Raw genomic sequence first — 144179 nt, forward strand, 5'->3', positions numbered from 1 at the left:
TACCATCTCCCTGTCCTATGGCTCCCACCCCTGTGACCGTTCCCACTGCAAGACTTGCCCTATGTATGCTCCTAGAACTACCTACAATAGCCCAGTAACTGGCAAAACATATACTATCAAGGGGAGAGTGACCTGCGAAATGACACGTCATATAGCAGCTATTATGTAAACACTGTTCAGCCTTCTACATGGGCATGACTACCACCAAATCATCAGTGAGGATGAATGGGCAAAGGCAGAGCGTATATACTGGCAAATTGCAATATTCTGTAGCAGAGCATGGTCTACAACATGACATTTGTGACCTTGGCATCTGTTTCACCACTTGCGCCAACTGGTTTCTTCCCCCAGACACCAGTTTCTCAGAACGCCGAGGGGGGAACTAGTACTACAACATGTCCTTGGTTTTTGCCACCCACCTGGCCTTAATTGACGTTAATTTCTTACTTCTTAGCTTTTATTCACTGTAACTATTCTTTGCTTCACTACATTTTAGTTTTCTACATCTTTCATTGTCTTTCCCATCTATTTTTCACCGGCCCCTCCCACCTCCGATACGTACAATGCACTTAGCTTCCACTCTTATTAACTCATGCACGATGTTTTGGTAGTGATCTCTGTCTTGCATATTACCCTTTCTTCCAGCTTTAAGCTCTCAGGTTTTCAAATCTTGTCTGATGCAGTCTTGAGAAATTAGTCTTTCCTTCTCATCCTGTACGGAAAGCCTCCTCTGACCAGCAGTTCTGGTTGACTTTCCCAAAACCTGCCCATTCTCCTAAACCTCTCCAGTTCTTTTCCTTCACCCTTCTTCCTTCCCCTTCAAACCTTCTGCCTGAAGAAGGAGCCACTAGCTCCGAAAGGTCGCCAATCACAACAGTCTTTCATATGTGTGTTCTTCCATTGCTTGGTGAGTAGACTTTTTACCTATACTCATGTAGATATAACATGTGCATGTTTTATAGTAATTTAGTACGTAGCTCAAGGAATGCCCATAAATAAAAATTGTCTCTTGTTAGTTAAATGACTGTTACACTAATATGTAGTTATGCTGTGTAACAGCACGAGTGAGTGACTAGCAGTCCTCCCCATGCCTATTGTATTTGCATATACAGTATATACACAGTGGTACATAAGCATGTAGCATAATTCTTTTAAAAAGTATTGCAGGCAGGAAAAGAACTGTGTCATTAAAGACTGCCTACACTGCTACTGACAACTGTGTCAATGACAATAACTATCAATAGTACATTGAACTATGGACATTAATAATATCGTGAAGAGGTAATTGGTAGAAAAACAGATTAACAACACATTTATGTCTTCTCTTAGAAAACCACATATGAGGGCTAAGACATAGGACAGTGTACTTTATTACGTAAAGTTTCGTACACTGTAGTTTTAAAAATCCAGCATGTTTCTCAATAAGATAGTGGTGAACACTCACTTAGATATCAATGCAGTGCAAACAAATGACTCCCATCATATAGTATTCATGGTATAACAGCTGTGCTCCATGAGTAGCCATTGGCACACAGTAAGAGGAACATTTTTACTGCTATGGTGGATATAACTGGTGCAAAAAAAAGAATATGTGTGTACTGTAGAACAAGTACACACTTAAAGACTCTTCATACTTGTACATATGTATTTATGTATTGTAATTAAGGACTGTAATGTAGAAACAATTTCCAAGTTGGTACTTGTTCTTGGGGTAGTATTTTAGACCTGTATGGGCTTTGAACAATCTACTTTGGAAATGACACTCATTAATAGCTAGGGAACATTTATTTCAGCCACTCTTGACCTTACAGTTGCTTTTCCTTTTGTGGTAAATACTGACTCCTTCTTGTTCCCTAAAGTAGATATAGTACATGCCCATCTTACACTGTTGAAAATGGACAAAAATGTCATAAATCTTCTGCAAATATAAATTTGCCACAATATTCATGTCAATAAAGTTCTGATCAAAACTTCATGCTCTTATAAATGTACAACTCTTTGTGGATTCAAGTTCTTTTTTTCCCTATGAAATATGTAAGTACAATGTAAATATTTTTGGATGTACTTTGTATCATGAGAAATTACAATTTGTGGGGCAATATTAAATTGTCTATTCATATAAAATAAGAAATTTAAAGACTGTGGCACTGCAAACTCTGTATAAAAGTGCTTCTATTTAAGCTGTCCAAGGTGAATGGTTAAGACACTGCTCTGAGTAATGCTAGTAAATATTGAGATGGGTGGCAAGTGTAGTGTATAAATAAATTAACTGTGATTTCTCAGTCATCCTACTCAAGTTTGTAGTAAGATGCAATCAAATCAGTCATTCAGTGAGAGGCCTCAAATTGATATCTGTTTGATGAACTGTTTTATTAAGCAAGTGCTCACAAGGTCACTGTGAGAAAACCATATCCACGCATGCTGTAAGCAACAATACTGTTTACACTCCACCTGACATTCAATGTGGAATGCTGCAGGCACAGCTATTATTGACTTAAACTGTTTGGTGCCAACTTTGAAACTCAACCCTACAAGGACACTCATCATGTGCATGCAATGGACATAAAAATTTGTAGGACTTGCCTGGGAAATATACTATGGGTCATGAATGCTAGATGATAATTTAAATCAATATGAAAGAAAATGTGTGGGTCAATGGACAATAAACAGGCTTGCAAGGGTAAAAGAAAAGGAAAACATGTCCCTAATAAAACCACAGAACTATTTAATGTAATCAAATAATTAATAACTTCTTTATGTACTCATGTAAATTTTATTTATTTGTTAATAAGATTATTATTTCAGAAAAACCTAATGTAAGTCTTAGATGTTATTCATAAAACTTACAACTGTTTGATGTAATCCATTCTGACAAACTACTGTATGTCTTCCTGAAATGAAACCTACCTATGCTGATACATGTAACCTCCTACCACTTCATTGGCCTGGCTGTCGGGATCTCTGCCCTTCTACTACAGGGTCCTGCCATCGTCAACCGACACTTCCTTCCTGCTTGGGGTAAAGCCCATCTCATCGCAACACAAAATATCATTCATCAACAGCTGCCATCCAATATGGCCAAGCCTCTCAAACTAATACTCCTAACATATATAGTAACATGTACTTATAGTTTCCATACAATGAGAAATTATTGTGAAATATGGAAAAAAAGAAGTATATACTCTTGTACAACCTGAACTCATCTGTTCTAAAAAAAATAATAACAAAAATTGTCTTTTACATTAAGCAAATGCATTTGCATCTACTACGTCTACATCTATACTCTGCAAATCACTGTGAGGTGCATGGCAGAGGGTATGTCCCATTATAACAGTTATTAGGGTTTCTTCCCATTCCATTCTCATATGGAGTGTTGGAACAAATGATTGTTTGAATGCCTCTGTGCACGCTCTAATATTGTCACATAGAAGAAGGTGTAATTAGATGAATGACAAACACTAACTTCACTTAATGAAGATTTATTCAGCACTTGCACATACAATAGCGCGGAGCAAAATGCCTCTGGCCAGAACACATATGGTATATGTACAGGAACAGAACATTCCAGTACAATGATTGTTGACATTTGTGGGTACTTCTAGAATATACTTGAATCAATTATAGAAATTAAAGTTTTACAGTTCAGGTGAGTATCGAACTAGTGATCCTTCACGCAACAGTCTAGTACCATAACAACTACATCACAGTTTCTGCGACACTGCTCCCTCCTTAAGAGAACAGCATCTTGGTGTGATGTCCTTCAAGTCTGGGAATGTGTCATCAGCCCTACATACTCAGACTCCCAATGATTGATGTTCGCCCTGGTGGTGATCTTCTTAGAACTTCCTTTGCTGCTACGCTCTTTGTCATCTTCCTGCTTGTTGCCTGACACTGGAGCTTAAAATTTATCCTGGGTTGCACGATCCTTATAGGGCTTCATTTGAAGGATGTGGACCATATCATTGATCTTTCATCATCTTGTGTTGTGGCTGAAATCTCCAACTTCATACGTAACATCGAACAACTTTCTTACAACCTTATAAGGTCCGAAGTAGTGCCTGAGGAGCTTCTAAGAGAGACCAACCTTTTGAACAGGAGTGAAGATCCAGACGAGGTCACCAGGCTAGTAGACAACAGGATGGTGGCTCGCATCTTTCGGCGATTGTCTTCTTGAGCCTGCAGTGTGCTGAGTCGAGCTAATTGCCGAGCTTCCTCAGCTCCAGTTAACACCTGGCCGATGTAGTCATCATCCACATCATCAGGATGTAACAGAAACACAGTGTCCATCGTCATGGTCCCCTCATTCCCATGCACCAGGAAAACTGGTGTAAATTCTGTGGTGTCTTGTTTGGTGGTGTAGGCAAACGTCACGAAAGGTAGCACCTCATCCCAATTGCTGTGCCCAACATTGACGAACATTGATAGTATATTGGCCATGGTCTTATTAAGGCGTTCAGTAAGCCCGTTAGTTTGTGGATGGTAGGCAGTCATCGTGTGATGAGTAATGTTGCACCAATGGTTTATCTCTGTCACAAAATTCGATTGGAAAACTTTCCCTTGATCCATAATTAATGACTTTGGGGCCTGTGTTTTAATTCAATGTCTTCCACGATGAATTTGGCTACCTTGAATGCTACGGCTGTTTTCATGGCTTTTGTAATGGCATAGCATGTCAGTTAATCAGTGCAAACAATAATCCCTCTATTACCACTAGCAGATGTTGGAAATCATCTGAGGAGGTCAATCCCAACACGCTGGAAAGGCGTTTCGGCTGGTGGAATTGGTATGAGTTGGCCAGGTGCTTTCTGAGGAACTGCCTTTCTTCTCTGGCACTCTCAACAGTGTGACACATAGTGACAGACACTCCTAAATAAATCTGGCCAGAAAAATCTCTTGCAGATCCTATCATATGTCTTAATAAATCCTAAATGTCCGACCTCTGGAGTGTCATGGAATTTCTGTAGGACATCTAAGTGCATATGATTAGGGATCATTGGTAGCCACCTCTTTCCAAATGGATCAAAGTTTTTCTTGCAAAGTAATCCATTAACTACCTTAAATTGTCCTTTCACATCCTTTGACCAATTTAAGGCATGCTTAATTTGAGATATCTTGGCGTCCTTCTTCTGCTCAGCAGAGAGATCCTGGTGTGCAGCGAGACAGTCACTATCTTCATCCAAGTCTTGATGGTCTTGCACAGGGTTTCTTGAGAGACAGTCAGCATCTTGGTGTTTTCTTCCACTTTTGTACACAATGGTAATGTCACACTCTTGAAGATGTAGTGCCCACCTGGTGAGTCATCCTGTTGGAACCTTAAGACCTGTCAACCAACAAAGTGAGTGATGGTCTGTAACAACTGTGAATGGCCTTCCATAGAGACACTGTTGAAATTTGCACATGGCCCAGATCACAGCAAGACATTCTCTTTCTGTAATTGAGTAGTTTCTATCAGCTTTTGTAAGTGTCCTAGAAGCATATGCTATAACCTTCTCTTTTCCATCCGAAACTTGCACCAGAAAAGCACCGATCCCATACCCACTGGCACCTGTGAGTAGTTCTGTAGATGCTCTCTCATCATACAGACTAAGTACAGGGTCAGTCAGCAGAGCTTTTCACAGCAGATTGAAAGAATCTTGTTGAGCACCACCCCAGATAAACTTAGCATCAGTTCTTAACAACTCTTGGAATGGCCTGGCTTTGATACAAAAGTCTTTGATAAAACGACAGTAACAAGAACATAATCCGAGGAACCTTCTCACATCTCTAATACTTTTAAGAATAGGAAATTCCATTATAGATCTCATCTTTTTTGGGTCTGGCCACATACCTTCATTTGACACAAGATGTCCAAGTATTTTGATTTATTTTGCTCCAAAGAGACACTTTCTTGGTTTAAGTTTCAGTCCGCTTTGTTGGAGACACTTACGCACAGCCCTCAGTCTTTTTATGTGTTCATCAAATGTCTCTTAGAACACTATAATGGCATCTAAATAATGAAGACACATTGTCCACATCAGGTGACTTTGAAGATTATCCATCATGCATTCAAAAGTTGCTGGTGCATTACACAAACCAAACGGCATTACCTTAAACTTGTACAGGCCCTCAGGGGCAATGAACGCACTTTTCTTGTCATCAGCCTCATCTATTTTGATTTGCCAGTGTCCTGAGTACATCAGTCTAGTGTATCATCAATTCATGGAAGAGGGTAAACGTCCTTTTTAGTTATCTTGTTAAGCTTCCTGTAATCAACACAAAAGTGCCAACTGCTATGCATCTTCCTGATGAGAACACTGGTGACGACCATGAGCTCTGTAAAGGCTGAATGTCATTCTTCATCATTTTCTCTATCGCATTGTGAATTATTTGATGTTCCGTTGCTGATGCACAGTTTGCTCTCTGGCTGATTGTTTGATGGTCTCCAGTGCTAATACAGTGCTTTGCCTTCAATTTGTCTAATTTGCACTTTACGTGTGGATTGAAGCATCCAGAGAACTCTTGAAGAATGGCAAGTAGCTTTTTCTGTTGTTGCTTAGTGAGATCTGGTGATAGTCGAGCTAGAAGATCTTGTCTCATAGTGGTAGCACTAATTTTGCTCACGGACTTGGCATGGGAGGTTTCTATGATGCTCATCTATTCTGCGATTAATGACTCAGCATTTGCTACACACAAGCAACTTGGAAGGATTTGTGGTTCTCGGCAACAGTTAACTATCCACAATTCACTGAATCCTTTCTTAAACGAGTCGACAGAGACTGGGATGACCAAGTTATTCTTCAGTGGTATGCTTCTCTTACATTCAACTAGAAGATCCATGGGTTGATGCATGGCATGACATATGACAGTTACCTTTCTAGTGCTGACTGCAGGAATGATCACTTCATCCAGCACACACAGTCTCCACAGTGCATCTTCCTGTCCACAATATCTCATCTTGATTAGCATAATCTTCGAGCAACCACAGTCTATAATTGCCGAGAATGACGTCATGACTACACTCTTGTAAGAAGATGAATTCTAAGGGCTGTGTATGGCCACTCACACCTACATGAATGACACATCTTCCTGCAGGTTTTATGATTTTACACTTTTCCCATTAGCCATCTTCAGCAGAGACGTTTTGCTGTCGTCGAATACGGTTTTCTGCAACTAGTGACGGTACTTCTCCAAAATGACTGGATATGATGCTCAAGAGTCCACAAGAGATTGGGTAGGTCAGCCATTCATGAGGATATCAACATAGTTTCCTATCATTTTTGTAGTGATCGATGGCAGAGGATTTTTTTCTTCGGTGGACTCACCTCCAAGGAAAGTCGCACCCTTTAGTTTTCCACGTTGCAGTGGTTAGGTGATCAACCAGAGCTTATAAACAGTAATGGGGACCTTAATCGGCATGTTGGGGAGCGTCCTCTCCAGTGGCTAGCTTGTGGTGATGGTGGCGTATGTCATCCTGCATTCACATCTTCTTGTTCATCTTCATCATCCCGGAGTTGGTGTCGGCTGAGATTGGTCTGCTGTCTTCTGGTGCAGGCATCATCAAATATCTGCTGCTTTTCTCGACAATAGCACACCACATGTCCCAGTCATCCACTGTGGAAACATACTGGTTGGTTATCCTGGGTCCTCCAGACGTCAGTCTTCCTTGGTGCCCAAACAGGTTCCTCATGCAGCATTGTAAGAATGTAACTTCACCTGGGTCTTGACTTTTTCACCATTTTAAAGGGAAATGAAGGACGAGAGATTGGGTTCAATGTCTGTTCCAGTTTCTCCCTTATGACCTCTTGAAGTGTCTCGGTTTTTTGCTCGCCGTGCAATCCAATGGCCTTCTGAACTTCCTCTCTCACTATGTGATGAAGAACACTTGTGAAATCAGTTTCTTCCTTAATCACAGCCATCAATACAACATTTGGAAGCTGTTCAAACTTCTTGCATGTAATTCATTTTTGATGCATTGTCTCAATATACTGGAACCATTTTATGAAGTTGTCTGCAGACGAAACCTCCTTCAGGAGTAGGGCTTGATACCTGTCCTCAGCAACACCCTTCATGAAATGTACAACCTTATCTTCCTACTTCATTCTAGGATCCACTATTTGACACAGCTCCAAGATGTCCTGAATGTACGATGCTGTAGTTTCTCCTGGACACTGTGCCCTTCACTGTAATTTATCTTCAGCCTTGCACTTCTGTCATTGTGTGTCGCCGAAATACTTACACAGTTCTGCCTGGAATACTTCCCAGCTTGTGAACTTCTCCTTGTTGTTCTCATACCATTGCTGGGCAGTGCCCTCCAAGTAGAAAAATACATTAGCCAAACATACGGTGTCATCCCATTTCTCAAATTTGGCTAAACGCTCATATACCTTAACCCACTTGTTTGGATCTTGGCCATTGTCACCAGAGAAACCAGAAGGATGTCTCATGTGGTGGCACACAGTTGCTGTCATTGTAATGTCCTCTTCTTCTTCTGTCTCTGATATATTGCGATCTGCTGAATATGGCTTAAAATCGGGTTTCTTGCCACGTAAGTGGTGGCTCTGTCGTGGCCTGATGGGAGCCACTGTGTTGTCAATAATGTGTGCCATGACAAGTTCCAATACTCAGTGCCTCCACCAGAATGATTTCATACAGAAGAAGTGTAATTAGATGAATGACAAACACTAACTTCACTTAATGAAGGTTTATTCAGCACTTGCACATACAAGAGCACGGGGCGAGCTGCTTTCGGCCAGAACACATACAATATATATACAGGTACAGAACATTCCAGTACAATGATTCTTGACATTTGTGGATACTTCTAGAATGTACTCAAACTGAATATAGAAATTAAAATTTTACAGTTCAGGTGAATTTTGAACTCACGAGCCTCCATACAACAGTCTAGTATAATAACTACTACAATATGGCTTCTGCAACAATATTTCTAATCTTAACCCTATGTGCCCCCCCCCCCCCCCCCGCCCCATGAACCATGGACCTTGCCGTTGGTGGGGAGGCTTGCGTGCCTCAGCGATACAGATGGCCGTACCGTAGGTGCAACCACAACGGAGGGGTATCTGTTGAGAGGCCAGACAAACGTGTGGTTCCTGAAGAGGGGCAGCAGCCTTTTCAGTAGTTGCAGGGGCAACAGTCTGGATGATTGACTGATCTGGCCTTGCAACATTAACCAAAACGGCCTTGCTGTGCTGGTACTGCGAATGGCTGAAAGCAAGGGGAAACTACAGCCGTAATTTTTCCCAAGGACATGCAGCTTTACTGTATGATTAAATGATGATGGTGTCCTCTTGGGTATGATATTCCGGAGGTAAAATAGTCCCCCATTCGGATCTCCGGGCGGGGACTACTCAGGAGGATGTCGTTACCAGGAGAAAGAAAACTGGCGTTCTACGGATCGGAGCGTGGAATGTCAGATCCCTTAATCGGGCAGGTAGGTTAGAAAATTTAAAAAGGGAAATGGATAGGTTAAAGTTAGATATCGTGGGAATTAGTGAAGTTCGGTGGCAGGAGGAACAAGACTTCTGGTCAGGTGAACACAGGGTTATAAACAAAAAATCAAATAGGGGTAATGCAGGAGTAGGTTTAATAATGAATAGGAAAATAGGAATGCGGGTAAGCTACTACAAACAGCATAGTGAACGCATTATTGTGGCCAAGATAGATACGAAGCCCACACCTACTACAGTAGTACAAGTTTATATGCCAACTAGCTTTGCAGATGACGAAGAAATTGAAGAAATGTACGATGAAATAAAAGAAATTATTCAGATAGTGAAGGGAGACGAAAATTTAATAGTAATGGGTGACTGGAATTCGAGTGTAGGAAAAGGGAGAGAAGGAAACATAGTAGGTGAATATGGATTGAGGCTAAGAAATGAAAGAGGAAGCCGCCTAGTAGAATTTTGCACAGAGCACAACTCAATCATAGCTAACACTTGGTTTAAGAATCATGAAAGAAGGTTGTATACGTGGAAGAACCCTGGAGATACTAAAAGGTATCAGATAGATTATATAATGGTAAGACAGAGATTTAGGAACCAGGTTTTAAGTTGTAAGACATTTCCAGGGGCAGATGTGGACTCTGACCACAATCTATTGGTTATGACCTGTAGATTAAAACTGAAGAAACTGCAAAAATGTGGGAAATTAAGGAGATGGGACCTGGATAAACTGAAAGAACCAGAGGTTATACAGAGTTTCAGGGAGAGCATAAGGGAACAACTGACAGGAATAGGGGAAAGAAATACAGTAGAAGAAGAATGGGTAGCTCTGAGGGATGTAGTAGTGAAGGCAGCAGAGGATAAAGTAGGTACAAAGACGAGGGCTGCTAGAAATCCTTGGGTAACAGAAGAAATATTGAATTTAATTGATGAAAGGAGAAAATATAAAAACACAGTAAATGAAGCAGGCAAAAAGGAATACAAACGTCTCAAAAACGAGATCGACAGAAAGTGCAAAACGGCTAAGCAGGGATGGCTAGAGGACAAATGTAAGGATGTAGAAGCTTATCTCACTAGGGGTAAGATAGATACTGCCTACAGGAAAATTAAAGAGACCTTTGGAGAGAAGAGAACCAAGTGTATGAATATCAAGAGCTCAGATGGCAGCCCAGTTCTAAGCAAAGAAGGGAAGGCAGAAAGGTGGAAGGAGTATATAGAAGGTTTATACAAGGGCGAGGTACTTGAGGACAATATTATGGAAATGGAAGAGGATGTAGATGAAGACGAAATGGGAGATACGATACTGCGTGAAGAGTTTGACAGAGCACTGAAAGACCTGAGTCGAAACAAGGCCCCCGGAATAGACAACATTCCATTAGAACTACTGACGGCCTTGGGACAACCAGTCCTGTCAAAACTCTACCAGCTGGTGAGCAAGATGTATGAGACAGGCGAAATACCCTCAGACTTCAAGAAGAATATAATAATTCCAATCCCAAAGAAAGCAGGTGCTGACAGATGTGAAAATTACCGAACTATCAGTTTAATAAGCCACGGCTGCAAAATACTAACACGAATTCTTTACAGACGAATGGAAAAACTGGTAGATGCAGACCTCGGGGAGGATCAGTTTGGATTCCGTCGAAATGTTGGAACACGTGAGGCAATACTGACCTTACGACTTATCTTAGAAGAAAGATTAAGAAAAGGCAAACCTACGTTTCTAGCATTTGTAGACTTAGAGAAAGCTTTTGACAATGTTGACTGGAATACTCTTTTTCAAATTCTAAAGGTGGCAGGGGTAAAATACAGGGAGCGAAAGGCTATTTATAATTTGTACAGAAACCAGATGGCAGTCATAAGAGTCGAGGGGCACGAAAGGGAAGCAGTGGTTGGGAAAGGAGTGAGACAGGGTTGTAGCCTCTCCCCGATGTTATTCAATCTGTATATTGAGCAAGCAGTAAAGGAAACAAAAGAGAAATTTGGAGTAGGTATTAAAATTCATGGAGACGAAGTAAAAACTTTGAGGTTCGCCGATGACATTGTAATTCTGTCAGAGATGGCAAAGGACTTGGAAGAGCAGTTGAACGGAATGGACAGTGTCTTGAAAGGAGGATATAAGATGAACATTAACAAAAGCAAAACGAGGATAATGGAATGTAGTCAAATTAAATCGGGTGATGCTGAGGGAATTAGATTAGGAAATGAGACACTTAAGGTAGTAAAGGAGTTTTGCTATTTAGGAAGTAAAATAACTGATGATGGTTGAAGTAGAGAGGATATAAAATGTAGACTGGCAATGCCAAGGAAAGCGTTTCTGAAGAAGAGAAATTTGTTAACATCGAATATAGATTTATGTATCAGGAAGTCGTTTCTGAAAGTATTTGTTTGGAGTGTAGCCATGTATGGAAGTGAAACATGGACGATAACTAGTTTGGACAAGAAGAGAATAGAAGCTCTTGAAATGTGGTGCTACAGAAGAATGCTGAAGATTAGATGGGTAGATCACATAACTAATAAGGAAGTATTGAATAGGATTGGGGAGAAGAGAAGTTTGCGGCACAACTTGACTAGAAGAAGGGATTGGTTGGTAGGACATGTTTTGAGGCATCAAGGGATCACAAATTTAGCATTGGAGGGCAGCGTGGAGGGTAAAAATCGTAGAGGGAGACCGAGAGATGAGTACACTAAGCAGATTCAGAAGGATGTAGGTTGCAGTAGGTACTGGGAGATGAAGCAGCTTGCACAGGATAGAGTAGCATGGAGAGCTGCATCAAACCAGTCTCAGGACTGAAGACAACAATAACAATAAACCCTATGTGAGTGATATGTAGGGGATTGTAGTAAATTCCTAGAGTCATCATTTAAAGCCAGTTCTTTCAACTTTGTTAACAGACTTCCTCAGGATATTTTACATCTATCTTCAAGAGCATTCAAGTTCAGTTCCTTCAGTATCTCTGTGACACTCTCCCACTTCCTTCAATATCTCTGTTGACACTCTGCCATTGATCAAACAAATCTGTGACCATTAATGCTGCCCTTTTCTGTATACATTCAATATCCTCTGTTAGAACTATTTGGTAGGGGTCTCATAAACTTGAGCAATATTCTAAGATGGGGTGCATGAGTGATTTGTAAGCAATTTCCTTTGTGAACTAATTGCATTTCCTTAATATTCTATTAATAAATGAAGTCTACCACTTGCATTACCCACAACTGAGGCTATGTGATCATTCCATTTCATATCGTTAGAGTGTTCTTTCTTTTGCTGGTGCCTTGTCCCGTGGTTTCACAGGGTCGGCACGGTTAGGAATGGATTTGGCAAGGTTAGCTTGAAGGGGTGGCCAGATGCCTTTCCTGCCGTTACCCCATACCCCCCAGGACAGAATTAGTGTACCCCAGCTGTCTATGTCTAGCGTAATCCATGAAATAGTGTGAACATAGTCAAATGTCTGTGAGGTGGATCGTGGAGACCAGCCCAGTATTCACCTAGCAGGGTGTGGAAAACCGCCTAAAAACCACATCCAGGCTGGCCCACACACCGGCTGCCATCGGTAATCTGGTGGGTGGATTCGATCCAGGGCCGGCGCGCCTACCTGAGTCCAGGAAGCAGCGCATTAGCGCTCTTGGCCAACCTGGTGGGTTATCGCTACAGAGTGTTATACCCAGGTATTTGTATGAGTTGGCTGATTACAACAGTGGTCATAAGATATTATGTTTCTTCATTTTGTGAAGTGCACAATTTTACATTTCTGAACATGTAAAGTAAGTTGCCAATCTTTGTACCACTTTGAAATCTTATCAAGACCTGGCAGAATGTTTATGCAGCTTCTTTCAGGCAATACTTTATTATAGATAACTGCATCATCTGCAAAAGGTCTGAGGTTTCTATTAATATTGTCTGCAAGGTCATTGGTATACAACATGAATGGCAAGGGTCTCAACATACTTCCCTGGGGCACGCCTGAAGTTACTTCTACATCTGACTACGACTCTCCATCCAAGATAACATGCTGCATCCTCCCTCCCAAAAAGTCCTCAATTCAGTGACAAATTTCACTTAATACCCCGTGTGGTCATACTTTTGACAGTAGGTGTAGGTGTGATACTGAATAAAATGGTTTTCAGAAACATAGAAATACTTCATCTACCTTACTGCCTTGGTGCAAAGCTTATAGTATGTCATGTGAGAAAAGTGTGAATTGAGTTTCACATGTTCAATGTTTTCAGAAGCCATGCCAGTTGGCTCTGAGGAGGGCGTTTGGACTCAAGACACTACAACAAATCAATGTCAAGGATTATGGACAGTAGTTTTGTGGATCACTTCTACTACCCTTCTTGTAGATGGGTATGACCTGTCTTTTTTTCCAAGAACTGAACACAGCTTTTTGTTCAACAAATCTATGATACATTATAGTTAGAAGAGGGGCTAACTCAGCTGCAGATTCAGTATACAATCTGAGAGGGATTCCATCAGACCTTGGAACTTCGTTCAGTTTTAACAATTTCAATTGTTTCTCAACACCACTGACAATTATTTCATTCAATTTTTCAGTGGTGTGAGGATTAAATTGGGGCAATTCTCCTGTGTTTTCCTTTGCATAGGAGTATTTGAAAACAGAGTTAGGCTTTTCAGCTTCTGATTTGCTAACCTCAATTTCAGCTCCTTTCTCATTTGCTAGGAACTATACACTAACTTTGATGCCACCTACATTCTTTACATACACCCAGAGGATTTCTTTGGGATTTGTGAAATATCTTAAGATAATATTCTGCTACAGTAGTCACTGAAGGCATGATGCATAGCTCACTTGACAACCAAACAAATTTTTCTATCTATAGCTTTATGCTTTGTTTTACACCTATTATGCAGTAATATCTGTTTCCAGAATGAGATTTTCACTCTGCACTAACAAAACTGATATTTTCCTGATTAATTGTTGGATGATTAAAGTCTCAAATAATGATTGCAGTATGACTGGGGAATTTATGTAGAAGTGAACAGAGAGAGCTTTTCTTTAGAGTTTTCAGTTACATTAGCAGATGAGTCTGGAGGGCGACAGAAGGATCCAATTATCATTTTATGCCCACTGAGCCTTGCCCAAGCAATCTCACATTCAGCTTTAGTTTCTATCTCAGCAGATCAGAGTTTCTTGTCTACTGTGACAAATAGACCAACTCCATTCACCATTTGGCTACGCTTTCGATATACATTTAGATTTTCCCCAAAAATCCCACTACTATCAACTACAGGTTTCAATCAGCTTTCTGTTCCTAGTATTATGTGAGCTTCACTATTTTTCAGGAGCACTTTCAACTCTGGCACTTCGTTGTGAACACTTCAGTATTTTATCATTAGGCTTTTAATACTGTCACCTTTTGCAAGCATTTCTTTCGATATTACACTGATAATTCTGAGTTTCCTATAGCTATATTGGACAGAGAGTCACCTTATCTAAAAAATCCTTGTGTACCACATACACAGTCAGCTACCTGAGTGTGATGCATAGTGATGTGCTTTGATGTGTAGTGCACACCTGACCCATATAGGGGAACCCTACATTTCTCAACCCTATGCCGCGAGTCCAAGACTTCACAGCCTAGCTTGTCACAGAGCCTTCAAAGTCTCTGGCTCAGCCCTTCCACCCGATTCAGAACCAAAGGGCCATGATCAGTTCAAATTGTGAGCTTCATTGAAACTCCATGCACAAGGCTAGTCTCCTCAACCTTCTCTGCTATTTGCTGGAATGATTCCATGTATGACCTTTGGGACCAGATGACAGGTATCACTTGTTCCAACATGCGCCACAATCTGCAGTTGGTTGCATCATATTCCCTCAATGGAGGCTAGAATACCCTCTTCAACTGTTGAATGAGACACCTAGGCAAGATCAATGAATGTATCACCTGGTGTCCTATCCTGTCCCTTGCTGTCATTTCCCTAAGGGGTACCATCATTTGCCATACATTTGAGCTGTTGACAATTAATAGACCCCTATCCTTTTGTGTTTGCCTCCTCTTGATGCTGGACAAAACAAGTTTCCCCAAAAGAGGTGAAGTGTTTGTAAAAACTGTTATGATTTAATGAACTCTACAGAATTTAGTTATTGTGCTCAGACAAAACGTGTTGAACACAACTGCATTTTGACTCCTCAAGGTTGAAAATCAAATTTTATTGGACGTTATATTCACAGAAATCTCTCTACTTTTACTGATCATGGTTGAGACACAAACTTTATCTAAAAGCCATACACTTACACTGGTTTTCAAGGGCCTTAAATTCATTATCAGTTGTATGTAAAATAAATTCCAAAATTTATGTGGCATCCACCTGCTGTTCACCACAGTACATAAAGGTTACAATCACGTATGATGTTAAAGTGTGAGGGTTCTGCTGCAGTTTTTGGCTCAGGTTTTCTCTGGACTTTGCCTGAATATGGGAGCAAACATATTAAATAAGATCCTGAGTGTTGACAAAGTAATCCAAACTTTTAACAATAGGCTATGATCTTTAATAACTTGTGTAGACTTGATCAGACTTGTAACTAATTAATTAGGCATGGCTATGCCACAGCAAGACAAATGATAATGTTTGTTTTGTAAATCCACCCTTGAATGATAACCAAAGTAATTCAGTCAAACAGTTCCCTTGTCATGAATACTACATAATCAATTACAATAGCTAAGTGACTAATATTAACACTACCAGTTTTTGGTAACAACTTAAGTGAATAACATGTAGCCAAAAAGTGGAATCCGCATTACTCTAATTAACAGTGCCTTCACCATTTGCGCGATCTATGTAATTATCTTTCAATAAAAATGTGAGGGTGAACTCTTGTGCCCAATTAAATAATTTTGAAGGGACATGATAACAACAATGTCAAATGATATTCCTACATGTGCACTGCCATATAACAGCAACTAATATTATTTCAGTTAAAATTTTTACAAGTTTATGTCAATTCTAAGGAATTAAAAGCAAAAAACTATGTTGCGAAGTCTTGGAAAAAGCAGTATCTGTAATATGCTGATATCATACCAATCTTTGTTCTCCGGTCGTTGTACCTCAGAAATACGTGACACTAGTTCTGGCATCAACGCAATGCAGATGTAAGTTGCACTAGATGTATCTACTTATCACTAATAAATGGAATAGTACATTTTAAGCATATTTTATTCTGTGAAATGACAAAACTCTGTCCTCATTTTAATTAAATCTGGCTATTAATCTCTAACTGTTTACATTAAGTTGAAAGAAGTTAGTTTGGTGATGCTATGATTGAGCACCATAACTGCTCTATTGTTAGTCATTTTAGTATTAAAAAGTGAAGCTTTCATCATAATTCAAAGTTTGATCACCTTTTTACAAAATAACTTCTTTTGTATGAATATTAACTACTTACTTGGTCATTCATCACCACATGCACTGTTAACCAACAACAGCCTTTTGGCCTGAAGTTAATTTCCATTCAGTATATCAGAGTCAACTGATATAATTTCTTTTGACATGAATATGATGATTTCAATTACAAAAGAGAATAATTGCACTTCTCATTTTTATCGCCTTTGAAGTGGATCTTTTTGTATGATACTGCACGATAGCTTATAATCTGGAAAATTAATCAGTTTAAATGAATGGAGCCACTTCACACGTCAGAATAACTTGTATTTTTATTGTGTGTTGAATAAACATCAGGTAAAGCTACCAGTACCCGTAACTGTAAACCTAGTATTGTTTATATTATTTATAGAACCAATTTCTTACATAGGATTATTCCAGGCAGCAAACACCTGGTACAATATCCCAAATTAAATATACAGGCATAACATTGCAAACACTATGAAATGGAATGAGCATGTAAAGATTGTAGTAAGGGAAGGCGAATGGTCGACATTGTTTGGAAGAGTTTTAGGAAAGTTGGTTCATCTGTAAAGGAGTCTGCATCTAGGACACTAGTGCAACGAGTTCATTTAGTACTGTTTGAGTTTTTGGGATCAACACCTTTTTTGATTAAATGGAGACATTGAAGCAATTCAGAAGCCGGCTGCTAGACTTGTTACTGGTTGATCTGAACAACACACACGTATCACAGAGATGCTTGGGAACTAAAATGGAATCACTGGAGCAAAGGCAACATTCTTTTTGAGGAGCATTATTAAGGACATTTAGAGAGCCAGCCATCTGAAGCTGGCTGCAAAACGATTCTACTGCCGCCAATGTACATTTCTTGTAAGGAACATTGTGATAAGATCAGAGAGATAAGAGCTCATACAGAGGCATATAGTCAGACGTTTTTGCCTCGCTTTATTTGCAAATGGAACAGCAAAGGAAATGACTAGTAGTGGTTCAGAGTACCTTCTGCCATGCACCGTACAGTGGCTTACAGAGTATATGTAGATGTAGATTGCTGTGGAGGACAACACCAAAAATCAGGTGAGTAGTTACAACTTGTACGTTAACATTTACTACTTTGTGATATACACCTGTACAGAAAATTTTGGTTTTAGAATTTTGTACTTTAAATATTGACTGTCATTATAACAACTGGAGTATCACAAGAGGAAATAAATGTGTATTGGTCTCTGTAGGCTCTTATAATTGTGACTGATTACGAATTAGTGCAAACATTGAAAGATGAACAAAGCTAGGAAAAAAACAAGGAATTAGGAATCTACCAGCCAGTGCAAAATAAGGAGACTGATACAACATTGTGCTTTCTACTACTGGGTAAAACATGGAAGTCAACTACTAGGATCAAAGGCCATTCTACCAATAGAAAGGCCAATTCTAAGAGCTGAGAGATCTCAAAGAAACCATTGTATTTTTTAAAAATTAGGTGGGATGTCATTCATCTTGTATTTACTATTCAAAAATGGGGACATAAATGCTCACAGTTTTGTTGTCTAGCTAATCCTAATAATAGCTGTTTACTTACACCTGGAAAATTATAAATTAAAGAAGTAGTCAAACAGAATATTGTCATTAGTAGTAAGCTTTTGAATAATTTAGATGGAGTCTTTGTCTGTGAATGTAAACTGGCACCACCAAAATTTCTGAAATGTGTTGTTGCCATATAGTCTGAATTACTATGTGCACACTTTTGCATTAGCCCTCGGTTCCTTGATCCTCAATTACTACAAGTCAGAATTTAGGGCGCTGGTGTTTTTTCATTTGCCACTGCCAACCATCGTAATTAGATATTGTAGCATGGGTACAGTGGTAGTTTTAAGCACACTGGACAAAATAATAGTCACCTCAAAGGGATATCACACTAGTACCATGCAACACCACCTCTGAGCCTGGTAACAGCCTCTGTTCAGCTAGGTAGAATGTCCACAAGTCTCTTCAGATATGCCATGTCCTGCTGAAGCCACTCATTTGTAATTACATTGTGTAGAGTTATCAAATTGTGGTGATGCTGAGACCTACATTTCATACTCTGTTCCATATAATCCTAGGTATTTTCTATGGGATTAAGATTGAGTGATTTAGTGGGGCAGTGGAGCTGCAATAATGTGTCTGAGTATTTATTAAGCCAGCCCTGTGAATGTGGTTGTCATCATTATGGAAGACTGGAGTGTCCAAAGTGTACTCATATGAAGATATAATCTGTTATGCTCTTCACAGTGATCTGCGGAGTATAATTGTAAATGTTGCTAGAATTAAGTGCAACACTTGGTCTCTAAGAATGTTGAATAAACATTCTGGTTCTTTCTCACAATTAACATTCTGGTTCTTTCTCACAACTGACTGAATGAGGGGTCCCAAGTCATGAAATATTTAAAAAAAAAAAAACACAGAATCACCTCTGGCTTTCAAAATAATGGGACACAGCAATTGGTCATCCTTTTTTTTTCGAGTTTTATTAAGCAAATTTAAATTTCAGCTAGTGCCTAGCCATTACCAATGAGCTATTTCGTAGTATCAATGCATGTCCTAGTACGTCAGTCCCCTGTTCTTTGGGTATCTTTCAAAGTTTATTCAAGGCTACTCCGAGTCGTTGAGTGCATCCACATTCTTAATGTAATATAACCTGAGCACCTTTGGCCCACTACAGCCTCCACACACTGTGGGTTAAATGTCTCATTGGACTGTCTGTGGAAGCTATGCTTTTCATCATCTGAATGAAATTTCAATTCTTTGGGTCACACTACATGCTTTAAGTCAGCTACCGTTCAATTTGTTTACTGTTTTGGTCATTGAAGGAGTTCATCATTATGTGCCACTGTGGGCAATGACCTTCTGCAAGGTATCAGACTACAAATCTCCACTACCTGCAGTTCCTTTCACAAAGAAACTGGTTGAAATGCAACTGCAATCACCGACAGGAGCCGTTCCTATTGTGTTTGAAACCATCTGTAAAGTATGACACTTTTCTCAAGTCCCTATTGGTTAGGATTTTTTTTAATGACATTATCCTTAAGTTATGTGACAAAGCTGTGCACGATACACCATTCCTTGTACACACACTGGACAGTCTGCATTCATACACCAACTTCATCCATGGTGTGGTCAAGGGCATTACAGAAATGATAACTAAAAATTATAACTTCTTTCCGCCATCCTGTACAGTCTCCAAATCAACTACTCTTACTGCACTGATTCCATACAACTGACTGACACATACAGGTGCACTGTACTTCACTACAATGACTTATGTCAGCAGCAGAGGGTCATTTGGCTGCCTGGTACTTGTTCTACACAACATACAGTGGTCCAAAATGTTCAGTGTGCTCTTTTAAGGGTGTGACTGGTATTTTATTTGGAAAGCTTATGTATATTGCAGAAACTTCTAGCATTATTGAATATGTGAATGTATAAGGAAATTCTGGTTGAGTGTTACTTATGTCTTAGAAGCATAAAGCATAAGCGCATTGATATTTCGGCCACCCTGCGTATGAAATGCGGAGTTTTTGCACTCGATATTTCTCCTCACCCTATGAGGTTATAACTGCGGAGTAGAGTCTACTTGCTAAATTCATCCGTTCTCCTCTTAGAAGACTTCCAACTATGTTATGCCACATCCAAGAATGATTTGTAGAGGAAAAAATATACCTTTTACTGTACCTGTTAAATGTAAAGTGTACCATGGCATAAACAATAATTATTGCTCTTGAAATAGTGAAGCAAATTCTGCACCCCATTGTAAAGTCTGGGACATATTTCATATGATATATTTGCCTTATAAATAGAAAGTTCAGTTCTGAGAAAAGTACTGGATGTTACTTTGTATATCACAATGATGAAGTTTCTTTGCACTAAAATCAAAGACACTTGTTTCATTTTTAAACATTTGCTCAAACTCATTAATAACATGCATACTAAACAATTATGATTATATAAGCCTTACACATGAGTGCAACAAAATGCCTATACAGAAATAATTCTTACAAAACATATCTGAAAAATAAGTATCATTTTGGGAAAACATCATAAAAATATTTTTTGAAACAAAAATTTATTTTTACAGGAAAGACCATTTCTTAAACTATTTTTCTACATAGCTGCCACCATTCTTCAGACATTTATCATAGCAGGAAACTAACTCTTATGCCCTGTTCATAGAAAGATACTGCCAATGAAGGCAGCTACCGCTGAACACCATTTTTTACATTGTCATCACTGTCAAAATTACATTTCATGTTTAAGAACAAGTGGTGATCAGAAAGTGAGAGATAGAGACTGTACAGGTAATGATCGAACTGCTCCCAACTGAATTGTTGAACAAGAATGGGGATGTGTTTTCATGAAGCAACACAATGCCCTGACTGAGCATTTCATGCCTTTCAAACTGGTTCAAATGTCTCTGAGCACTATGGGACTTAACTTCTGAGGTCATCAGTCCCCTAGAACTTAGAACTACTTAAACCTAACTAACCTAAGGACATCACAAACATCCATGCCCCAGGCAGGATTCGAACCTGCGACCGTAGCAGTCACACGGTTCCAGACTGTGGTGCCTAGAACCGCTCGGCCACACAAGCCGCCTATGCCCTTCATTTTGAAAGTTGCACTGAAGAAGTATTGTACCACACTGGGAAGGAAATCAATCGGCAGTAGCTATTTTCACTGGTGCATCTTTCTCTGAAGAGGTCATAGAGAAATTCGTTTCCAGCTATTATAAATGTCTGAACAGTAGTGGCAACTATATACAAAAATAGTTAAGAAATGCTCTTTCTTGCAAAAATAAATTTTGGTTTAAAAAAAAAGGATTTTTATGATTTTTTTCCAAAACAGTATTTTGTTTCCAGAGAGGCCTCATAAAGTATCACTATCATCCAAGCCCCATAGGATTGCCGCTGAAGTATAGCTACACTACAATCCAGAAGATAATGTTTGTCACTGTCCAGCAGTAACCATGATGCAGCATCTGGAGAAATAGTAAATTTCACACACATCACAGTTTCTGGCTGCTGGCACTGGCCTCAGCAGCCAGAGTGTGTGGTCACATGTGTGAGACTTTCATCTGCGCGCACGTGTGTGTGTGTGTGTGTGTGTGTGTGTGTGTGTGTGTATTTTTTTTTTTAAAGCTTAACTGTCTACCAGTCTTTTCATTGTGCCTGTCTGCAACTCACCACCACCTCTATGTGGTGAGTAGTGATCTATCCTATTCATATATTATAATCCCATCCCAGCCATATCATTGTTTGATACCTTAATCTTCATTAGTTTCGGAACTGAATATTACAACAAAAATTTTGTGGCATGCATATTTTTAACTAAATAAGTTCTCATTTACTTGAAAGGTACAACAGTGTTGAGTTGGATGGTATTCTCTAAAATGCACGAGATTTCTGTGAGGCAGCTGCTTGTGATCTTCAGTGTCTCACCTGAAGTTGGTGAACAGTTTCCTCGTGGAAATATTGTGCAGTTTAAACAATACCATCTGACAGAATGCCTGTGAACCTTTTAAGAAGTTATTACATTGGGAAAGCCTCAAACAGCACATCAAGTTCTCTTTTCAACATTCCTGGCACACTAACATATTTAGCTAAACGCTGTTCAGATACGCATTATTTGCATGTTCTGAGGATGTTAGACATTTGGTGCAGGTTTCCTCTTTCAGGAGCACTTGAGAAAAATAATTAGAACAGACAGAAATGTGGAGGGAGTGGAGGTCACTCAGAAGAATAAGAGAGGCAGCATCTGCAAAGTTTAGTTTGAGAATGAAATTAGGAAGTCTAAGAACTTGGACACACAACACCAAAGAAAACATGGATAGGCTATTACAAGGATCACAGATAATAATGATCCAAAAATAAATACAGCAAAACCTATGAATGGTAAAAGATAAATACAAATCTCAAAGAAAACATTGGATAAAAAGGAAATTAGTCATTTTTAATTATTATTAGCAGCTTTACTGTGGGTTTTTAATGAAACTTAACTATTACACATGAGGAGACACTTTTCTGCTTAAGTTTCACAACCTTTTTTTATTTTACGCAACTGACTTTTCAGGTCACAGGTCCAAATTATTGCTTCAGGATGAATACTGTATTTGAAACAGCAACACACCTAAAAAACAGGTTTGGATCTTGAGGAAGCCAGATGTGTGAAATAATGAGTTGCAGAGCAAACTTTTGAAGTATTTTTCTTGCACAATATAGCTAATGATAAAAATTGCAAATGCAGAATATCTGATGATTCAAAGTTGCATTGATCAAAGAAGGAAATTAAAAACTGTCAGGATTGGAAAGGCTAATACTGAAAATGAGAACAAAAATAGGAGTTAATGAAGAATGGGGCAAACATAAACATATACTTCTGGAGCAACTCTACAGAGATCAGTAGAGGATACTTCATTCCAGTATTAACTATTCTCCATCCTATATGTTTTAAATCGGAGGAGGGGAAAAATGGAAAATCTGATATCACAATTCTTCTGATCCCCATTTAAGTATCGTGAGTACCTGTTATCCTTGTATAACCTAGACTGATTTTTAACAATACTAGCATTGTGTCGCTGAATCCCTTACATTGTACTTCAAGCTGATTTGACATGGACCTCGAAAACACTGGGTTGTGTCCTATAAGAAATGCAAGATAAGGCACCTTGGGGCCAAGAGTTAGAAACTGGAAGAGGGAAGGAAAGAAAAAGAAAAACTACAGAAGAATCAAGCACACATCTAACAATCTAAGCTGGACAGAATATGCTGGAAGTCCAGGGTGGTGGTCTGGCATGCTTCAACTTTCCTTTCTTCACTACCTTGCCTATATTTTAATTCTCTTGTGTGTTTCAGACAAGGAGCCTTCTTATTGTGAGAGCTGAAGTTTTTCAGCAAATGATATTGAATAATATTATTAAAAGAAAGAATGAATCAGTGCATCTCCATTGAAAAAGGTCACTGCTTACTAACAAGCACATTTTGCATTTTAACCTTCCAAAATTTCCTTTAAATTAGCAGATAATTCTCTTACATTACTCCATTTCAAAATCTCATTGATTAGTATAGTGATTACTATGGATAACATAACTTAGCTCAGTCAAAAGCAGTTATTTATACATACTGACCTTCTGTGTTGAAACCCGGGAATGAAGTTTTTTCTGCTATTGGGATGCATTTGTACCATTATATTAAATGGATACGGTACACAGGACAATACAATAAAAAACTGAAGAGTCTTTATCACTATTATATTTTTTGGATTTTATTGTACAAAACATGAAAATCTCAATGTCACATTATCAAAATGTAACAAAGGGAAACAGACTTTCCATATGAAAAAGAATAATGCGGGTTCCGTCCAGCAGTTTCTTTAACAAGATGAACAAATATTTGTGGAGTGAAGAATGGACAGTATGGGCGAGAAAAATAAACACACTTGTTCCCTAAAATAGTAAAATGGATGATATTTAATGGTTCAATGACATATTTATGATTGTACATAAGTCTTACCTCCCACACATCATCCAACAAGATTTATACTGACACACCCATTCACTCAAAAAAGTGTATACATGTTTGTTATATTTATATACAATATGTCCAACCAGCAGCATGAATACTAATGTAAGTAATGACATGTAAAAATCTGATAACAGTTTGTGTGGTAGTTTTCCCACTCTTATGAAGTTTGCAGTCCACTACAGGCATCTGTGATTCTCGCCCATAGACCAAATTAGCACGAAACTCCACAGGTACTTCGTTCTGGTATAAGTTTACACAATTCATCTTTGGTTTCAAAATATATTTCAGTATTTGTTTATTTACAAACTTTGTTTCTCTGAATTTATACAACCTTAAACACATTAACCCTCCTTTTAAAAAGAACGGTTTTATGATTCATTCACACCATCACAGATTCCAGACGTAGTCTTCGTATGGATTACTTCGTGCAATACAAGGAAGATAATGGAGAAATATTATTTCATCTTCTTCGTGTTGCTGCATTTTCTTCTCTTTGTACAAAATTACACAAAAACCATGGCAGAAGTAATAGGACAATCAGGAAAGTGGCTTCCACGAATGTGACTATGAAATTATGTGAGCGAGCCTGTCCAGGGCTCTCTCACTCTGCATCACCCTTTATGCTCAGTATTTCACTTGTAATTGATGCCGAGGACTGAGAACAACAGGAAGAATGTATAAATTGAATACACAGACAGTGAACCATGTTAGTGTTGTTCCCACAATTAATTGAGGCAGAGCGGATATTAGCATGGTGACTTGAGAAAGCAAATTAGTTTCACAATTACGGAGTATTAGTACAGAAACAGAAGAATTAATATGCTGTACTTCCGACATGGTTATAACTTGAGTATGATGGTGAAGGGTTTCCAAAAAAAATTGTTTTATAATCTACAATGAATATGCCTGTTACAGATCTCTTTAGCAGAAAGCACTGTTTTGCTTAAAGCATGTTTAGATGCTGTATGCACTGCGAATTTAATAGGCCCATTTGTCTACAACAACTTCACCAACTGCAAAAAAATACAGAAATTAAAAGAGTTAGTAAATTTTCTACAAGATGTATTAAAATTGAAGGTTTAAGCTAATAATGTATTATGCAAAACTTACAACTAACTATAAGCCATATTATGAAATATTTCAAGTGCAAAAACAAAGCTGTTCTACTCAAGTCATTTTGCTATATTCTTAGCTGCAGCTGCTGCTGAATGCTGAGAAAAGCAAATGCTATTAAAAGTTGATAAGAGTATCTACTGCAAAAGCGGAGTAATGGAGAAAATATTAGCTGCAGTTGATTTTTGCTGGCAACACAGAGAGATGCAATTTGAAGAAAGAAATTACATAATATTAAGATTCAACAGCTTCTCTGGAAACTACTGAAGAGCTTTACAAATGGGAACAACATATATGGAATAGTTTCACTTTCAGTTTCTTATTATTTGAGGATTGGTTTTATTTTTTGAGTTTTCATTTGCCAGTGATTTCCATTTTATAGCACTGTTTTACTTAAATCTCACCACTTGTCAGCTACTGCATCTGGGGTTGCTGCGGAACAAGAAAAGTGAATTCTTGAAATGTGTGCAATACCAAGACAAATGAAAATAATCAACACATTACAGATGAATTAGTGACAGTATGACAGAAGCATGATGCTATACACCGACATTAACTGTACAATGTGCCTGCTACAGTGATGCAAATCTACAAAATAATGCCGTTTAGTCATTTTTAAGCAATTAATTTGTTGATATACCCATTACAAGACAAGGTTTACATTCATTTCAAATGGCAAGACACATTTCTAGTACATACAAGTAATGAACCACTAGGGGTTGAAACATGAAACTTTCATTTAATACGAAGATGGGTGGTAGGGAGGGGGAAAGCTTGTGTATCACAACTGGCAACAAAAATATGCAGTTGCAGTTACTACTCATACTTTGTGTAAAACATGATAAATGCTATGAGTTTAAAAGTACTAAGAGTTATTTCAGTGAGTTTCTCTCTGTCTGATTCTTAAGGACAAGAAATGAAAGTTGTCATGTTAACACAGGAATAAAAGCAACTGCAGTGTACAGGTCACACAAATTTTAAATTACATCTGAGATAATCAACAAAGACTTGATTCAAATCTTACTTTTTAGTACAAATATGCAACAATTTTGCCATTTCTCCTTTGGCACACAGCAACACTGCAGTCAGTATCCTGCTTTTAACTTTTATGTAGCACTCTCTCTCTCTCTCTCTCTCTCTCTCTCTCTCTCTCTCTCTCTCTCTCTGTGTGTGTGTGTGTGTGTGTGTGTGTGTGTGTGTGTGTGTGTGTGTGTGTGTGTGTGGGGGGGGGGGGGGGGGGGGGGGATAGCAGTTATTACATATACCTGGTGAAATGTGCGCCATTTGATGATGATGTAAGCATAAAGTTGTTTTGAGTATACAAATTACATGCAAAAATGTGATAGTTGCTATTCTTGTTGTCTATAATACATACAACAGCAAGTGTGTTCATACAATATGCATATTAACTAAAATAAAGTTTTCTGCTTGAAACTTTTACTTTAAGATTTCTATGTGAAAGAAGCTTGCATTTATACAGCATTAGTTACAAGAGCTCCTCACTGTTTAACTACAACTCCGAATCATGTTCCTCATGCTTCTAAGCACAAATGTAAAAAATATGACCTTTTTAAACCATTCCTCTGTTAATGACACAAACACCAGATTTTCTTTGTACATTACTTAGTGTGCAGCAGCAGTAGCAGCATCATAATTAATAAGCACCTATGTATTATCCCCTGTCACTTAAACCCATTCTTGTACTAGTATTACAAATACCATTTCTCTGCAGCGCTAATAACTGGAATATCCATTACTCTAGCCCATTATTTGCTGAATTATTTTTACATGTGTAAACATGAGTACAACATACTCCATGCAGTGTGTAACAAATTTTGTTATGCTGAATCAAATTCACAGTGCTGTTCTTAATGAAAAGACTTATTTGTATCTACGTAATAACAATATCAAAACTTCCTTGAAAAATAGCTGTCTAACTACCTGAACAAGAACTAACAGTGAGAGAAGTTATTAATGTATAAATATATATGCCAAACAACAACATAGAAAGCATAATCTAAATCACATAGTAGTACTGAATTAATAGTTCTCTCTCATAGGAACTGCATATTATTTTATGAGGAAAACTGTAAACAGACCAGTAGTGAGTTATTTTTACTTGTATAACACTAAATTATTTCTTCAGACACACAAGCTAATTTTCAGTTTAAATGGTCATTGTTTCCATTTCCTCATCCAAGTATATGCAGATCCCGCTTGAAACAATTTTTCCATATTCTTGCAGCCATCACCTGCAGACTGGAAACTGTGCAAAGAAAGCAGTTAGCAGAATACATAGTACACAATCAAATGAAAATGTTATTTTCCACAGAGCAGACCAGGACGCAGCTGTACAAAACGGGAAACATAGAGGTTTTCTATACTCACACAAGGTTCCATATGAAGGCACTGGGGTGATGAATTTGGGTTAAACTCCTTAGTTTAATGGAGCACTGAATAATGTGGAAAAAAAAGAATAATTTTAATTAGAAGAAATTTGGGAAATGAATTATTTTTTAGAGGTAGGTTAAGAATGAAAGAAGAGGCTGGAAGATGGGTTAAGATAGTAGGATGGTACAGAAATTGTGTGTTTGCTTAGGAAGGAAACTAGGGTATCATAGGAATACACATGAGAGTATGTACAGTACAATGGTCTACACTGTAATCATGGATAAACAGACTTTGCATTCTGCTTAAGTAAGTATACCTATCAAGGGTCTCAATTTATGGGGAAGAAAATTGCAGTTCATTACACATGACACAAACTAACACCAAATAAAGAAAAAAAAAAAAAGTAAATAGGAGACAGTCAATATTAAATTTTGGTGTCACAAAAGCACATAGAATACTTCACAAAAATAAAGAATTGATAAACTTACTGTTCTGTCGGTTGAACTTGTTTAAAGTTGAGTTCTCTTTAGTGCCTTAGAACTATGTATTTCTCTAAAATGCATGCTAGGGTGGTAAATCATGGAAATTCTTCAAAAAATTGTCAAACCAATACATGACTCATACTGCTAGCGCTTGTGTTAGTCTATCAGTACCCCTAAAATATACAACGAACTCTCTGTAAAATTTCGAGATTTATGCACACGTGTTCCAACTATATTCATGTATATGATTTGTTATCCATGAAAAATGTCTGATAGTTATGGTTTTCCAATATAGAGCTGGTCAGATCAAATAAAGATTACCGGAGGAAACAGATATATGAACAATGTATAGTCACATAATTGTTGTTGTTGTTGTTATTATTATTACTACTACTACTATCATTTGACTTTGGCCGTTACATTACACTTACTCTCTCAGACATTCAGAATATGGTAAGATCATTTTTTAATTCAATAAAGTTAATTTCTCAGCTTGTATCTTTCTTCCCCAAAAGCAAATCTGTGTGTATCAAAATTTGAATACTTCATATTTTATGTTTATACATTAATCTGCTAGTCCATCTGCAGCAAAATACAACAGTTTCTATTCACGATCAAGTAGAACTCATAAATTACGTGATCTGAAATTTGAATATTTGAAGACATTCTCTAAAAATATAATAGTAGCACATTACAGATCTCATAGGCTGGAGTTCACATAGGATGCCCAAAGAGAACACTGAACAAACAAGTATGAAAGTTAAGATAGTAAGGTTTCATGCAGAAGTATGATGCTACTTAGACTGGCATGTACAAAGTTGTTCTGAAGCACATTCATTTCTGGAAAATGAAAAAAAAATCAACAGCATTGTCAGTCTGTATGCATCATACGACCACATCAGAACATGGAACACCTGATTAGGACTGCCGTTAGTGCTGTGAGCACAGAGAAGGCACCATGGATGAGCAACTTGGCTATGTTGAGGCATCATGTGCCAGCCACAGTACAATGGAGAGCCATTGACAGGCTTGAAGCATGTGATGCCCATTGAGATGGTCAGATACACCACTGTACTTCTGATTTAACAAAAATTGCGATAAATTAATGTATGACATATCACTTTGAGCTCTGTACACAAAAGACTTCATTTAAGAGTACTACATGTTGGAAGACTAGTCATATGGATACCCATTACAATTTACCATAGGACAACATTTTACAGAAAGCATGCCAACATTTACTCTGGAATATTTGTCTTTCAATGTGATAGAAAATACATTTCAATTTGGTAATAAAAAGCTCCAGAAGACACTCAAGATGGTGATGTTCATCTGATGTGTATGACAAATACAAAGTTTCTCTGTGGTTCGGATTACACATTAACTACAAAAAGTAGTTGGATGAAATGGTTTACAGGTGGGCAGGTGGCAAAGGGAATGCCAGCTCCAAAGAGTAAAGGGGGAATGTATTGTGCTGTTTAATGAAAGATTTGGATTAGTCACTGATTGTTCTGTTACAGGTCTGTTCCACAACTGCATATCTATTTAAACCTCTAAGTGTCACTGAAGTACTGACACTGTTTCAACTACCCCTAAAGACAAAGAACATGACCTCTGTTTACATTTTTCCCTTATTTCAGAGACTGTTCAGATATTTGAAACTCAACTAAAAATGCCATCTCAATAGTAAGCTATTCACTAAGATGTTGAAATGGAACGAGGTAAGTGACAAAAATTTTATCTTTTTTGAAACAGTCTCCAGAAGAACTAGTGCCGAATAGTTCAAGTTATATGTTACAACCATTCTAAAAATATGCATAAATAGTGCATAAGATCAAAAATGCTATTACCTGTAGCATGACTCACCTGGTTTAAATTGCTATTTATAATATATTAAGACACTCACCTGTTTTATGAATGAAATTTTATTCTGACAAGGCAATGAGTAACTCCAAAACTCAGTGATGTCATATAAAGCTGGTCCTGTATTGCCGTTTGATGACAACTTGGGCCATGTAAAACTCAACACCTTTTAACTAAATATATTTGTGGGAAAGGGAAATTACTGCATTACCATGAAAAAGGGCACATAAATTGAGCAAACATGCAGCTTTAAATGACTAGTAAAAGTGAGCTGGTGTAATTAGTATAGAGGATCAAAAACTGCTGTTTCCAGTGGATTTTTTTATTCTCTCGTGATATACTCACTAAAAATCATTCAGTTTTTTCAATAAGATCCTTTCTGAACAAGGTTAGAATTACTATCAGAAGAAATATAACTTCAGTAAGCCAGCCACCCATACACCCTCCCACCCACGCTACGTGTTTCTGGGCAGGTTTCTGCAGTGTAAATTACAGTTTCAAAGATAATTTCACAACAGCAAACATTAAAAATTTCAAAACTGATACCAACAGCACCTTCCGTTAGAAAAAGTTGTAATAGGTTTGTTAAAAACCGTAATAATTATACAGCAGCCTGTTTCTGAACCACAGGCAATCTCCTACTTGCAGAAAGGCCACACTAATATTGGGGACACTTTCTTGATTTTTAAAATGTAACAAGATTAAAAAGTATTTTTTTAATAAATTCAGTATTTTCTGGAAATAACTATTCTGACACCCTACTCTCTCTATAATAAACATATGATGTTTTGGCATTATGATCTAATCATGACATTTTAATGGTGCAGAAAGGTAATATATAACTATTTTGCTGTATTTATTAGGCATCACCAAATCAATTTTTGAAACAGTACATCTCATTCTGCACACAATGTATCCCTTAAGTTTTCTTTGATAATTTTGAAACAAATGACAAACATTTTCATGGTTTGTTGATATCTGTGAATTACATAACTGAGAGAACTCCCAGCTAACATTCACAGCTGCAGGCCAGTACTGCACCTACTATTCAAGTTGTGTCAATAGTCAGGCGCTTGTGTTTGCCTTTGATGTGCAACTCAACGCTTGTACCTCAAAATACAAGCATAATGATACAACTATGCTGTTTCTCCTAATATCAGCCACTTATACAGTCTTGTTTTGCGGATTTATACATGCTATCTGAATTTAAAAAAGAATTCCATTCCTTCAATATACTGACTATTTGATAAACTATGATCAGATTAACCCATATTCCGATATCAAGTTTTTGCCACCCTTAATATTTTGAGCATGTATATGTATTTTACGGTTAGCTCTTATAAGGTGCTTCTCAAACTTTCTGCTAAAATGTTCACAGGTTCCTCCTCCTGAATGGTTCAGTTTTATGTCAAAATTTGTTGTGTGACATTTGGGGTCAGTAGGATAATGGGAAAGGGTTGTCCTGGGCCTTCAGAAGTGGAAAATTAGGGAAAAAAATAAAACCATCAACTTCACAAAATATTATCTCTTTTATTACTTGGTGTAGACCTGTTGTTTACTTCATTTGAATTAACTGATTGCATTCTTATCTCGTAGCTCACATCTGTTGAATTACATGAAGGGTCAATGAACACAGGACACAGAGAGAGAGAGGGCAGTGAAAGTTGTTGCTTTTCACAAACAAAACTGATTCACTCCAGCCTTCTCACACTTTTGTGGGAATGTAACATTAGTGGCATAAGCAATGTTTTCGTCTTCATGTCTTTTACAGGAGATAACATATTTACTTAGGTATTACAGTCTTTTGTTGTGTCTATCTGCGATGCAACATCTCCACTATGCGGAGAAGAAATCTATTCTTTTCATAATATTCCATTCTGGATTTTCCACTGATCTTTCTTAGGTACTATGCACATGAAACAAATGGAGGTGAACAATCATCTGTCAAACATTTAAAATTTGCAAATGTGTAAATTAACTGTACATCAAAGTACCTCACTGCATGTGTGAAAAGTGATGATTTTTTGGAGAAAGTATGCATCTGTAACAGGGGCTGTGAAACTGCTTACCAAAATTACAAGTTCTGTATCAACAATGGAAGCAACTGCGAAATTATGCTGGATGGTCACTGGAGGTTCATAAACAAACAGAAACTTGCAGACATAGCACATGGTAAGCAAAGAAGTTCATTACTATGCAGATGCTAGATTTTCATCAGTTAACAACTGGTGAAAGGGCCAAAGTTGATGCATGGAACTGATCACCAGTTATTTGAGAAAGCGAGGGAGCAGAAACAGCCATGAAGAGGAAAGAATGAAATGAACATGTATGTATGTACTTTTGACATACATCTTATACACAAATGTATTTGAAAATGAAACATTACATGTAATTATTTTCAGAAATGTTTCATGGAAAGATGGGCTGTGAACACACAGCTCTAACTATATCAATCTTGGAGGAAGTCAGTCTGCAAGCGGTGTTAACGAAATCTCAACTAGAGTTTAGCAGGAAATGGTCAAGCAACATGTGGTGCAAACTGATATGAATGAATCTCAGATTCTGTTTGAGATATTTTCAAAAAACAGCAGCCTAGAAAAGATTATACTAAATTTCTAGAACTACAGAGTCTCTTGTTGAAGCTCCATTTCATGGAGTATCTTTCCATGACCCAGGAAATATTCATTAAGCAAGATTTTTATTGCTTGAAAACATTTACGTTCTGTATCATTGTTTATGCCAAAACATCACATTTGAATTTCAGTATACTTTCGAAACTTTTTAAATATTCTGTTGGTGATCATGATATCTCTAATGTGAATTAAAAATGAAAATTGTCAGAGCATTAAAAGGATTCATGTAAGAATCAATTAAATCCCAAAAATTAACAATATGACTGAACAGAATATTTTTAATAAAAAATGCAACAGAGACATGTGTACAAGGACAGTGTTTCTAGCTACAGAAGGTGGTCTTACGAATGCTGGCAATTGATATTAACAAAATATGATAAAAGTCTAAGGAAAAATATATTCCTAAATGAAAATCTGCCATCAGACAGTGCCCAAGGCTTAGAAAAGCATGAATAATCAGATAGAATCTAGAAACTGCACAGAGTACTGAGCATTTAAAATACTCAAATATTTCTTAACATATATCTCTCACTGGAACCTGTATTACCTCAGACATTTTTATAGTCACATTTCCGATTTTTTAGCCAATAAAATACATATGATAACTGGAAAATTTAAGTGTTTTTTCTTCAAATTCCCTTTGACATAAGTTATTTTTCTACTCTGTACTGTGATGAATGTTTTAAAGAACTGCATTAAAATTTGGTAAGGGATGTTGCAGTTCATGCTTATAATTCTACAGGAATAATGAAATGTGTTAAATAATGTTTTAAAATAATTCAGGATTACATTCAAGTACATGCTTTCTGTTAAAAACAGTGGCAAAAATGATTCACTTCCAGTAATGATATTCTAACTGTATCAGAACCAAATAATTATCAGGTTGAATTACAATAAAATTGTATTTTTATTGTAATCAAGATTGTTGAAAGTTTTCTTGGCCAATTAAATATTACCATTTGCAACACTGAGAGAATACAATTTGTAAAACGAGTTAAAGTCCAAATTACGTTGTAAGTGTGATGAAAATAGCAGAGAGAAACATACAAGATGCTAGTAATGTAGTAAGTTAGAAGTCTCATACTACATGACAGAATAACTTGTAGAATACAATTAAAATGAAAACTTGCCAAAGACATTTAGATAGGAGGAGAAATTAATTCATATGGAAGCCCACGGTAGGCGATAATATAGAAACTGTTGTGTTACCATCTTTTGGCAGCACAAAATCTAAACTTTAAGGAAAACACCAAGGACCAATTAACAGGCAGCACTCATAGTATCAAAAATTGACTGCTACCTCCACTTGATCAGTTCTACAATGAAACGTAAAAGGAAGCTATGATACAATTAACTGCTCAACTTTAGAAAATGAGCACTGTCCTAGACTGGACAGGGGAGGGGGAAGAGAGAGATGCTGGTTAAAATTGAGCTGCCTGGTTTTTGGTGGTGATCAAACTTTATCTGTGTGTACAGCATGTTAATGCCATGTAATTCATTCAACTAATCTGCAAGACTGATACCAAGTCCTACTGAGGAATTACTGTAGTAAGCTCTAGTGAGGCAGCAAATATAACAGGCATCAACTTCGAAAAACAGAGAGGAGGGTGAAATGTTATATTGAATTGCTGGAAATTGCCTACAGCATCATGTATGTTTCTCAGTACCATTTGAATTATTAGGAGTTCTTTCTTAAAGCAGTGATCATTTTTGCATGAATATTAAAAGGAATAGGAATAGGCACAAAACTAATATAAGGCATTCATCAAACACAACACATTTAAAATATCTGTTTATTAGTAACAGTTTCTTTGTAACAAGGTTCACAATTACATTATGAAATATGTACATGGCATTGGATTCCAATTTCTGATAATTTGTCAACTCGTGTACGGTACACACCAGTTCAAAATGAAGGGAACATACAAACGACAATAAGTCATTTTGCTCTTATGTATACTACTTACAGAAACCATCATACACAACTGGAAGAGATGGAAATGCAACATACTCTACCTATTTAAATTATCCTTTTTTTCAGTAAAGTAGTTTGTGAGCAGACTGATCACATTTTTAGGACAGGGTCCAGGACACCTCGATCACAAGAATTAATACTATGTTGTCTAGCAAATCCTTTCAAGGACTGCAGATTTAATGTCTTTCTCACACAGATACACACAAAAATCATACTTACAAAAGTCCGAGTCTTGCCCAATGATCAACACCCAAATAACAACCACCTAAACACTTCTTTTCTGATTTCATAAATAATTTAATCATCATGCAGCAAAAAATTTTGTCTTTCCAAAATTCATAATTCACACTCAAATCACTTGTTACCTGCAATTTTTGGGAGATAAATTGCAAATAAAACTCAAAATTGATTTTAATATTACCATTTTGTTGCGCTTTAAAAAATCGCCATGCACAATAATGAACTGTTCATTAACTTTAAAAGCAAACAAATTTTTTTTCTTGTAGCACTCAGTCCATACTAGTCTTCAATAGAGGAAGAAGTGCCATAGGATTAGCAGGTTTCAGGTGCCGCATGCAAGGGTAAGGACACAGAACAAATCAAGCAGCAGTCTGTATTTGCTCCATAACTCAAGTGCTTCTTGCAGGTGGGAAAGATGGTTGTGGATGAAAGCAATAAAACAGGCAAAATCAGGTTTATATGCTGAGGCTTTTGAAAGATCCATGTAGACTTATGCACTTTTACTTTTTGACTTCTTGACCCAAACTAATAAATTCTTGTTCCAATTTGACCTCGATATACCTGCATCATGAAGTAAACAATGATCTCTTGATATAAAACATAAAAGTTATTACTTACTAAATATAAGGCACGGATTTAAACAATGTGTTGACGTAGATTTACTTTACATAGGTAACCAAGTGACTGATGATCTCCCAATTATTCTAATATTTCCTTTTTTAAAAAAAATAACTGCTGCTTCTCAGATACAAACATGAGAAATAAAGTACCCTCTAAGACAATTTCTAAATAAATAAATAATTCTTCATCAGCCAAATCTTATAACTACACAATAAATAAAATTATACTGCAGCACTGATAAGACTATTCACAACGTGTCACGAGATTCTTGGCAACTTAGCAATCAGTGCAATGTTAGTTACCAACTTAAGACCATAAAAAAAAAAAAAAAAACTAGGAAGCTCGTTACTGTGCTTATACATACAGATCAAAACAAACTCTCACCACCCTTTCCTGAACAGTAATTATTGTCACAGGTTTAAACCAAGTTCACATATCTGATCCCATTCTTTAAGTACTGCACATAACTTAGCACAAATTAAGAGCTTACAGCAACCTTTTTAAAAAATGGGGAAGCATCCAGATGTAAAAAATACTCTTTCCACAAAAAAGATGCTTGGGTTTTAAAAAAGGCACATATCTACAGTTACAAAAAAAATCCATTACACTTGACAAATGCAACGGGGACAATGTATCAAAAACGCACTTCAGCGATGTCACTACACACTGTACAAAATAACCTACAAAATTCTGGGCTTTTGTACTGTTCACTGTAAGGGCAAAAATGCATTGATCCCAGCTGATTTCACTCTGAGCTTTCAAACTCAGTGGCACAATCTACAGCACACGCTTTCTCCCTAATCTCTTCATCCCCCAACAGCGCAATGGACAAAAAACATATTCACTCGACTTCCACCATTTTTCAAAATAACACAGTGAATCACTTTTGCATTCTACATGTCACATGCTTTGTAAATTAGTGTTCAAGCAATCCATGGTGTTGGGGGTAAAGTTGAATAAAAGGGTTTTGGATAGTTAAAAATCAATCACTCAATGGATTTTTAAATTGGGGATATATATAACAAACCAAAGAACACCCCCCACATAAGAACAATCCAGTGCATGGTTAACAAGGGGCTCTCACCATCTGTGAACTTTCTGGCGACAAACTTGAGCATTTCATCAAGAAGAACGACTGGAATGGAAAACTTCAATACTGTTATCCACTCTTCAACTGACAGTGGCGTCACCTGGAAGACAGTCTAAGAGAAAAAAAATATATATATATTTAGTGAGTACTTCAATTATATTGATAAATACAGTACATATTTAATGTAGATTTTAATAGTTTTCAATTAAAAAACAACCAATTTGGGTTTGTTCTGAGCTACATAATCTAGATACATAAACTCTGTATAATAATTTCAACATCATTAATTGTTTCATTAGTTCTCAAACAATTGATTCCATGGTTATGTTATGCAGTTATGAAATTAATTACTGTTTTTAAGGCAAAATGTTTCCACTACCTCTTTTTTTTTTTGACCCTACAAAACATTTCTTTGCTGTTTAATTTCTATCAACCTGTAACATTATTCCTATGGTTCCCTAGTCTCATATTAAAAGATCTCTTGGCAAAGAAATACAAATTATCTGTGCAGCCAACTCCCATCTGTACTTTTTTTTAACTGCATAAATTAAGAAACAGGATGAGCAGATATTTGTAACTCCACTTGTACTCTGCTTTCTTCAATTTCCACCTGCAGTACGGAATATTGCTTTTGGGTAATTAAACTAGACTTAAATGTATTTTCATATGGCAGAAGAAAGGGAACAATCAGATATCTATTAGGATTAGCACCCACCAGGTCCTACAGAAAGTACTTTAAAGTCTCAGTATGCTACAGAAAATTTGGAGAAATTCAATATGAGATATGATGTGCACAATACCAGTAACATTTACTTATATAACTGGCCTTCCTCAAGACTTATTTTAAGCCATAACAACAATAACTATTTACGAAGGGAAGTTGTCACTAAATTAACATTCCAAGCTCATACAATACCACCAGGGCTCATTCGAGGACATTTTTCCAAACAAGTGACACAATTTGGTGACCCTCCAACCATCCCTCGCAAATTTGTTGCCTTTCATTAGGCTCCTGGTAATCTAGCATTGTGAAAAGAGGTTGTGTTTTCTTTTTTAATATAAGTTATACAGCGGCATTCATGGCAATAGAAATAAATTCCTGAATATTACTGCAATGCTAAATACTACAAGAAAAAATTCGTTTCCATTTCTTGAGACTGAAAATGTTTTCAGTGGAAGCAGAAAGAACTAGAAATATTATATTGTTATAGCTTTGATAAAAATGTTCTGCTTATTAAACTGAGTGGAAAAAGTGAAAATATAGAATTTCTGTATCTTTTCTTTTCTTTTAGCAAAGGGACTTTTTAATTCTATAGTTCGCAACTTATTTCTCCGACGTCAAAAAGTGATAAATACAAAAATCTTTTTAATTTATACTGATCTATTCCAATGTCCAGGTTGTAGGTTTTTCAGGAAGAAAACTAATAACTATCTTGTAACTCATTAAGTGCATAAGTATTATTGTACTTCTTGTAGAGGTAGGCCCTGGGTGAAATTTCAGCCCTCTTAGATGAAAATTTAATCAGAAAGTTTACATCTCAAATACACTTATACTAACTAGTACAATATTTCATACTGAAGTCAGTAGCAGCTCGTAACCACACAATCACAATTATTTGGTAAATAGCTAGTTTGCTCTTTCATGTTTACTCTAGCCATGCTTCTATTATTGTATACATTCACTCATTTCAGTTTTCATTACTAATGATACACCCTATTTACAAATTTTGCATTTGGGCATGATAGGCTCACCAAACAGCTGCTTGTATTGTTTGGGCCTGCAACTGGCTCTGCCTATCATCTACATCAACATCTACATCCATACTCCGCAAGCCACCTGACGGTGTGTGGCGGAGGGTACCCTGAGTACGTCTATCGGTTCTCCCTTCTATTCCAGTCTCGTATTGTACGTGGAAAGAAGGATTGTCGGTATGCTTCTGTGTGGGCTCTAATCTCTCTGATTTTATCCTCATGGTCTCTTCGCGAGATATACGTAGGAGGAAGCAATATATTGCTTGACTCTTCGGTGAAGGCATGTTCTCGAAACTTTAGCAAAAGCCCGTACCGGGCTACTGAGCGTCTCTCCTGCAGAGTTTTCCACTGGAGTTTATCTATCATCTCCATAACGCTTTCGCGATTACTAAATGATCCTGTAACAAAGCACACTGCTCTCCGTTGGATCTTCTCTATCTCTTCTATCAACCCTATCTGGTGTGGATCCCACACTGCTGAGCAGTATTCAAGCAGTGGGCGAACAAGTGTACTGTAACCTACTTCCTTTGTTGTCGGATTGCATTTTCTTAGGATTCTTCCAATGAATCTCAGTCTGGCATCTGCTTTACCGACGATCAACTTTATATGATCATTCCATTTTAAATCACTCCTAATGCGTACTCCCAGATAATTTATGGAATTAACTGCTTCCAGTTGCTGACCTGCTATATTGTAGCTAAATGATAAGGGCTCTTTCTTTCTATGTATTCGCAGCACATTACGCTTGTCTACATTGAGATTCAATTGCCATTCCCTGCACCATGCGTCAATTCGCTGCAGATCCTCCTGCATTTCAGTACAATTTTCCATTGTTGCAACCTCTCGATACACCACAGCATCATCTGCAAAAAGCCTCAGTGAACTTCCGATGTCATCCACCAGGTCATTTATGTATATTGTGAATAGCAACGGTCCTATGAGACTCCCCTGAAATCACTCTTACTTCGGAGGACTTCTCTCCATTGAGAATGACATGCTGCGTTCTGTTATCTAGGAACTCCTCAATCCAATCACACAATTGATCTGATAGTCCGTATGCTCTTACTTTGTTCATTAAACGACTGTGGAGAACTGTGTCAAACGCCTTGCGGAAGTCAGGAAACACGGCATCTACCTGTGAACCCGTGTCTAAGGCCCTCTGAGTCTCGTGGACGAATAGCGCGAGCTGGGTTTCACACAACTGTCTTTTTCGAAACCCATGCTGATTCCTACAGAGTAGATTTCTAGTCTCCAGAAAAGACATTATACTCTAACATAATACATGTTCCAAAATTCTACAACTGATCGACGTTAGAGATATAGGTCTATAGTTCTGCACATCTGTTCGACATCCCTTCTTGAAAACGGGGATGACCTGTGCCCTTTTCAAACCTTTGGAACGCTTCGCTCTTCTAGAGACCTACGGTACACCGCTGCAAGAAGGGGGCAAGTTCCTTCGCGTACTCTGTGTAAAATCGAACTGGTATCCCATCAGGACCAGCGGCCTTCCCTCTTTTGAGCGATTTTAATTGTTTCTCTATCCCTCTGTCGTCTATTTCGATATCTACCATTTTGTCAACTGTCCGACAATCTAGAGAAGGAAGCACATTGCAGTCTTCCTCTGTGAAACAGCTTTGGAAGAAGACATTTAGTATTTCGGCCTTTAGTCTGTCATCCTCTGTTTCAGTACCATTTTGGTCACAGAGTGTCTGGACATTTTGTTTTGATCCACCTACCGCTTTGACATAGGACCAAAATTTCTTAGGATTTTCTGCCACGTCAGTACATAGAACTTTACTTTCGAATTCATTGAAAGCCTCTCACATAGCCCTCCTCACACAACATTTCGCTTCGCGTAATTTTTGTTTGTCTGCAAGGCTTTGGCTATGTTTATGTTTGCTGTGAAGTTCCCTTTGCTTCCGCAGCAGTTTTCTAACTCTGTTGTTGTACCACGGTGGCTCTTTCCCATCTCTTACGATCTTGCTTGGCACATACTCATCTAACGCATATTGTACGATGGTTTTGAACTTTGTCCACTGATCCTCAACACTATCTGTACTTGAGACAAAACTTTTGTGTTGAGCTATCAGGTACTCATATCAGGTACACATATATGCCTAAATTATAATGAATTCAATTCAAATGAAGAATTCCTAGAATCAGATGATTATACATTTTTCCTCAGTGATTAAGAAAACCTTTTGCTTCTTACATAAGCCAGTTATTTTCTGTGACCATGTGTGTAACTCATTATTGTATGTAACTTTACCTACAGTTCATAAACGCTAATGAAGCCAATTGTATGAAAAATACTGAAAGGTGAATAAGCATTCCAGTTCTTTCCACCACTGAAATCAAATCATTCGTGTCAATCTGGTTCTTGGATTTCTTTTTAACCTAACTAACTGAGATAGGGATAATCAAAGAGGAGAAGAAAACTGTAATTACTGTGAAGTTTATGCAGTCAAATGCTTTTCAGAGTGTCAATAAAAGGGAAATTTCACTTTTGGTAGAAACTTGATGCGATTCCTCCTATTGTTAAAAACCTCATCTAATTTTTTCTCCAAAGTCTATATTTTTGCTTAACTCCATTACACCTCCATCCGCACTTATCTCTTTATCCAGTATTTTTCTAGACCATTATTTTTATTAGTCACCCAAGATTTCTTAAGTTACCATTTCCCCGCTAAAGAAGAGAGAGAGTCATGCCAATGGACCTCCTGGGTCAGTACTTTGTCTTTCATTCTCCCCAACTTGTGCCCCATCCTGTATTACATGTTTAAATTCCTTGTGCTTCAAGTTGCACTTGGTCAAAACTATTTGCAATCACTACCGATGCCAGATACACAGCAGTTGTAATTGCAGTTTAGTTCTTGTGATTTTGCCTCACTGTAATTTGGTGCAACCTAAATCTTTCCAATTTTGCAGATGTATTTCCTTCCTGGGACAACTAATAATGTGTGCATTGTTAAACATTAGTCCTATTTTGCATATCCTCAGTTAATTTTACCTGCTGCAGTGGAGGCGATGTGCATCTCAGAACAGATTTAAGTCTCGCACCATCATAACACTATCTTAGTCTTTTGTCAACTTCAGCAGTTATTCCATTTCCTCTCCACTTCATCTGGATGGTGGACAATGTCTCTTCTCACTGATTTGCAATTACTTCTCTCAGTTAATGCAAAAAGCTTTTAGTGCCCCAACTCAAACTACTCTTGGCAGTTTACTGTACTTACTCTATCAATGAACAATAAGCTATGATTAAGGATAATGTGAGTAACCCTGTCACTTCTAAGCAATAACACCTATGTGGCCCACTATCATCACTTGAAAGCCCTGACCACCTTTACAACCTCTTATTTACCACCAATGACATTATGGTAACTGCTAGAATTATTAGTAGTCATGGTAGTTAATCCACTTCATTATTAGTAAGGAACATATGCTAAATATTTATCATACTTACAGACAAAATTTCAACGTAAAGAATGACAAAGTGAAGCGTAAAAGACAGGGCCATGGAAGCCATCAGCCAAATGTTGGACCATGGAGGCATTACGACGAGGGACTGGTTCTCTGATAAACTGCAATTCAAGTAAAGCGTCAAACATCAAAATCTATTTGCCTGTTGTATAGGTAACAGAAATAGGAGCTGTAATAAAACATACCTGTTCATTGCGTTGAGCATTTCAATTGTGACAAGAACTGACAAGGCCATTGTCATTGGGTGTGGGTCATTAAAAAGCTTGCAGTCAACACCCTTGAAATCATCACCACCTCCAATGCAAGCCAAATGGTGAGTCTGCAATGGAGTAACACTTGTTTCTGATAGTGATAAACTTCTAAAAGCTCTAAGGCTAACCTTCCTCTACATAACATTTATCATTTGAGAGCCTGTCTTAAATCCTTTCAGGAAATACACACACTATTTCTGAAGGGATAAAAAAGATGATGATAATGCATTTCAGAAGGCAAAGAAAATGTACTTCCATTACATTAAACCAAACTCTATTTACAGCTTCAATACAACAAGGTTTCACAAGGTGTGCTCTGAGGAGGAGGAGGAGGAGGAGGAGGAGGAGGAGGAGGAGGAGATTAGAGTTTAACGTCCCGTTGACATCGAGGTCATTAGAGACGGAGCACAAACTCGGATGAGGGAAGAATGGGGAAGGAAATTGGCCGTGTCCTTTCGAAGGAACCATCCCAGCATTTGCCTGAAGTGATCTAGGGAAATCACTAAAAACCTAAATCAGGATGGCCGGACGTGGGATTGAACTGTCGTCCTCCCGAATGAGAGTCCAGTGTGCTAACCACTGCGCCACCTCGCTCCGTGTGCTCTGTGGAACAATTTTGTTCCATAGGAAGTGAGTAACTGCTCTGCAAAAAACTTAATATCATGACATCTTTTTTTTCCTGTGTTGTTACTGATGATTTAAAATTGAAGTAATCACTGAAAACAACAAGTTTTTCTCATTTTTTAAAAGTAGTATTAATCTTCAAAATACACGAAGTATTATATCAGGATTCTCAAAATGGAGTAAATGTTTGGGAACCCCAGCAATATAAGCATGCAGTAGAAATATTTGTCCCTAAGATGTACAGTATAATCCCGCTTTTATGTTCCCAGAATTAACATTTTCCCGCTATTTACGGCATTTTTTTTATTGTTCCTGTCAAATTTCCTATGTCCACAATGTTAATTTGCACCCGATTTTGTGTCAACAAATTGATCTTTCCCGCGATTCATGCGTTACAAAAAATTTTTCATGGAGGGGGGGGGGGGGGGGGGAAACCACTGGCATAATGTTGGCTGTCCAGGAGTGTTTACAAACATTACATGGTTAAGTTTATTGACACCTGGGCACTCTACTCAGTGGATTTTAACTGGTAAACATGTAAAAGTTGGGACACTTCATGCCGTATCTCTCGCCGCTGCCTAGCTATACTTGGCGTGGTGGCTGATGGGAGTAACTAGGTTTTTTTTCTCAATAACCAATCACAAAGATTTCCAAACTCTCTCTACTATGCAAATGCAGTTTCGTGACTCTGTGTGTGTGTGTGTGTGTGTGTGTGTGTGTGTGTGTGTGTGTGTGTGTGTGTGTGTGTGTGTGTGTGTGTGCGCATTTTCCCACATAACCGAGGAGGCACAGTACCTGATAACCTCAAAAAGACGACTACTTCAAGAGATGCAGAATAACACGTTTCAAACCCCCTTACAAAATACTTGTGTATATATTTGCACTTGACAATGAGAAAAAATTCTCAAAACGTGTCATGCTATGCATGAAAAAATACATAGCTAGTGCAGTATTTCATTATTTACATAATGAATGACAGCTGCAGAATTTCAGGAACATCGATTATGATGAATGAAATTGAGTGAAATGTTCCTACTTCCCAGACCGTTATCCATGCCAGCTACATCAGCAGTTTATATAGGATAATAAACATTTATTAGATAATAAACAAGTCCCTGACAAGTCTTTGATGCTTGTTATCTACATATATCACACAAAGTAAAAAAAATGCAAGGGGGGTAACCTGTACATAACTTACAGCTTAAAATGTTATTTACATTTTACATTTTCCCACATTTTACACCTTTTTTTGAAGTCCCTTCAAAAGTGTAAAAAAGGGGTTTCACTGTATTTATAAATTAATTTATTGCTTGTATCTGCCATTCATTTGTCACCTCTGGCGACCAGTGAGTCACAGTGTTGTCTATCTTGGTATTGTGTAACTATGTATCGAGTTTACGGTTATAAAATTAACAAGCACAGCTTCTTATACAAGAAAATATTGAAAACAAATATTTCATTATCAAACAATATGAGTGAACACTGGATTATTACTTACTTCAGGACCACTTCTAACACATACACACAATAATAATAATAATAATAATAATAATAATAATAATAATAATAATAATCACAGCTTGGCATTAATTCAAGCCTGGAAAGAATATTGTAAAATTTCTCCAACTGAACTCTTATAATGGTTTGTCAAAACAATTTCACATATATCTCCTCATCATGGTAATATTTATACTTTTCGCAATAGGCTGAAAGTGTCAGCCAAGCAACGACTGAGTAAAAAAAAGGTGTGCCTGTTTAGGGAGAATTTTCAGATCACGAACTTCTGTAGATCTTTGCAACCATCACATGTTATTTATAAGAGAGATTAAGACCGTAAAAAGACAGGTACCCAATACTAACTTGCATGAGATATAAAGCAAGTAACTTCAACTTACAACTTGGTAGTAAGAGAGCTGGGGACCATTAGGAGAATACATGAACCACCATGCAGCAGCACCGACAGTCGCAGCACCCACATAGCCACCAATTGCCATGTAGCGGAAGAACAGCCATCCAGAGATCAGACCCTCATCACTCTTGCGAGGTGGCTGTAAAATGGCATTAAACATTTGTAATAATTTGAGTTCATGTTTTGACACACACACACGGCTTAACTATAATTAGATTTTTTTTATTGTTTTAAGGCATTAAACTCCTGATTGTACTTCTGGTTCTCCATAAAGAAATTAAATGTATGAATCCAAGTCTTTCCACTGCAAGTTACTACTGTATCTTACTATTAAGTTACACAATAAGCCGCACGAACATGCTGTGATCTCTCGTTTACAACGTGTTCTACAAAAACTGTTTCTTACCATGTTTAAGAAAAATGGACATATCATTTCTTAGGACTATTCGCAGTCTACCCAGAACAGCATGATATTACAAAGATACCAATTGGACGAGTCTCAAACAGTTTTTTTTTAAATTTTATTTATTTATTTTATTTTCATTGTAGAATTGGGATACAATTTTTACAACAGATCCTATATGTTTATCTGTCTGCATTACAATTATATATCTGAGATGAGCACAGCATGGTTACAATTCAGTGACACTACATGTCTCAGTGTTTACCAACCGTGGTATGTTTAGTTTATGAAATCCATCAATGACTACTATCAGAGGTTCATAAAAAACCAAAACTTTACATAGTGACTGGTGGCAAATTTGTCATCTGTGACACTACAGATAGCTGTGCTTGTTATATACATACAAGTACATAAATACATACGAGCGACTAACAATAATATTACAAAATTTATCTCTGCTAGTAATGCCCATACCTTGTTCATGATGTCAAGATCAGGTGGGTTGAATCCCAGTGCTGTAGCTGGAAGACCATCAGTAACCAGATTGACCCACAGCAGCTGAACAGGAATGAGTGCTTCAGGAAGCCCAAGGGCAGCAGTCAAGAAGATACTGTGAATAGATCGGTTTCATTTGTAATCTGAATGCAATGTGGTGATTATTTACATGCAAACAAAAATCACTACAATTTATCCAGCTATAAAAAAACATTCACCTGTAATGAATATCATCATGATAATGGGATTAGATTTGGTGACGACAGATTCCTACTATGAAAACCATAAGTAACCATGCAGATTGTAAGTAGCCGTTTATTCTTAAAGGTATTGCTCTCTGATTGTGTGTGTATAAAAACAGTGAACTTATTGCGGACAGAAAACAGTGAAAACTGTTATTAATAAAATAACCTTAAGCTTCTTGAGCGAAGAATTTTTTCTTGAAAAGTTGGTGAGGTGAACAATAAGGTACAAAGAAGGATGTTGCTAGTGACTTATCTAATATTCCACAATGCTTAATACAGTGAATAACTGAGAGGTTTCATATTATTATGTGCTTGGCTGTTTGTTTTTAATAGTGAAAACTGTGAGCTTGCTAGCATTTTTTACTTATATTTTTAATTTTTTTACAAAACCGTCTCAGGAAACCCTATTAGGACAGCAGCAAATCTTTCAGCCGGTGGTGTGTTTTATTTACACTTACTTCCTTGATGTGAATATTTGAAGTCATGGCCCAAATCACTATTAGCTAACATAAATCAATCTGTGCAATGTCACATTTGTTGGTCAACACCAGTGACAAAGATAATGAAATCCAAATTAATGCTATAAAGTACTGTTTCACTGTGTGGTAAACATTTCCAATTTCACTTTGGTAGTAATGATGTGTACGTTGCTCAATATATGGGTAATTTAATAGAAGACATCTTTAGTGTTACAATATGTTGTAAACATTAGACAATTGTTTGACCTATACATAGCTAGTTTTCAGTTAATTGGTAGCGAGATACGAGGTGCACTGTGGTTTTGAGTCCACGTTAAACTGGGACACCCCCCCCCAAATCCCACCATAACTGGCTAGGTAAATCAGTTCTGAGGTTGGAGGAAGTTAATGTCACACCAGCCCTAACAGGACCACAGTACAGCACCGAGTTGTTTAAACCAGTCTTCAAATTGATGACAGCTTTACCTCTGTAATTTTGTTAGTGGAAAAACAAATTAACATTAAAATGTTTTCTTCAAGGTACCTTGCCTTGGTACTGATGTTGTATACACAAATTTTTCTGAATTTAGAAGTAGTTTAGTTTTTTTATAACATAATAAAAAATTATTATGTTTTGAGGATAAATAAGATTTCTTGAGTGGTTTTACTTCAAATTAAAAAAAAATGTTTATTTTATAAAAGAGCTCACCTGACAACCTCACCAATATTAGAGGAGATGAGGTAACGGATAAATTGTTTCATGTTGTTGTAAATTGCACGACCCTCCTCAACAGCAGCAACAATGGTGGAGAAATTATCATCTGCTAATACCATCTCTGATGCAGATTTGGCTACAGCAGTTCCAGAACCCATGGCAATACCAATTTCAGCCTTTTTCAGTGCTGGAGCATCATTCACACCATCACCTGTCTACAGAGAAGACATGCTCTATCAGACAAGCAATTAATGGAGATACAGTGTACTCTTCTTTCAATAACATTTGTTTGCATACCATCTGAAAATAAATTAACATACCATTGCAGAAATTTCATTCATGCTCTGCAAGTATTCCACAATCTTTGACTTGTGGGCAGGTTCAACTCTGGAGAAAAGACGAGCCCTAGCAACAGCAGCTTTTTGTTCAGCTGGTGACAAGTCATCAAATTCACGACCAGAGTATGATTTGCCAGTTGTGTCTTCCTCCTCAGTAAATACACCAATACGCCGGCAAATTGCTTCAGCTGTGGACTGTAACATATTGAATGTTAGTATGAGTAAAACACACAAACACACACACACACACACACACACACACACACACACACACACACACACAACTTCCAAGTTTACAGGTGCTAAGTTTATAGAACACTTATGCAGTTTCATACTTAGGATACTTATTTTTCATACACCGTAGTTCCTTTTAATATTTGATATTCTATCATAATAAACAATTATAGTTCTGATATTAAAATATATAACTTATGAAATCACAAAAGTCAGTAATTTTTCTAACATGAACATGAGCTTGCATAATCACATCATCAACACAAAAATATTTATAATTATAGTGTTATAAGATTATTTTGCATTAATTTCACACTGTCTAGCTTCGACTAAAAGAAATATTTTCAACTTGTTTGTCTGATTTCTACAGTTTTCATTTCTAAGTCTTCTGCAGTACCCCATATCACTTACTCTGGCAGTGAAAAAAATCAAAGTTTTCTACCTTCATATTACAATTTTCTTCAATATTTGTATTAAAAAAAAAACTCTATGAATGATCATTTGATGACATATTTGCTGCCGGAAAGAGCAGTGGTTTTGATGGTAGTATTTATACTGTGTTAACAAAGTTAAACCTGATTCAGTAGACAAGAAAAATCCCAGGGAAAAAATATTTTCAAGGCCTATGGGAATATTTTTCTACAGTTGATTATTTCCTTTTACAGAAAATAAAATTTTATAACAGCTTGACTATTTTATTTAAATAAGACCACTGCATGGTGAGTAATCAAACAGAACTACAGCACTCACAATATAATTCATTTTTCATAACGGTAATGATGACGATTGATATATTACTACTCAATAATCCAGATATGCAGTATATGTTTATTTAACATGATCAGATTAGGGTGTTCATGTATGAAAAACTATACATAACACATTTTAAATCTTACCTTGTTGTCTCCAGTAATGACGATGACACGAATACCAGCAGCACGACACCTCTGAATAGAATCAAACACTTCCTTCCGTGGAGGGTCCAACATACCCACAACACCTACAAATGTCAAGTTCACCTCATAAGTGTAGAACTTAGTAGAATCCCCAAGATCCATATCCTCAGGCTTCATAGGACTGTCTCCAGTAGCCAGGGCAAGGCAACGGAGGGTGTCACGCCCAGTACCATACTGCCGTGTAAGTTCCAGAATGCGGTTCTTCAAAGTGGCTGTCAAAGGCACCTGCCAAGTAAATGTTTTTTATAAAAATTATACTTTGTATATAGTTCCCTATTGTAATTGCTCAAGAGTATTTACATAAAAATGTGGATTCTGTAGCACTTAGCAATGGCACATCTTTTAAGGAAATAACTATGTTACATACATATCAGTGTGCAAGTAACACTAAATATGTCAAACTCAACCATTTAAGAATAAGGTCTAAGAAATTAAAAAACTGATTTACTATTAACAAATAACAAGATACTACCCTGATTTGAGGACTTATGTAAACAGATACATATATTCACTTTCTAAAAATAAACAAGTTCTGCATGTGGTACAAGTATGATATATTAGCTCCAGGTCCAATGCAAACATAAGCTCACTAATATGTGTGAAAATAAAATAAAATGTAACAAAGTGAATTCAACAATTTGTTAATATTTTCTTTTAATATAACTTATGAGATACTCTGTGTTAACCTGCTGAAAATTACTCAATTTTCTTTCAGCAATTTTTTTAAGTTAAAATTTCAAAAAAACTGATGCATGCAGTAAAATGTTATTTAGGAGAAATCTCATTACTATGCAGAAATCAGTGTAAGGGCAAAGCCCAAGGTACTCAATGCAACAGTCTATAATGCTGTTTTCACAGTTATGATACTATTATGGACAACCACAGCGGTACCATTCAAAACTCTGCACTAAGTACACATACTTTTTTGTGGAATTTACTTAGCTCTAGTATAAACTAAATTAAAAACTTAAATTTAAATCATGTTCTCAAAGCTATAGATTAACTTCTATATTTTATTATATGATGGAATTGACAAAGGGTTTGGTAGGCTTCCCTTGGTTGTAAGGCTGGAACTGAAAATCCATTCCAAAATATTCTAAACTAAGACTCACTCTGGCCTCCTACCAGCTTGACAGTATATGGCTGGAAAGACATTACTTCTTTAATGGGACCTCCAGGGATACCCATTTGAGTTCCTGAAGCATCTCTGTAAAACTTGCACACTGTTCGAACCTACCGATAACAAATCTAGCAGGCTGCCTGTGAAATGCTTTAATGTCTTCCTTTAATCCAAACTGGTATGGATCCCATAACTTCTACATTGGGCTCTAGAAATTATCATCCATAAATTTCTTTGGATTTGGGAATAAATTTAGTCTCAATGTGTCAAATTTGATAACAGTGTCCTTGTCGCAACTGTCCCTCGATTTTCCGTTGTCAAAGCATCTTTGTGAGCACACAGGATGATCATTATTTTTCCCTTAAGTTTGCAACCTACACTGCTTCTCAGACATTTATTACATCCATTTGGTCTACAAGAATTTATACTTCGATTAATCCTCTACTAAGAAGTCAGCAGAAAAATCCATGTTGTATCCGGGGAGGGGGGGGGGGAAGGCCGGGGGTGGGAAGGCCGGGGGTGGGAAGGCCGGGGGTGGGGGGGGGGAGGGGGGGGGGGAGGGGGGCAGGGAAGGCGGGTAATTTCTCAGTAACAAATCAACACACAAAATTGGTTAACTTATTTTTCTGAAACTGAAGAAATACTGCTCAGCAATTGGTTTTCACATTTAAAAAATGTGCTGCAACTTACATAAGGCCCTGTTATAATTAACCGTTTAAGTAAAATGTACTGCACTTTTCCCTTTCGTAGTTTCTGTGGCACCATCTACCTTTAATTACAGCTCACTCAATGACATATTGCGAACCTTCTTGGTGTTTTCATCTGTGGTTCCAGTTTTGGATCATCAACCTCAACATAGGTACTGCTTCATTTGAACAATATCAAACATTTATTAATTACTAAAAATCAAGAACCAGATTTTTTTATACAGCTTTTACGAAGTTTGACCAAACTTTCATTGGCAATAAATCATCTAAAATAAAACTTCACCAAAGTCCATTTAAAGAGCCCATCACTTCACAATTATTTTTAAGAAGGCCAAATTATAGTTTTGTTTGTGGTGGTCATGGCAAGACATTCTGCAAAATTTTACTAAATGCCTTCTTTGAAAACTATCTAGAAAAAATAGTTCAGAACTCCACTCATGTTGGAATACATTAAATATGTTTGAGGAAGTCCATGTTCAAACTGGTATCAGTCACCAGGAGGCAATTACAGCAACAGTGATTGTCAAAACACAAAAGGTAACTAAATCATGCAGCAAAGTTTGTGTGTTCAGCAAACTACAAAGAGAAACAGTAGGCTCGCATGTCAATGAGGAACTTTAAAGTTTTAGATCAGGACGGGAGCATGTATAGGAACAGTGACTCAAATTTATAAGAATAGTTGACCATATTCTGGTAGATATGTACCCAGTAAAAAAATTCATAATGGGACATGTTCTCCAAAGCATAGGGCTACAGGTAGAGAGATGCTGAATGAAATGCATTTGGCAATCATGAGAGTAATGCGTGAAGCCTCCGCCGACTATCATAGAAGAATATTGTCAAAAGACCTTTCACAAAACCCAAAGAAATCTGGTCACATTTATAGGCTATTAGTAGCACCAGTGTCCAGTCACTCATGGACGAGACAAGAAATCAAGTGAGCAGCGAAGTGAGAGCAGCAATGCTTAACTCCTGTCCCAATATGCTTGGCATGTAATTGTACAATATTCGAACATAATATTGTATATCACAGAATGACTTTCTCCGCACCTGGATTTTGAAAACTTAGGTCATGTGAAACCCAACTGGCACTTTTCTTACTTGATGGGCTGAAAGCCACATATCAATGCAGTAAAGTAGATTCAGCATTTCTATTTCCAAAAAGCATTTGATTCAGTACCACATGAATGCTTATTATCAAAAGTACGATCATACATGGTATCAGATGAAATATGTGACTGGGTTGAGAATTTCTTGGTAGGAAGGATGCAACATGTTATCTTGGATGGAGAATCATCAACAGATGTAGAACTAGCTTTGGATGTACCCTAAGGAAGTTGGTTGCATTCCTTGCTGTTCATGCTGCACATTAATGATTTTACAGATAATATTAATGGTAACATCAGACTTTTTGCAGATGATGCTGTTATCTACAATTAAGTACAGTCTGAACAAAGCTGAAAAATACATGATGAAATAATTACAATATTAGGAGAAAAATAAGTTGCTACCCACCATGAGTGCAGATGCTGAGTCGCAGATAGGCACAACCAAAAGACTGTCACACACTCGAGGAGCTCTTGGCCAAAGAGGCCTTCATCGGAATTTGACAAAAACACACACACACACACACACATGACCACGGTCTCTAGCTGCCCAGTCTGACCTTAGCAGCCAGAGACCATGATTTTTTTGTGTGTGTGTGTGTGTGTGTGTGTGTGTGTGTGGGGGGGGGGGGGGGCATGTGATTGTTGCCCAATTCTGATGCATGCCTTTTTGGGCAACAGCCTTTCATTGTACTTATTTGTGACTCAACATCTCTGCTATATGGTGATTAGCAAACTTATCCTTGTCATAATATTGTACAAATATTCAGTAAACCGTGATAAGAGTTCAAACTGGTGCAATGACTGGCAACATGCTTCAAATGTTCAAAAATGTAAAACGATGTCCTTCACCAAACAAAAAGTTAGTCTCCTATAAATATATTACTGAATCGCAGGTGGAGCCTGTAAGTCTTACAAATACTTGGTTATAACTCTTACAAGGCAACTCTCCATTGCAATCCCTCAGATTTAGTGCTAAAATGGCCCAATGGATAGGCTGTTAAAAACAGAATACAGATCAAGCATGAAAACAGGAAGAAGGTGTACTGAACATTGGGGGGTGGGGTGGGGGGGGGGGGGGGGGGGGGGGGGGAAGCTAAATAGAAACAGTGAATGGTTCAAGCTCAACAGAAGCAACATCAAGCAAATGTCAAGAATCATAGCGTCCTGTCATGGTTGCATGGCCACGCTGTTTGTCTGCGAAGTGGAATCTCCCCCTCTCCCCCCCCCCCCCCCCCCCCCTGTTCAAAACTCCCTCCGGGCCTATTTTTTTTCCTCCTCCCTCGCATCATTGTGAACTTTCTGTCTGGTCACTGACGTGTGTGTTCTTCAACGATCATACAATACATTGGTTATAGAATAGGAATCCTGTGGTAACAATATATTACCATCACAAGTAAATTTGATGAATAGATTGAGATGGCGAGATGCCACATAGACCTCTCACAGAAATGAAAATACCAAATAAACAGGTGTGAATTGTTACAAGGGAATTCAAGAGTCACAATTTCCAAAATGGAAAGCAAGATTCATAACGCGGTACATGTGTAGAACAAATAGGAGGTACATGTGTGTGTGGACGGACAGTTCATAATTTTGTGGAAAATAAACAAATAATATGTGGCCCATGGGAGAGTTGAACATCCATCTACCCCTTCCCAGTCCAACACTATGACCACAGAACGACACCACTGATATTCACAGGCACTCATGTTGCACATGTTACACTTTGACTGTTCTGTTTCTACTTTGTTTCTTTTTCACAGTTTAATACACCACCATACTGTTTTCATGCTTTATCTGTGTTCAGGTTTTGACGGACTACCCCTGGGCCATCTTACCATTAAATCTGAGGGGGGGTGTGGTGGGGAGTTTCCCTTGTTAGTAGGGACGTGAATTGGAATGACGGCATAGGCTCAGTTGTGGGTAAAGCCAAGTAGCAGACTTTGGTTTATTGGTAGAACAGAAGAGAAATGTAATCAGTCTACAAAGGAGATTGCTTACAAATCATTTATGTAACCAATTCTAGAATAGTGCTGAAGTGTGCAGGACCCATATCAAGCAGGATTCACAGCGGCTACTTAATGTATACCAAGAAGAGCAGCATGAATGGTTACAGGTTTTGTCTGATCAACGAGAGAGTGTCACTGAGATGCTGAAAGAACTGCACAGGTAGACACTTTAAGATAGATGGAAGACATCCCAAGGAAGTCTACTGACAAAGTTTGGAGAACTGGTTTTCATTGGTGACTCTAGGACAACACTGAAACCCCTCATACATCACTCCAACACTCCCCACACATCACTCGAACATGGTACCTGAGGATAAGATTAGATTAATTACAGCATGCAAAGAGCCATTTGAACAACCATTTTTTCAATGATCTGTATGTGAATGGAATAGGAAAAAGTCCTATTAACTGGTCTAGTGGGATGTGCACTCTGCCATGCATTTCAGAGTGGTTTACAGTGTATATATGTAGAAAAGCAAGATAGCACATAACTTACACTCTTGTGCAGCACTGGTGACCAAAGTTAAGTGCTAACTTTCACTTGTATAAACAACATCTCTGTACCAGACAACAACTTTCCAACTTGCCTCATGCTGTTGTGAATACACTTCACATAAAGCATTATTCACTGAACACATTTTTGCGATACAAATATGAATACAGCTAACGAGCTTTGTGTACAATAACTTAATTTTTAAGATAATTTTATCTATGCAGAAAATAATGTGATGGGACGAACATTTTTATGTCAATCTCTCACTAACACATACCTTCTGAGTGCCGACGCGAGCATGTGTGCAGCGGTCCAAGACACCTTCTGGGGCACCTTTGCAGAAAAGTTTGGGCCCAGATCCAAGGCGAGAAGCTTTTAGAGGAACACAGTAAGATGACATGGATTTGCGATCTCTGGAGAATTCCAGAGTGAATTCTTTCTTCCACTTGGTTTCAATTTCTTGGCGAACACAGATGGCAGCAGCACGACGATCCAGACCAATTTTGCTGACGTTAAAGGGATTAAGCTTCTCTGCCAACACAATTAAGGCAGTTTCTGTGGCTTCTCCAACTTTCTCAAAAGCTTGCTTGAATTCGTTGAAATCTATAGCCGAATCATTGCACATAACACAGATAGTAGCCAATTCATGTAATGTGTCATATTCACTGGCCTTTATCTTCTGCCCATGCAGGAAGACATCACCAATGGGTTCGTAAGTGGAACCAGTAATTTCAAATTCATGGAATGAGCTATCATTGCCGTCAATCTTCTCAAATATAAACATCCTAAAAAAGGTTTAAAAAATTAGAAATGATAGATGCAGTGAGAAGAACAATTAAATAAAATGTATATCTCTTGTGTTCATCGTACATGTCCACTTACAGAAAATTTTGTGTTTCAGAAGAAGCAACATATGAAGTTGTTTTTGCTTTACCTTCAGCTAAGACATTTGACTTTCCAACGATTGAGATGACATGAAATACTAGTTTACTATTATATTTCAATGATAATGAAACTGATAGAGGTGACTGTTAGGTGGTGGTGGTGGTGGTGGTGGTGGTAATAGTAGTAGTAGTAGTTGTAGTAGTAGTAGTAGTAGTAGTAGTAGTAGTAGTAGCAGCAGCAGCAGCAGCAGCACTAACGATGACAACAACAACTAACTAATGGGCAGTGGCACTTTTGAGTGAACAGAAGTGATTTGGAGTAGGAGTAGGAGTAGTAGTAGGAGTAGTAGTAGTAGTAGTAGTAGTAGTAGTGGAATGTGAGAAAAAAAGGGCAAAAGATGGCATTACTAGTAAGTTACATTATGATAATTCATAAAGGATGAAAGGGGAAAAGACAACTGAGAAGTACGTAAATAACATGCATTTGGTGGTGCAACGTAATATATTTTGCAAAGGAATGTACAGCCTTGCTAGTACATATTTAAGCTTCGTGGTGGTCATGTGCAAAAAAGTTAACAATTTATGCAAATGTTTAATAATGCACAGTGACATGCAAGGCAAAAACAATAAGGTTGCAAGTGCTTTCTTTGTAGCCAGCTGAGATCTCAAAACTATGAAACATAGTATGTGTGTGTAAATGATCCTATTGCATTTATAGATAATGACTGGAGTGACACGTAATTACAGACTCCTTGTTTTAAAGTTTTAATTAATCCTATATGTGAACAAACAACTTTTTGTACAAGTAAAAAGGTATTTTAATATTGTTTAGTGTAAACATTGATTCGGTGACGAACTTTAGAGAGACCATATTTTTCTGGTTGTTGCTGAACATCTGGAAAAATCATGATGGTGGTGAGTAGTTGACTACAGAGATGAGGACTCAACCTTTTCATAAAACTTGCTCCTTCTAAGATCAATTACCTGCTGACAGACATCTGATTTGTTGTCAATGTTCCTGTCTTGTCTGAGCAAATGACAGAAGTACAACCCAGGGTCTCCACTGAGGGCAGAGATCGGACAATTGCATTCTTCTTAGCCATACGCCTTGTGCCCAGGGCCAAACAAGTAGTGATGACAGCTGGGAGACCCTCAGGAATAGCAGCAACGGCCAGCGCTACTGCAATCTTGAAGTAGTAAACTGCACCCTATAAATTCATAAGCTCTATGATACACTCACATTAAAAGCTCAGTGGCCTATCTTTCTTATAAAAAAAAATTGGACAAGAGTGTCTTGGCAAAATTTGTAAGCAAAGGTATGACATAAATAGCAATTAATTAAAAAAGGTACCTTAATCCAGGAGCCCCCATGAGCTGGGTCATTGAAGTGGCCAATGTTGATCGCCCATACAGCAACACATATAACGGATATCACTTTCGACAGTTGTTCACCAAATTCATCCAATTTCTGCTGAAGAGGAGTCTTGATCTCTTCTGTTTCTGACATCTCAGTTCTGATCTTACCTGAAATATCATTGATGTACATGGGTTAAAATCTGCATGCCACTCTTAATAACATGAGTTTTAAATCTACAAATATTAGATTAATCCTTAACATTTCAGTACCACAGAAAGAAAAGAAAGGGCAGTTAGATTTCACATACTGTTAGCATATGAATCATTAGCTCATTTTATGTGCCTAAGGAAGACAATCTGCTCTGGTCCTGTTGAACTTATCATCACAACATTCATCAAAGGTCATCCTTCATACATACTAATTTCTTGTCTATTCTGCAGCTTGGCAGCATTGTTTTAACGTCATCCACCCCACAAACCCTGTCCCCTGCCCCTTTCATTATCATTGATGGAATAAATTTAAGTTGCTAGATCTATGTGGCCAGAACCAATTTCCATCAAAAAATATGAGTTTTTGATCATGTCAGGTTGTAAAATATAACAACATTTCACTCAATATTGCAAATGGCTTTGATCAGGGTGTGCAATATCACTGCAGCATATTGTACAGCTTTTTCACAGTATAAAAGAGCAAACCACAAAAGCATTATACACACTGAAGAAGATCACTGGCAATATTAGCAAAAACATTGGTACATTTTACAATACAAAGCGCTCTACAACCCACAAGGATTTTATGAAAATTGATGGTATAAATATTTGGCTATGGAAATGAGTGTTGTTGAATTTAAAACAGTTTTCAATTAATGTAATGTTTATTAAAAACTAAGATATTTGTATGTAATGTTATACATACCAATGGCTGTTGCAAGACCTGTTCCAATCACAACACCACGAGCTTTTCCAGCTGCTACATTAGTACCTGAGAAGAGGATATTCTTCTTGTCCTGTAACAAAGATTTTCAAATTGTAAGCTCTAATTGAAATTTTGTAAAAGTAGATATTGTTATATTTCTGTACATACTTTTCTGTACTGAAGGAGCTGTCAAGAGGCCGGGTACACTACAGGATACAATGAAGATGGAAAAAAGGAAATTTATACCAGTAATTCAATAAGAAAGAGCGATTTCTAATTGAAGATGGTGAAAGAGAAATCAGACAAAAGCGTGGTGACATTTGCTAACAACAACAATACCAAAACCATGTTCCTGCACACCAAACTTGAAGAAAGTTTTAAGATGAGAGATAATTGTCTGAATAATCATTCAAGCTAAGCAAAAGATCAAGTTAGTGTGCAGAAATTAAGTGGAGAGATGATAAACAACATAAATCAGACACATTGGCAAATAATAGACAAACATGAAAACACAAAATATGTTGGGAGATACGGACAAAGGTAAGATAAATCAGAAAAAGTGGGGGTGGGTGAAAGTGGAGAAAATGAACAAATTTGCATGGCAACATCACGAAGAAAAACGTTTGGGAGAGATCAGAAGCAATGCACAGTGTTAAAGAAAGAGGGATGTGTGATGTGGAATATGTGTTGAATTGTAAAGAGACTACAGAAATAGACCTCTCAGACTATAGTGTGTCAAGAACAATCACATATCGGCTGAAAAACTAAACAGTTTTAAAACTAAGATTTAAAAGAGCAGGTATTGCCAAGATTTAAAAAGAGCAGGTATTGCCAAGATTTAAAAAGAGCAGGTATTGCCAAGATTTAAAAAGAGCAGGTATTGCCAAGATTTAAAAAGAGCAGGTATTGCCAAGATTTAAAAAGAGCAGGTATTGCCAAGATTTAAAAAGAGCAGGTATTGCCAAGATTTAAAAAGAGCAGGTATTGCCAAGATTTAAAAGAGCAGGTATTGCCAAGATTTAAAAGAGCAGGTATTGCCAAGATTTAAAAGAGCAGGTATTGCCAAGATTTAAAAGAGCAGGTATTGCCAAGATTTAAAAGAGCAGGTATTGCCAAGATTTAAAAGAGCAGGTATTGCCAAGATTTAAATGAGCAGGTATTGCCCGTTTTGACTTATGGCACAGAGGCATTTTTAACATAAAATCTATTCATAAATTGACAATTATTCGGTGAGTATTAGTGGGGTGTACTGGGTGAAACTAGTAAACAAACAAATTGAACGGAAAACGAATTGGAGTGGAAGGGGTGAATACGAGTAAATTAAATAGAGGTGGGCAGCATATGTAGCCAGGTGAATGGACAAAGAAAGTTCTTTGCCGCACACCAAGATACAGGGTGTTTCAAAAATGACCGGTATATTTGAAACGGCAATACAAACTAAACGAGCAGCGATAGAAATACACCATTTGTTGCAATATGCTTGGGACAACAGTACATTTTCAGGCAGACAAACTTTCGAAATTACAGTAGTTACAATTGTCAACAACAGATGGCGCTGCGGTCTGGGAAACTCTATAGTACGATATTTTCCACATATCCACCATGCGTAGCAATAATATGGCGTAGTCTCTGAATGAAATTACCCGAAACCTTTGACAACGTGTCTGGTGGAATGGCTTCTCATGCAGATGAGATGTCCTGCTTCAGCTGTTCAATTGTTTCTGGATTCTGGCGGTACACCTGGTCTTTCAAGTGTCCCCACAGAAAGAAGTCACAGGGGTTCATGTCTGGCGAATAGGGAGGCCAATCCACGCCGCCTCCTGTATGTTTCGGATAGCCCAAAGCAATCACACGATCATCGAAATATTCATTCAGGAAATTAAAGACGTCGGCCGTGCGATGTGGCCGGGCACCATCTTGCATAAACCACGAGGTGTTCGCAGTGTCGTCTAAGGCAGTTTGTACCACCACAAATTCACGAAGAATGTCCAGATAGCGTGATGCAGTAATCGTTTCGGATCTGAAAAATGGGCCAATGATTCCTTTGGAAGAAATGGCGGCCCAGACCAGTACTTTTTGAGGATGCAGGGACGATGGGACTGCAACATGGGGCTTTTCGGTTCCCCATATGCGCCAGTTCTGTTTATTGACGAAGCCGTCCAGGTAAAAATAAGCTTCGTCAGTAAACCAAATACTGCCCACATGCATATTGTGGTCATCAATCCTGTGCACTATATCGTTAGCGAATGTCTCTCGTGCAGCAATGGTAGCGGCACTGAGGGGTTGCCGCGTTTGAATTTTGTATGGATAGAGGTGTAAACTCTGGCGCATGAACCGATACGTGGACGTTGGCATCATTTGGACCGCAGCTGCAACACGGCGAACGGAAACCCGAGGCCGCGGTTGGATCACCTGCTGCACTAGCTGCGCGTTGCCCTCTGTGGTTGCCGTACGCGGTCGCCCTACCTTTCCAGCACGTTCATCCGTCACGTTCCCAGTCCGTTGAAATTTTTCAAACAGATCCTTTATTGGATCGCTTTTCGGACCTTTGGTTACATTAAACCTCCGTTGAAAACTTCGCCTTGTTGCAACAAAACTGTGTTGTAGGCGGTGGAATTCCAACACCAGAAAAATTATCTGTTCTAAGGAATGAATCATGTTGTCCACAGCACACTTGCACGTTGTGAACAGCACATGCTTACAGCAGAAAGACGACGTACAGAATGGTGCACCCACATACTGCGTTGTCTTCTATATCTTTCACACCACTTGCAGCGCCATCTGTTGTTGAAAATTGTAACTACTGTAATTTCGAAAGTTTGTCCGCCTGAAAATTTACTGTTGTCCCAAGCATATTGCAACAAACGGTGTATTTCTATCGCTACTCGTTTAGTTTTTATTGCCATTTCAAATATACCGGTCATTTTTGAAACACCCTGTATGAGATAAGAAGACAATAAAATGGAAGGTGTGTAGATTATACTAGAAAATTGTAATGCATTGAGCTGACAACTGTAATGCATTGAAAAGTCTAGAGGGGTCCTTGTACAATTTGTATGATGATGATCATGATCCTTGTCCAACAGTCACTTAACACTGGCTGCATGCAGAACTAGATCAGTATGTCACAAGGAAGCATATGGTACTAAGACAAGCAACAGACTACATTCTACTCTCATATTATCATCATATTTTGCACTGTGACCTATGGGCACTATTCCGTAACACTGAAACATGCTAAAAGTATCATACATAATGTATACAGTTTCAATCTAACCTGGTTTACAGCCCGAGGGTCTGGTACTGGGTCTGTATGCTTTATAACTGACACAGATTCCCCAGTCAGAATTGACTGGTCAATCCTCAGAGTAGTGGAGAAAATTTTTACGAGTCGAATGTCAGCTGGAATCTTGTCACCCACTGAGAAAGACAATAGTTACATATTGATTAAATGACATTTCAGTGGAACACTACATTACTTGATATAACCACACAAAAAATTAAAGTAAACAAAAGTTACAAGATAGCTGTTTTCAGTACTACTGATTCTCATCTTAAAAAGTATTACAATGCTGTATATGGAAAAAAAATATGAGTAGATAATAGTAACATGTTACAGGTTCCATTTGAAAATGTTGCAGCAAGTAGACCCCATTTCACATTTCATAGTCAGGAATTCTCTAGGCCTGCTTTTTGATTTAAAAGTCATTTCAGATAGTATCAGATATCTTTTGGCAAATAATGGGCAGTTACTTACTGAATTCAAACTACATAATCATAAAAATATTGCAGACGATTGTACATCATTTGGTGAGTTTCTTTAACAGGTCGTATGTCGTATGAACTACAAAGAGGTTATGTCAGGCAGCAAAGTGTTGTGCCAAGAACGATAAAGAAAGCAAAGAAAAATGTGAGAAAACAAAAATCTCTTGGAATGGAGAAATTCCCATTCACACATAAACAGCATTTAAGTCAAAGCTTGCAAAACTGAGGTGTGTGTGTGTGTGTGTGTGTGTGTGTGTGTGTGTGTGTGTGTGTGTGACTTCACAGCCGCTACTGATAAGTCGCGTTTTTCTATTAGTTCTGGCTGTTACACTATCAGTAATTAAGCTCGCTCTTGTTGAAATCGTGTTTATTTAGAAATATTTAACTCGCTACAAACATATTTTCTTTGAAGTTGCACTCGCATAACGCACAAGGGAAGAACAAATACTGTATAGTGATAAAACTTCTTAAAGCTGTTTAAAGGCAATTCACTTTTTGCTTACTTTTCATGTAATTAGAAGTAGATAAAATAGGCAAAGGAAATGAAATGCAGATGTTACACAAAACCTGACTGATAGAGCAAAATTGGCATTTTCATTAAAATATATTGCTAATCTCTGTGCACCATCTTAGTTAACCAACAATTATATTTTTTTGCAACAAACTCGTATTATTAGTTAACAGTTCCAATCAGCAGTGAACTTGTGGGCCATAATCAGCTACTCATGTTAAACAATTTACAAAAGCCAGTCAGACAGAAACCAATAACAAATTATGAAACAATTGGTATATTACAAGGCCAGAAAAGCCATCTCGATTCCAAGCAGTATTTAAAAGTAAACAAATACACCTATTAATATATCTTAACTTCTAAATGAACAAATGAAAATATTGATACCTGAGACCTCCACAATATCTCCTGGAACAATTTCTTTGGCACGGATTTTTTGTACTCCAGATTTATCACCTCTTACTACTTTGCCCATTTCAGGCTCATACTCTTTTAACGCTTCAATTGCAGATTCAGCATTTCGTTCCTGGAGCATACAGAAGTGCGAAATGAGTAAAATGAATTTTTGCTTATCTGTAACTACTATTTCTCTCTCTCCACATGCATTACAATGTTAGTTTTAACACAATTTGAAGCCTATCCAAATTTCTCTTCAACCAAACTGAGTCACAACTAGATACGAATTCGGCAAATATTAGGGTACATTCAGAAAAGTGTGATCGTGTACAGAATAAAATTTTAGCCTGAAGAATTCAATAACATATTTTTGTAACACAGCAAACAAGGGATGCATCATTACATCAGTCAATTTTAAAAGAGCATTTGATAGCAGAGAGCAAGAATATCTTTTCGGAATACTAGCTGGATTTGGATTCAACCTGGAGGCAACAAACATGCAAAAATTTAAAAAAACTCAGACACAATCAAAAGTGAAATTTATGAGAGAACTGTGCAAAAGTGCAAAGAATTAACCCCCCCCTCCCCCCCCCCACACACACAGTAACATAAGGTTATTATCTTTTGACATTATATAAAATTATTACCTGCCAAACACCAACCACAGCGTTGGCAATGAGAATAAGCAAAATAACAAAAGGTTCAACAAATGCAGTGACTGAATCTTCATGCTCTTCAAACAAGGCAAGAACCTGCAACAGAAACTTTGCTTTAGAAATAATAGTGTTGTCAAATTTGAGATATATATTTTAAGAAATGATGCACTACAGATTTCTAATGTTATTAAATATGTAACATCTAAGGCAACAATTTAAGACTAATTTAAATAAACCAAATTTATTTTTCATGGACTGGCAGAAAGCAGGATATTACCAGAATGAAATACAATCAAATGATAAGTGGCTTTGAAAAACTAGACCCCCCTGAATTCTTGATCAGATACCATTTGGTGGTGCAGAAAGGGTTCCCAAACTTCATTTTGTACTGGGACCATGAGGGTTAATGTTTAATAATTTTCTTGAAAGCTACTGATATTAACAAGGACAATATTACATTTAAATGTTTTAATGGAAATTGCAAGATCCATGAGCACAGTTTATCCTTTACATATTCAATTATGAAAGACTACACGGAAGCCACCATTCTGATTGAATTTCAACAAATCCATAATTATGCCAGTAGTATTTTCAGCTGCTAGTTGCAATATTATTAACACAGAACATGAGACTGAGTATCAGGAACTAAAAAATGTTATCTTAATACATTCAACTTCAAGATAAATGTACGAGTGTGTAAGTTCCATCTTGCCATTCTAAAAATTTCTGTAATAATTGGACGGCTGAGAAAAGTCACGCAAGTCAATGTTCGCAGTTCTGAGATATCCAGCTGTTCAGAATATACTACGACCAATCTGTTATGGTGCTTAGTGGCGTATTCCAATCCCTAAAACTTTCAATAAAGTTACTGTACATGGTTCATTGATTTTTCTGTAGTGTCAAACACAAAATTATTGAATAAGTAGCTATTTTAACTTACAGCACAATGTTTCTCTGCCATCCAATTGTAATCCATGGTTTACTCACAATTTATCATTCCACCCCATCAACTGGGAGCTCCAGCTATTCCTCCCAACAATTTATTATATTTCAAAATTGATACAAAAAAAAAACATTTTAAATGTCACTGGACATTTACTTAATTTGCAAATGAAAGACAACATTGTGTAGCTTTCCAGTCTCTTGATTTTATGATCACTAAGAGAATTCTTGTCAGTGAAATTCAGCTCAACTTCTTTCCACAAACATTTAACTTCTTGCTGGCATGTCTGTTTTGACTTGTTATCATGCCATTTCCACATTCATTGCAGAAGTTTTGGTACAAATTCATGTTGAACACAATGACAGTGGTTTCATATGTGTTGCAAAATATCACTAGTGACTCACAGGCAGCGATTTAGACCAGCGTGGCAGATAACTTCCTGAATGAAATCTGACACTTGTGTGGCACTTGTTCCAAATCGGTGCATCCCATGCCGAGGATGTAGCCAAAGAGGGGGTCCAGTGTCCGGACCTCCCATCCCCCTCCCCCAATCACCTGAATGAAATTACATGTGACCTAGTTGCCGTGTAGTGAAATTGAAAGATAAAAGGGATGATAAAGACGTTTCAGTTTGAGGGTGTTGCTGCAGCATAGATGGAATGTAGCGTTACTCTGACGCAGGTATATAAGCACTGACTTGAAGGGATGTGTGTGGCATTTGTGTCGTTCTAACTTGCATGAAGTAAATGAGAAAACATAACTATGGCAATGTTATTACCAACTGCATCCGAACAGGAACAATATGCTGTTATTTTTTTCTAGGCTTCCAAATAAGAAACACTGCTACCTCCATTGAGGGATGACAATTTTTATGGGCAGCATGTCTGTCGGAAACCACCATTGTGGAATGGTGTGACAAGGGGTTCTGCAATTCATGATAATGAACTCAAGCAGGAGACAGTCTAGCACCCATCCTACAATCGTCATCGGCCCAGTACGATTCCCATGCCTTCAGTGCCCTTAAAAAAATGCCTTGAAAGGTCGACAATACCTTTCAGATGAGGATGTGCACTCTGCACTTTCTAACTTCTTCACGCAGCAGCACACGGTGTTTTCACAAATGGGTTTCTTCAACCTGCTGAGTCATTGGGATGATTGCTTCAATGATCACTGCAATTTTGCCTGAGTGTCACACCAATTCTGGAATGTATGGCCTTCGAATGGAAACTTTTTATTATACCTTATATTCTGATAGTCAATCATATTGCAAAACAGGGATACATATTATCATTAGTCAACAAGAGCACTGATGGATTTAAACCATCTATACACAGATTGCACTATCCTTACTTTAGCCAAGACCAACCACTGTACATTTATGGCCTTACTCAACTTCAGTTGTTGTTTCGTAAATCAGTTCAGTTCTTACTTGCAGTCAAATTTGATATAGGTGTTGTCTTATTTATTTTTGCTGTGCACTGTTGTTATAGTTTTTAAGTATGGAGAAGTTTGCAACACGAAAGAAGAGGAAAATCAATTCTGATTCATCCAACAGCATTATGGTAAGTTACAAATTTGCATGCATTACAATAACAACCTAATTACCAATCTGTAGCAGTTTAATGTTAACATTGGATTTGTTAGTAGGTGACAGGTAGAATTTTGAAGTCTCAAAACTTCAGTGTTTTGCAAGGCAGCAGATAGTAAAAATTATTACAAATAACATTATATTAAAATCAGTGCATAAAAACACACTTGGATTTTCCAGCGTTCCCAAACATTGTGTTGATCAACAAAAATAACAGCCAAACAGCCATGGTTGCAGTTCTTTCATAAATTTGCTCAAAATCACTTTGTTCTCAGCCCAAATGACAAAATATTGCCCAATCTTATCACCTGAAAGGCCCTCACTTGTGAAAATCAATTCTGATATGAAACAATTGGGAGGGGTTAGTGGAGGGCACAAGTAATGTGTAATGACAGCACATTCCATAATATGTTTGTTTCTAAAAGATTTTTTCAGCTAGCTGCTTGAATTTGTCTGAACCAACTATGCCCTGCATCTCTCCCCCACCTCCTTTTGTTCAAAATCAACTTACGCACTTGGAATACTAGAATAACTGAAGCCACGAATTTCTTGCACAATTAAATATTAAAATATGAACGCACTCATGCATTATCAAATAACAAAGCACGTACATACTATACCACCATTCCATTTTTTGTTATGACACATTTTATCTTATTAGAAAAAATGCAGAATAACCATTTTTTTTCAAATTCTCCACCAAGTAGGGGTGGTTGGCGCCAAAAGGCGCTGAACTAGCAATCACTAGATTTGGGAGATGAAGTGGTCCGAATCCATCCGCTGGCAACCTTTATGGGACTCTGTGGTTTCCCATTTTCAGTTTAGGTAAATGCTGGGGTTGGTCCCTCACTGGGCCAGAGCCAATTCCTTCCGTATTCCTTTCATTCCTGACAGATTCCAATTCCCTTAAAGACACAGCCCTCTGCTTAAATGATAAGAGCTGCACCGAAGGCAAGCCGAGCATCTCTTAAGAGACTGCTGGGGGAGGGTGGGGGAGAGGGGAGGGTTATATGTACTGGAAGGAGACGTGTTCAAACATTTCTGCAGCTTATTCTGCAAGGGTGATAAACACCGGACCAAACCGGAAATGTGTCCACACAAGCACCACATCACCCCCACCCCCCAAACTAACTTGCCTTTCCTTCGACTCTTGGTAAGACTAAATTTTTTTGTGCTTTGCCTCCTCTGGCGCACTTCAGCTTGGCACCGCAAGAGGCCGTTAGAGCAGCTTGTGCTTTAAACTGGCTGTGGATGAACATGTACTATTTCTATATTATAACTAAAGTCTAACTTTTATTTGTGACGAAGTAAATACTTACGAATGATATGATGGCTGCAAGCAGCAAAATTTTAACTAGAAGGTCATCGAATTGCTCTAATACCAACTGCCATATCGACTTGCCTGAAACAAACAAACAAAAAATTATGGAGCAAATCACAGAAATAATTGTAATTTCCAAAACTGGATTAACAGCGCCACAACATACTATTTAATCAAAATTAAATTTATGCTGGAGGAAAGACGCCAATGGCCTAAGAAACCAGTAATTACACCTATGTAAAAAAGCCTAACATGCAAGACAACCACTGTGCTGTTCAAAGTATTTGCACAATGAGGTATTGAAATACCGGATATTTTGCATGTGATAGTACTGTAAGCGCTGTACCGATTTCAACTCAAATGACGTAATTTCTGCAGTTCCTCTGCTTTTCGGTAGTGCTACTAATGGGAGGAGGAGGATGACGGCGAGGGAGACCTAATGAAACATTTTATAATCACTGCTACTCTACTTCTAAAGAACACCAACACTAGATGTTTGGACCATATGGTTTCTGATTTCCTCATCTCCACGATGTTACGACTATGGTTAACAATTAGAAATTCTACACGAGGGATTTATTATTAGCTCCTATGGATGCGACAGTAATCAGAATTCATGATTATACTGTTTCAACCTCAGAGAAATCTGAATTCCTGCAAAAGATTTAAACAGTACTGTCACTGAAAAATTATGAGTGAGACTTTGTTGCCAGAAGTGATGTATGAAACTACAAAATCTATAGCCTAGATAACAGGCCGCAGCCGCTCTATGTAGGTTTACTCACATACAAATGTGTGAAGTAGTGTCACTTTTCTCTTCAAGCTTGCCTAACAGTTCGATTCAAGAGAGGCGAAGCAGCAGTACAGGTGAAGAAGCGAGGATGAGGGAAGGATAATGGCGTTTTAAGGTTTTTTGTCTACTGGGCTTTAGGGCAACAGCGGCAAATCTAAATGAGGATTATCTCCCCTTGAATAAGAGCATGAAGTCTTCACCATTCCATCACCTGATCGGTGATAAAGTGCCAATTTCACCAAAATGCACACTTTCCAATAACAACGGTCGACAATGGTTTCCGCCTTCGAGAATTCCTAATAGAATCTCATTTTGTGAAGCACTGATGGTGGCATATTTACAAAGCAGAAAGGAATTGGTGGTGTGGGGACGCCAGTACAGTGAGTAACCGACACGGTTTCTTTTTTGTTTTTGAAATTTAGACATCTTAAAATGCTATTTTAATGCTTTTTTTTGTCAGAGGTACAGGTACAGTGTACCGGTGCTTCCAGTTACAAAAAGAGCACTGTATACAGGGTGAATCAACAAAGACTTGCACTGCTAGTATTGTGGAAATGGAATGTGTAACTGTTGCGCATTTTTCCCAGCATGCATTGGTAGTCAGGGGCTCATATTGTTAGTCAATCAACAGAATGTAATAATACTTAGAAAGTGTATTTTTTGTGCAATAATACACTTTTTTATAGGGAACAAAGGTTATTGACATTAAAAAACAAAGTCGGGTAAATTAGGACGTCAGAGGTGTTTGCTGCAGGATTCTAGTGCGAGTTTTATGAGAACGTATTTTGCAAAGTTTCCACACCGACACTAGTTTGAGCCAGTCAACCTGCACAGTTGCTAGGTACTATGATGTTATGTTTGTCTTGAGTAGACTGCGACTTGCTGGTCAGAGTGAGACAGTCCAAGCACTAGGTCATGAGTGGACGACGGGATTTACCAATACTGAAAAAGTCGACATGCTTATGGTGTATGGTGGGTATAGGAAGAATGCAGCTCGTTGTTGCACAGTTTATGCGATATGATATGCCAATAGATATCAACCATCTCGGCAATTATTTATCAACCTCTTCAACCATTAATGTAAAAGTGCTAGCATATCGCCTAGACAATGTAACACAAAAAATAAGTTGATCCGCAAGTTAGCACCCTCACAATCGCACGAGAAAGTGGCATCAGGCAGGCTGAGTCCTACACATTCTCTATCGACATAGGCTCCATTCCTGTCATATTGCTCTCCATCAAGAGCTGCATCAAAATGATTATGAGAATCATGTTAACTTCTGCCTGGGCATTCAGACAGGATACTTCAGATGTATTGTGCACTTTTTTAGTAATGAAGCCACATTTATCTATCAGCCAGAAGACGACCGCACTATGTGCTACTGGTTTGTCCACAATCCCTGTTGGCTTCGTCAGGTGGAACATCAGCGTCCGTGGTGTGTAAATTTGTGGTGTGGGATAGTGAGTCATCAGCTCATAGAGCCATTTTTCATAGATGGAACACTCAACGCGCATAACTATCACAGTCTCCTAACAAACCGCCTTCTACTGATGCTAGAAGACGTTCCTCTGCAGACTGGGAGAACCCTGTGGTACCAACGCGATGTAAATAAAAATGTAGTCTCAGAAAAAGTCCCATAGAGAACGCTGCGTCTCCAGTCATGGATCAGAACAATGCTGTTTATGTACCCAAGAGAACTCAATACTAGACTGGTGAGTACTACATGACACCATGCTGTGATGTCTGATGTCACAGTCGCCACGATAAGACGGAGGAAATTGCCAGAATGGTCTGCTAAACAACAATACGCGTTGCTGTATAAGTTTACTGAATGAATTACTCTAAGTCGGCAACTACTTCGAAGGCCCAAAGCCAATATGCAGGGTGGTCCATCTGAAGTTTCAGACGAGATTATCTCGAATTCTATACATTGGGTAAAAATAATGGTTAAGGCAAGTTCGTAAGCTCAAAGCGGGACATCAAATGATACTACATGTGAACTTCAGCCCCTGCCCCCTTGGGTGGGGCACAGGCAACTTTTATATCTTAAATGGAAACATCCATTTTTATTGCAGATTCGGATTCTCCATAAAAAAGTAATTAATTTTTGTCTTAAACATTTTTTTAAACCATTGACAGAAGGTGCTAAAATTGAGAAAAAAGTAAAATTGGGGAAGAACTCTGATATATTTAGAATTATCTAACAAAGAGGCATCAAATCAATGAAAAATGCGCACCAATACTTTCGTTACGCCAAATTAAGCTATTTTTGGACAAATGTACTATATCCTACTTTTAGCGTTACACAGGAACAACGACACTGATGCAGTAGAATGATGTTCCCATGGGGTGATTCATTAGTGAGAGTCCCCTTGCCTCTCACAATTTAGGGTGCCTCATTAATGAAATTTGCCATGAAGAAATTGTTCTAAATTATCCCCATTTGCTTCAATGCATAAAGTCAATCGTTTGCGAAAGTTGTCCCCGTTTTGAGTAGCACATCCCGTAGTATGGCTGCACACACTCTTTGAATGCAATGCTCCATATCATTTCGGGCTGAGGGCTGTCTGTCAAACAATATTTTTTAAATAACCCCACAAGCAAAAATCACTAGATGTTAGGTCTGGTGAACGTGGAAGCCACTGAATTGGTCCGCCGCGTTCTATCCACAGACCAAGGTACTGTAAATTTAAAACGTTCCGCACATATTTACCATAATGGGAAGCTGCTCCATCCTGTTGGTACCACATTCTTCATCAGTGACCATAATGAATCTTAAAAAAAAGTCACCTCTTATTTTCAAGGCCTTTTGGCAGAAATGCAAGCCTATTTGCTTATCTTTCGGCGTTAATGCCTGTATCAGTGCGATATTATATGCATGATATTTATGTGCCTTCAAAATCCTCAAAACAGTTCATTTCGGTTTTCCTGTTTGTCTCTGAATCGCACGACTACTAATCCAGTTGAACACAGGAGAGAACGGTAAGGGAACGAGCGTCATTTTCATTGTATTCGCGATGACGAGGTGGGCGGGGCATGTATCCATTTTGAGCTCGTTGAGGGCAATTACGAATAATGTTTACGCTTGGATGTCGTCTGTTTGGGAAACGATCCGCATACAATTGCGCAGCTTCAGCGTAATTGTTATGGCATTCACCTAAAATTAACTTCATATCAACATCTGTAGGAGGATAGTGAGCCATGTTTCGCTAAAGAATAATTTACTTTCGTCAGTTAAGGTTTACGGTTTACCATCTGAAAGTGAAGTGACGTCTGATTGCATTGTACCGACCTTTATTCTGAGTCATAGTTCGCAGTTTGGCCACGGTAGCGCCACAGTAGGATGAGTAACGCAATTGTGAAGAGTTCCCTAACGAGATTTTAATACCATTCCGCCTCCCTCCATCAAAAACTGTGGCGGGTAGGATACATTTTGCAAAAAATTCTTCCACAATTTTAATTTTTCTCGATTTCAACGCCACCTTTCAATGGGTTAAAAAATGTTTCAGACAAAACTTGATTACTTTATGGAGAATCCGAAAAAAATAAATAGGGGTTCCCATTTCAAATTTAAAAGTTTCCTCCCGTCCCATCCAAGGGGGAAATGTTATTCCCGCTGTATCGTGCGATACGAATTGCGTGGAGCGACTAGCACGTCCTGTTACGGTATGATGCGTATCTGTGTTATATCCCCTGTCGTCCTAGCGTGAACCTGTTACGCCGCTTCCATTTTGTTTCCATGCGTTCTACCGACGTAAGTTGCTTACGCATCATATCAAGTGTCGCATCGCATATCGTATCGCCTCAGCTCGAACCGCGCCGTAATGGTTGCTGGCAATTATCGCCAGCTGATGACATAGTTACAAATTATGGCTCGTAGATACACTTGAGGAGACTGCAACAGGTCTGTGCATTGCCTTTTGGGGTCAACTGGAGAGTTGTGTTGACAATAATAGCAAATAAGTATCTGTACACTGTGAATTTGGGGTTTACGCATCCATTACCAACAGAGCTACTGACGGCCTTGGGAGAGCCAGTCCTTACAAAACTACCATCTGGTGAGCAACATGTACGCGACAGGCGAAATACCCTCAGAATTCAAAAATAATATAATAATTCCAATCCCAAAGAAAGCAGGTGTTGACAGATGTGAAAATTACCGAACTATCAGTTTAATAAGTCACGGCTCAAAATACTAACACGAATTCTTTACAGACGAATGGTAAAACTAGTAGAAGCCGACCTCGGGGAAGATCAGTTTGGATTCCGTAGAAATATAGGAACACGTGAGGCAATACTGACTCTACGACTTACCTTAGAAGAAAGATTAAGGAAAGGCAAACCTACGTTTCTAGCATTTGTAGACTTAGAGAAAGCTTTTGACAATGTTGACTGGAATACTCTCTTTCAAATTCTGAAGGTGGCAGGGGTAAAATACAGGGAGCGAAAGGTTGTTTACAATTTGTACAGAAACCAGATGGCAGTTGTAAGAGTCGAGGGACATGAAAGGGAAGCAGTGGTTGGGAAGGGAGAAAGACAGGGTTGTAGCCTCTCCCCGATGTTATTCAATCTGTATATTGAGCAAGCAGTAAAGGAAACAAAAGAAAAATTTGGAGTAGATATTAAAATTCATGGAGAAGAAGTAAAAACTTTGAGTTTCGCTGATGACATTGTAATTCTGTCAGGGACGGCAAAGGACTTGGAAGAGCAGTTGAACGGAATGGACAGTGTCTTGAAAGGAGGATATAAGATGAACATCAACAATAGCAAAACGAGGATAATGGAATGTATTCGAATTAAGTCGGGTGATGCTGAGGGAATTAGATTAGGAAATGAGACACTTAAAGTAGTAAAGTAGTTTTGCTATTTGGGGAGCAAAATAACTGATGATGGTCGAAGTAGAGAGGATATAAAATGTAGACTGGCAATGACAAGGAAAGCGTTTCTGAAGAAGATAAATTTGTTAACATCGAGTATAGATTTAAGTGTCAGGAAGTCATTTCTGAAAGTATTTGTATGGAGTGTAGCCATGTATGGAAGTGAAACATGGACGATAACTAGTTTGGACAAGAAGAGAATAGAAGCTCTTGAAATGTGGTGCTACAGAAGAATGCTGAAGATTAGATGGGTAGATCACATAACTAATAAGGAAGTATTGAATAGGATTGGGGAGAAGAGAAGTTTGTGGCACAACTTCACTAGAAGAAGGGATCGGTTGGTAGGACATGTTCTGAGGCATCAAGGGATCACAAATTTAGCATTGGAGGGAAGCGTGGATGGTAAAAATCGTAGAGAGAGACCAAGAGATGATTACAGTAAGCAGATTCAGAAGGATGTAGGTTGCAGTAGATACTAGGAGATGAAGCTTGCACAGGATAGAGTAGCATGGAGAGCTGCATCAAACCAGTCTCAGGACTGAAGACCAGAACAACATCACACCAACAACAGTAAAACCTTCCAGCACCGAAGTAGGCAAGAGAACACTTGCTTCGAAACCTGTATTAATGATTGAGGGTTCTATTTATCGGCAAATTCAGGATTTGTCTGGAGCCTGACGATCGACAGCCAGCAATCGGGCAAGCATCCTCATGGTTTAGCAAGGTGCCGCAGTCACAGAATTCGGACGTTGCGCCTGTCATGCCCATCGGTGGTAATTTGAGGACTGTCCAGCTCTACAGTTCACATCGATGCTATGTTAGTCTTGCAAGAGGATAAAGCACGACCGTGCAGTCCAAAGCTAGTCACCATTAACACCAGGGGGCAAGAATCAACAGAATGAAATGGTCTGCTGTATCTGCTGAAATGAAGCCGAATAATCACTTTTAACACGTGCTGGGGCTTACATTGCGTCGACGCAGGAAGCCTGCTCATTCACTGGATTATCTCAGAGGGGCCGCCGACAAAGAGTCCCAGCGAAGAGAATGTCTAGAACTATACAATTCGGTACTATGGTCAATAGAAGAATCCGTAGTCTTAACAGTTGCGGCGGCATTACAGTACTATTACTTTTCCTGAATGTTCAACAAAATCATCTGACTGTAATTAAATAGTCAACTCCCGAATTCCACCAAAAACAACAGGAAAGAGAATGTGCACGCCTTAAACTGGAAATTCGCTTATTAACAAATGAAAACGTTACAAAGATACATGTATGTGGTTCAGATCGACCGACTGGTATACTTTCAAGCAATAAAGAATGAAGTGGGGCGAAGAGGGCTATACAGTATAAGGAACAGCAATTTGTTAATAAGCGTAGTTCCTCCGAAAAAATTCTGAATGGTATATATCGACTTCAGAAACATATACAGCGAAATATGGAAACCAGAATTTTTAACAACATTTCTCGTTCTGGGGAGCTATTACAACGAGATCCACAATTCTATTCGCATCTCACACGTCACACGATAATTACGTAGGCATATTACTAACATGAAAGATATCAAACTTGCTTTAAAAAGTTTAACTCTACATGACCTGATCTTTCCAGCGGAATGTTTTTTCGCTCCAGCTTTTATAATGCTCAGTCTGCAAATTCACTATCATCATTTGTACACATCATATGGCTATAAGGTGACTTGCGTTCCAGTTTTTTTTTTTTACTGTATTTTATGCTGAAGTTTTTCACTGGTCTCTTAGTGCCTTTAGTCAGTCTCTGACAGAAGGCAACCCTCTTAGCCTGGTGCAACGTAACGCTTTAATCTGGGCTGTTTAAGAGAATAAATGCGTGATACGTGCCCAGTTGGAGCCTAGCAGATTCGCGTATCAAACTGTACGGACGCTGCAGTCAGGTGCTAAATGAGAGTGAACGACAAATCTGATGACAGCCACCCCTTTTTTCACGCAATTACTCGTGGGTAATAAATGCCTCTATTCACCTAGAAAAAATAACGGCGGGCCTATAAAGTGACTCCTACGAATTTACTTAACTTCTACACATTACAGCAGCAGTTAGAAAACTGCCAACGAAAATTCTGTCAGTGATTATGTGCTCTGCGGTTAGAAAGTGGCTAAGTTGCATGGAAACCGCCGTAGAAATATCTCCGTTCTACGAAATTCGGGAATCATCGCATTATAATATGCAAGAGCATACAAGTGAAAATTTGAGGTGTTTCTATATAACACATACATGAGTCAAAGTAATATTTAACAAAATATCAAAACTGTGAGAGTTTTCAGCGTGTAGCAATGACAGCAAAGTCCTCGTTTCATTGGATTACTAAATTAAAACATATATCGAGCTGCATCAAACCAATCTTCAAACTGGAAACCGGCATCAGTCAACGCCAGTCACGATCGATCAATTCGTTTCTCACGGAAGTTCGTTGTTAAGTACGTCGTGTAAGAACAATGTGTATGAAAATAATCCTGGAAATTCTTCACAAATATAATTCCTAAATATTGTGAAGTTGTTCGATCAGTACAGTAGGAAATTAACTCATATATAACTGAAAAAGAGACGGCAAATAGCATCAAAGAGCCACAAGGCACTCTTTGTTAGACATTATATGCGAATGTACAGTAACAACGTTATTCTTAAAATTTAAGTCCACGACGTTAGTAAAAAGCTCCTGCCGTTCCTAATCCGCTCACTATTGCGTCTAGCTTACTGTGTCAAACAAATTCTTCCTTTAGTTCCTAATCGTTATGGTCAGCTGGACGTACATCGACCTTTTTTCCTGCAGTACAGTTGTCCTCCAATGAACGAATTTTTGAAACACGTGAGATTATAAAACCTCTAGTAACCGATGAGTAACACACAAACGCCATCCTAGATCTTTTCTGTCCATTAACGGTATTTGTTTCTTGCAGGTCTCAGTGGTGACAAAATGTAACTGAATGGCCTGCTTTCCCACTGATTTGTGCAACTACTTTGAATTACCGCTTAAAAAAAAATTTCGAGCACGGTTCTTGCTTTGTGTTCAATGGGAAAGATACCTGAAACGTATGCGCGGAGAGAGAAATTGCCAATGTGCTCCGTGCTGTTCTTCCATCTCTGTAGAGAGCCATAACAGCTCCACAAAATAGATGCAGCAAAGAAAAAATAGGACTACTGTTTAAGCCTCTTGTTTTAATTTAAAAACCCTAGTTTAACCGTGTAACTGTATTTGTACGTGCATTGATTTATGTCACAAAAGACAAACAAAAACACTTATCTACGTCAGTCACTCATTTTCTCCCACTACACGTTTCGAGGAGTTGAATCATTATCTTCAATCAGATGACTGGGTTCCAGTTTCGTTTGCTAGCTGCGACCAATTGTTTGTTTTGAACTGTACGTCGTTGGAAGTAAATTGTAATTCGCACTTGTTATCCTGTTATAGAATTGGAATTATAATTTTTAAACAATAAATGAAGCTACTTAACAAGATGTTCCAGCTGAAAGAACCCTAAGAGTCGCTGTCAGCATACTTTTCACCAATAAATGGCTCCCGCACAAAAATGTCGGAAACCCGTAGAGAGTAGATCATCGAAGAGAGTAAAATGGCCAGAACAACTGTCGGAAGACGCAAGGAATAGCTTATTACGAGGTCAGGCGTGACCGAAATTTCACGAAGACGAAACTGGAATACCATATGTGTCTCTTCATGGCAGATGAAGAATCAAAGTCGTTACAAGCTTCTTTTTCTAGCCCCAAGATTTTCCACAGGTGTCTGCCGACGTCATACGTTGGTTCTAACAAATGAGACTGGTGAAGTGGTACCATCAAAGCAAAAGTCTTCTCAAAAACACATTTTGAAAACTTGCTGAATCATCACATTCCAAGAGCGATGACAACTTTCATACAGTGAAAGTCCCTAAACCATCAGAGGGTGAAAAGTGTTGCGTAAAGGCCCTCAAAACAACAAGATTCCGGACTATTGGTATCACAGCTGGGATGCTCCGCTTGGGAGATGAAATTCTTATGGATGCCTTGACGCTATTAATATCTAACATTTGGTCGGCAGAAATAATTTTCGCAGAATAGAAGGGAGCAATTATATGTCCCATCTTCAAGAAGCTTGGTGCTACACAAGTATCCAAGTATTTCATTACTTGAAATTGTTTATTAAGTCTTTACAACGCTGCTCCTCGACCACATGAAACCACTGGCTGAAGGAACTGTATGGCCCCATCAACGTGGCTTCGCCTCTAGACGGTCGACTATCACATAAGTACTTTGAGGCAGCTGATAGGTCAATCGAAAATTACACATCTTCACTGATTTTCGGCAAGCTTATGAGAGCGTTGGTCGCTCCATGTTATGGAAAACGTTAAAAGAAATTTGACATCCCATCGAAATATATCCGACATATTGCAGCTTGCTACTCTCAATCTACTTATGTGCAGTTCGGCAACCTACTATCGCTATCATTCAGTATTCGAAATGGATTGAGATAACAAGACCATTGGCGCCATTATTATTCAAATTGGCCTTGGAAAAAGTAAGCCGTGACAGCTGTCGAATCAGAGAAACTGAGAAGGTGGAAACAAATATGCTGTCATTCTTGGCGACACCCTGGAGAAAGCATAGGATGATACGTCACGATTTGTCCGCAATGCGCAGTAAATTGAGCTCGTAGTGAACGATGATAAAATATTTCGATGTTACATGCCGTCAAGCTCTCCTACAGTCCACTGATGTTGTCAGGCATATGAGTACATTTGAACGACTTCAAGAATTCAAGTGCCTGCGATCCACACTGACTAATAAAATAGAAGTGACGAAAGAAGTGAATCACCAAAAAAAAAAAAAAAAAAAATAAAATAAAAATAAAAACGCTAATAGCTTATTTTAGTGTGAATAATTTATTGTCTAATACCACAGAAGAATAAGATTCAGCAGCATATGACACTAGCAGGGCCGATACTTCTATATGGGTGTGAAACCTGGCCGACGTTATCAACAACTCAAGAAGCAATCTGTACCTTCGAAAAGAAGGCACTTCGAAAGATCTGTGGACACGTCTACGATACAATGGAAGGTAAATGGGAACGAAGAACGGAAGAAGACATATAGCAGTGGTTTAGAAGGTCACACATTGGCTCAGGAGGCTACAGTAGTTCTGTCGCATCTTTCGAGCTGATGGATCGTTCCCTAACAGAGTTCTCCATTCTCAACCCGCTGGACGTCCAAGGATCGACTACTAACAATCTTTAAACAAGTGGAGCTGACAGCTGTGGAGGATGAAGCTAGAGATCGGCACCGACGGACTACTATCTGCAGTTGATATCTCCTCCGTTCTGACTGACATCGTTTTTTATTGAGCTTTGCTTAATATGTTCTTTTACAATTGTTTTACACATAATTGCGTAGGCTTCCGCGGCCACAGTCAGTCGACATAAAAGTTTTCTGGTTATGGTACAGCGTTATAATGTATAAAATTACTGATGATTGAGAAAAACCAATGTTTCGAAACCAGTAGATCCAGAAGAAGGCCGCTGCAACCGTGGCCGAAACGTTGGTTGTTCTCCAGCAGCAGTAGTTTTATACATTATGATGCGGTACCATACCCAGAAAACTTATGTCTATAGTTTTACAGTGTGTAATTTTTATTTTCGTTTTCTGGTGTATGTCTTAAGGACGACAAACAGTCCAGAGATTCTACGGGGGAAAAGGCACAAATCGTTGATCCTATGTTATTCACTTTATATGAAGTTGATTGGATCCTGATGATTTTCACCACCCAGAGAACTTCGACGCATCTACTCAATAACTTATTTATGTCGGGTTCTAATATAAACGAAGAGTGACTACCATTACTAAAACGTTGATAACGCCCGGGTAAAGAAATGATAATCCGCTTTTAGTAACAGCAACAAGTAGAGAAAACGCATTAAGGAATGGAGCACTACGTATTTGTATTCTTTTGATTAATAATTTTCGTATACGTCGCTTTACGAAGTAATGCTTTGTGTTACTGAACTGATTAATCGCCGCCAATGTAAACATCGCAAGACAAAAACGAAATTAAAACACGATTACCACTAAGGAAGTCACTGCTTAGATGATTCTTAGAGAAGCGGAGCAATTCAACCCATTGCGCCGAGCACAGCAGTCTCAATGCATAACTTGTTAGCTGCAGTAAAGTCCGTGAGACCAAAGGAAGGCCATTCGTCAGAAGTTCCTAACTAAACATGCGCATATTGGTTCAAGGTCGCGCTGAAGCAAAATCTGCGAAAACCACAAGACATCAAAACATTCCAGGACAAAGCAGAAGTTAAAACAACCCGCAGTAGGGCACGTGTACGCACCGAAGAACTGATTTTATTATACATTATCGATGACAAATTATCATGATGCAATTTCAGAGATTTTGCATTGCTACCAAATTTAATATGCCTACGGCAGCCAAGTGCAATAGTAATCCCTAATTGACATATAACATCTGCTGGGAAATCCTTTCCCTGAAAGTAAACAACAACGGACTTCGTAACGATACAATATTCAATGAGTGTTGGCCAATGGATACTCGAAAGCAAATTGAGTTGTCACAAATGCGATTTTGGACATTTCCGTGGCAGCACAAGTGCTCTTTCCTTTCCCTCGTATCGTGTCATATGCTCACGGGAATGACTGAGTGCCTTGTCTGAACTTGACATAGGTTGGAACCATCCGACTTCTTATCACTGACAATAAATGAAAGGAAAAATTTGATTTACTGCTGGTGCAAATTTTAATCCATTGGATTTACTGTTTCATGATCTTTCTCGACGAATGTTTCTCCTTATACCACAATCGTCTCAAATTTCCAGGAAGTCTCTTCCAGTTTTAATTTACGAGAAAAATTCCAAGTTCTTATACTTATTTAGAAAGTTTATAAAGGCTAACGAGAATTTTCTGCAATAACAACAAAACAAAAACTTGCAGCTATCACTGACTGTGAAATAAAATAATTGACAGTATCTCTTGAGATTCCACAGAATTGCTCCCCCTGACGAGATGCACAAACAATCTACGCAGAATCAGAGGTGGCTCTCCACGCTCCCCAAACCATATTTGGACTCTTCTCTTCAACGGACTCGAATTAACTCGAATTCGAACCCCTGACTGGATATCCATCTCGTCCATTGGACTTTCCTAATCTTCTTTCGTATTATCATTTCATAGCTCGCACGTTTGCAGATGTTCATCGAAGCAATATCAACTCAATAATGCTCATTTAGGAGGCCCTTTAATTAAAAAGCAAATGCTTCGAACATTTACTCGCATTCACGAGAAAATGTGCAGTTATTAGTAACATTTAAAGCCAACTCTGTGCCGATATCATATTAAATCGAGGTACAAAATTTGGAGTTCCATTCATACAAAGCAGAAACGCGAACGCGAGGCTCACAGCAGCCGGACACGGACCGTTACAGCGGGACAGGAAACGTTACATGGCACCAGCTACAGCGCACTGCAAACGCCGTTTGCTATGAGCGAGGGCTTCATTAACAATGACTACCGGTTTCCGAGACGTAAACTTTCATTTACTTTCGAATGAAAATTCACCGAGTATTTATATAAAGAAAATGTAATTATCTTTCAACGAAATCCTTGAAGTGATACCCGAAAAGACAAATAATTCAATTTTGTGTAGAGAGGCAGTCGGTAGTCAGTTGTTAAAGATCCACCACTACTGGAAATAACAGCAGCAAAATACGCTCGCATTCATGTACAGACTACAGTTACTTTGACCTTTACGCTTAAGCCACCCATTCGTACACGTACAGTGACAGCGTAGAGCGTTTCAATTCTGACAAATTTTTCATCCACGCATTACCGATTCACGGGCTCATAAACTACAAAATATGTCCTCAATTAAACAACATAAAACAATCACTGTATTACAGAATGATTATTTCCTGTTATGTTCTGTTCACAGTTGCTAAAAACTTTATCAACAATACCAAAATGTCAAAATGGGTTCCCTTAGACAGCACCTACGAAAACTCCGTTCAGCTACAAACTGAGGAAAAAGAAAATAATTTTAGTATATTTCGTTATGACAGCAACCTTTAGTAGAAATTAGTTTTCTTGTTTCTTTACAAGGAAGCAATTCGACTGTCAAAATTTATGAAGGACCTTGGTAGAGGAAATAAACTGTTCAATAACAATCAATCAGTTGTAAAATTAGCACATAATCCCGTTTTTCATTCGAAGACTAAGCACACACATATAAAATATCACTTCATACTACATGTCTACAAGAGTTTCTGCTGAAACTGGAGTATCAGCCAACAGAAAATAAGATGTACTGAAGAAGGCTCTTCCTCCACCAAAGCACGAGAAATGTGTGTCAAGACTTGGACTCCAATCCTAAAGCCACGAACTTTAGACTCATTTCTTAATTTGTAATTGTAAAAATTGAGGGGGATTGTTGAGATTCAAATTTTACTGCCATGTGATATCTTTGGTGTCTATAGATGTAGCTATGGGCATGTTTTCAAGTCAGTTGTTGCCCGCCTCCGTAGCTGCGCGGCTGATTGCTAATCGAAAGGGACTGGGTTCGATTTCCGGCCGAGTGGAGATTTTCTTCGCTCGGGGACTGGGTGTTGTCCTTACGTTCGTATCATCGTAACTTACAAGAAAATCGTCTCAAATATGGTATCGTATCGTCTTTCAATTACTGAGATGGCTGATTGGGCACAACCCAGAAGCCAATACATCGAAATAAAAAAAGGGTCGATTAATAGTAGTTCTGAGTTATCGTCCGTACAGTGACTTGCGAATTAAGTTGTTCGATAATGGACTGTATATGCATAATAATTTGATTTGGAAATCACAGAAATTGAAATTATGTACATAAAGAGATACAAGTTAGTGTCAAATCACCGCAGGAATAATGTAATGAAAGCGGTACTGGCTGTACACCAAAAGTCACCAAAGACAGAAAATTTTTATTACTTTGCTGACTTATGTTTGGGACAGTATTTAGCAGAAGCCGATCCACTAAGAGACCTTAATAATATAAAAAGCAGTAACGAATACCACCTGGTACCTCTTTTCAATGTTACTGATCTTTATGATACCACTGTGCTTACGTGTGGGAGCAGTAAAGCAGCTTATTTTTCATAAAATAACTGCAGCGACTACGGTGATAAATATCTACACCGAAGAGTGGCTCACAAACTTCTAGGAACTCGAGACAACATGACGGAACTGTGCTTGAAATTACAGGTGAAACATCCATTAAACGACTTCTTGTAATAAAAAACTTTTTAAAATAATGACTATATATCTGTAAAGACACGCTCGATATTTCTTAAAGTTCTTACAGAGGCTCAAGTCCAATTTTAGACGGCATGTGGAGCAGCTATCTAACGATTCCGATAGTTTTTTTTTACTAGAATTCTATGGACAATGTACTGTAGAATGGGTTGCAGAATACATATGTAGACGTAATTGTATACCGGCTCAGCGTAGGAAGGAAGGAAGGAAGAAAGGTTAGGGATTGACCCACAGATGTGGACGTCATTAGAGACGGAGCACGAAAGCCCGGAATGTTTGAAGGATGGGCTTGCCCTTTCAAAGATGCCATCCCGGCAGCTACCTGGCGCTATTTTGTAAAATAATGGAAATCGTAAATCTGGACAGACGGAATCGGATTTAAACCATCGTCGTCCCGAAGCAAGTCTAGTGTGCTTAGCACCGCGCCACCTCGCTCGGTCTCAGCTTCTTGTTCAACCAGAAAATTTTCGTTCAGGCAGACACATTTCATTTTGTTAACTACCACGCAGATTCAAATTATCCCCGTAAACATAGCTACTTATGGGCAAATTAAACAGGCTTTCTAAGAGTGCTTCAGGCAAAGAAATATAATCGCCACTTTGTCATAGCACACCATCTGATATTCGATGAAGGAATGAAAATAACAAAAAAAAAGGGGAGATAGCAAAGAGAACAACCGTATTTTGAAGTTACAGATATTCGATGAAGGAATGAAAATAACCAAAAAAAAAGGGGAGATAGCAAAGAGAACAACCGTATTTTGAAGTTACAGTTTTCCAAGAAAACTATGTCGAAGAGGGGTATCTGGTGCAGCATGTCCATTAACGTACTGAAGAAATACGAGAACAAAACGCATCAAATACAGATGAACCAAAACGTTATGACCACCTGCTCAAAACGATATTGGGCCCACCATTGTAACGTAATACAGCAACGGTTCTGTGTTGCACGGATTCAACAAGCCCTTAGTAGGTTTCCTGAGATATGTGGCACCAGATGTCTACGTACGAGTATATCCAAGCAATTCCCGTAAATTACAGGTGGTGTACTGGCCCGCCCACTGCTGGCGCCTACTACTTCACAGACATATTCAACCGGGATTAGATCACGAAATTAATAGCGAGACGTCAACGTGAGTTCATTAGCATGCTACTCAGACCGTTGTAATACGATTCTGGCCTTGTGACACAGACATTTATCTTGCTGGAAGATTCCCTCGCCATAATAAGGAAAACTACGTACATACTACGCAAGCCGTGGCGGAGGGTAGCTTGCACCGTTACTAGTCATTGGGATTCACTGTTCCTCTCGCAAATGGAGCGAGGGAAAAACGACTGTGTCTAAATGCCTCCGTATAAGCCCTAATTTCTTTCGTCTTCGTGATCCTCACGTGAAATGTAAGCTACCGGCTCTAGAATCGTTCTTCAGTCAGCCTCAAACGTAGGGTTGGGTTCTTTGGGGAAGGAGACCAGACATCGAGATCATCGGTCTCATCGGATTAGGGAAGGAAGTCGGCCGTGGCCTTTCAAAGGAATCATCCCGGCATTTGCCTGAAGCGATTTAGGGAAATCACGGAAAACCTAAATCTTGATGGCCAGACGCGGGATTGAACCGTCGTCCTCCCGAATGCGAGTCCAGTATCTAACCACTGCGCCACCTCGCTCGGTGTCTCAAACGTAGGTTCTCTAAATTTTCTCAATAGCGTTCCCCACTTGAGTTTACTAAAAATCTCCGTAATAATCGCGTGTTGCTCGAACCAAATTATGATAAAGCTAGCAGCACGCCTCTGAATTGCTTCACTGTATTTATTTAATCCGACCAGGTGGGGATCCCATCATAACAGCAGTACTTAAAACAGTCTCTCTCCTATTCTATACCCAATGTCTTTTACAGATGAGCCACACTGTCCCAAAATTCTCCCAATACCCCAAAATTACCACTCACCTTTCCTAGTACCGACCTAACGTGCTAGTTCCATTTCTTGTCGCTTTGAAACGTTACTCCTGGATATTTAATCATCGTGAATGTGTCAAGGAGTGCACCACCAAAACTGTATTCGAAAGTTACGCGTTTCTTCCCCGTATACATATCTATTAACTTACATTTTCCTACCATTTACAGCAAGCTGCCATTCATCACACCAAATGGAAAATTTGTCTACATCATTCTGTATCATCCAACAGCCACACACCGACGAGACTTCCCTGCAGACTACAGCGACATCAGCAAACGGTCAGAGCGCTGTTCGCCCCATCCGTCAGACCATTTATGTATACAGATAACAAGAGCGGTCCTATCACCCTTCCACGGAGTACTCTTGACGATACCCAGGTCTGACGAAGCATGAAAGGATGAAGGTGGTCGTCAATAATGAGCACGTAGTCCACAGCTGTTACAGTGCCTTCAATTACTACCACAGGTGCCATGGAAGACCAGGTGACTGTCACTCGTAGTATAATACTGCCCTCCCCCCCCCCCCCCCCCCCTCGGTCTTTACCCGTGGCGTTTCGAACAGTCATTGGCGTGAATGACAGCGCATGCGGACACGAAAGTCGACCTGGGAAATAACAAACGTGAATCATCCGATCAGATGATGATCCAGTGTCCAATCTCCACGATCCAATGTCCCCTGCCACCATAATTGACATGAGAACATGCGAGGGTCGTATGCTCCGGAGCCTAGGGACGGCTATTATCACTTAAACTTTTTTCATGCTAGTTTTACCTGTTAACACTGCCCAAAATAACCTGTTTCTGAACCAACCGATTTTCGGTTTTTTATTTCTTTTACTCCCTGCAGTGAACGTAGAAACCTAACAAAGATTGGAATATTCAATTTCAGGAAACCTAGGATAAAACTTGTAAATTAAGTAGGCAAATAGAAAAAACTTTGTTCGTACAACGTTCGTTGTTTTTCACGAAATGTAATGTAGTCCCATTTTTCGAAACTTAGTTCAAAACTCATGATTAAATTTGAGCATTACGAATAGTCAGCGCTAACGGGTGTCTAAGAACTCTTGTTTATCGTGTTAATTTGTCAGTTTTCAAGGGCTATAAGCAGATAAAGGCATGTTATGTAGACACAGGGAGCAGATCAGCTACTTTCTATTTTTATTGTACCCTATGAATGAACTTAAGTTTTTAATTTATTATTGTTCCCGTAATTTCCTTCATCTTCTATTATTTAATTAAAATGGAAGCCAAGTCTTTACACTTTTAAAGGAAATAGAGCATTGTACTTCACTGCTACGTCACTATGTAAAAATATTTCCAGATTGGGGTTGGTGCCATTCTTCAATAGAACGACGTCCGGCGACGACAGCGAGAAAGTATCATATAGACAAAGTGAGAGCAAGCCTCGCACACTGTCCTTACACACATACCTTAAGCCACGACGTACCAGTGACATTAGTGTGTTAGCAATGCTGTACCAATTCTTACATCATATGTTTGTTGCTCGTTTCTGTCGGCATTGTTATTAAAATATCACTGCTCGCTTTTCCTAGTAACGCAATATTTCAAACCTATGCAAACTTGTGCGTCACATGACAGGCATGTGCGTCACATGACAGGAATATGTTGTCGACCCACGTAACTTGTACACTTGGCGAATGGGTAAAAAGATTCTTCTACCTTGCTCGATTTACGTTTTCTTGTGGATGTGATAATCACTCCCAAAAAAGTGATGAAAACATAAGAGTTTGTCACAAATGCAACAAATGAATGCAACATTTTCACAGTCGCACAATTTTCCCTGTGCTCTGTCAAAACATATGTTTTGTTTCGATGTTTGTTTAGGTGTAGCGTCCCCATACTACGGCGCAGTTACCTCGCATCGGACGGACGGACAGATAATAATCGTCTGAAAATAAAAAAATTAAACTTTTAGCTCGAGGGAACACTTGAACCAAGGACCTCTCGTTACGCAGCTGCTCACGCTAACCCCGAGACCACGGCGCTCCTGAGCTAACATTAACCTTGATGTTACCTATCTTGCTTATGGACTACTCAGTTTGTATATTTTGCTTATTTTTCATAGTTACAACTTCTTCCTGTTTTCTCGATTGATGTGTGTTCAGTTTTTCAAGGCCTATCGACTATGTCAACTTATAACTAAATCTGAGGGGGGTGCGATGGGGAGGTTCCCTTGTAAGAATCAAGCAAAGCGGCCAATTTTCTTTCAGCAAGCACTGAACTACTTCGCCAATGAACATCGGCATAATGGACACTAACAAGGGGACCGTACGAACTTCCGCTTACCACTTTGATTCACGTCGGCTGGGTGAGTAGGGCACGTCAAGGACCCCAACATATGTAAACAAGAAGATGCAACTCTCACCCGTTCTCGAGGAAGTCGAGTTCGAAAATTTTAGGGGTGCCAACATCAAGGAGTCCGAAGCCGAGAGCGTAGGCGTTTAGGTTTATTAGCGTGATGTGTCTGGATCTAATCTCGTTGCCGTATTTTTTTTCATTCCCACGTAATTCTAACAACAAATTTATTATAGTTCATTTATTAATTTCATACTCTTTGCCCTGATAAATCGGACTTCATCAAAAATTGAAAGCAGTTTCCCACTGTAACCGAGAAAAGTTTTCTTTCTTCAAGGGAACAGTGAAAAAACCACCCACATACAAAAATTTGGCTTTGATTACATGTGCTGCACGTCGAAATAATTAGTATGCCCCATGTTTCAACAATCAGTATCATCCTGATTCGTGCAATGGTCCGTGGGCTACACGTTGTAATGGGTGCAAATATAGATACAATAATAAAAATAAAATCTGAACGCTATCGTGTATACGTTTTTATTTACAATTTCTTAACGAAATTTTTTCCAAGATAAATATTATAAAAAGTAATAAGTTAAGCATAAAATATTGATTACTTACACAGTGAGAATAAAAGAAATTCGGCAAGGAGAGTCTATTCAGAGAAATCTGAGTTTATGACGTAAAACGCTCACTTGCTAGGCTGCGGAAACCCGAGACCATACAAAGCACACCAAACATTTTCAAACTCTTATTTTCTCGAAAACGTTTGAGAGTTGCGAATACTTGTTTACTTGCGTTGAAGTTCTCGTCGTACCCTACACATAGTAACTGAATCAAATCGGGGAGTGAAATTCGTACACGTCCTCTTGTTAGCGGGCCCTTCTGGGTAAGGTTTCAACGAGATATATATATTTGATCTAAACCAGGAGTGATCACGTAAAACAACGTGACTACATGGTCGATATCTAATCCTCAGCAAGCTCAGGGTCGGCCGATCTCAGGGCTAATGCAGTGAGTGCGGCGTAAAAGCAGCAGGAGTGACGTTAGCGCTGGAGATCGTCCAGGGCCACCGGAGCTACGAGCAGGGACTGCGTTGCCAACGGCCACTCCCATCCAACAGAGAGCCGGCTACGCTTGCCGACGACGTCTTACTGGTTGGCCTGCGGAGTTTTTTCACTTTTCTTCCGACAAAACCATTCCTGTTGACTACCTTACCAGCTACTGAGAGTTTAGCTCATTATTTCGTGGGACTTTCTTTACGGAAACAGAATTTTTCTTGACACTTAAGATTGGTTCCTTATTTGGCAACAGGAGATTAATATGCAGCAGTAGGTGGAGGGTTTTGTTCTATGAAAACTGCTTCGCGCTAGTGTTATCGCACATAATGGCAATGTTAATCACGAAGATCAGTTGCATATAATAGGGTCTTCAGGTTCTTTTATTAAGCAAACTGGTGTGCAAAACTTAAGGACGATAGTAAATTTCGCATGACGTAGCATAGATCGATGGAACTGGAACACACATACAAAGAAGTGCAACAGTACAGTAGGTAAGTGAAAGGAATATGCAATGGGACGAACAGAAACGACACTCTTATTCACAGACAATATTACAATGAAGCCACACTGATTTATGACGATACCCTGAACATTATAAAAGGCTGGACTTGGTTCTTAACATGGTGTGAAACCACTGCAGACATCGGTGCATGATCCGCTACGTGCACACATGCTCCTGCGTGGAGTGGCCGCGCGGTTAGAGGAGCCATGTCACTAATCGTGTGGCCCCTCCCGCCGTGGGTTCGAGTCCTCCTTCGGGCATGGATGTGAGTGTTGCCCTTAGGATAATTTAGGTTAAGTAGTGTGTAAGCTTAGGGACTGATGACCTAAGCAGTTAAGTCCCATGAGATTTCACATACGTTTGAACATTTTTTGCACACATGCTGTTAAAGACTTCTTGTAGGACGTTCCAATCCTCCACCACTACGGTTGACAAACGCTGGATGGTCGTCAGTGCATGTGGACGCGCTGCAATACGTCACCCCAACGCATCCCACACGTCCTTGCTGGGGTTGAAGTCGGTGGAACGGGCACGCCAATCTATTCGCTGTATGTCCTTTCGTCCCAAGAGCTCCCGCACCTGGGTATTCGATGCCGTCACGCATTGCAATCTATAAAAATAAAGTCAGGGCCGACTGCACTCCCGAAGAACTTCACACGGAGAAATAGTAAAGTGTCGCAATAACATTCACCGGTGAGTATATAGTGTTCAGAGATTTGGAGATCAGTAAACACACGTAACTTTATGCCTCTCTACTTTGGTCCATGTTCGTTAATATTCCCTCATATGACGAGAGGCGGGAACATGTAATGCACTTACGAAATTATTGGACGTGTGTGTGTGTGTGTGTGTGTGTGTGTGTGTGTGTGTGTTCTGGAGAGAGGGGTGGGGGGTGGGGGGGGGGGGGGGGGGAAGAGGAAAGCATAATGACGCATGGGTGTATAGCCTTCCACATATTTGAATACGGTACATTCACCGGTCGTCGTTACTGTCGCACTGCACTCCTTATCCATATGCGTCTTTTCAGGGGTGCATTCGGCCCTGAATTTATTTTTATGAATGACAATTCGTAACCGCAACGAGCTGTGAATGTGGTGGAGCTCTTGGAACTAAAGGACATTCAGCGAATGGATTGGCCTGTCCGTTTCACCGACTTAAATCCCATGAGTTAGGGAGACGGCCACGAGCACCGACAGTCATCCAGCAACTGTCAACCACGCTGTTGGAGTAATGGTAGGTCCTCCCACAAAAATTCTTTACCAACATTGTGGCCGGCACGGGGGCACATCGCAGAGCACGCACTGCCTTCTGGTAGTGGTCAGAAGCCCTATTAAGAACCACGTCCCGTCTAGAGTAATGTTGCGGGGACTATCTAAATTGCAGTGGCTTCAGTGTAATTATTGTTCTTGAGACAAAGTGTAATTTCTGTTCGTCTCATTGAGTATACCTTTCAGTTACCTTCTGTACTATCCTGTAGCAGTTCTTTCTATATATGGTCCAAGTTTGTCGAGGTATCTTACTTGGCAGTGGTACATCATGTGTGAGTTACTTTCATCTGAAAATTTTTAGCACCAGTGTAACTTGTCGAACATAATTTATCTTCAAAACTGAATTTAGATTTTGTTTCACTTTGTTCGTCAATCATTTAATACAGTTCATTTACAAGAGTGTCTGTCGATAGTATTTCTCTCGCATTCTGATAAGACGTCTTCAGTTTGGAGTTTAGGATTCACAGACCTTTATATACGGTTTAATCGCTACCTTTTGTTGCTGATACCTATTAACGTGAAAAATAATCACCTACTTGAATGAGCTGCATATATACCGCGTCATTATATAAAATACTTTAAGTTTGAACTACCGTATTACAACGACCTTCCTCATGGCAAGACTAGTTTTGGAGGAGGAAAGGTGCCTCTATTGCAGAGAATCGGTCAATGCATCATATTTGTGAAACACGTGGGCACAGATGCGACAGCTTACACAACAGGCTGTAGAGGGACTGTCAATGCATTTACCATACACTAAGAAGAAAAACCGCCAGATTACAAGCGCTGATCTGCACATTGTCGCCAATCGCTGACAAACTGGATAGTGTCTTTATTACCCTCGTCTTTCTTACCCTCTGCCTTTCGTCATGGCTAGACTATTATATTCTAGGGCTAATGAAGTTTCAAAAATATGATGCACTGAGACCGATAATCTGGAGGCCTCTCTCTCCTCCAAAAAGAGTTGTTCTGAGGGACGCCATTTAATACATTCGAAACATTGGTTTTATAGCCTTTACAAAATATTTTAATTATAATGCCGCGGTAGAACACCAAGAAGAACTTAAGTCCTCACTATAATCGTCAGTAATCACATTGATCAGATTAAGATTCGACTAACAGGAATGAAAGACGTTGTCGTCGTGTGCTGCCACTAATAGCTGTTCTGTTTATGTATAGATGCGCGGCTGCACTCACGCCGTTCCCACTGCAGCACAACCCCTAGTACAACTGAGCATTAAGACCGTAATTCTCACAATTCATCGTCAGTTCAAGCATCTGAAACTAGTCAACACAGTCCATGCGTAATGTCACTAAACATGCAATCTTTGCCACAAACTGTGATTTGGCGTTCCCGTAATAGAATGTCTTCGGTTGTGAATTATTTATTGATTCTTCATAACAGAAGCAACATTATATTGTATAATGACTACTTCGAACAGAAGGATCTGCCTTAGGTAAGTTTCCCTTCATTCCATAAATGTTTAAGATGCCCTGTCTATGCTGCAAGCTACTTGCTTGCGGCACATTAAACGCAATGGTTTCGGAAAGTGAACGGCGTTTTCTCTCTTTTGAGTAAGCGCCAATGGTACGAATCCCAAGCGCCAGCGTCTAAGGCGTTTCCCGACAAGTAAAAGATACGGCTTCTATCCAACTGGGTTCAATAAATTATATTCTACGTGAAAGTCATCTGATGGGTGTAGTACTTACCCTCTTCGGCGGGCAGTTCTGAAACAAAGAAAACATGGAAATTAATTACATAGAACAAATTTATCTGCATTCATAAATAATAATTTCACAAGCTTTATTATGAAAATCTGTACTGCAGAAAAAATAGAAGCACACGTAAGATACATGAAAGTTTTAGAAACATCAAAGTTTCCGTACAGTTATTTTAATATGGATCGTCCATGTTATGTCGATTACCTACAAATTACTAAGCTGCATTATAATGACATATCGGACAATTAATATATAGAAAAAATAATCACATGCGACGAGATTGTATCAATACGAACCTACCACGAAACGACACAGTGCAGAAATTCACAAGAATCTGACGACATAATCAGCATTTAAGCCAATACGACAAGAGAGTTGAACAACCAAAAGAATTACTTTTTATGACAGTTGTACCTGGTTTTATGAACGTTCTGTGCTTTGTACTGAAGTGAGGGGCAGACTATGAAGAACAAGCGAAGAATTAAAACCACCACCTCAACTACTATTCTGTTTTTATTTATTTATTTATCTAGTCTCGAAACTGTTTGGACTGACGGAGTTGTGTGCGTATGAGATACTCATTTGGTGTGCGAGTATTCCATGTGACATTCGTATTCTTCAACACAAAATCGATCATTCTACTTACGAAATACTGATGATCCCACGTCACTTTAAAACATGTTGAATGAGGCGTATTTTTTTTCTCTCTGCACTGTATTAGACCTCTGCGCACTGACTTGGCCAACGGAGTCGCAAGATCAAAGAATAAACGTAGAGTTGTGAATGACTGCAGAGCACACTGGCCCCGTGACGTGCTGCTTCAAGTGGACAAGCAACAAGTGACGGACCGCGTTACGTGCACAGACCTTATCGACGACAACATTACGAATAAATTGTCGGTAAAAGGCGCGCTGCCTCGTAGCGTGCGTCAACAGGCTGTTCTGGGCCCCGTTAGGGGAAGTGCGGCACGCAATCGCCTGAGCAGCGCCTGTCCCGCATACTAGCAGGCTTCGATGAGCTACAGTAATGCTTCCACCACCTGTTACACTCTCCACGTGCACCGATCAGAAGTATACTAGAAGTGATACTTTCGTAATTAAATATAAATTCCCAGGCTGCTTGGAATATATCGCGGACGAGGAAAACAGGAAATGTTAAGTGTAGGAACACTTAGGAACACGCTGCTAACTGAATTCTTATAAAAAATTATTACTGTTCGCACTAAGTACAAATAAAACTATCCGTCGTTGAGTAAACGTCAACTCAGATTTGAAAAGGTACCAACGTAGAGCTCGACTACAACAATTTAGGTAACTTAAAATACAATCAACGCGTCATGTGACTGCAAATTACTGTCTACGCGATTCTGTTCTACTTCACTCATTACCAACGGGACTACTGCTATCCTCAGATGAACTTGTGTGTCATGCAAGACGTTCAAGGACAAAATCGATGATCTGCATCAGTTCACAAATTACACGGGCATTAAACTTAATGACAGTTCTGCGACAGTGGGATGAGGACGCAATTCCTAATGCAGATATCGTTAGATGTGTCGTTCCCATACTTACATACAGGAAGGTAAAGTTGATTAGGAACAGTATCGTGTGGTCAGCACGAACACGCTCAAATTAGTTGTCTTCTCGGAGACACCCACAATTTCTCAAAGATCCAAAGTGAGTTAATCAAGTGATGTCGGCATTCTTTACAATTACAGAGACGTGGTTCTACCATATGAACAAATGAGTTATAAGGCTATCTGTCCTTTTGTACTGGATCTGTTATCTCACCCTGCACTTTGATAAGGTTCACAAACACAGTGGCAATCGTCTACTGAGGCCCTCGCCAGACTTTCAAGACTGTCTGCTTCATAGTTAATGAACACGTTAGCCATCGTTTACATGATATTTCTGACATTTTACGAGTAGCAATGGGAGGGAACGACTTTCGAAATTTACCATTTTCGCATATAGATTTATTCAGTTACAGGAAATATTCACAAAGTAACTGATAGGTTGGATGACAACGCGAACAGTTCGGTATAAAACACAGCGTATTTTGAAGAAGAGAATTTGTTGTGCTATAGGATTTAGAGCGAGATACGTAGTGTGACTATGAACACGAGGATGCCCTTTGTAATATCACGGGATTTAGAGGATAATTTTGGGCTTCACGTTGCTTTCACTTGCAGGTACTTTTGCAAGTGAATGAACTGACGTTAACAGGTTAGTTACCAATCGTCCGTTCCATTCAAAACAGACGGAACCACAAATTTAAAGAAGCTACAATCTTATGTCTGAAGAGTTGTTTCAATAAACACAGTATAGGCCGTGCCCAATATTGAGGTGACTTGTTTACAGACCGAAGTTCGAATTCCTAAACAATAAATCGATCTAGTTCAGCCAATCAGAGTGTTACTAGCAGCAAACATGAGTTATCTGCAACCACAGCGTCTTGGAATAACCTAGGGCAGGAACTGAAGAACATAACGCTGCTCCACGTAGAAAGTTGCGACACTCTCCGCTCCTTTTGGAGAATGTGGTGAAACTATTGCAGGATCGGGGGCTCTTCTGTTCATACGTGTTCAGCAGACCGTCAACGACTGTGAAATCTGCTTCCGGTCACATCAGAGCACATTATTAGAACGAGGCCAAACACGCTTGCTTTTTGCTGTAAAATTATCAGGTCGACTAGGTGCAAAAAACAGCTTACAGAAGGCGGCTGCAATAATCTGCGGAGAATCTTACGGCGATCAGGTTACAGAGGATCATAATTTTAGTACTGCTGGGAGTTTGCGTAATTATTTGCGAACTATTTCGTAAAGTGGACCGCTTATTGTAATGAAGGCCTGATTACAAACATTTACAAGGTACAAAATATGAATCACAGACAAGTACTTTTATCTTGAATTGGGTATAACATATTCAAGTTCTTGTGTATATATACATACTTATGTCACTTTGTTTGTTACAATTCACCGTGACATAACAATGGATAGGGCACTATTAGTAAGCAACAGGTACTCAAACCACGAGAATGTCCCATGTGTCGTCTGGTACACGGAGACACGGCTACCAAAATCAGCTCACAGAAAATTCCAGACGGCATGACAGACGGCCGCCATATGTTAAAGGCATCAAGATGTGATCCGCTAAGTTTAAGGGAACAGGAAGCGTCTGTGATCCCCCTAGGAAAGGCAGGCCAGGATCTAGTGCGCAAACAATTCAGACAGAGACGCCTTTATGAGGTCTCACGAAGACAGTCCGCAGACTCACGTGGGTTGTAGATTACGAGGACATCAGTGCACAACATCCTACATAAACAACTTCTTTTGCGTGCGTACGAAATCCAGAGCGTGCAGTCCCTCGAACCAACAGATTTCAGCGCTCGTTATGACTTTCTTGTTGAAATGTAGGATGAGATTGAGGAAGATGATGCCTATATGAAACCCGTCCATTTTTTAGATGAGGCCACATTTCATTTGACCGGTATAGTCAACCGACACGTCGGGGAAAGGTACACACGTCGAAACTTATTAATGGTGTGTGTGAGTACACAAAAACTTTACTATGTTATCTGCACTTCGACATAAAAGATGTGTCATATTTCCTGCCTTATACATGTCTGTAATCAAGGAAAGACTTCTGGGACACCCTGTATTTTAAGAATGACTATGCCCAATGTGTGATGCTGGCTTACAGATCAGTTTTTAATGAAGAACTGAGGTAACAAACACCATAAAATATCTATTATAGCGCTTGTTTTTTTCCTCAGATTTTGAAAGTTCGGATTTTTTTTGTAAAATTATCGTACTACGCGAAGTACACATTATCTTCTGTGGAAAATTAACACAATGACTACCGGATGGTTTGTAACTAAGTTGGCCATTACAAAACGCAATAAAACAATAAGTCTATAAATCAAAATTTTACACCAGTATTTTCACAACCTGGGGATACTTGCAGGGAGGAATGCTCCATAGATCACCTACGATTGTGTATATTATTAATCGTGAAACTATATTATTTTTTTAAAAAACTGTACAGACCATTTTAGTTCCAGGTCATCCAATTATGGTACATAATGCATCACTTTTTCAGCGTGTACAGAGAGTAAGAAGCCTAGCGAACCAAAACCAAACAAGATCCGATGTCATCAGGAAGCGCTGCTGTAGGAATCAAAACTGTCAGTTGCAAAAATACCACGCATGACTATCTGAGACGATCAACAAGTCAAAATTCTTGTTCATTTTTCCATTGTTAGCACGTGTGTAATTAAAAATACTCTTTCAAAACCGACCTGTACAATAAAGCCTGAGACTTCGAGAGTCCGGCAGCGCAAATGTCATCGCTCTTCTTCTATCAAACTGGGATAGGAGGAGTGGGCTGCTAGTAGTGTACAATATTTTACGTGCAAGAGATATCTGCATGATCAGAAGCCATAGCAAAGCCACAGGTAGGCCGACTGCCCTACAAAAGGCAGAGAGCACGCGATGATAGGCAGCGTGCCTCGAGCTGCGGAGCGCACCGCCTAAAAATAAAGGTCGTGGCGAGGAGCGCCAGCCAGCCGAGTGAACGGTTCACGATCGATGGTACGGGGCGCGCGGGCTACACAAGGCGGTGGGCGAACCGCTGCCCACCCTGCCGACGCGATACGTCATTTCCCCTTATCACGGCCATCAATTAACTTTGCGCCCAGACGCACGGATATCGCTTACGATATCAGTGCTACAGCAATAGCGATAACGTGACGCGCTCCCCACGCAATCACCTTAAATTGGGCATAACGCTTAGTAAGTAGGTGCTCAAGTTTCCATTAACCGACAGGAAAATAAATCTGGTTAGATCATTTTATTCACACACACACACACACAAAACACAAGATGCGCACGTACAAATGAAGCACCAGTAACTAGGGAGAAGAGTTATTTGAGAAAATGGCTCTGCAGTGTGTATACATGCAGTGACAAAATCGGTTGATTAGAAAACACAACACCGAATCCTAAGAGCAACCGCGGGCCAGCAATCACGCTTTCAAAGTGACGGGTCACTGGGGGCCGTTCTAAAACAGCCATCAGAAAAATAAGATAACTTCAGCGTAAATTATACAACTGTTTTGTTAGCAAGGGCGCCTTTTAACTCTTTCGTGGTAGATGGGGTTCATTAAGCTCCACCAAAATCATATGTATTTTTCAATTTTGAGACGTCTATATCTCTTATCTGTCTAGTGCTAGCACGTAGCGAGATGCTTTCGGGATCTGAAGAAGAAAAAGTACTATGAGCCGAGGCGGATATACACTGAAGAGCCAAAGAAACTGGTACACCTGCCTAATATCGTGTAGGACGCCCGCGAGCACGCAAAAATGTCGCAACACGACGTCGCCTGAACTCTGCTAAAGTCTGAAGTAGTGCTGGAGGGGCCAGACACCATGAATCCTACAGGGCTGTCCATAAATCCACAAGAGAACGAAGTGGTGGGGATTTCTTCTTAACAGCACGTTCCCCGGATCTCAGATATGCTCAACAATGTTCATGTCTGGGAAGTTTGGTAGCTAGTGGTAGTGTTTAAACTCAGAAACGTGTGTCTGGAGCCAATCTGTGGCAATTCTGGACGTGTGGAGTGTCGCATTGTCCTGTTGGAACTGCCCACGTCCGTCAGAATGCACAATCGACATGAATGCAGGTGATCAGACAGGATGCTTTCGTACGTATCACCTGTCAGAGTCGTATTTAAACGTATTAGGGGTCCCATATCACTCCAACTACACACGCCCACACCATTAGAGCCTCCACCAACTTGAACAGCCCCTGTTGACATGCAGGGTTCATGGGTTCATGAGGTTGTCTCCATACCCGTACACGTCCATTCTCTCGATACAATTTGAAACGAGACTCGTCCGACCAGACAACATGTTTCCAGTCACCAACATTGCACTGCCGGAGAAGAGGGCCCAGGCGAGGCGTAAAGCTTTTTGTCGTGCAGTCGTCAAGTGAACAGAAGTGGGCTTTCGGAACCGAAAGCTCATATCGACGATGTTTCGTTAAATGGTTCGCACACTGACACTTCATGGCCCAGCATAGCAATCTGCAGAAGAGTTGCACTTCTGTCACGTTCAACGATTCGCTTAACTCGCCATTGGTCCCGTTCTTGCGCGATATTTTTCTGGCCGCAGCTTTGTCGGAGATTTGATGTTTTACCTGATTCCTGATATTCACGACGCACTCGTGAAATGGTACCCACTTCATCGGTACCTCGGAAATGTGTGTGTTCCATCGCTCGTGCGCCGACTATAGCACCACGTTCAAACTCACTTAAATCTTGATAACCTGACATTGTAGCACCAGTAATCGATATAACAATTGCGCCAGACACTTTTCGTCTTATATAGGCGTTGCCGAATGCAGCGCCGTTTTATGGCTGTTTATATATCTCTGTATTTGAATACGTAACTAATGAGGAGGTATTGAATAGGATTGGGGAGAAGAGAAGTTTGTGGCACAACTTGACTAGAAGAAGGGATCGGTTGGTAGGACATGTTTTGAGGCATCAAGGGATCACAAATTTAGCATTGGAGGGCAGCGTGGAGGGTAAAAATCGTAGAGGGAGACCGAGAGATGAGTACACTAAGCAGATTCAGAAGGATGTAGGTTGCAGTAGGTACTGGGAGATGAAGCAGCTTGCACAGGATAGAGTAGCATGGAGAGCTGCATCAAACCAGTCTCAGGACTGAAGACAACAACAACAACATTTGAATAAGCATGTCTATACCAGTTTCTTTGCGCTTCAGTGTATATAAGATTGAGCGACCGAAGGGGGGGGGGGGGGGGTGTGTATTTGAAGGTGGCACAGTGCGTTTTTTTTCTTCAACGAAAATCAAATCGAATCACCATCTTCTTCATTCTAAGAACATCTGAAGTTTCCGTCCGATTCATCGTAGACACTAGTCTGAAACATTACTACACATCTGCTGGTTTGTAAATAATTTGCAGTCTTAAGACATGGGTGTCCCAGAAAACTTCATAGAATGTAGCAAACATTGGTGTGTGTGGTTTGTCACATCAGTCTTCAATTGTTATGTTGAAAACATATGTGCCAAATTTCATGTCTTTCATTATCAGGAGAATAAATGTGTTTCCATGATGATTTTTATACTCCTTTCCATAGTTGTCATCCTCATACAATCATTCTAAAATTAAAAAACAAGAGTATCTGGTGATGAATAGTGATGCTAAATCTGAAGTACACATCAATGACAAAGCATTTGTGAGACAGGTGAAGAAATTTAAATACGAGGCGTGTTTTTTTAAGTAAGGTCAGTTTCGTTGTAAGCACTAGTAGTTCGCGCGTATACCGCAACGAGTGCGTGCGTCGTATACCGGCATGCCTCGGGAACGACTGTGCTCAGTTTCAGCTCTGTAGCTAACCTGTACGGTTCTGTTCTGTGCTTACAAAATGTAAGCCTAATTTCAAAACCGAATTTCAACATAGAATTCAAGAGATTCAAGGGAAAATTTGCCTTAAGCATCTCGTTGGATATTCTCAAGGTTGCGAATTATTCACGGAATGGTATTGATACAGAGATGACGCGATACTACCCATTAAAGGTATGTTTTACGACAGAGCTCTCTGAAATGATGATTCATGATTAAAAACGGCTTTAATAGACATCTCGGTGCGTGATGTGTCAGTGCTGTAAACACCCCCCCCCCCCCACACACACACACACACTTCCGCATAAGCAAGTTAAGTTTGAGCTGGTACATACACAGTAAATAAAATGGGCAAATTTATGATTTTTAGTACTAAATGTCCCATTTAGCTGTTTGAACAGATTGGTGGTAAAAGAAGTTTGGAATAGCTAACTGCGAAAATCGGAGTCACATTTGGTTTACAACTTCATCCTTACTAAGAATCGTGACATGTCAAGAAAGGAATGTGCTGTTTTTTAAGTTTCACAAAGACTTTATACAACTGAAATAAGCGTACCTCAATTTCAGCGGCTACAGAAGCGAAAGAAATTACGAATGATTTCTACGAAATCCGCGCACTGCCATCCATCCGACGCCTAGGGTGTCTATATAGTAAAAACATATCAACGAATACAGTCGCCGATCTTTCTGAGGGAGCAGACAACAGACGTGGCACATAGCTTTACCTGCCTGGGAAGGAAAGGTGTATATTCTCGTACGCTCATAGTGGTATATAAACAACATCTTTGATGGCTTTGTAGTTTACGGCATGTCGACCCGCGTGCAGAAAAAGCTTTAATACAAGGAAAATAGTGTGCATAACTGCCATATAAGTATTTTAACAGCTTTACGGCGTGTGTCAAACACATTACGAATTTTGGGGTGGGAACCTCACAAAAAAGGTAAAAAAATCGTATAAACACATTTTCGAAATATTTCGCTTTTTATTCGAAATACATTTAAGTTCTCGAGTCAGAAACTTATAACGAAGGCGTAAATGTCTTTCGCTTTCGTCTGTACATGCATGCACTAGCAGATCTGAGGCCGGAGTCCTACGAGTAAAATTCTGAGAATAGCCGTTTAAGACCAATGTGTATGCTGGAATTTTGTCTATGTGGAACGTTCACGCATTCTTCCACTATGTCTTACACGTGCTGTCGACATGGGAGTCAATCGGAACACTGCGGGTTAGCTACACGACTTGATTGTTCATATTAAGAGGAAGCGAGTTTCATGTGTGAGGAGGCTCAAATACATTTCCGTCTCACTGTTCGATATACAATGAATAGTGTTATTTTGACAGACAGATAGGAAAGAAAAAAATTTCGTGTCCTGCACATTTCACAGTGTTTTGAAATATTACCCATGGTGAATTCAGCAAATGCTTTAGAGCAGGGTGTCCAACCCGCGATCCGCATGCGGCCCAAAAAGTAAGTATCAATGCAACCCAGGAAGACCGTATTTATCACGGGATCGGGAAAAAGAGCAATGAAATTCCGTTTACATAAAGTTAAGAAAAAATGAATATTTTCAACTTGAAACTCTCACCACACGATGCTAGTCTCTCATTGGTCTACCCCGTTCTCTCTCTCTCTCTCTCTCTCTCTCTCTCTCTCTCTCTCTCTCTCTCTCAGTGGTTATCGTTAGTGTTAACTATATTATGTGCAGCCCAAAAATATTTTTCTTCCGATTTGGCTCAAGTAAACATCCCTGCTGTAGATGATTCCAACATTCCTTGGTAGAGTCGCTTCACCTAGATACCATCAAGGTCTATGAAACTATTCGAAAGGGTCTGCGGGCAGTTGAAAGTTCCCGACAGTGCACGTCAATATGTCGAAGCGAATGGCGATCTGAACATTCGCTATGAATGTCTGACTTCAGAAGTTTTCAAAAGTGTTCCATCTTCAGGTCCACATTTGTACAGGATTCTTGATTTGGTGTCAGGAAATCGCCCAACAGTGTTTCCATATGTATTCCTGATACATCTTAAATCATCCGAGCATTTTTTTTAACTTTTGGCAACATTTCAAACAGGTACTATCGAGCAACTGCGAGTAGCCTCTACCGTTTTAACTGGGCAGAGTACGTATATACACAAGACTCTCGTGTGACACGTGCACGCTCTTGGCCTTCAGACACATGGTACAGTATGGGCGACGAGAAGCCCCCCGGGCAGGGCGTGCCATTCATTCCTGGACGGCTAAGCGAGTTTCTAGGTCAGAGCCGTGCCACGCTGGACGCCCGCAGCTGGCCTTGGGGCTGGGCTGCGCAGGTAGTGTGGCCCAACCGGCCGTGGAGGGCCGTAACCAAGACCAGGCCATGCCGCACATCCTGCATATATTATATTTCGTCGTATCAATATTTTTCAATCAAGCAATTTCGTTACTGCAAGTTCAATGACAAGAGACTGCTCCGGTCCGAATGGATTCCAGTATAACAATGGTAAGAAGTCGAATTTCAAAATCCCATTTTTACGAAAAAACAAAAGGGATCCGACCTAAGGTGAGTCCGAATCACGAACTTCAGAGTTCATGAACGAAGCGACAACGAATTTTAGCGTCCGAGTTGCTGCTACTTAAGCCAGGGCGCAGGGCGATATTCATGATAGTGACGACAGTAAATAAAAATGGTTCAAATGGCTCTGAGCACTATGGGACTCAACATCTGTGGTCATAAGTCCCCTTGAACTTAGAACTACTTAAACCTAACTAACCTAAGGACATCACACACATCTATGCCCGAGACAGGATTCGAACCTGCGACCGTAGCAGTAGCGCGGTTCCTGACTGAGCGCCTAGAACCGCGAGACCACAGTGGCCAGCGACCGTAAATAAGAGTGCCACAGTGTATTAAAGTCTCGATTATCTCAGCCGCCTGGTAGTTGAACAACCGTACGTGGTTTACACCGCTTAATTTACGAATATTTGTATTATTGTCTGAAAGCTTCCGCTTTTAGAACAATTTACATTACTTTTTAAAGAAAGTCTCCCAGATACTGCTCGGCTCGCGTCATGTCCAGGACCGACTAACTCGCCACTCGCCACACTTAAGTGGAATTAATATGAAAATTTTCCTCTGTCAGAAACATATCTTCACATGGTTGGTATAAGAGCTCTGTTACCACTCCACTTCGTACGAGTGTTGCTTTTTGTTTTTACGGACGGCCACAGGATGGGGCCAATAGGTGTAACATTACCATTGGTTTAAATTTTGACATTTATTTTTAAAACAATGGTTGCTCAGAAACTGAGTAGTCTGCTTACATTGAGCATTTAAAGAGTGTTGGAAGTGTTGGGAAAAACTGAACTTTAACATTAAGACTCTTGTTGGGTGAATTTTTACGATTTTTTTTGTAACAGTATCTCAACGACAATGTGTCTAATTGGTTCGTTCAAATATTGCTAGCCACATTCAGAAAATACTGTTTAAAATTGGCTTTTAGCGATTTGTCAGCGTCACCGACGAGTTTCGTCGATGTCGATCAAAATAGGCTGTTGTTTCAAAAAACACAATGCTGCTGTGCACAAAATGACTGAAAAGATTCGGCATGTAACTTTCCCTGAGGCAGGGACATCGCTGGGCTTCCAACATTTTAAGTACACAGAAGATCTGCTCCTGACGGATCGCGAACAATTTGACAGAAGACGAAATACAGGTTCGTGTTGATTGGTGTGAGGAAATACTAAAAAAAAAAAAAAAAAAAAAAAAAAAAATCGACCATGGAAATGCAAATAAGTATACATCTTAACAGAAGTCAAACCTTCAACAGAATCATACGAGTCACAAACTAATCAGCAATAAAGAGTTTTTGTGGTCCACGCTGAAACAAAAAGGTAGAGGTTCGTTCAGGGAGCACAAATAACAGTACTTTTCTTTGGTAACAGTTGACATGTTGTGACTATAGCTTTGGACGTTATTTAACTTGTTAACGACAGTAAAAGAAAAATAATTCGTTCAAATAAACTTAAAACAGTCGTCACTGCTGAACGAACGTTATACTCCCAAGTAGAGGTGTGAATTGGAGACTTTTCCAGTTCTCACATAAACACCACACACGTGAAACTACCAACCACAGTTTCGTTCTGCCTTCGGTAAGAAGTTGTCACAAAATATACAATTAATATAAAAGCTAATCACGGATTAACAGTGTAGAAGAGATTGTGAACTAAATGACTGCAATCGCGTGCATAATCAATGAGTGGGTAAATTTGACAGGCAAATTACTCCCACAAAAGCAATTTTTCCCCACAATTACGAACTAAGGGTAAGAACCAGGGATGAGAAGACTGGGGCGATTTCCAGACTACTGGAAATCAATTTACTAAAATAATCCCAGGTCCGTGAGTTATTAACCTACTTCTCGGTCGCACTGTCGAGCAAGAACACCTTTTTTCTCGCGTCTGTGTATAGATGGCACTCTGGCTTAGCTACTGTGCCCCTTGCCGCACAGCAATAAAACAGCAGAATAAGTTGGCGCATTCCCTGTAAAGTTGACAGCGCAGTGGAAACACAAAATAACGATATAAAACCGATGGAGATACGCTCTCCAGCACACTCAAATAGTATCCGTCCAGTAGTAGTTGTTAGGTTTCGGTTCATGGTGAAGAGTGGCCTGAAAGCATCTCAGTTTCCATATATTCTGAACTTCACTATCTGGCAGTCAGATGCGTACTGAAACTCACGATAGTAATTCAGTCGTATCTCAAAAAGACGCGCGACATTTCTGCGATCGCTATACCAACACGAATTTAGAGTTGGCACATAAATGATCGTAACCCCGCTTTCTCGATTATTAGTTTCGTCAAGATTGATGATGAATCAACACGACACAATTTTCCTGTACCACTACGTGATTCAACGTTGTGTAGAACGGGGTATTTTATAAAAACACAATGCTCACAATTTAAAGACCGCATTCTCAGCGAGTTGAAGTTGCATATGAGCTGGAAACATTGGGTTTTCCATCCCAGTGCCATGAGCTTATTCGAGAGCGTGTGCTTCGCGATGACACCCTCGGCGACCCACATGACCATGGAAGGCGACTAGAGGCAGTTCAAGTGAGCCATTCCGACGCGGATCGAGAGGGGCCGGCCAAAATAGCTTGCGGCACGTTTGTCTGCTATCGCTCAGACGTCAGAAGCTTCAATAGCGCCTGGCCAGGCGAGCGGCAGCCGACGTCGGGTCACGGGCCTGCAGCACACTACTGCCGGAAGGCAGCTGCAACACCTGTACGCCACTTACGCTGTTCAACTGAGCTATTTTAGCTTTGTGTTCAAGTCGAGCCTTACAATACTGAAATGTATGTGCTGCAACAGTCATTAGTCCCTTTTGCCGAATGATTCTATATACTATTACGCATTTTTCATAAGCACTAAAATTAGTGTTATGGCATTTTATACGTTTGAAACGCAGGTAATTTTATAAATATCAATTTTGTGGGAACCCTAGCGCAGCTACTGTACAAGCTGCGCACCAAATCTTCGTAAACTAAGTAAAATAAAAGTGTTTTTAAAACCAGTTAGAGAGAGAGAGAGAGAGAGAGAGAGAGAGAGAGAGAGAGAGAGAGAGAGAGAGAGAGAGAGAGAGAGAGGGGGGGGGAGGGGGGGTGCGGTGCGGGGGGAGACGGGAAGATCCAAATTGAAAGCTACAGAATCAAGAGTGTCCTGAGAAAACACGACGAGTAATTAACTTCAAAACGTTCTTCGGGAGAAAACGATTCTTAGATACGTTTCAATATTCCTACAGCGATGATTTAATAACATTATTCTGATTACCGCAAAACTACAGAATCTACGGCAAGTACCTTAATTAGTGAATGAAAATCGATTGAAATATTTCCTTAAAGCTAAACAGTAGCTTCGTCACCCACTAAATGAAGGCTCTAGTGCAATCTTCGGTGGAACTGCACTGAAAACAGCCGAAGCGTTATACTCCATAAATTACGGTCTAACGCCACTCACCAGTCCAAAATGCTACCGGCGTTGGGAAGAGGCGCGAAACACAAAACAGGAACACGTGTATCTAACGAAGCTTGTGTCAAACAGTAAATACCTACAGGATACAGTTATTGGATTACATCATTATACTCAAAAATGAAGAAAACTAAACTCACAATTGCTGTTGTCTTAAAATTTTATTCATTTCTTGCCCGCAATTACTATTTACAGACATCAGTTTTCAATTTCGTGCTCAAATTCCTTATCACTTGACAGTGTCGTAAATAATACGCGCTTCTGACGTCCGACAGATAACGTACACCTGACACTACCAGGTCGGCGGATAGGTGATTAGCTGTCTTCCCCGTGCTGTTGCGACAAACATAGTTCGTTTTCTGTGCCACGATTGTTTCGGGAAAGCTGTCTTTCTTTTGCCCTAAAAGCAACATGTAAGAACAGGCATAAGAGACTCAACGCTTGAAGAAAAAGCTACCACGTGTAACTGCACCCCCGATATAATTGCGAAGTAACAATGCTTACTATGCCAGGCAACAGCAGTGAACACTGCAGAAACAGGAATGTATTAAAAGTATAAAAATAAAATTACCAAGAAACATGAACTATGACAGAATTCGATTCTATTGTTAACACATTAAGCCTGTACCACGGATAAATACCAGAAGGTCATTTGCTACAGCAATAGGCACATTTTCTTTGAGAGTTATAAAGAAAGTAGATCGACAGTATCAGCTAACTTAATTTTATGCTGCTAATTTTGGCACTGTGGAATACAACTGGTCACTATGGGGTTTATGAACTATGTGGGGGCAAACACAATGAGGCAAATGAACCAGCAAATCAATGTACAGAATGATCGCCTGGAGGAGGTGGTTGTCATTTTCACAATAGGAAAAATAATTGTCCAAGTATGAAACGACAACTCAATCACGAATGGAAGAGCTACATTTCGGAAAATTTACTGGCTGCTTCAAAAGAGACTATTTCGCCGTTATATCACTAAGGGATGGCAACTCAACATACAATGGCAAAGGTAGAGATGAACAGCGTGACTAGCAAGTACACACAAATCTGGTGGCAAAGCATCGTACCAAATGGCACAGATTCGTTTGAAACTAGTTAATGCGTAAATCTAAAGGAGCAGAAAAACGTATCTAGTATAAGATGAAGAAAATAAAGCAGGTGAACGTAGATGAAGTATAACTTCTGCGAGTAAATTTTCATTCGATAACTTGGGGCCCGGAAGCTCTGCGACCACTGCTTTAGATAGTCCCTATGGCAAGGCGTCATTTTATCGCAGCGCACAATGCTGCTGATAAACGCGCCTTTAAGAAATAATAACTTCCTGCAGATAAGGGGATACGATGGCTTTTAACATTAACGCTATATTGGATCTAGACCGGTTTATTACGCATGAATTAATAAATAGAGACGCGTTCGGCACACGGATCGTCCGTGACAAACCAAGCAGACATGACAAGCGAATTTTAGGTCCGTATTTGCGGATTGTTAAAAAAACGTTAAGGTGACCTTAAACTGATAAGTTTTTCATCATTAGAAGCAGAAAGTCCACGAAATGATAGGGCGGATACAGCTGATTACGAGCGACGCTTCTTCCGCGAAGGACAGACGTCATTTTTGACGTTATTTGCTCGTCTCTTTGCCCAAGGTCTTCTCATATCACCGCTTGCTGCTTTCACTTCCACCGTGACGCATGTTCTGTAGCTCTTCTGTGCCGACTACTACGTCTCGTTAACAAAGAGGAGAACGATCGGTGGAAGGCCAAATATCCACCATCGAATGTGATTGCTAGTGACTGACATACAAAATACGAGTACACAGATGTTTAGGTTAAAATTTCATCACAGCCTTGTCCGCTCTCTGCCGTTCTCAACATGAGTGACGTTAGTGACATTCATAATGGTCTACGACTTGCGTGGCAATTACTCCCATAGCATATGTAGACGTTTCTACGCCGATTTATTCTCTATAGGCTATTAAATACGTGGAAAATCGCATTTCTTTAGTTCACGGCCTTCATCCTACGAATTTATTTACTACACTACAAATGCTATTTTAAACGAATTCCTTTATAGCATGATATTAATTTTTCCATTGGTCTCAGTTTAGAAGCACTGTCAATATATGGGGAAGGAATCTAATAGTTTGCACTATTCTTTTTAAGTAATGTAGAAATACTACATGCCCCCATCCGGCAAAACTAACTATACTACAATACCTAAAACGTTAAGACTCGTCTGTGAATACAATGTGGTCAGTGTATATGACACGTGTCTAAGGCAATAGAAGTTCAAAGGTCCAACTGCGTAGATCATATAAGAAGTCAAAACATCTACTTGTTGCTTACAAAAAATTATTTCTTCAATGTGTACAAAATCCTTTACAAAGGTATCCCAGCATCGTCGCGGAAAAGTTAAACACAGCAGGAAACATGCGTCAATAAAGTAACAAATTAACGTGATTTGACATATTATCTGAACACTGTCTGAATACGGAAAATGTAAAAACAATCAGAACGGTTCATTTCTATTGCAATCTTACTACACATTATTGTACTTTACACGTGAAAATAAAAGGTAGGCAAAAGGAATATCAGTGTTTAACGCTTCATCGCCGTATCTTTCTCGAAAGAATCATCTTAGCGTTTCCCTGTAAACGAATGGTGTGTTGTTATGATGCACGAGAGAGTCGAATGTGACATTCTTGGCGGAACTTTCCGCCTGGAGTAATTTTTTGGAGGCATTGGCTTGGGTAGAGCACCCATCTGGCGCATTTATGATTACTTATTCGACTTTCAACTTGCATTAGGTGTAGTTAAAACAAGTTTAAGAAATGAAGCGCAGTATAAGACTCAGCATGTTCAGTTTACATTATCGTGAAAACAGACGAACGACTATACAGTTTTACGCGTTTTGTGTTTTATCTAAACATCACTCTTCCTTATTGTAATGATGTGGTGAAACTTCCTTAGGCTTACCATTCTCGTACATTTTTGGTGTATTAATTACTGCCCAAATAATCTCTCTTCCATGGGAAAGTACGAGACATATCTTGATATGTAGCTTAAATCACTGAGGTCCTTGTCGATTCGTATCCCCGCTCACTCCCCCCCCCCCCCCCCCCCCCCCGCCTCCGTGTGTTCTCCGATCCCTAGTGACACGGCAAATCCTTTAAAATTAGCTTGTAAGAAGTTACTCTGGAGTAAGAAAACTGTGTGCACAGTAATTAGAAATTAGGGAGGTTGTAAAATGTGCACACGATACATACAACTGATTTAGCATGAAATCGTTCGCAACGAGTCAACATCTGAAAGTACGACACATCAAAACATTGTCCATACGCTTTAGTTACGCAAATGAATTGGTAAACAGTCGATTTAAATTTCTGGTGAGCGCTCAATGAATATAGAAACGCTAGCGCGCGCGCGGGTGTGTGTGTGTGTGTGTGTGTGTGTGTGTGGGGGGGGGGGGGGGAGAGAGAGAGAGAGAGAGAGAGAGAGAGAGAGAGAGAGAGAGAGAGAGAGAGAGAGGACTACTGCACGACGGCTGAAGCTGCCGCTGGGGTTGGCTGGTATTTGTGCGGCTCGCGTAGTGGCTAGCGCGCAGATAACGGAGACCTGGCTGGCTGGCTGGCAGGCAGGCGCGCGTCCCGTTCATGCCTTGAAATAACTCCGACGGCCTGACGTGCGCCGCCACCGGCGACGGTAAACATAGAAAGTAGACCACACATCGGCCGGTCCGCACTTATCACAGCCATCTGCTGCTCGCCATAGATATGTGCAATATCAAGGTTTCGAGCAATTCCCCATACAGTAAAATACATACAAATTATTATACGCGCCCCCTATTCGCTCGTAAAGCTGCTAGAAACAGTTCGTTCACGAAAATGCAATATTTTGCAACAATCAACACCCTCTCCACCCAATAGGTATCACAGACCTTAAATTAATTCCTAACCCTACATGCTGTTGATCTTGTACAAAGCAACTGCAGTCTACTCCTTCAAGATGAAAACATCCCTTACATTTCAAGGGTGTATGCCTAATGCCATCTGTATGCCCTTTCAGTTGATCAGTATTTTTGATTAGCAAATTATCAATGTCATGTTAACTTTGTTACACTCCCACTGGTGAAATAAAATTATTCTCCGAGCATTCTGGATGACCATTGTTCCTCTCTATCTCATGATAACCAACATGGCACAAGGGACAGAACTCTTTTTCACACAAATCCGAAAGTACACAGTAGTGATAACATATGTTTCATAATAGTTGCATAATACATTTTCTCAGTATGTCTACTAAAAGGTCTTTGAACAGTATTAAATATCTTTAGGCACATATGTGGTGGATATGGAAATTAACTGGGTAATTTCGTTTGTTAGCAGCCACACACACGCGAGACAGATACATATTGGAGATCTAATCAGTGATTTCAACACCACACATGAATTGTCTATGATGGGCAACATACTCCAACCGGGTTAGATGACTTGTAATGTGGCATACACGCATAATCCGAATTGGATACTGACAGTCAACTTAACTGTCACGAGGTCAAACACTTTCTTCACACACTGGAAACCAGCAGTTCTCATGTTTCAGCATAAACCAAGGCCCAGCTACAGATTTGATAATGCTGCAGGACAAGGTGATATAAGGTCACATAAAAAGTAGGTTTAAATTTGCATGTAGATGAGATTTTAAATCTTAGTTATGCCTCTACATCAGTTGGTCACCATTAAAAGCATTTGGAACTACAAAATAAGAGCACTGCTTTCAAAAATTAATGTTTGAAGTGTCCTCTTTGTAATAGGAATGATAGCATTAAATTAAACATCAAAATGAAATGAACTTTATTCTTTTGAATGCGAAAGACTTATTAAAGAGAACGTGCCACACGAAAAAATGTTCCATAAATTTCAAGCAACTCGCATGTCTATTCTTCAAGTCAGTCTCCCCCCCCCCCCCCCCACACACACAGACAGACAGAGAGAGACTACACCACATGTAATGATGGTGATGGGAAAGGGATCCTGAATATAGAAATTCGCTTTTCATGTGACAAAGAACATAATATGGTATATAAAGAGTGTGAGCAGTGTCTGATGCTCAGGGATCACAGTGAAGAACAGAGATGCCATATACTTGTGAGACACAGAGGTAGCATTAGAAGCACCTGAAAGAGTCTGAATGGAGCCCCAGCGTGGGCTTCCATTTGGTTGTCCAGGCAAATCATGCAATATTAGGATTTGTGATGCATTCAGATGTGACAGTGGCCTAATGCTGGACTGCATAGTTGGTTCCAGTTGAGCACGCCTGACGATGACAAACTAGGATCACAGTATTGCGCTCCACGCACATCACAACCGCTTCACATCTGAACCTGCCATCCAAGACCAAGTAACTTATTTCCTGCAACATTCTGTGTCACCATGCACCATATGTCGGAAACTAGCACCAGCTTGACTAGAGAATTACAATCCTATGTGTAAGCTGCCATTAACACAACACAAATGGCTATCTTTACAGTGGTGCCATGGCTGGGAAGCATGAACTGATGATAATGTTGGATTGTGTTCAGCAATGAATTGTGGTTCTGCATTACACCAAATGATCACAGTCAGCAAGTATGACTTCAACAGTGTAGAGTATGATTCTTCCAATGTTTTGGAGAGGGGAAAGTGGTGCTATTCCTGGCGTCATCGCACGCAGAGCCATCTGGTAGGACTTCAGGTTACTGCTGGCTGTAACTGAGGGAACTCTGACAACACAATGTTGTCAAGTGCACCTTACATTGTAAAATGTTACCTCTCAAGAGATGGTTTCATGGTGCCTTTTTCTTCTAGCAAGAAGATCAAAATAAAAAAATTCCTACATTGTTCCATGTGCCAGACACAATGTACACCATGCAATACAAAATATACCACAGACGAAGAGAGAGAGACTAAAAAATTCCATCTTTTCTAAGTTACATTTTCACTTGCAGCCCTTTTCCAGTATCTATACAGCCCTTTTCACTTTTTAACTATCAGTGATATATATGAAATGTTATCCACATCTTGATGAAAGTATGAAATGATTAACTCAGATGTTCAATCTTTAGTAAACATATAAATATGGTATTAATTATTTTGTGTACTTAAAAGGGCAAGTAACTAAACCCTGATATTAAAACACTCAACACAGGAATTAAGTCCACTAGTCTACTGTACTAAAAATTATTTTGCAGAATTTATGCTGAAATACCATCACAGCCGCAATACAATAGTGATAGCAGAAAAACTGGTAACTTTTTATAAAACCTCAGAAAATATTCATAAGTATAACTACTGAATTTTAAATGTCAGAAGATACTACACAACTTGCAATTATGGGAAATGGATCCTGAATGTAGAAGTTCCATTTGACATGATGTAGAATAGTATACAGTGTGATTGAATGGTTTTGATATACTATTCAGAAGAATGACAACAGATGGAAGAATGTAGAGATGTGTCAGTACTAGCAATTCCACAAAAATGCAAAAAATGTATTAAATTTCCAATATATGTATTTTTCATGACTGTAAGTAACTACTAACATAATGTAAATTGCAGAATATGGCACTCATTCAGGCATTCACTTGCTGTTAATTGGAAAAGCCAATGCTAACAAGCAACAAAGAATCTTCAGATGTTTTGTGAAAGAAGCCATTGACTCCCCACCCTGAAGTGATTTAGGAAATAATGGAAAACCCAAATCAAGATGACTGAATGAGATGTTGAACCCTATTTCTTCCCATATTGGGTAGCTGTACCACAGCACTATTTTTTCTACCAATTACTTAGAATGAAGGTGCAAACTACTCGGAGTTTAATTACTACTCTATGTTTAATTTGTATTAGTGAATTTTCTGTTGAATACCAAGGTATTTAACAAGGATGCAAAAAAGAATTGGATGTGGCCTTTTTAGTTAGCTCTTTACACTCTAGACTGCAGTGGTTTTCCTCTGACAAATCTTGAATTTTACCTCACCTGATATCACAATGAACATAGAAAACTCACACTTACATGTACACAACTGTAAAATGTGAATACAGAAAATTAATATTCTGACTCTGGCAGAATATGAAAATCATGTTACAGCAAAAGAGGACCAACTTGCAACTGGAAGAAACAACAGACAACATAAGGGGTTAAGAATTTTATTCTACAGGTCAGTGTTTAAACATTAACACTGGGATATCTCATGTGACAGTGTCTACTGTTATACAAACAATTCCCTTTTTTGCATTTTATAAAAACAGTAGATTAAGTCACTAATTGGTGTTAACAAAGTGAAACTACAGCCATCAGTGTATAATTTAGAGCCGTTTTCTGCAACTACGCATTTTCAATCAACTGAACAGTGAATGCATTACTGAACTGTTAAGAGATTTTTGTAGAATTGGTGCCCAATATTCATTTTTTGTCATCTGCATAAAAAATCCTAACCCAAAGAATAATTTAAGAAATTTTTCGCCCTTGCTTTGAATATGTACCACAGCCAATTTATATGATACAGTAAAAATTTTTGAGGCAGTGAAAATATAAATTAAAAATACTGTTCTATGATTAATCACCATGACTACTTGACAACTTGCATTCTTGCTCAGTCACAGTTCCTCAATGATTTGAACATGTTAGTGCAGCCTCAGTGTACAAGAACAGGAGGCTGATCTTAACTTTTTTTCATCACTAAGAGATATGTATTCATGTTTCGTGAACTGAATTTAATGTGTTGGGGTAGAAAAATTTTGTGGGGAGGTAGGTAGGTTTCTGTACTAGCTATACCACAAAATATTTACTGAAATACATAAAGAGAAACATTGCTCAGCCTCTGTTATTTCTCTCTATTTCAAGCTACATTCAGTTTGTTTCAAAAGACTGTCTGGTGTGATTGAGTGGACTGCCAGGCTACAAATCCAAGGCTCTAGGGTTCAAACCCAGTTGGCCCTAGGATTTTTTGTCACTTGCTGTGTATTTTCCCTTAAGCAGCAATTTGTCAATGTGAACAATGTTATGTTGCACTGCAATTTGGAGTCCACTTCAATCTGTGGGTTCCCCTATAACTGACTGGCTATGTCAGTTTGAAGGTGGGTGAAAGGTAAGGGCATTAGGACCATGTATTATACAGCACTGCAACCTTGGGGGTTGTAACGATTAAATTTCAGTTAAATAATAAACTAGACAAATGTTCAAGGCTGTCAGTTCAACTAAATACTTAGGAATCACAACTACAGACAACTTTAATTGTGGGAAGGTAAACTAAAGATTGTGTTGTTGGCAGAACACTGAGAACATACAACAGGATTACAAAATAGACTGCCCACACTACACTTATTCAGCCTCTGCTAGGGTACTGCTGTGCTGTATGGGATCCTTGTGAGATAGGATTGACAGAAGATATCAAAAAAGTCCAAAGAAGAGCAGCTCGTTTTGTATTATCACAAAATAGGGGAGAAAATGACACAGATATGATAAGCGAGTTGGTGTGGCAATCATTAAAACAAAGGCATTTTGTGTTGCTGCTGTATCTTTACATGATATTTCAACCACCACCTTTATCCTCTGAATGTGGAAATATTGTACTGTTGTCAATCTACGAAGCAAGAAATGATAATCATAATCAAATAGAAGAAATCAAAGCTCATACACAAAGATTTACACTTTTGTTTTTCCCCTTCCACTGTTAAGGAGTGGAATGGTAGAAAAATAGACTGAAGCCGGTGCAAAAATCCGCTGCCAAGCACACAAGTATGAATTGCACAGTATAGTTGTGGATCTTCGGCTTAATAGAAGCATCTTGTCATGACTTACTGGTAAGCTGAATTAACAGTTAAAAGCTGTATTCCTATACAAACAATTTTTAATAGATGGCTATTTACTAAATACAACAGTGAGTAGCGCAGTGGAATGATGATACCCGCCTTAAAAATTAGTTAGTTAATAGAAAATTAAAAAGAGTTAAGTGTATTCACAAGTCAGAGCACTAATTTTCAGTCACACAGTTGCATCATAATATGAGATTATTCTTTCTGTTTCATTCACAGGTAGGCATTTTAAACAATTCTATTTCAAGCGGCAAGCTCTTAATGACATTTCTCTATCTAGACAATTGGACGATGAAAGTAACAGAGTCTGTTGGCATTCTGAGTTAACAAGGATTCTCTAAACTTGCTCAGGAAAAGGAATGTCCTAACTCCATGACCCATCTGGTTACAAATCTTTCATCGCCTCTAAGCTGACCTGCTGAGGATCCTCCATACAGGAAATGCACAGAAGGACAAGTCACACAAGAAAGGTGTATCCAGCCTCCCATTGCAAATGAATTGCACCTCAGCCTATTAATGTTATTATAGTGACAAACAACCAATGACCACCAAAGGTCTAGTGTATCCATCAAAACTTCCAAACCAAGTCAATTTAAAATAAACTGAAAAGCACAGCTACTGGTGGAGAATTCTTCAAGTGTCTACTAAAACACAAACTGTTACCCTGAATAATTAGCAGCAATCACAGCAGCAACTGCTTTTCTGTCAGAGATGCAAGACATAAGTAACTTTTCTCCTTTCCTGTTACTGACACAGCAGAGAAAGCAAATAAAGCAAATTAATGTTGCCTAAATAAGTATCATCACAAACTACACTCATATGAACAATACAAAAGGGATCATCTTTGCAGAAATAGAATGATCAGAACAAGAAGAAAGTTAATAGCTTAACATTTGATTATCAATGATATAATGAGGGATGGAGTATAATCTCAGATTAAAAAATATATAAGGAAATCAGAACAGTAGCTTCCAGAGTAACCACAATGACTTTTGTTGCAAATGATTTTGAAAAATCACAGAAAACCTAAACAGAAGTGGCTGGAAAGTGGTATTAACCCTGCTCCTTCCTAATGATCATTTAGTGCCATAATTAATAAACTACCCCACTTGATTTGAGGCACAAAATCAAAATTAAAAAAGGAAATTACAGGGAAATGCTTTACTTTTTCTTGCATTGATGAAACTTAACTATGCTATTTGTAAAAGATTAACTGAAACAAAAGTAGCCAGTAAATCTCAAAATAAATGTGTAAGTAGCAGGAAAGTCATACAGGAAAATTACTCAAATTCAATAACAGACCACAACACATGGTCTGGCAATCATGACTTATTTCTCAATCACTGCCCAATAAACAAAATAAATTAGATCCTTTCATTGGACATCTAGGTTGCAACTGCTGCCATAACAATTATGAATAATTCACAATGACCAAAAACAAGACACAAATAACAAACCTACGGTTTACCTACACTACAGCTGCAGTGATTTATTTTAGTATAGTCATAACACGGGTAAGTCTGTTCAAGTAACGTCAGAAGTGCCTGTTATTGACACACATTTACCTAAGCTGGAAAAACAGTTACATTGGATCTTGTGACCAGGAATTCATCTACATATACATGGGTACACGAAGGTTTTGTTTACCCAATATGATGAAAACAATCCCAATCTCTAGAATAGAAGTTTAACACAATTTTCTGGTTAAGTTATAGAAAGAAATATCAGGCACTTACCATTAGGGCCATATTTCTCCTGGTACTTCTTGACTTGATCTAGCGTGAGGCCTCTGTCTATATCAACATTGAAGTAATTTACTACCTCCTCCACAGTTTTCGTGTGAGCGTCCTCCATGGCCACTCAGTTTCTAGTGCACTTCACGAGCTATTTCTTGTGTTCATTAACGCACTTGCAGCAATAGTTCTGTAAGACATGAGGAAAAAGACCCATCATTAGTTACAGCATAAAAATTATTCCAGGAATCTATTTGAGACTGTAAGCTGTGTTTACACTACACAGATAGCAGCATGTATTTCCTTTTGTTTATAATGCCCGATAATAAGACGCAAGATAATTATACATGAAGTGCCTATTCCACTAACCAGACTGTTCGGTTACATGGCAAAAAAGCTAACAACAGCGTTCAAGTTTATCGATGCACAAGGACTGATTTCGCAAGTTAAGAATAGAGGCAATGAGCTGAACTTCAGTGTTATTTTCATCTGCGTAATGCCAGATCAACATTTTCTCAAAAAGTCAGCATGTCTCACTTTCTAAAGTGGCATGCGCAACGGACGCTTTCAGATTCGCATACTATAAAATAATAATCACGAAAACAATATGCTACGAAGCTTCCTTTATAATGACAAACAGAAACATGCTGCGCTCCTAAAACCGGAAATGAGATTGTAGAAACTTACCCGTATTACCTCTTTTGCAAGAAACTTGGCACAGAACAACTCTTTAACTACACCTTCAAAGCACTGAAGGTGTACTCAAAAACACAAAAATGGGGAAGAACTGATATAATTAATATCATAAATAAACACAACTAAAACTGACGCAGACCCTCTCAAAAAACCACGTCATGTTAGCACATTTTGCTCACAGCATCACTGCCTTACGGTAGGCCCAGCAGTTGGCTCTGCTGTCTGGTGGCCGCTTTCGGCACTACCACTACGTTACTCAACTGTTCTGAATTATTCCGAAATCGCAAACGTCGTTAGTTATTACATCTGGTTCCCTCAAACAAAATCAAAATGATTTTACGTTCTCATAAACTTACACCTGAACTCTAAGGTTGCATAACAGATGCTGCGCTAAATGAGTGTTTCGAAACCGGTGTGTCTCATGTGGTCGAACCTGATTGGCGCACTGCTTCTGTCGTTTCTAGCTGTTGCTACGGCGGAGCTTTCAAATGTGTTATCGTAGCGACTATGTCATTTATGTGCTACGTGTTTGTACTCTTTGGTCTTTCAGTTTGCAGAGAGCAATCGATAAGACACGAATCGCTAGAAACTATATTGCGAACTGCAAACACCATTTTTGAAACTTGCTATCCACCTATGGTCAATAAATCTTAAGTAGTCGTAATATAATGTAACATCGTCTACTGGTCGTAATTATTCGCAAATATCGAACTCACACTCTACAATTCCTACAACTGCGTTGACTGAAGATAAATTTTCCAACGAGTAATCATTCTATTGAATGATCCTAAAATCGACACATTTGCAAACATACATCATGGCTGGGTTTAATGAAAATTCTTAACTACCATAATTCCATAGGTATAAAGTATCACCTGTGCTATGTGCTGAACCGGCGGCCAACTTAAAATCCGAGCACAGTCTGCAGATGTCCGCTTGGACTGCCTCATCATTTCCCCCGGGAAAGAGCCATGCTGCCAAATCGCTTGCCAGGAGCGAACACTTTTAGCACATTGGGATGGCTTTCTTAATTATTTTGGCAAGTGTAGCTAGAACACGATGTGCCAATAGACAAGGTAGGAGGGGAAAATGGAGGAGGGGGGAGGGACGAAGAGCGAGGTAGACCATTTTTAACTTAGGCTTCCCATGAACTATTTGGTCCCGGGCGAGTGACATATTCGCTAATCCTTGCCAAAACATTCCCGAGCACTGTTTCGTGGTTGGCATTAACGGAGCACCACACAATATTACGCAAGGAAGGTTCACACAGTATACAACGGACAAAATACAGGGCTACAAACACTTTCTTAAAGGTGGCAGCCGTTTCGTTTTATAGAGCATTTTCATGACTTTGTACGGTACTAAACTAGAAAAGCTGCATATTCGGCTGAAAGATTCTGACAAACCCTATTCTTTTCCCTTCTTTTGTAATTTATAACGCAGTCATTTAATATTAGCTTCATATTGTTCATATTCCTACAGAAAATCTTACGATATGAAGTCTACAAATAACTCACATTTTGATTCGTGCAGCATGCAAATGAATGATTTCCTTCAGGTCTTCTAATCTTATATTCAACAAAAATATTGGCAGTAAACCAGAAGAGTGGAATTTCATTAGCATTGCTCGAACTGGGGGAGTCAAACCAATATCATCGAAACGATTCATTCATCTTTCCATAAGCAGATATGAGCACGAAAAACGCTTTTAAAAATTAGCTGGAATTTTTTATAAACGAACGAAAATGTTTCTGACCACTGCACAACATTCACTGAGTCAAAAGGAATGAAAAAACTTATGCAGCAGATTACAGAGATGAAATCACAATGATTGTCAAGGAGAACGAAGCTTGGCAGCTTACAGGTAATGGCTTGGCATGCGCAAAGCGCGTTTTGTAATGCCGATGCGGTGATATAACATGAATTAAGCAGCAGAAATGTTCGTCTTTAAGCTAGTGAAAGCACTGAAGCATTTTTGGCAAGGATTCACTGTCCATACGCATTTTTTCACAGAACCTTCCGTAACTTAATTAGGCTTTAGTTAATTAAAAACAAGCTTTATTCTGCCAAATCTTTCACAGCGTTGTTGTGATACTCCTTGTTGAATCAGGCTAGAGACAATACTTAAAACGATTCGGCTGCTGTCCTTTGGAATGGGTCATTTCAAATAGCGTCACTATTTAATTTCGAACAAATTTGAAGACAGCTCAGTGAATTGTTGGTAGATTCGGATGCAGAACAACTAGAGACTAGGCGTGAAAGTCCTCTACATTTCCAGACAAACAGGAGGAAAATTTCAGATATCCTACATAAACTGTCAATTCCCTTTTATCTTTCTCCATTTCGCCCTGATTCATCTGTTTCAGCAACAGTCTGGTGAACAGGAACTAGGAATACGAAATAGACACCGCCAGATCGCAGGAACTTGACAGTGTCGCCAACTTAAGCGCTTGCACAGCATACTTGTTGATGCACGTATCCAGCGCGTTGAAATGTCGTATAAGAAAGGCGGCCGCACTGACGGACTATCGATGTCAGAGCCAGAGGTTGTGGCACTTCCCCATCGTGTCGCGTCTGCTCTCCGCACTCGACGTCCAATGTTAACGGCACACTCCACGTACATATACCGCGCACTTTATCTTCATCGCTACAATCCTCGTTGGCTTCATTTCATCACTCCGCGTCGTTGGTGTAGGATCTCTTAACATAGTAAGTCACCTATAAAGGACACTGAACTTACCTATAAACACTTGAGAGTTAGTGTGGTCCCTGTTGCACTTGTTTCGGCAAGATTTTTGATCACAATAAAAAGGGTTACTTAAACTCACTCAGGGGCCCCTAGTTCCTGGGTTTGCGCTAAACCCCTTTTATCATAACACTCAAAAACTCCCGAAATATGTATATAAAAAAAGGCAACGCCTGCGCTGCTGGACGAAACGGGGCACCATTACAAGGCGGTCCGCACTTAAATAAGCTCCGCACGCGCGCCATCTGTCGCGAAACTCTAAAAGCTCGAGGGGCATCTGCCAAAAACCCCTTCCACCGAGCAGCCGCACTTCACTCGAGCCGTGAGCGGCCAGGACGCTCGCGTATTTTTGATTAGCCAACAAATAACTCGCAAGGCGAAGCCTTTCTTTCTTCTCAGAATTCACCCTTAATTGCGTCCGGCTGATAATAAATGGTTGCCGGGCGGCGTGAATTGGCAGCTGTTTGTTTCTCATATTGCACAATGTCTTGGGGTAATTTGCTAGGCTGCTCATGATTCCAGCGAAGTCTTACGAGGATATTGCCTTTTCCGCGGAAGGGATCGAGCATATGTAGCACTTGTTGGAGAAGAATGTCATTACCAGTTGACAGACATAAGACGTATGGCCTTACAAACACTGTCACTATCTTCACAGCAACGCACGCTTCACACGTGCCGTTTACTTCTGTCCTTCGACGGGAAATTGAAGGGTTTAATCCACGAAGAGGATTTTTTTTTTTTTTTTTTGCGTATTCTTTCGTATCTACGTTATGAAGCTCCCCCATCTGTCTGAACGGACCCAAGGCTCCCAGTCCCCTAATTGTTGTACTCCACTTTCAAGCTCAAAAATTGTTAACGTGAACATTGGTTACATGACAACCCTAGTTACATACCAAATGAAAATCATTTTATGGTTTGACGATTCAAAACAACAGTGGAATGGTACGACATCGTGCAAGATTGCGAACTATTACAAATTTTAAAAAGTGAAAATAAGTAGCATTGAACGTTTCGCTTACCTGACATTGTCATTTCTACTCTTAGGGGCAAATACCAACTGTTCATCACTGATGATGGTCTCAGCCACTATATAGGTTTCTTTTTCGACGTCCGAATGTGTTGCATCTCTGTATACCACCTATTCAACAAAATCTGCAGAAATCGCCTTTCATCACAAAAAAAAACCGAGCAGCGCAAAAGGGTACTCTCAAATTGCAAATGAATGTGCTCAGACCTAAACTAGTACGACACAACAGTACTACTACTAAACTGCTTGTCACAAATCGCAACGATTAAACTATAAAAACAACGAAAAGACAAATTTGCTAATTACATACGTCATAAAAAAATCTGATAGGTAGATTATCTAAGACACATGTGTACATACCCGCAGCATGGACGACACTACGTAGATAAAGAAAGTGGGGCGAGACGACACATCATTGACAACGATGAAGAAAACGACATGCACTGTTCTATTTTTTCCTTACGTTATAAGCCAAGATGTAGAGTTCCCATACCAATAAAAGAAATTATGCAGACCAAAAATATCTGAATTGTAACTACAAAACTACGAAAATAGTCCGAGACTACAGTATCCCAGCTCGGGTTTCCTGCGGTCGTAAAGGAAAACATAGTTCAACGTTTCACGATGAAAGAAAACAGCAATAACGAAGATACAGGAAAATGAACAAAACCACGTGAACCAATTACGGTTCAATAGATATTTTCACGCAATCAGAAACATATTTCTAAACTACGGCTGGAAACACATACATCAGTCTTTTCCTTAGCCTCTCTTCCAGTAGTGGGCCATAATAATAAAAAAGGAGTAACAGATTTACCAGGAACGGAATGTATAAGGACATAAACAAGCACGTAAAATGAAAATTAAAACATAAAGAGAAAATATAAATAAAACATTATCGAGCATTGGTACGAGAATTGACGCCCGCAGAAAGGACGGGAATATCAAACGTCGCAACTGTCAGAGAGCGTTCATGCTGAAAGTCAAAATAACCATAAATCATCAAGTAAACAACTGCATATAGAGGTGTTTCAGAGTACATAAAATGCTACAGACTGTGTGATGTCGGAATTTAGCCCACCTCGCATCTATCTGTGATGTGCACACGAGAGGCAAATGATTTACGTGACTGTAAAATAGAGTAACTAAAAAAAAGAAGGGTGAGTTAATTGCGTGGTTCATTTTTACTTATCAAAACTTATTCTGCAACTGTCTTCTATTCCACTGTTAGGAGTTACAATTTTCTAACTGCAGTTAGTATCTTCCCATCGATGGATACGGGGAAATTGTTCGAAATAGTTTGTTATAATGATGAAGTGACGTAGCTTGCGTGCTGAAAATATTTTATTAATGTGTCTCCAGTGAAGCTCATTAGATATATAGGCAATTAGCGCCTGATGCATGAAGGAGGAAGGTAGCTGCCATTAAAGAAAATCTGATTGTTGCCTCCAGTAAGAAAGCGATTAAATTGCAGTATTCGCTGAATAGCTATTATGTAAAAATGGAATGAGCAGTAACGTTAAAACGTCGTTACGCAATCTAGCTAACAATGCGTGACTGTGGAAAAACAATCATTCTCACAATAGAACATAATATAACAGGAAGAAATAAAACTTGGTATAACTTACTCTTATATGCGTATGTGAAGAGTAAAACGTATTGAATGCTATCAGCGTAACAGCTGCAGACGTACAGTTTGGAAGAACTTCTCGCTTTAGAACACCTGTAGCAGAAAGATGCTATTATGTAATTTACTATCTTATCACGTTACAAATACTGTCACGTGATCTAATCGCCGCGTATGCAGTCTACATGTGGAGCTACCGAGAACAAACAGACTTCCAAGAGATCCGGAATTATTGCATCACACGAGAACAGACGCACAGCGTCGACTGACCTGCAGAAAAACGCTGATTTCACTACAAGACTAGCATTTAACATGACTTTTTTGCTAACAGAATTTGCTGAAATGCTTTTTAAGCAAGCAGGCTGAAGTGTCTACTAGAGCAAACGCAAATGAAATATGTTTTTATTTTATGGTGGAGGAATTTCTTGTACACTGTTTTCATGTACTAACCTACGACGCATACGAACGTCGCTTGACTATACGAAATTTTTTTTCACACATTTTTGCAATTTACGTTATTTTTACACCAATGTCGACAAACTAAACTTTGCGGCACCGGGAATGTTTCATGTTTTTAAAATTATGTTTGAGGATAGTGTTTGTATTATCATACTTCTGTAGTTTTTTACTGATGTTGCCATTTTCCTGTTCCAGCTTAGACCTAAAGATGATCTGCAGTGCAGAGAGAGACAGGTATTCGGTAATAAAAAGTCGTGATCCAGACAGTGTTTTTCTATTACTCCGGATGTAAACAGTATTTTGAGGTAGAGAAGCAAGATAGGAAGTGAATATTCCAGGCGATACGGGTTTTTGAAAACGGGACGCATGTCAGGCGCTAATGAGTAAACTGTCTATGTATCACGCCCAATGAGTGCCTGACGCGCCGACTTTGGCTGTTTTCCTCTTTAGAAGACATTTATCGTCAGGGTATATGCTTAAGAGTGACGTCTGCGTCCAAGCTCGCTAACGTTCACAATAAAGATTTACACTCGGTGTGTAAAGCTGAAGGACGAAAGTAACTTTCGTATGATGTGTCACTTCTATGTAACATAACTCGATGGAACTTGGGCCACACATAGAAAGAACTGTTGCAGTATAGTACAGTAGGTATCAAAGAAATACGCAATAGGACGAACAGAAATGACACTTTTTTCAAAGACGATAAATATGTTGATCTCACTGCGGTTTATGAAGATCCCCTGGACATTACAAAAGGTGGGAGATGGCTCATAATACGGCGTGTGATTGCACAAAACCAAATGGTTCAAATGACTCTAACTACTATGGGACTTAACATCTGAGGTCATCGGTCCCCTAGAACTTAGAACTACTTAAACCTAACTAGCCTAAGGATATCACACACATCCATGCCCGAGGCAGGATTCGAACCTGCGACCGTAGCGCATCAAACACGAATTAAAAGTAAGAGAACAGCAAGACCGCACGAGTTATTTACTGACAATCACTAGTACTGTCGTTTATCAATTTTATCGACGCAAATTAAGTATCCCGATTAAATGTGAATTTCATTGCTGATCTGCGTATCTGGCAAGACTGTTTCCGAAGAAATGTCCCGTCGCACTGCAAGCAAACAGTGAAACAATTTGGCTCTGAGTACTATGGGACTTAACATCTGAGGTCATCAGTCACCTAGACTTAGAACTACTTAAACCTAACTAACCTAAGGACGGCACACACATCCATGCCCGAGGCAGGATTCGAATCTGCGACCGTAGCAGGCGCGCAGTTCCGAACTGAAGCTCCTAGAACCGCTCGGCCACAGCGGCCGGCAGACAGTGAAACAAAAATATCTCTGACATTAACTATCAAGTGCAGCATCTGCCAGTATTACCTCCTTTCGGAGTAGTGTCTCGCAGATTTAGATATATTTTAAATAGTCTTTTAGTGTCAAAATTTGCGCATCAGGGTCTGAAAGGCCATTAATCCTTTTACTAACAGAATGGCCATTTAGTAAAGAAGAATGAATGAAAATATTGTCAATGGATGTGCTACTGTTCTCCTGCACCCTAGTTAACAAAAAAAAAAAAAAAAAAAAAAACCACTGTCTGCATCATATCATACGAATTTATGAGATCTATCAACACCCATTTTCTTGCACAATCATATACAAAATTTATATTGAAGTCACCACATGTAACTAATTTCTGGTACCTCCTAAAAGGTGAATCAAGAACACACTCTAGCTTGAGCAGAAATGTTCTGAAGTCAGAGTTGGTGTCCTATAAACAACAACAATTAGAAGTTCAGTTTCACTGAATTCAACTACCCCTGCACAACATTCAAATATTTGTTCAATGAAGTGAGGTGATACATTTATGGACTCAGATGGAATACTGTTTTTACGTACATGGCTACCCCTCCCCCCTCCCACCCCGCAAGGAACTCCTTGAAAAACAGCCAGTCAATCTGTATCCTGACAAAGGAAGCCTCAGAATTGTCAAATTAATTAAGTGGTGCTCCGACATACGAATAATTTCAGAGTCAACATCTATAACCAGTTCACTAACTTTATCTCTAATACCTCTTATATTTTGATGAAATATGCTAATTTCTTCTCTACTTGGAAACATGACGTCCTCTGAAGGTGAGCCCTTAGTTAGAGGGATTTCCTTTATGCACGTATACCTACCAGCTGACTTCAGCTTAAAAAAGGTGCAGCTCTAACACCAACTACTACAGGAATTTTTCCATGAGTGATCCTACCGCCACCCATTACACTGTCATCTATAAGCCTCCCCTCCCGATACCTACTGAGGTACAGGCCATGCCTAGTGAAACCCGATCTACTTATAGACCCAACTGGCACCACTGAAATGTGACCCATTCCCTCTGCCGTCAGCGCCCTCTCCAGCTCCATGTTAACGCGCCTAACAGCCGCATTAAGATGAGGCCGATCATGACGCTGAAACAGTTGCACGAAATGCATATTAGTGTCAACAGTTTGAGTAGCTATCTTTACCAGGTCACCACCTACATCATATTCTCCGTCCCCAGAAGGACTGTTCCCTGCTCCACCCACTATCACTACCTGATCCTCCTCCGTAAAATTCCTACATAACTCCCCTATGCTGTCAGTCACCTGAGCCAACCCTGCACTAGGCTTCACAATGCTGGTGACCCGGTTCCCCAACACTTCCTGCAACTGCCGACCCACACCTCTACCATGCGAACTACTTAGCAGCAGAACCTTCTTCTTTCTGTTAGACTTTGCAACTGACCTAGACCTCCTAACCGCCGAGGACTGCTCGATGTTCCCTACACCTACAGCTACAAGAGGTTCCTCTCCACTCAACTCTGGCAGTTTCGTCAAATCTATTGCATATACGCAAAGTCTATCTGTCTGAATACCTCCTCCTAGCTGCCTTCTGGCCAACTGCCAGTCCCCGTACCCCGCCACCCTTCACTCTCCTCAACCTATCTAGTTCCTCCTTTGCGCGATATAACTGGACCTGAAGGGCACAGATCTTACCCTCTTCCTCCACAATCAACTTATTTCTGCTACAAATTCTGCATTTCCAGGAGACGATCTCATTAGAATTCTAAATATTCATGGTGGTGTCTGTTTGTTCTATATCGTGTCTCCCTACCACTTTCGCGCAACGACGCTCTGAGCGTGTTTTTTTTAGGGAATTAACTAGTTTGAACCTGGGACCTGTTGCTGGTAAGGAGACGCCAGACCACACATGACATGTAGAATTCAGAAGAGTTCAGTGAGACTAGCGATGATATAACCAAATACTAAATGATCTCAGCGTCAGCTCCACTGCACTCCCTGTAAAAGAATCTTAATACTAACTAAATTTAGTGGAAAGGGTTCAAGGATTTCCTATTTTTAGTTAGCTGGTAAAATAACGTCGAAAAAGCAGTTAAGTTTACCATTGGAAATTTTATTCTACTCACAAAACATCGTTTATAAATTGCACTATTGATAAAAGGAAATGTTTTAATACAGGATGGTAAAAACCAACTGCGTTCAACATAAATGTGAACGAATATTCCCTGAATGGGTTTCCAAGTTCTACAATCGATCGAAGGATGACCTATGCCATATCACATCTATAATCTCGGTTTAATTTAAGTTTCACAAAAGAGAAAAACTATCAAAATGATCTACAACTATCAAAATGGTCTACAGTGACCCTCAATTATCTTTAATTACTTATTTAACTTGTCGTAAATTACAGTGGCTGATGTGGCTTCTCAATAACTATATAAAAGAAAAGTCGTCGCGTTTCAGATCTGTTCTTCAAGTGGCAAATGTGAACACCATGAGTTTTAATTAACGATCGACACTAGTATTACGCAAAAAGGGGGTGTAACAGATGAGACTTCTGCAGTTCTGAGTGAAGCCTTATGCGCTCAAAAATGCGGCATCGCGTGCGTTCATTACCTTGTCGGTGTTTAAGCAGCGTCAGGGCGGCAGCGGCCGGCGCAGCAGCCATCCAGCTCGCCGTCTCGGAACCAACTCTCCTCTTAACTTCTCCTTACTACAATTTACCGAAGTTAGTTTAAAAAAACTATCTGGCTATGTTTTCATCTGACCAATCAGGGTCTCAATGTTAACCTTAAGCTCCGCCTACAAAAATTCTGTCTATCCAATGAGAAACGTTATACTTTTAGTGGTGGGGATATTTTTTTAAAGTTTGCAACGTAACAGAGACGCTAAAAAGTCTCACGCTAAAACCTGCAGCTAGTGTGGTCCTTTTAGCGTTATCGTAAGATCTATACTGGTCTTCTGGAGGGCTCTATCTTTTAACATGGGCTTGGGGGTGGTCCTTGACGTACCTGAGACGCGAGAAAGTCTCAAGCTAAAACTTGCGGGTGGTAGTGGCCCTTTTGTGTTATCGTAAGATCTATACTGTTTTTCTGGAGGGCTCTAGCTTTTAATATGGGCTGGGGGGTGGTCCTTGACGTAACAGGGATGAGAAAAAGTCTCACGCTAAAACGTGCTGGTGGTAGTCTTACAGGTAGGCTGCCGACGTTGGTGTCCGTCCCTTATTGTAGGGCCTTCTAGCTTAACACGGTTCTGCTCTCGGCTTCTGTCCTCGTTTCAACCCTCGGAACTGCGTCGGTCTCACGGTGGGAAGGTACGACATGCATTTAGACATTCTTGTGTTAGTCTGTGGTATTCCATTTGCTCACTCGTTACTCGTATTACTTTGGTTAATTTAATGTCACGATTTATTCGGAGCTATGTGACATACTACTGGATTTGCTTATCATGTCAGGGTTTTCATGTAAGGTGTTGGATTTGCCTGACACCTTACAGAATGCTCACTGGCTTCCACACTGCATTCCCCCATTGAAAATACTTTCAAGAAATCCCTCATCGTAACCCACTACCCACAAACCTACGACAGAGCCCACACTTCTCACTCATGGTAAAATTTTACAGTACTGAAAAAAAACTATACGCCTACGTTACCTAAGTCCAGTTATACCAGTAGAACTATTTATAGATCTAACAATAGCGATCTCGAAATTCTGTGTATACTAAGAAAGCAACTACTTGTATTAATACTACTACACCACAGCTAATACCAATACCAACAAAATTCACAAAATTACTAGTTAAAACGAAAAATTCAAGCGGCCACTGGAACACTCAACTAAGTTAAATCAATGGATGAAAATTTTACTGAAAGATTTCACTAAAAACAATAAGAAACGTCAGCTGAAAACTATAGCACGAAATATACTAAACGACCTCAACGCACAGAAAACTCTAAAAAACACAGCGAGCGAACGTTTCCAAAACTTTATTAAATTGTAATTGCGACACAAATAGCACGAAACACCGCTTAAAACTATTATATTTAATAACTGTGTAATAGTGCACAAATAACTTTGTCAGCACCTAGCTTTATAAACGTTACAGTTGCAACTACAGCCGGCCGGAGTGACCGTGCGGTTCTAGGCGCTACAGCCTGGAGCCGAGCGACCGCTACGGTCGCAGGTTCGAATCCTGCCTCGGACAGGTATTGTGTGATGTCCTTAGGTTAGTTAGGTTTAGTTAGATTTAATTAGTTCTAAGTTCTAGGGGACTGATGACCTCAGAAGTTAAGTCCCATAGTGCTCAGAGCCATTTGAACCATTTTGAACACACACACACACACACACACACACACACACACACATACACACACACTATCATCTGTAGTCTTGTTGCATGGCTTGGAATCTTCGGTTTATAAATGTGCAATGTACGACAAATGCAATCATTCGTCATCTGTTGTCTGTATTATGCATTGCTGCGTATAAATTCTGTTGGTCACTAATTATTTCCTTAAGATGGATGTTAACCCCAAAATAATCACCGACAAACCATGCAACCAAGCGATAATTCTCGTTTCTATGACTGGCATACAGTGGGGAGTGCACAAATTTTGCCACATACAGAATCTCGAGGTAAGCAACGGCATTTTCCGCTACAGAACAGTTACGTTCAAGGTGTTATAACCATATAGTACGAGGGGTTTAGAGGTGTTCACGGTGTATGAAAATGAGAGCAGATTACTGTCAGACGAAGTCAGCTGGTTAGGTAGGAGTGGCTACTAACCATTCAAATCAGTCTCTCAAAAACGCTCCTACTGTTAAAAGGTTTCGGTTTGGAATGTGTAGTCAAACGGAGCAACGGATTAAGCGCCCCTGAGATGGAGAAAGCAGTCAACGACTCAGCTCATTCTACAAAGCTAGCGCCGCAAAGGTATGGGACACATCCTGCCACAATCTGTTGGTGAAGTTCACTGAAGCCGTCAGCTCTGATATGATGTGCGTCTGCTGTCGAGCGAGCTAGCCACACGCGGTAAGTGTTACTGAATTCTTCTCGGCTCAAGTTGCTAACGTGAGTGGCGAAAGAAAACTTTCCAGTTTCCCAGACAATAACGCCATAGTAGTTTAATCGTTTTCAAAAATAATTATGAGAGTTTCAAAACTACATATAAATGAATGACATACACGGTGAATCATCTAAGACTTGCACCGCAAGTGGCAAATGGAAAGCGCTATTGATGTGCGGTTTTCACAGAATGAACTGGTAGTCAGGAACTCGTACTGTTAACCAACAAACAGTCCGCCCCCGGTAGCTGAGAGTGTGCCCTCAGTGGCTCAGATGGATAGAGCGTCTGCCATGTAAGCAGAAGATCCAGGGTTAGGGTCCTGGTAGGGGCACACATTTTGCCGGAAGAGGGTTGGCTGCCCTCTGCAAAAAAAAAAAAAAAAAAAAAAAAAACAAAAAAAACATAACTGAGTGGATGGATCAACGAAGAACTTGAACGGACGCCCTAGGACGTCCGACCCGAACACATAGAACAAACTATAACGGACAGAATGAGATAAAAAAAAGTGGACGGCGCGGCAGAATGTAAATCTTAAGGGCCCGGGTTCGATTCCCGGCTGGGTCGGAGATTTTCTCCACTCACAGGCTGGGTGGTGTGTTGTCCTAATCATCATTATTTCATCCCCATCGACGCACAAGTCGCCGAACTGGCGTCAAATCGAAAGACTTGCACCCTGCGAACGGTCTACCCGACGGGAGGCCCTGTCACACGACATTTACATTTACCAATAAACAGATGGTAATAATACTTAGATAATGCATTTTTTGAGAAAACATACACTTTTTTAAATGGAACAGTGCCTGTAGGCATTAACAAACTAAAAGTAGGTTAAAGTAGAATGTCAATGGTGTTTGCTGCAGGATTTTGGTGCGGGTCGTTTACGAGATATCGTACTTTGAAAAGTTTTCACACCGCTTGTGCAATACCTGTGGTAGCACACACTAACGAACTACATACTGTATGTGTCAACACTAGTTACGTGGATTCTGACCAGTAACGAGATAGTTGACCATCACAGGTTGTGTACAAAATGACCACTGACAGCGGCAATAAACGCTACCGTCTGGTATGGAACGACAGTTGCACACGAGCTAGCATTTCAGCGGAAATGCCCGAGCAAGCAGCACTAATGCGTCGTTGCATATCATCGCTCGTAGTTGGTATGTCCTTGTAGACAGCGTCTTTTAGCTTTCGCCACAGAAAAAGTCTACAGGTGTCAAAGGCACAGATCCTCCTCGTCCAATCCAACGATTTAAAAACAACTCGTGAAGACACGCTGTAGTACTTCGTGCATTGTGGAGTGGACAGCCATCAATCTTGTTGCATCAGTGGAAGATGGTTTGTTAGGAGGCTGCAATAGTTGCGCGTTCAGTGTTCCGTCTATGAAAAACGAGCCTCTGAGCTGATGGTTCTCTATCGTACGTCTCACTTGTACACTTCACGGACGCTGACGTTCTACCTGACGAAGTCAACGAGGGATTGTCAAGAGACCAGTAGTGCATGTTTCGGCGGTTTAAATTGCCGAACACCCCTCGCGCTTTAATAAAAAGCAGTTCAGATCGCAATATATAAATTATTTTTTAATTCGTCCTATACGACCATCTTCAGATCAGAGGTTCCAGATGATGTGAGGCCGCCTCACGGAGCTTCTGTGAGTACCGACTCGTACCTGCCACCAGCTTACGAACTTAGTTGGTGACAGGTGACAGTCGGTACTCACAGCAGCTCCGTAAGGCGGCCTCACATCATCTGGAGCCTCTGATCTGAAGATGATCGTATAGAACGAATTAAAAAATAATTTATATATTGCGATCTGGATAGCGTTTTTATCAAAATATTCTGTGCAGATTGGCGCAGCTCTCTCAGGGCATTTCCGAATGAACTTGTGCCAGCACATTTTCAACACTCCCTCATGGATTACGAACGCTCGGGACGACCTATGTTGCCCTTCTTTTAGCACAGTCGCATCTTCTATTACTTGAACCTGGCGTGGATACCACACACTGGAACAGCATTCCATTACATGCCGTCCAAATATTTCATAAGCAATTTTTGATGTCGACTTCAGTTTTCTGGTATACTGCCAATGAATGGAAACATTTAATCTACTTCAGTAGTCCTCAAGCCACCTGTCGGCGTGTGGCAGAGTGCATTCCTGGTTTTACTAACTGATACTCCCTTTCTTGTTCCACTCGCGAATGGGGCGGGGGAAAAGAAATTTTCTTATTGCGGTCACTTCGCGAGATGTATGTGGGAGGAAGTAATGTGTTGCTCGAACAGTCCACGGGTGTACTGCCGGCCAGTAGTGTCCAACGGGCACCTTCTTCATGCTGCGATACATCTCCTCCCCATAGGGGAATATAATCTGATTCTTCAGTTTCTCCCGGCGTATTTCTTGCTCAAACAGTCCACGGCTGTACTGCCGGCCCATAGTATCCAACGGGCCGTTGGACACTATGGAACGGCAGTACACCCGTGGACTGTTCGAGCATGAAATACGCCGGGAGAAACTGAAGAATCACAAGTAATGTGTTGTCCAAGTCTTCCCGGAAAGTGCGCTTCCGAAATTTCAGTAGTAACCCTCTCTGTGATTCACAACCCTCTATTGCAGCGTCTGCCACTGAAGTTCGTTGAGCATGTGCGTGACGCTCTCGTGCCGATTAAACGATCCCGTTAAGAAACGCATCGCTTTTCATTGATTCTCCTCTGTCTATCCTATGACTCCTACCTGTTAAGGGCGCCATATTGATGAACAGTACTCAAGAATCGGCCGAACAAGCGCCTTGTAAGTCTCTTCTTTCGTGGATGAATTACATTTCGTTAGGATTCTTTTTACGAATCCCAGTGTGATATTGTCTTTTTCTCCAACACATTTTATATGGTCATTACACTTAAGGTCGCTCTGCATAGTTACTCCTAGATCCTTACAGTAGATACTGTTTCAGCAATTTTTTTTATTAACAGTGTAGTTGTACAGTAGCGGATTTCTTTTCGTATGTATGCGCAACATATTATTTCCTTGAAAGGCATTATTCATTCCTGTCACCACAGGGTCCCATCAGTCAGTCCGAAGTCTTTCCATTTTGCACTATGTTGACACAGCACCTTAACCTGCAATCTAAAGATGCTTCGTTCCCTGTATCGTGTGTCATTGTATAGCAGTTTGTAGAGTGTCACGTATTCTGTACACTGATTTCCCGGTCGTTGATGGTGCTGTTACATTACAATACTAGCTGCTTAGTGGTCTTTTGTATGGGGATTGTGCTTTTCTAGAAGGTGACAGAATTTTACTGCTGCCCATTTGCACCATTACACGGATAGAAACGCTCCTAGAATAGTATTTTGCGATAGGACCGTTATTCACGTAAGAAGCCGTCTGAGAACATTACGACGAACTCTGATTGAAATCCTGGGCCTACAGGAGTCGATGACATATCATTGAATGCCATCTTTAGAGTACAGACATCGTGGTAATTTATAGAAATTGCTTGATCTGTGGGGTGGAAGTGTGGTGGTACCTACTTCTTTTTACGTACCAAGATCTCCAGGTAAAATAATCTCTCCAGGAACTGGAAATGTTTGTGCCCAAAAGATGTACTTACGTCCTTTAAAAGGTAAGTGGCCTTAAGTGATTGACACGTATGTACCGCACATAAATACAGAATATTGATTACTCTGTTAATACAGAATGTACTCGTTGCATCGGAGGAGCAAACGTGGGAAAGTTTTCCTTTATATGCTGTAAGAGATTGGCTTGTGGAGCGTTAGTATTTCAGCTCACTCCCAGCAGAGCAAGCCTTTTGTGAGCGAGGACGGCAGTTCGGTAGCTGTCTGCATTCTTGTGGGATTAGCGGCACCTACTCCGAGGTTCCCATTCTGGTCAACACGCCTTTGTACGGCAGGCAGCTGCGAAAACATTTCGCTGAGGGACGTCAGGCTGGCGATGTCCAGGGAGAGGTTCAGACGTATGATGGGCTGCAGGCTCTACAGTTTCACTTGGCGGTCATTGTAAATTAGTGCGTTGGCACGTAAGTTCGTAGGGTTTTTTCGTAAGTTTAATGAAGACTACAGATACACATAACAGAGACTTTAGTCATCAATAATATATTTTCCTTCACTATATAGATCAGTCTGCCAACGCTGGGATAAGGTTTCGATTCCACGGCGGTAGAAATCACCGGGTTTTGAGGCGAAGAACTCACTGAGCAATGTTCTGAGCGCATTTTCATCCTTAAAAGAAATTCTTTGAAGGTTGTTCGATGGAGAGCAGAAAAGCTGAAAATCTGAGGGCGCAACATCAGCTGAATATGGTAGGTGCGGAATGTCTTCGCAACTCAACAGTTTCTTTGTCAGTGTAACAGACTGACATTATCGAGTGGTAGACTTCACACAGTCTTCCTGGCCACTGTTCTTCGACTGCGTCTCCAAGGCGTTTCCGTTGTTGACAGCTAATGTCAGCAGTGATGGTTACAGCTCGTGGAAGCAATTCGTAGTACAACAAACAGTCGCTGTTCCATCAGACGCATAACATATCTTTTGTTGATGTGCACAGATCTTTGTACGGGGAGTTGCTGCTTTGATTGCGCTCAACGTGGAGAGTCACTAATGTCAATATGATCTTCCTTAAAACCAGAAACCATTTTCTTGCTGTGATCTGTCCAATGGCATTATCCTCATACATGACGCAAATGTTTCTGGCTGGTTTCGCTGCTGTCATCCATCTGCTGAACTCAAACAGAAGAACATGTTGGAGAGGCTCTTAATGCTCCACTTGGCCTCCATTTTCTATCGTCTCCACTCACTATCCCCAAATGATAAAATGACAGTATGTAAAGTCAAATAGCAACAGCGAACCACAAATAAAAAATGATACTCGAGAAATAAACCCATAGCAACCAGAACACCATCATGTTAAACAAAAACGCTACGAACTTATGCAGCAACCTACTACATAGCGGAGAGTATTTTTTAATTATTAAATAGTTCACACAGTGACCAAGGGAAGAACGACTACGTATACGCGTTTGTGGACATTTTCATCTTGAACGTCCTCACAGGACATCCGGTCAACTATTACAGTATGTTTTCTCATTCGTCATACAATTGAGGTTTTCGAAATAAGTTTCCACGTCGTGCTTGACGTCCTTCGTCGAGTGTATGTTCTTCAGCGTTTCTCCCATGAGTGTAATAACTCAACTGCTGTTTTGCTGCTGTTCTTTGTCGATGTATTCTAATTGCCTAAGACAACATACATTTCACAAACTTAGGAACACTCCAACATAGGACAAGGGGGGGGGGGGGGGGGAGGGTGTCATGTGTTTTGCAGACAATTTCCTTCTTCGTAAACCTACTGCCGACGTACAGACGCCAGCTGTTTGGTACCTGTGACTGAATCCGCATATTCTTCCCAAATGTACGAGTTCCTAGGTCGTAGATGTATAAAAAGGCGTTATCTTCCGATAAATTTAGCTGCCCATAATGTAAAATACGAGAGAGGCGAAACGTGCTCCAGTACGACCTTCTGCATGATTTCGCGTGTATGAGATCTAAATTATACTCATGAAATAACAAATCCTGCTCAGAACAACAGAAATGTTCCCTCTGGGAATTCATTTATGCACGTCCAGCCAGGCTGACGATTTCAATCCTCTGCATAATATTTAGCCAAGTGACCTTGTCAACAAAATAATGAAGGGTCAAGATGGAATTGACCACTTTGATAGATGCGAATAACAGCATCTCCCCGGCCGGCCGCTGTGGCCGAGGGGTTCTAGGCGCTTCATTCCGGAACGGCGCCGCTGCTACGGTTGCGTTCGAATCCTGCCTCGGGCATGGATGTGTGTGATGTCCTTAGGGTAGTTAGGTTTAAGTAGTTGTAAGTTCTAGGGGACTGATGACCTCAGCAGTTACGTCCCATAGTGCTCAAAGCCATTTTTGAAGTCACGGTGACCAACATTTGTAACCTGGAACGTATACACGGTACGCTGTTACAAAAAAAAAAAAAAAGTGTGAAATCTTATGGGACTTAACTGCTAAGGTCATCAGTCCCTAAACTTACACACTACTTAACCTAAATTATCCTAAGGACAAACACACACATCCATGCGCGAGGGAGGACTCGAACCTCCGCCGGGACCACGCTGTTAACAAAATCTGTTAATATTGCCCTGTCATGTGGAAACTAAAACTCTGCCGTTACTTCTTTACAAATGTTTTCACGAAGTTTGATTGTCCTACAATCACTTGTTTTTCATGTCAAGTAGCGAAAGTTTAACTATAACCACCCTGTAGTTTTCTGTGGTGTATGGGAGAAATTTTAGAGTCTAGAAATGTTTCCTACTTCAGAGCTAGAAGGTACAATGCTTTGCGCAGAGGAAGTGGCAACGCAGGGGGGGAACCCGATTACGCCAGATTGCTACATTCGATCGGACTAAAGCTTACACGAGTTCCAACACTTGGGACTTGTGCCGTGTACTGACGAATCGCTTGTAGGCAGTGTGAGGTAGAACGAGGCAGCAGAGCGCTCGTCGCCCGCATGTAGACGGGGGCCCTGGTTGCATGTTAACGCCGGCAGTCCGGCCATAAGCGGCCCCCAGGGAGCGGTCGCGTGCCTGGAATGCAACAGGTGGTGGTGGTGGTGGTGGCGGCGAGGGTGGCGGGCCGACCCTTCGATCCGCCGGGCAGCACAGCGCAGCCCAGCTGTTACGCCTGGCCGCTGCTCTAATAGTCGCCACACGGCGCGCGACGGCTGCCGTGTGAACAGCTTCACCTGGCACCAGGCCCGGAAGAGGAGGACATTATAGCGTAATGCCCCCCCCCCCCTCCATTTTGTTCGAAAGAAAACATTACTAAAGCCATTTATATTTTAAAACAAAATATTTCAACAAACTTTAAAAGAATAAAAGTGCACAAAAACTAAATCTCCTTCAAATGACCAGAAATTCTAGAAAATTACAATAGCACGGAATAAAATTCAGTAGTCAGTTGCACAGATATTTTTATTTATCTTTACCTGTTTCATTGGATGAATCTGTTATCTTCAGAACCTTATAAATCATCAAACCTTCCCCACACATTTATGTAAAGTATATATATTAAAGTATAATACGAAAACAAAACAACATATTTTTGATGAATCTTGTGTGCCGTTGCCTTAAAACGGCACACTTTCGTAGCACAAAAATAACTAAATACGAAACTCCTTTACCACTTTGGCATTTCCCGTCATTTTGTTACGACAAACGGTACCCGTAACAACGCGTTCTCAAGGGATTAAATATGCTGGTGCTTAGCAACAGCAGATATTCATATAGTGTAGGCAGACACTTAAAGTAATAAAGGAGATTTGCTATTTGGGGAACAAAATAACTGATGATGATCGAAGTAGAGAGGATATAAAATGTGGACTGGCAATGGCAAGGAAAGCTTTCTGAAGAAGATAAAATTGTTAACATCGAGTATAGAGTTAAGTGTCAGGAAGTCTTTTCTGAAAATATTTGTATGGAGTGTAGCCATGTATGGAAGTGAAACATGGACCATAAATAGTTTGGACAAGAAGAGAATAGAAGCTTTCGAAATGTGGTGCAACACAAGAATGCTGAAGATTAGATGGGTAGATCACATAAGTAATGAGGAGGTATTGAATAGAATTGGGGAGAAGAGTAGTTTGTGGCACAACTTGACAATAAGAAGGGACCGCTTGGTAGGACATGTTCTGAGGTATCAAAGGATCACAAATTTAGCACTGGAGGGGAGCGTGGATCGTAAAAATCGTAGAGGGAGACCAAGACGTGAATACACTAAGCAGATTCAGAAGGATGTAGGTTGCAGTAAGTACTGGGAGATGAAGAAGCTGCATCAAAACAGGCTCAGGACTGAAGACCACAACAACAACAAGATTATAAAACCCGCCAAACATGGGCTTGAACGGAACAAGACAAATGCAATATGGCGTTTTTGTCTCGCAAGTTCTGCTGTTTGAAGGGAGCGTTGTTGCTTCTTATTGGTTCTACTCCGAAATATTGCAGAATTTATTTTGTGTTTCACGGGTCGAAAAGACTCCACGTGAAATAGCAGGAAGTGACGGCACAAAAATCGTAGGGCACCACGTCAATGTTGGCTAACTCGTACCGCGGGACGACGGTTTCAGGGATCTTAGTCAGATCGACTGACAACATTTTACTTTCAAGATCACTGAACGTTTTTCTCATTGCTGTCCTTAGTTTCATTTTCGCTTCGTTCATCTATTGTTTACCAGGTAACTTTCGACTGGAATCAGTTTTCTATCACAGCTATTAAATCACGGTAGGTCTTCCCCATCCTTTAAAATCTTGTTCGGAACATAGTTGTCTAAGGTACATTGAACGACGCTTTTGAATTTTTTCCAATCGTGCACCACATCTTCGTCTCCAGCACTGAATATTTGATATTGAAATTGTATTTTGTCATTCTTGCTAGGTAAAAATAATTTACTACCTTTACTTATATTCTTTATGATTCTCGTAGTCATAGATCCTAAATATTAATTTTTATTACTTTCCAAATAACAATTTTTTCTTATATTTGGATTTATTTTAAAGTTTGGTTATCCAGTTATAATAACACTTGAAGTCATTGACATTAAAACTGTTTCTTAGTTTTAAAATTAACTTCAGAGAAGATTATCGATATGTAACTCAGTTGTTATGTAAAAGATTTCTTTGATGCATGTATAATCATCGTTCTTTTTAGTTAGTTGAAAGTTGTTGCATTGATTTGGCTAGAAATTGCTGCACTGTGTATGTCATATCTGAGGTTCAGGCATTTTTGAAACCGTTCTCTGTCAAAAAATATGAGAATCAGAAGTTCAGTGTGAAAGATAAAGTGCCTGCAACGACTTACGTGACATACATATTTTAAACAGAAACAGAAATATCCTCCTGCAAGCAAAAATATCATACTTATAGTTACAGAGCCAACAAATAAATCGAATAAACACAACAACTTAAGTAAAAAGCTTAATAAATTTTTATAGCCGTCATTGTTTTATGAGTAATTCTACCTCTATTCGTATTTGCTCTCAGTGGCAAAGCACATTACACAAACATATGCAAAGAAGTAATTTGCAAGGTTTGTGATAAAATTATATTTTGGCAATGCAATAGATGCGAGTATAAAGGTCTGAACATGCACACCATCCGTGTTAGAGTTGCAATTTTTTGTGATAGATGGTACGGACGCGAGAGTGTGTTAGTGTTGTTCGTGTGTCGTGTAGGTACCAGGCCCGGTAGAATACGTAAAGGGCGTGAACAGTGTCCGATGTTGAGTGACCATAGTGAAGGACATGCAGCTGGGGCGTACTTGTGCGAAACAGCGTTATCAGCAGTCGACACAGTCTGAAAAAGTGCCTCGTTGAGGACTCAATTGATCTGGCTGGTCTAATCGCACAATACCCAGGTTTATGGGGTATTATCATATGACAGTGGCTCGCTGTTTGATTGCATGGTAACGTGGGGGGAACATACTCGTCGCCAAGGTTCTGGTAACCCCGTCTGACCACAACGAGAGAAGATCGCCATACTGTGCACCAAGCACATCGTAACTCCTCCACATCTGCGCCTGCCATCCGAAAACAAGTAATAAACTCCTTGCTGACTTATGTGTGATACTGGACCTTTGGTCGGATACTAGCAGTAGCTGGACTACCACCCCATGCGTAGGCTTGTGACGAAGCAAGCTGGGATATTCTTACTTCCCCTCTTGTTTTGCCATCTGCCTCCTTAAAATTCATTTTTTCATTTCTGACTAATTACCATTAACATACGTGAGTATAATCTGCATTTCCATAAAAGAGAAAAGGTTGGCCCTCAGTCTTAAAGAATATACCACCAGATGTAATTTTGTGTTTAGTTTTATGTATGTAATTGATTTTCTAATTTATTTTGACTATTCCTAGTTAATACTTTCGTTATAGAGTGTAATCAGTAATTTTTATTGTTGAATGATAAACAAATCTAAATTCTGCACTAAATATAAACATCTGAAAGACGAATTACTAGTATGCTTAAAGGATCTATTTGGCTCCATTCAAAAACATGTTAGCAAAGCCAGCCCTTAATTAATTTCAGAGTAATTAATAGTTTTGTCAAAAGTATTGTTTGTGTAATGACAAAACTTAATTTCATCATTTAAACAAATATATGGAAATGCGGTGTGGCTAGGGCCTCCCGTCTGGTAGACCGCTCACCTGGTGCAAGCCTTTCGAGTTGACGCCACTTTGGTGACTTGCGTGTCGATTGGGATGAAATGATGATGATAAGGCCAACACCCAGTCCCTGAGCAGAGAAAATCTCCGATCCAGCCGGAAATCGAACCTGGGCCTTTAGGTATGACATCCTGTCGCTCTGAACACTCAGCTACCAGGGGCGAACATTTAAACAAATAATTCGGCGAACTCTTGTAGTAGAAGAAACTGTTAGAAAGACGCAATTTTCGATGTATTCAGTTAATTTAATGTGCTAAGTTTTAATTGAAATTTCTGTAAATTAAAAATCGAACAATGTGTAGTTTCAGTACCTATTACTGTGATGATATATAGGCCTAAGGGCCCGAGGTTTGTTTCCAAGACGGTCAGTCCAAGGCTGAGTTTCAGACAAGAGACAACAACGAAGCATGAATTTAACGGTTAACGAAGTGTTACACAAATAGGCCGTCCGTTAAAGCAGTTGACAGTGTTTGTTCAATTTATTTGAAAGACTGTGAAACGTGTGGTTAGGTTTTTACTGCCCGTAGATGTTCAACAGTAATCTATTGTAACAGTATGTTGATGTTTGCCTACAAGCTGTTAATGAGGCTTATCGAAAGTTTAACAACAATGCACGGGCGATATAACTGTGTACTGTTGGGGGGTTGTGAACAATGTAAGTAAAGAACTGTGGCACGAAATTGTGCACCTGTTGGCTACATCACTTAAAGTAGTCAGTGTTTTACTTCCCCTCTCCCATTTTTCAGCCGGTATAGCATCGCAGTACATCGAGACCGAAGACCATCAAGGAAGAAATAGAGCAGGCGAGCATCACAGGCTGTCGTTAACACTAGAACACGAACAGCTGCGTCTGGTGTAGTGCCGTGATCGGGAAGCATGGAATGCTGATGTATGGCGTCGAATTCAGCGATGAATTGCGGTTCTGTACCACCCCAGATAATCATCATTGGCGGGTACGGCGATAACCTGAGGAAAGATCCCATTCTTCCCATGTGTTGGAGAGGCACAGCGGTGTTTCTGCTGGAGCAATTGTGTGGGGAGCCATCTTGTATGACTCCAGGTCACGTCTGATAGTGACTAGGAACGTCACGGACATTCGGAGTCCTCATTCTACAGCATGTAAGTGGCATTTTCCAACAGGACAATGCTCGCCCACATATGTTACGTTACGGTCTCCTGGAAATGTCTGCGTGATGCTGAGGTACTCCCACGGCCAGTAACCTCTCCATATCTAGTCCTGATAAACCATGTGTGGGGCCAGTGCCATTATCCGGAATATCAAGGACCAGGTACAACAGTTTTGGAACTACTTTGCCTCAGTAGAGGATACAACGGCTTTACGACATTCTTACCATTCGAATCAGCGCATGCACACATATTGGAGGGGGTGCAACGTCATAGGGATAAGTGGCCTCGTACTGCCGAGATTTTTGTAAAGCTGACTCAATTTATAATCACTAAGATTACATCACATACTCTTTCAACCTGTGAAGTTTATTTCCTCCTTCCTTATGAGTGCTTAACACTTTTTTTCGGTAGGCAGTCTACTTCGTAAGTGTTCTGTATAACAACTAAGCGATAATATGTGGAGTCACCTCGCGAATACATTACAAATGCGCATTTTTAGATCTGCAATTTTTTCGGCAAAGTAGGCACATTCACAAAGTCTTGCGAGGTACCGGGACTAGCAGTGTATTTAACACTAAATTCTTCTCCAATCTTCATATGGAAATGATGCTCTAAGCCCCTCCCCCCTTTTCTAACTCCTACTTTTGCTGTTGCACATGGATTAAGAAGAAACGCGAACTGGCTGTAATCGACCTTGCAAGTGGAGTAGGCAGGAGTTTGGCACCTGCAATAATTTAATTTGATAGACATTAATTAAATAAAGGAAATTTTCAGTAACGTAGTGAGAAATGAAAGGGTTGCTCTACCGATTAACAGAATGAAAGTTCTGTCCAAAATAACAATTTGATTTATTATGACTAAACTCAAAATCATAAACAAAACACATGAAACATTTACAATACATCAAAATGGATCAAATTGGATACTCAAATAAATGCTGTGAAGGTGAAGTTGTCCATAAACTAGATTGTGATGTTTGTGACGAAGTGGTATGTGGAGCCAATCCCTTGCAACTCAAATCTTAAGAGAAACACACGACCAACCCAACATTAATTGGTGCTACAGTAGTGAGAACTCAGACAATGAACACCCAAGACAGAACAAAGTTAGAAAAAGACGAACAGGCGCGCACTGCTGAGCTCTGATTATCACAGTGCAAATTCCCTAATCTGCCGGTGCTGCTGTCTTCTTAACTGCAAGGACACGATCTGGCGTACCGGAAGCGATGGCTGGTTGCTTCGACGTCCCGTCGTGGTGATGATAATGTCGCGAGTATAGCCTGAAACAAATTGTCCTGGTCTGGTTGTTTCAGACTAAAGACTTCCTAGCAATACAAATGCGCCTCTGAGGGAGACGAAGAAGGCTCGCCACACAATCACTGACGGTACAGTGATTGATTTTAACAAGCGAAGTCAACAGTAACTCTGATACAGTCACCTTTAGCCAAAACTGCCCAAGACAGACAAAATAGACCGCTTGTACGCAGAACGCTCAATTGCCAACTGTACTCGGAAAGTTACATTGAAGTCGAAACTTCAGCAACTTCGTTAAACAGTTACAATCAAATAAAAGCATATTAGACAGCCAACGGAAGGCAGGCTGTCCAGAGCAGCGAGAGCTCAGTCTTGTAACCTACTCCGACCGAAAGCCAAGAGACGACCACCACAAGAGCATCCGTACAAACCGAACACAGAACATTCCCGCCCCCACGGCAGTGGCCGTGGTCAAACGTTCCAATCAGCAACTCGAAAACCGGCGGAAAATTCCACTCTATTGCCGAAGCACTACCATTCCACCTATGGCGATTCTTGGCGCCAATTTCTGCCCCGATTTTGCTACGTCACAGAGCTATGTCCTGAGCAAGCCAATCAAAGTTACAATTTGGCAGAAAACGCGGGAATTTGCCCGCCAAGACTGCCTGGGGACACAAGTCATTCCCACGCCTCGCTGGTAGCTCGCCAGAAAGTGTTTTCGATAAGTTTCTGCGAAGTAACGGAATCTCTAGCCCAGCCGCTCCTTCAGGCTCCTGCGGGCGTGTCTCCGCCGCTGTACTGACAATGTCGGCGTCTGGAAAGCATTCACTCGACTCCCTCACATCCGTCGGCTTAACCCTCTCAACATCAGCAGAGCCCGCCTGTCACCGGACCACCCGGGTGACGAGAGACGCTACGTGGGAAGTCCGCGTGTGAAGGAATAGCAACTTTTCACTGCATTCAGTTAGAGAGGGAAATCGAATTACTCAGAGTAAGATAGAAATATGAGAGGGGACTTCTGCCACCTCTCAGTCTTTCACGTAACTCCACAAAAATAAGTGCATGAGTGTCAGGTCTGAAGAAGTTGGTGGCCTGTCCGGAGATCTAGGTAGTCAATACGAGAGCAAAGCGTAGTTATTTGCAGTGTGGCCGATTCAACAGTTTTTCACTTATGCATCTTCGTGCATGAGCCGGCTTCCGATTCACTGCAACTATCAAAATTTTGAACTTACTTTACACTGTCCGTCATTCTTTTCGATGTATAGCTACGCACTAAACAGCTGTAGCCGTTTTCAATAACTATATTCACGTTGAATTACCCTGTATTTCCGGGCTGTGGCTGTGGCCAAACTCGCTAAGGAGAACGTACCAGCCAGGCTGGCCACTCTTGCAGCCGCGTATACAGGGAGTGGAGTTTAATGTAATTGATAAGTAAGTAAGTAGCTCATGTTTTACTACGTAAAGTTAGAACTTGTCGATATAGTTAACGAAATACACTTCACAAATTCACTATACAATACAAACGAGTCCAAAACTGTAATCTCACATTTTGTATAGTTTTAATGACATCATTAAAATAATTTTGTACATCTATATAAGAACTGGGTGTTGAAATGGTGGAACGGACATAAGGAATATCAGTTTTAATAATTTTTCAAAAATCTTGAGTATTTTTTCATACAGGGTAAGGTTGCCATCAATGGACCGGTTCTATGGATGGACCATCGCTATATTTTTGACAGCTGCTGCCATCTAGCTATGATGAACCAGCTTACCAGTTAGGAGACATCCCTCTGTCTTAGTCTGAAAGTTGTAGGTTGCAGTGAAGACTTATAAATGCATGAGGAAGATTGTTATGTGATGTAATGCCGGGTTCAGATTACATTGTATAGGGCGATCTGTATCCGTCGTCTAGGGGTAGCGTGTTTGATTCTTAATCAAAACGTCTAAGGTCCCGGGTTCGATCCCCGCCACTGCCTAAATTTTGATAAATAATCAGCATTGACGGCCGAAGACTTCCGGCATAAGAAATCAGCCTCATTCTGCCAACGGCCTTGTCAAAGAGGGCGGAGGAGCGGATAGAGGTTCAGGGCACTCTCTTGTCCTAGGGGTGGGAAATTGCCCCTAAAGGCGGAAGAGTCAGCAATGATCAACGACAAGAGGATGCAGAAGGCAATGGAAACCACTGCATTAAAGACACGTAACGTGTATCCACAGGACATGTGGCCTGTAGTTGAAGAAGTGTCATGATGATCTCTCCATTGGCAAAAGATTCCGGAATAATCCCCCATTCGGATCTCCGGGAGGGGACTGCCAAGGGGGAGGTTACCATGAGAAAAAGATTGAATAATCAACGAAAGGATAATGTTCTACGAGTCGGGGCGTCGAATGTCAGAAGCTTGAACGTGGTAGGGAAATTAGAAAATCTGAAAAGGGAAATGCAAAGGCTCAATCTACACTCCTGGAAATTGAAATAAGAACACCGTGAATTCATTGTCCCAGGAAGGGGACACTTTATTGACACATTCCTGGGGTCAGATACATCACATGATCACACTGACAGAACCACAGGCACATAGACACAGGCAACAGAGCATGCACAATGTCGGCACTAGTACAGTGTATATCCACCTTTCGCAGCAATGCAGGCTGCTATTCTCCCATGGAGACGATCGTAGAGATGCTGGATGTAGTCCTGTGGAACGGCTTGCCATGCCATTTCCACCTGGCGCCTCAGTTGGACAAGCGTTCGTGCTGGACGTGCAGACCACGTGAGACGACGCTTCATCCAGTCCCAAACATGCTCAATGGGGGACAGATCCGGAGATCTTGCTGGCCAGGGTAGTTGACTTACACCTTCTAGAGCACGTTGATTGGCACGGGATACATGCGGACGTGCATTGTCCTGTTGGAACAGCAAGTTCCCTTGCCGGTCTAGGAATGGTAGAACGATGGGTTCGATGACGGTTTGGATGTACCGTGCGCTATTCAGTGTCCCCTCGACGATCACCAGAGGTGTACGGCCAGTGTAGGAGATCGCTCCCCACACCATGATGCCGGGTGTTGGCCCTGTGTGCCTCGGTCGTATGCAGTCCTGATTGTGGCGCTCACCTGCACGGCGCCAAACACGCATACGACCATCATTGGCACTAAGGCAGAAGCGACTCTCATCGCTGAAGACGACACGTCTCCATTCGTCCCTCCATTCACGCCTGTTGCGACACCACTGGAGGCGGGCTGCACGATGTTGGGGCGTGAGCGGAAGACGGCCTAACGGTGTGCGGGACCGTAGCCCAGCTTCATGTAGACGGTTGCGAATGGTCCTCGCCGATACCCCAGGAGCAACAGTGTCCCTAATTTGCTGGGAAGTGGCGGTGCGGTCCCCTACGGCACTGCGTAGGATCCTACGGTCTTGGCGTGCATCCGTGCGTCGCTGCGGTCCGGTCCCAGTTCGACGGGTACGTGCACCTTCCCCCGACCACTGGCGACAACATCGATGTACTGTGGAGACCTCACGCCCCACGTGTTGAGCAATTCGGCGGTACTTCCACCCGGCCTCCCGCATGCCCACTATACGCCCTCGCTCAAAGTCCTTCAAATGCACATACCTTTCACGTCCACGCTGTCGCGGCATGCTAACAGTGCTAAAGACTGCGATGGAGCTCCGTATGCCACGGCAAACTGGCTGACACTGACGGCGGCGGTGCACAAATGCTGCGCAGCTAGCGCCATTCGACGGCCAACACCGCGGTTCCTGGTGTGTCCGCTGTGCCGTGCGTGTGATCATTGCTTGTACAGCCCTCTCGCAGTGTCCGGAGCAAGTATGGTGGGTCTGACACACCGGTGTCAATGTGTTCTTTTTTCCATTTCCAGGAGTGTAGATATAGTAGGGGTCAGTGAAGTGAAGTGGAAGGAAGAAAAGGATTTCTGGTCAGATGAATATCGGGTAATATCAACAGCAGCAGAAAATGGTATAACAGGTGTAGGATTCGTTATGAATAGGAAGGTAGGGCAGAGGGTGTGTTACTGTGAACAGTTTAGTGACCGGCTTGTTCTAATCAGAACCGACAGCAGACCAACACCTACAACGATAGTTCAGGTATACATGCCGACGTCGCAAGCTGAAGATGAACAGATAGAGAAAGTGTATGAGGATATTGAAAGGGTAATGCAGCATGTAAAGGGGGACGAAAATCTAATAGTCATGGGCGACTGGAATGCAGTTGTAGTGGAAGGAGTAAAAGAAAAGGTTACATGATAATATGGGTTTGGGACAAGGAATGAAAGAGGAGAAAGACTAATTGAGTTCTGTAACAAGTTTCAGCTAGTAATAGCGAATACCCTGTTCAAGAATAACAAGA

The 144179-nt window shown here is 39.8% G+C and overlaps 1 protein-coding gene across 20 annotated transcripts; it reads right to left on the reverse strand.

The window, feature by feature from the left end:
• Positions 1-24065: 24065 nt before the first annotated feature.
• Positions 24066-117929, reverse strand: LOC126274109 (calcium-transporting ATPase sarcoplasmic/endoplasmic reticulum type). 20 transcript variants are annotated; one of them, XR_007550121.1, is made up of 21 exons: positions 117675-117900; positions 114242-114428; positions 90197-90214; positions 66400-66482; positions 62541-62645; positions 61885-62023; positions 60499-60641; positions 57222-57312; positions 56301-56473; positions 55934-56157; positions 54343-54850; positions 48568-48852; positions 47420-47632; positions 47094-47314; positions 45661-45796; positions 44770-44922; positions 42185-42318; positions 41983-42100; positions 36759-36876; positions 27858-27922; positions 25785-25901 (listed from the first exon to the last, which is right to left on the reverse strand). XR_007550121.1 is itself a non-coding variant. In XM_049977092.1 (20 exons), the coding sequence occupies exons 2-20, from the start codon at positions 114357-114359 to the stop codon at positions 25335-25337; spliced, it is 3015 nt and encodes a 1004-aa protein (XP_049833049.1). In that variant the 5' UTR covers positions 114360-114428; positions 117675-117900; the 3' UTR covers positions 24066-25334. The 20 variants fall into 20 exon arrangements, 18 of the variants coding, with proteins under 18 accessions (XP_049833049.1, XP_049833054.1, XP_049833051.1 ...); XR_007550127.1 differs by lacking the exon at positions 117675-117900 and adding an exon at positions 115810-115967; XM_049977092.1 differs by lacking the exons at positions 25785-25901; positions 27858-27922 and adding an exon at positions 24066-25369.
• Between the last annotated feature and the right edge of the window lie 26250 nt (positions 117930-144179).

Source organism: Schistocerca gregaria, chromosome 1 (assembly GCF_023897955.1).
Source record: "Schistocerca gregaria isolate iqSchGreg1 chromosome 1, iqSchGreg1.2, whole genome shotgun sequence".
Lineage (NCBI taxonomy): Eukaryota > Metazoa > Arthropoda > Insecta > Orthoptera > Acrididae > Schistocerca > Schistocerca gregaria.

Excerpts from the sequence above, each read along its gene's own strand:
- LOC126274109 (XM_049977087.1), bottom strand. The coding sequence starts at position 114,359 with ATGGAGGACGCTCACACGAAAACTGTGGAGGAGGTAGTAAATTACTTC. Across the intron at positions 56,158-56,300 it reads ATGGGGGCTCCTGGATTAAG|GGTGCAGTTTACTACTTCAA; the intron begins GTACCTTTTTTA and ends ATGAATTTATAG. Across the intron at positions 54,851-55,933 it reads AATCAGATGTCTGTCAGCAG|GATGTTTATATTTGAGAAGA; the intron begins GTAATTGATCTT and ends AACCTTTTTTAG.